This window comes from Caretta caretta, chromosome 17 (genome assembly GCF_965140235.1).
Source record: "Caretta caretta isolate rCarCar2 chromosome 17, rCarCar1.hap1, whole genome shotgun sequence".
Taxonomy (NCBI): domain Eukaryota; kingdom Metazoa; phylum Chordata; order Testudines; family Cheloniidae; genus Caretta; species Caretta caretta.
Window position 1 is genome coordinate 1520671 of NC_134222.1, and position 133627 is coordinate 1654297.

Genomic DNA, 133627 nt, shown 5'->3' on the forward strand with positions numbered 1-133627 from the left:
ACAATCCAGGAAAGTGGAGGGTAGGGGGTAACAGATCAGCTCAGTCACCTCCAGCTGCGCCTCACCCCCAGCCGTCCCCCTGCTGCCTGGGGAGCTGGGACTCACAGACCAAGCAAACCCTTGCACTGCACAGCAGGGCTGCAGCACGGTGTCCTGCTAGGGGCTCGGAGGAACGGAGCAGGCGAGGCTGCAGGCTGCACCAGAGAGCAAGGGGAAAACCAGGGGAAAGCAGCTCAGCGGGCCGTGAGGCCCCAGGTCTCTGGGTGGGGGAGCAGGCCCAGGCTGAGCCCAGGTGCTGGTGGCAGGCTGGTAGGCCGCTGGGCCCTGGCTCCCGCCCTCTCCCAGCTGGGGAACTGATCAGTAACACCAGGACAGAGGTGGGTCCAAATTAAAAGCTCTTATTTAAATTCTCCTCAGTGCCCACTTCCCAACAGTAACCAGACTGGAGCGGCCGCGTTACAGTGCGGACCAGAGCTGCTGGCCCAGTGCTGCCAGTGCAGGACCCACCAGGAATAAGGAGAGTGCTCCTCGCCACCCAGGCTCTGTGCAAATGAAGGCAGCCCCAGGCCTGGGTGATGCCACCGCCTCAGCTCCCGCGGCTGGGGAGCCACTTCACGCTGCGCGGTGTCCCCCTACCGCCATGCCGCTCCCTGCCTGGACAGGGGCTCTGCCCGTGCCATCAGTCCATCAAGTTCTTGTGCCATGGCTGGGCTGTGCCACCAAGGGCCCCCACCTAGACCTGTTTGTGCCAGCTCAGGCCTGCAAAGGGGCCATGTGCCCAAGAGGTGGCAGGAGCTGCCGAGTCCCTTCCCAGCCAGACGGGTGCTGCCCTCATTTGCGCCTGCCAAAGATGGACTTCTTGCTGGGGTTCTTCTCGCCCACACTCAGGCCAATGAGTAGCCGCGCCTTCTCATCCTCCTCCTGCTGCTGCTGGATGGTCCCGTCAGATTTGTTCTCCAGCTTCCCTCGGGCCTCAGCACCAGCAGCTGGCTTCAGGCGCAGCTTCTCCTTGATCACCTGTGCGACGGAGAGAGGGTCAGGAGACAGCACGGGCGGGGGAAGGCCAAGGCTTGTCCTGGCTGCAACAGCTCAGCCACAGACCTGACTAGGGTTCGTGGCCTGGGGCTCCCCTGCACAGCCTGCCCCAGAGGCAGGGACTTGGCACCAATCTGGGCGAGCAGAGTGAGCCTGGCAGAGACAGCAGTGCCCACTCCAGCCCGAGCATTTCCAGCAGCCCCCCAGACAGCTCATCTGCAGCCTGTCATTTAAATCCGCTTCTGTACCAAGTGACTGGCGGCCAGCTAATGTGAGGCTGATTTTCTGAAAGGCCTCAGCGGTGACCCTGGCAGTTATAGGTCGGTCAGCCTGGCTTCAGGACCGGGCAAATGGGTTGAAACTACAGTAAAGAGCAGAACTGTCAGACACACAGAGGTGAACGTGATTTTTGGAGGGAAGAGTCAATATGGATTGTTTAAAGGGAAATGATCCCTCACCAATCTGCTAGAATTCTTTCAGAGGGTCAACGAGCATGTGGACAAGGGGGACCCAGTGGATAGAGTGTACTTAGATGTTCAGAAAGCCTTTGACAAGGTCCCCCCTCACCAGAGGCTCGTAAGCAAAGTAAGCTGTCATGGGGTAAGAGGGAAGGTCCTCTCATGGATTGGTAACTGGCTAAAAGACAGGAAACAAAGGGTAGGAATAAATGGTCAGTTTTCAGAAAGGAGAGAGGTAAATAGTGGTGTCCCCCAGGGGTCCGTACTGGGACCAGTCCTAGTCAACATAGTCATAAATGATCTGGAAAAAGGGATAAGCAGCAAGGTGGCAAAATTTGCAGATGATACCAAACTACTCAAGATAGTTAAGTCCCAAGCAGACTGCGAAAAGCTACAAAAGGATCTCACAAAACTGGGTGACTGGGCAACCAAATGGCAGATGAAATTCAATGTTGATAAATGCAAAGTAATGGAAATTGGAAAACATAATCCCAACTATACGTGTAAAATGGTGGGGTCTAAATTAGCTGTTACCACTCGAGAAAGATCTTGGGAGTCATTGTGGATAGTTCTCTGAAAACATCCACTCAGTGTGCAGCGGCCGTCAAAAAGCGAACAGAATGTTGGGAATCATTAGGAAAGGGATAGATCATAAGACAGAAAATATCCTATTGCCTCTATATAAATCCATGGTACGCCCACATTTTGAATACTGCGTGCAGATGTGGTCGCCCCTCTCAAAAGAGATACATTGGAATTGGAAAAGGGTCAGAAAAGGGCAATAAACATGATTAGGAGTATGGAACGGCTTCCGTATGAGGAGAGATGATTAAGATTGGGACTTTTCAGCTTGGAAAAAAGACGACTAAAAGGGGATATGATGGAGGTCTATAAAATCGTGACTAGTGTGGAGGAAGTTAGGAAGTGTTATTTACTTCTTCTCATAACACAAGAACTAGGGGTCACCAAAGGAAATGAATAGGCAGCAGGTTTAAAACAAACAAAAGGGAGTATTTCTTCACACAACGCACAGTCAACCTGTGGAACTCCTTAACCAGAGGATGTTGTTAAGGCCAAGACCATAACAGGGTTCAAAAAAGAACCAGATAAGTCCATGGAGGATAGGTCCATCAACGGTTATTAGCCAGGATGGGTAGGGATGGTGTCCCTAGCCTGTGTTTGCCAGAAGCTGGGAATGGGCGACAGGGAATGGATCACTGGATGATTCCCTGTTCTGTTCATTCCGTGGGGCACCTGGCACTGGCCACTGTCAGAAGACAGGATCGTGGGCTAGATGGACCTTTGATCTGACCCAGTCTGGCCGTGCTTATGTTCTCTGCCCTGCCCAGAGAGACACTCACCATGGGCACAGGCCCAGCACAACTCAGGAGAAGATGAGGAGGGAGGGCAGCAAACTGGAACCAGACAGCAGCAGGCACCAGCGCGGGAGGGGGTATAACTCAGTCCCCAGGGCTAACAGAAAACCTGGAGCAGATCTCCCCCCTGCTCCTTCAGTTCGGGGCTCCCCCACTGTGGGGAGGGTCCGGGCCCTTACTTGTGCTACCAATGCCTTGCGGCTGTCCCGCTTCACTGCCATAGCGAAGTCCAGCCACGTCCACGTGTTGTTGTGATACTCCAGGCACGGCAGCACCAGGTTCAGGTCACCCCAGTCCACGCTGTTCTTCTCGCCCTGCGCCAGACAACGTGTCAGACCCCGCGGCCAGAGCCAGCCAATCATGGGCCTGCGCCGCTGGCCGTGTTCCTACAGGCTCGGAGCGAGACCCAGCAGCCAGAACCCCTGGGCTCATGGGAGCGGAGACGGGCAGAGGGGACCCAGAGCGGAAACGGGGACACAGGGCCCCTGCTGAGGGCAGTGTGCTGGGGCCCAGGAATGGCCTCCTCCCCTCTGCCCCACGGCTCAGAAGAGTCATGCATCCCAGCCAGCCAGACAGCAGTGACAGTGCACAGGAAGAAGGCAGGGGCTCCCTGCCCCAAGAAGGTACCAGGCACCCTGTAGTACCCACAGCCCGTGGGGCAGAGAGAGGAGAGGCAGAAAGTGAACTTCAGCTCAGCCCAAGCGGGCAAGGGAAAGCCGTGAGAGCAGCCCCTGGGCAGCCCTAGGGATAGGGCCAATCAAAGGGCAGGGCAGCCCCTCACACACAACCCCTCCAACTACACCCTCTGGGGCCGGCCCCACCCCGTCCCACCCCAGCACATGCCAACGGCTATCCCCTCCCTCTCCAGCACCCTCCAGGGCCGGCCCCGCCCCAGCACACGCCCACGGCTGTCCCCTCCCTCCCTGGCACGGGACCACAGCTGTCCCCTCCCTCCCCAGCACCCTCGGGGTCACCCTGCCCCAGACACTGTGCTGGAGGCAGGCACTGACCTTGTAGCTGACGCAGAGTGGCACCTGTGGGATCTTGATGTAGATGAAAGAGTTGTTCATCGCCGCACGCTCCTTCATCTTGTCAATGTCGTCCACGGGGTGCTGGGAGGGACAGAGCAAGAGAAGGGGGAAGAGATGCACAGCTGGCCACTGGACCAGTGGGAAGGGGGCATTGCTCATTCAGGAGAGCAGCCAAGGCTCATCTCTCTTCCCTGCCACGTGCCAGGGGACCCAGGATGGCACCCCCTGGTCTGCACCAGCTGCTCAGCATGCAAGGGGCAGCTTTGCTGACAAGTGTGAGGGTAAGTGGGTGAATCCCTCATAGCCCTGGGGCAGAACTGCCCAGCCCACTGCCCCCAGGCACTGCGGGAGCAATCGCTGGCTCTAGACTGTCTGAGCCTCAAGAGGAGCCAAACAGACGCTCCTGGGGAGGCTTTAAAGGAGACTCCCCGCAAAAGCAGTGGGGTGGGTACCTCGGGGGCTTTCCGGAATGACCTCCTGACTCCTGACGTCCGGTTCAGTCCCTGAGCGACTCCTTTCCCTGGGCCCAGTGAGTCTTCAGCCACAATCAGCTGCCTCGGCTTCACCACGGGCATCCCTGAGAGAGAAGGGAGCACTGTGGTTATCCAGCCTGACCCACTGCAGTATCCCCACACTGATCCCTGCAGCCAGCCAGAACCCTGGCTGGACTAGGGCAGAGCTGGTAGAAACAGAGACACTCCATGGAACAGAGTGCACCAGGTCCTTCAGCTGGTCCAATGGTCAATGACCCTCACTGCTAAAAATGGGCACCGTATTCCCAGCGTGGCTTCAGCTCCCAGCCCCTGGGTTTCGTTCAGCCTTTGTCTGCTAGACTGAGGAGCCCTCTCCACTCACAGACCTTCCTCCAGGTAGGTATTTACAGACCGCGATCAAGTCACTCTTCCTCTTCTCTTGGCTAGCACTGGCTGAGCTTCTCTTCCGTCACCGTAAGGCAGGTTTTCCAGACCTCGAATCGCTGCAGCTCCTTTCTGAGCCCTTCCAGCTGGCCCACGTCCTTTCTGAAGTGTGGACCCCAGCACTGAGCACTACCCCCATAATGGTCTCCCACGGGCTGTATGCAGTGGGATCACCTCCCTACGCCTGCTCCATATTCCTGGGCGGATCCAGCCAAGGATTGCATTTGCCCTCTTAGTCAGCCCATCGCTTCAGCTGGTTTCCACCATGACCCCATGTTCCTATCAGAGTCCCCACTTTCCAGAACACAGCCCCCCCGTAAGTGAGAGCTGCATTCCTGGCTCCTAGCTGGAGGACCCAGCCTTTGTCTGCATTAAAATGCAGGTTGGCCAAAGGCGCCCAGCTTCCCCGGTGATCCACATTGCTCTCAAGAACTGCCCTATCCCACCATTATCCACCACTGCACCAGTCTGGGCCTCAGCTCCAAACTTTACCCCCAGGGATTTAATATTTTCTTCCACACCACTGACAAGAGACTGAATAGCGTTGGGTCGAGATTGGACCCAGGAGACCCCACACGACGAGGAGTCCCCATTTACAATCCCCGTTGGGGGTCTCTTGGCCAGCCAGCATGTACCCCATCACTGCACTGAGTTCAACTGGGGGGGTTGAGCTGGCCTGTACTAGGCCCCTCTCTTCCTCCCCACAGAGCACACTCACCCGTCGTCACCAACTTGGATTTATCCTCCTCATCCCCCACCTCCTCCTCCTCCACGCTGCGGCCAGGGAAGAAGAAGCCCATCATCCTGTGGAAGAACTGGTGCGTGAGCTGGATGGTCAGGGGCACCACGTTCACCTGCAAGAGGAGCAGTACGTCAGGGGCCAGTGCACAAATCCTTGTGCCGCCCTGCAGCCCAGGGGACCCTGGCCCCATCACCCAGATAGCCAACCAGGATGGGTGCGCCTGCCCTGTTGCCTACAGCACCTCCTACTGGGGACACAGAGGAGCGGAACACCAGCCCCGGGCCTGCCTACCGACCCCTAGGATCCACCCGTAGCCTCACCTCAAAATGTTCCTTGATAGAGATGCCTCCCACCGGCGGACGGACCTTGCTGAATATCCGCAGAGCCAGCTGCCGGCCCGACTGGCAGGAGCTCTGAGGGCGCAGCGCCACCTGCAGGGCATAGATGGGGATGCAGAGACGGTGGGGGCACAGCCAGCGGCAGGCCCAGCTGGACCTGGTCACGCCTCTGAAAACCCCACCCACAGGCTGGCTGCTGCCACGCCCCCGCCCCGGCCAGGGCCCCACTCAGCCTCCCGCTGGGCTGGTACTTGCCTTGTAAAGGGCGTTGGGCAGGAGGTTGTTCATGGTGACCCAGCCCAGCTCCAGGAGATGCTCTGCTGTGTCGTCCGACTTGTTCACCTGCAAACAGAGCCATCAGGCTGCGGCCCCCAGCGCACCCCTTGCCCCTCCTCCTCAGTGGCGGAGCCCGACGCAGGGAGCCGCCCGCTGGGCCCGGTACCTTGCTGTAGAGGAAGCACTGCAGCTCCAGCTCAGCGATGCCCAGCTGCCCGTCTTCCTCGGTGAGGCGCCACCGCGCCTGAGCCAAGCAGAACTCGGTCCGCCGGGCCACACTGACGTCCTCCAGCTGTTTGCGCAGCTCCATCTTGTTTGCCCGCTGCAGCTGGAAATCTTTAAAACACCTGCCCAAGCAGGCGCGGGAAAGCCGTGAGAGCAGGCCCTGGGCAGCCCCGGGGCTAGGGCCAGTCGAAGGGCAGCCCCTCAGAGCAGCCTGGGGGAGAGGAGGCCTGGGAGCCCCAGGGAAGCAGAGCCGGGGGGCAGTGGCGTGGTGGCTTTGGAAGGCGGTGGGACTGGGCAGCACCGGGGGGGCAGCAGGTCTTGGGCAAGCTGCCTCCCTGCTCTGCACATCAGGCTGGTGGGGGCTGGTACCTGATGAGAATGTTCAGCTCCTCGCTCTCCAGCTGCAGATCAGCCTTCTCCTGGCTCAGCTGCAACTGCAGCTTCTGGTTCAGCTCGAGCAGGTTCTCGTTCTTACTGTCATCCTGCAGGGACTGAAGAGCCGGCATCAGTCAGCACCTCCCCAGCCTAAGCAGGCCCGACCCAGGGACCTGCAGTCCGCACGCTGAGCCAACCCCAGCCCAGGCCTCACCTTCATGATGGAGTACATCTGCTTCTCCCGCTGGCGGATCTGGGCCACGTGCTGCCTCACGGCCTCCTGCAGGTGCAGGATGCTGCTGCGCTGCTCCTCAGGGTTGCTGGAGATCTCCAGCTGGAACCGCACCCTCTGCTTCTTCTCGCTGTGCTCCTGAGGCCAGAGAGAGACAGGAGAGGTGAGGGGTCTCTGGGGAACTCGCTATGCCTGCGCACCGCTCAGGCCCACGGGTACCTTGCGCTTGGGCTCCACGTGCAGCAGCAGGTTGTTGACAATGTCCAGGATCATGGCATATTGCGCCGGGTTGGTCGAGATCTCCAGGTCGTGGTGGATCAGCGTGAAAGTGTCGACGGCTCCTGGGGAGCGAGGAGAGGAACGGGCGTTGGGGCAGCCCGTGACAGCCAGGGAGTGCTAGGGGAGCACATGGGGGGTCGGTATAGTCCCTGGGAGCTGCAGAGGGAACCACCTACGGGGCTAACACACAAACAAGGGCCAGGGCTGGGGAGACCAAGTCCACCCCCGCCCCCAGGCAATGACAGCTCAGAGATGCTACACAGGCCCCAGCAGGCACAGACAAACCCGTCTCTCCAGCCCACAATGCTCTGCCACCCTGTGCCGGGCTTTGCTGGAGCGCGGCATGAATTGTGCACTTGGCTGTGAGTGCCGTTCCCTGGCCTCCGAGAACCGGGCAGAACGAACCGGAGATCAGCAGCAAGAAGGGAAAGCAGAGACTGCACCCGGTGCCAGACACCCCAGGGCCCTACTGACCGGAGCCGACTGCAGCTGCCCAGCTCTGATCCAAGGGAGATACAGTCCCTGCTAAGGGTTACACGAGAATTCGGCATGTTGAGGCCTGTGGTCGTGGCCTGCCCCCAGGAGCTCCCTCCCAGAGGGGAGCAGAATGACCCAGAATGCGCAGGCCCGCACCCTCCTGTTTCTTCAGCAGATCCTCCTTCTCCTGGTTGGCTGGGGCGTCGGGTGGCTTGATCTGCGTGGCCAGCTCCGGGTCAATGTCGTGGCTGTAGCTGATGTAGTACATGCGACAGCTGCACCGGGAGATGATCCTCTGCACCTGCTGGGTCTGCTGGGCTTCTGAGGGGTGATTCCAGCCTGGGGGCCAAACATGGCAGCTGTCAGGGCCGGTGCTGCCACCCCCAGGTATGAGGGCCCCGATTCTCAGACAGTCTGATGCATCAGAGTGCAGGGGCAAGGGTGGGGGGCGGGGGGGAAACCTCTGGGATCTGAACACAAGGTGGGGGAAGGGGATGCACGTAAGTCCTCTGGAGAGTTACCCCAGAATGTTTCCTTGGGCAGGGACCCCAAGCCCATCCCAGTGTGGGGCGCTACAGGAGAGGGACAGAGCTCTCAGCTGGGCTGGCTCTGCTTGTCCCTCAGGTGACAGACAAGGACCAAGGGTAAAGAGAGGGCCCAGCAATCCCCGGGTGCTGGTGTGAACGATTCTCAGGCCCGAGGCTGACCTGTGGTGGTGCTGACCATGCCGCCCACGGCCTGCCCACTCTCCATCAGCTCTTGCACCGAGTCCAGGCTCCTTTGCCGATGCTCCTCGATGTTCTTCACCTGGGGCAGGAGGGACATTGGTGACTCCCCAGGCCTCGGGCCCAGCCCAGCCAGCTGGGGGGCTTGTCCCTGGGGCTGGCTTGGCACCCTCTCCCCCAGCTGCCTGGCACTGGGATCCTGCCCTGCCATGGATTTAGGGGGCTCCAGGGCTGCCTTCACTTTTAGGCCTCTGCGTCTCAGCACCCTGGGGCTGTGGCTGTGACAAACCCCTCCCGCATGGGAGCTAAAGAGCCGCGGACCCCCTACCCCACCTGAGTTCACGCCGGCCAACAGCAACCAACCTCCAGCCACAGCTGGCCGTCCTCCCGCTCAGCGGGGCTGCTCTCAGTGGTGGCGAAGTACTGCATGCCATCCAGCAGGCAGGTCCACGAGGTCTTCTGCTTCAGGGTGTCTCCGTACCAGGCGGGGTGATGCAGACACTGCAGCAGCTGGGCCTTGGCAGCCGACACAATCACGCAGCCCTCGGTTTCTGCACCACGCAGCACCATCTGCAGGGGAACAGGCCCCTAAGTGACCCTGCCAACTCCAGGACGGGGCAGCCGAGCCGGGAGATAAACCAGAGCCAAGAAGGCCTGCAGTGTCTGCCCCAGCGGCAGCGCCAGGGAAAGGAAGAGGCAGCTGAGTCACCACCTCTCCCAGCAGGGGGCGCTGTAGGGAGCGGGGCAGGAGCTCTGGCTGGCCTGTCCCAGAAGCAGCCTGGCTGGGACCGGGGTACCTGGCAGTTGACCAGCTCAACGAGGCAGTTGCGGGTGAAGATGTCGTCGGTCTGGCAGGCAGCGATCCCACACAGCTGCTCGCTGGCCCCCGACTCCTCCTCCGTGAAGACCACGAATTTATCTGTCTCCTCAATGAGCTTCTGCAGCATGTAGGCCCCTGGGAGCAGACGGGGGTGGCGGTCAGGGCCGAGGGAGAGGGAGCCAGCCCTTGGCCAGCTGGCTGTGACGGGTGCTGAGGTGGGTCAGTACCGAGGGAGGGAGGCCCCTGGGAGCAGACGGGGGGGTCAGGGCTGAGGGAGAGGGAGCCAGCCCTTGGCCAGCTGGCCATGGTGGGTGCTGAGGTGGGTCAGTACTGAGGCAGGACATGTGTGGAACGAGCTGTGCAGCTCTGGGGGACGGGGCTGTGTGCCGAGCGGCATCCCGAGGGTCCCACCCAGGCGGCTGGGCACTCACCCCCCGAGGAGCCTCGCTCGCTGGTGGTGCCAGTCCCCCTCTGCGGGGGAAGGGCAGCGGACAGCAGGCGTTGTTTCAGCTTCTTAGCTTGCAGCTGGGTGTCGATCTTCAACCCCTTCAGCGCCTCGGTGGACAGGTTCCGCTTGAGCACAGCCGCCTTCTTGTAGCCGTCGTAGAGGCCAAAGGCGATGTCCCGGTTGGTGGTGGTCCAGGACGCCCGCAGGTCCACCAGCTGCAGCTGGTGGGTGTGGAAGGCGTCGGCCCCATCCCGCATGGTCAGCTCCTGGAGCCAAGCCGGGGTCAGACAACGGCCAGGGCAAAGCGACTCCCCGCTCAAACCCGCCCAACAGCAGGGAGGCCCTGTGGCCAGTGGGGAGCACCCTGGCTGGGAACACCCGGGCGTCACCCCCAGCGGGGTGGCCTTGGTCATGTCACTGTCCCTCTGGGCCAGCTGCCCCGCCCATGCTGAGCTCTTCGAGAGGGTGATCGGCACCCAAGGCTGCTGAGTCTGCAGCCTGTGGGGCCCTGTTCAGTTTCTCCCTCATCCAGGGCTCACCCTGCAGACAGCCAGAGCGCTAGTCGCTCCCCCACCCCAATCAGTCGCTGGCCTGTTCCCTGCCTTGGTGCGGGAGGGGTCTGCGCGCAGCGCGAGCCGGTGGGTACCTCTTCGGCCGTGCGGTTACTGTGCCGCTGGTAGGTGAGGGAGGACAGGCTCAGCAGGTGAGTTTTCTTCACCAGCGAGCCGAGCTGGTGGTCGGCGCTCTCGTCGCAGGTCGACGCCATCAGGTGCACGGTGACGAAGCTCAGGTCGCTCACCATCTGTGTGATGCTCCACTCCGAGATGAGGCGCCGCATTACCGTGCCAGCTGGGGGCAGGGGAGAGCCATCAGTGGGGGGACCCTGCCCCTCGCCCCCACCCCACCCTGCCAGGCAGGGCCCCCAGCCTCACCTTGGGGAATGAGCCGCTGAGTCCCTCGCGTGAATATGTGCCCCTGCCCACACTCCAACTGGATCCCCCGCTGCTGGGCGAAGGAGGCCCAGTAATGCACCTAAGGGAAGCAGACCAAGGGCGCTGAGCTGGGGGGGACAGGACGGGATGCAGGAGAGCAGCCGATGGGGGAGAGAGACAGCCGACGGACCTCGCCACACTGAGCTGGTGGGGGGAGGGAACGCGAGGGACCTCACCAGCCGCAGGGCCAGCCTTGTGCCACGCAGGGGCCCGACCTCACCTGCAGCTGGGGGAAGAGCGCCGTGTAGGAGAGCTGCTTGTAGTGCTGCCCCAGCTTCTTCTTGCCGGGCTTCATGTTGCTGAAGAGCTTCCCGCGGCAGATGGGGCGCGTCACGCTGGTCCAGGTGGCCCAGAAGTTCTGCATCCAGCGCAGAGTGCTGCTGTAGAGCAGGATCCGGGGCTGGGACAGCTCTGAGAGCAACACACATCAGCACTGTGCACACGACAGCCACTGCCCGGCCCCCCAAGGCCTCTCCCTCGCCAGGAGCCCGCCCTCCCTGGGATGGCAGAGCCCACGAGCACTCAGCTCCTCCCCTGGCCAAGGTAGGCAGCGGGGGAGGGATACAGGGGATCTCCAATGACTCCCCGCCTCCCAAACACAGAGCCCCAAACCAGCAGCCACCAGAGCTCCTAGCAGGAACGGCCACGCTCCAGTCAGTGGCTGAGCAGCAGCTGGCACGGGGCCACGCTGGGTTCCAGCAGCTCTGGAGTGCCCTTGCGGGGCAGTGCTCACCCCCGCCCGGCCGGGTCAGGTCCATCCGGATGGAGAGGTTGAGGTTCTCGGAGCGGAAGGCCCGGTACGAGTCATGGTGCTGCCCCATGGGCAGCTCGGGCACGAACTCTGGGGAGCGCAGCACCACACTGTGATGGTCGTGGGGGTTCCCATGGCAAAGCCACTGCAGGTCCAGAGTCATGCAGAGCTCGGGCAGGTGGAGGAAGCAGCAGTCGTCGTACCTGCTCAGGGAGAAGGTGCTGGGTTGCTCTCCAAGATCACAGCCCCCATCCCCCGCCCCCTGGGCTGACACTCACTTGGAGGCCGTGCGGACGTTGATGTCCAAGTCACCCTTGAAGACGAATTGGCCAGGTCTCCAGAGGAAGGCCAGGTGGCTCCACTCCCAGTGCATGTTCTCGGTGGTGTTGTACGGATCCTGCAAGACACAGGCGGAGCGTGAGGCCGCCAGGCCGTGGGGGGGCCCAGGCGCCCTGGACGACCCCACGCGAGTCTCACCTCGGTGGCCAGCTGGTGCAGGTTGGCCTGCTCGACGTCCAGGTGCCAATCCCCGTGGAAGAGAAGGCGGCTCTTATCCCACCAGGGCAGGGTGGGGCTGGGATCCTCCGAGGCCTTGGTGAGGAGATCCACAGACTGGCCAATCAGGGTCCAGGCCGGGTCCCAGCATGGCCCCCAAACAATGGTGTACTGCAAGATCTCCGCTAGGGACACAGACAGCGGCTCAGGGCAGCTCCCGGTCCCTGCCCCAACCAGATACAGCCTGGCCCAAAGTTACTTTCTGCACCCTCCCTTCCCCAGCGCTGCCCCAGGACCCCCAAAGCTACCCAGCGCAGCCCCACTCCAGCATCCTGACCCCAGGGGGCAGGATCCCAAACCCCAGGCACTGCCCAGTCCCTGGGGTGGGGGGAAACCTGGGCCCATCGCTAATCCTCCCTCCACTCAGCTCAGAGGGGAACAAGCCTGCTTCGCATCGACCAGCACCTGCACCTCCCCCCACAATTCCCGGTGTCTTAAGCCTGGCCCAAGCTCACGGTCCAGAGTGCCAGGGATAAGGCCACCCCCAAATCAGTGTGACCCTGTCACGAGAGCGGTGCTCCTCCAGTCCCAACTGGAGCCCACATGGCCCCCCAGCCCCTCCCAGCCAACCCAGCCCAAGCTCCTTCAGCAAGAGCCAGAAGGAGCCCCACTCTGGACCCCAGCCGTGTGCCCGCCTGTAGGATCGGGCCCCCCAGAGCCCACTTACAGTGGAAGTCATGGTAGAACTTCAAGGGAGGCATGTTCCTCTCCACACAAGCATCCCCCCATGGCGCTCCCAGCTTCAGCAGCTGGCGGCGGCGAGAGCAGGCCTGGCCGCTCTGCTCCGTCCCGATCAGCCGACCCGAGAGCTGCCAGTCCCGGATCTCAAACAGGTAGCGTGGGTAGTCACGGATCCGCACTGTGGGGCAGAGCCAGAGACCACGCTGACTGCCGGACCAGAGGGGAGCCTGCGTTAGACTCATCCCCGGGGTCCTGGGGAGGGGCCATGCATTCAGTGGTCTCTTCACTCTCCCCAGCCTCTGGGCAAGAGGCCGAGCAGGCAACACCCCCCGCTAGTTCAGAGGGACCCTACGTGGGGGAACCACAGTGCTTCCCACTGCATGGGGCCCGGGTGCCCGTCATGCCCCCACTTTCATGCCAGGGAACCAGAGCTGACATGGCCATGGGGGCTGAGGAGCCCCATAGACACACTCACCGAAGAAGGTCTTGACGCTGCCCTTTAGCATGCGGCACCACTGGGTGACCAGTTCCAGCCCCTCGGGTGGGAAGGGGCTGACGCTGTCCAGGTTCCTCATCTGCTCCAGCACGCGCTCCACGCCGTGGAAGGACTCATCAGCCAGGGCCACCAGCTCCAGGCTGGAGAGGGTCCAGGTGAGCAGAGCCTTCCGCATAGGCATGTTGGCGTACAGGCGCCGGGAGCGCTGGATGTAGATCTCAATGTTCTTCCTCTCCAGTGAGGCATAAAGCTCCTCGATCTTGCGGGCGGGCAGCAGCTCGCCATGCTGCTTGCGCAGAGCCGCCACCTTGGTGTCCAGCAGCTGCAGCCGCTTGGCGCTCTCCTTGCTCTCGTCCTTCATCAGCTCGTAGTTGTCCCGCAGCTTCACCTCAAAGACGTCGTCCAGGAAGACCCAGGAGAAGTGCTGCACCTTGAGCAGGAGGTCCGGGGGCAGGGCCGAGCTCGGGGGGCGGCCCTGCCGGTGCAGGCTCTTCAGCCACTTCTGCACGCCTATGGCCTCGTCCAGCGTGCGGGAGAAGTCGTACTGGTAGGGGAGCTCGATGACGACGCTGGCAAAGGAGAAGGCCCAGACTCGGTTGCGCAGGGTGCGCAGGGTGGGGAAGGGGCTGCGATGCAGGATCATCTCCTCCAGCTCCGGCAGCCGCTGCACCTCCACCTCCTTGAAGCTGAAGATGCTGTGCTCGTCGAAGCCGGCGGCCAGGTCAGGGCAGTAGGCGTGGAGGGCACTGCCGTGCCAGCTTATCGAGACCCGCTCCGCCACCAGGCTGATGTAGCTGGCCTCAGAGACGAAGGCCGTGACCTTGGCAGAGCTCATCTCCAGCGTCAGGTTGAGGACTCTCTTTGGGAGACCCTGGGCTGGGCTGGGAGGCTTGCTGGGGCTCGCTGCCTCAACAGCCTGGAGCTCCGGGGGGAAGGAGGGAGCACCCCTTCGGCCCAAGGTGCTCTGCAGCATGTCACGGCACTGGAGCGTGGCGAGGACGTGCTCATACAGATACATGTGGTCAGGGGGGCTCCACAGAAGGGTCAGGCCCTCGCCACACTGGACCTAGGGCACAGAAAGGGGCAAGCAGGCCTGGGTCTCTGCTCTGCCAGCGCCTCTTAGCACGCCCTGGGGCCGAGAGAGCCCACGAGGGCCAGAGCAGGCAGGGGCCGAGCGAGCTCCCCCACTGCTCTGCTGGTCACCTCACTCCTGACCCCCCCCGACCCCCCCCAGCCCTGCTACGTGCTGCAGCAGAGGCCTCCAGCCACGAGGCAGGGTGTGACACGGATGCACAGGGCCTAGGCTGAGAGCCCATCGCTCGCCCTCACCTGATGGCCCCACTGAAGTCCCAGTGCGAGTGGGACGATGAGCAGGTGCCCTGACCTGCTTGGTCACTCAGCCCCCTCCGACTCAGCCCACGGGCACATCTTTTGCCTGGCACTGCCATCCCAGATTGCCCTCTGCCAGGACAGCGGCCAGCACCTACCTCCAGGGCGTGGACGCTACTGTGGTAGGTGAAGGAGAGCATGGAGATGCTGAGGATGGGGCAACGGATGGCTGGGGCTTTGCAGCAGGGCTGCATCTTCTCAGAAATGCTCTTCACCAAAGCCAGCGCCATGCCCTGGACGCTAACAGTGCAGCTCTCAGCACTGCCCAGGGCAATCAGCGTGTCCAGCCTCACCTCCAAGGAACCTGGCAGAAACAGGAGGTTATCTCTGGGGGCAGGACAGGGCACAGCCCTCGAAGCCCCCCGCGCTGGGCAGTGCAGGGAGGACCAACAGCTGCCGACAGCCAGGACGGGACAAGGGCACCCTCCCCTGCAGCAAAGGGCTGGTCACATCCCAGGAGCCCAGGGAGTGAGGGCTGCTGAGAGCCAAGAGGCCCCAGGAGGGACTGTGGACAGCTGCAGGGACGCGGCAGTCAGCGTGGGAGTGTGGGAAGCTGAGAGCCTGGCCAGGTGTTTCAGGATCTCCGGGGAAGGAAGGAGCAGTCTGTGGGTTTGTCCTTCAGATGCCTGCACAGAGGGCTACTGCCTCCGTCTGGCTGGCGCAGAAGGTCCTGCGGGATGGCTGCCCGCCCATGGTGCTGCCCCCGCCAAGCAGCCCCACCTGGTCACTTACCCACCAGGCTGGACAGTGTGAACAGGTTCACATCCTCCACCTTCAGGTCCACCTTCCAGAGCAGGCCTGCGGACTCCCCCAGGGAGGGGGCTGGCTCCACCAGAGGCTCTGCTGGGCTGGCCCCTGGGTGCAGCAGGGACAGGACCCTGGAGAGGCACTTGGTGCAGGTGTCCGACGACTCCACCTGCAGCCCCTGGATGGTGCAGTCCAGGAAGAGCGTGTCTGCCTGGGCGCTGGACATGCCCAGGGGCTGGTTGTAGCTGCCCTGCAGGGGGCACAGTCCAGTCACTGGCTGGCAGCTCGGAAACTGCCACATTCCCACTCCCAGCCCAGCCCAGGCAGAGCCCCTCCCCACTGCAGGGTCCGGGGGCGAAGGAAGCGCCTCCCCACTGCCTCACAAGGGAGCCGCGCCCATGCCTGTTGGGGCGGGGGGGGGAGCTGATCCTCCCTCCCCCGCTCTGGCGGGCCGCCCCTCTCACCTGCAAGTTGAAGGAGTCAAGGATGAGGGCCTCTCCCCACACGTGCATGCTGGGTGGGTGCGGGGCCCTCTGGATGTGCGAGTCGTTCCCCACGCGCCAGCACAGGTGGTCGATGGCCAGCACTCCCCGCTGGTGCACGCTCTGGGGGCGCAGGTACTGGTAGTCTGAGGGCACAGAGCAGGAGGTGAGCATGGGCCGGGGCCCTCCGGACTCCCCGCTGGAGTGTGCGAGGCAGGGGCCAGCGTGCTCCCCTGGGGCTGCGGACCAAGCTGCTACCTCACCCCCGGAAACAATCCTGACCCAGACCCAGGAGCTGAGGAACTGCTGCAGAGCAGTGCCCATCCAGGCCTCCCCGCCAGGCTGGAGCACCCATTCCCATCACCTTCTGCCCCTCCACGCCATGCCAGAGGGCCCCAGCCCAGACCTGCCTCTTCTCTGTCAGCTGCAGGCACTGCCCTGGAAGCCACAGAGCCCTTTCCAAAGCAGAGGAGGGGCCCCATGGGCATGGCAGCAGCCAAAGCCCAGGCCGTGCTCTGCCCAGGCTGGGATGCATCCGCCCTGTCACGTCTCAGGCTCCTACCTGCAGAGACAGTGTTGAAGCCCAGCGCGAAGGGTGGCGTGTCCCCCAGCTGCACAGAGATGCTGACGTTGGATAGAGAGGCAGAGAGGATGATGGGAGCCAAGATCTGGGGGCAGCTCCTGCCAGAGGGTGAGGAGGGCCATGGGATTAGTGAGCCCAAGCCCCCCTGCTACAGAACAGGCCCTGGAGGGAGCTCCTGTCCCAGGGCCACAGCAGGCCACATGCCAGCCCAGCCCCAAGGGCTGCTTCTCGCCTGCAGAGAGGCCAAGCTGCGCAGCTCCTGCTGAGTGGAGGGAACCAGGCCATGCTCTGGGCCAGGGCAGGAATGCTCCATGGGGCAGGTATCACACCGCTCGCGGCACTTCTGGGGCCCGCCCGGTACAGTTTCTGGCTCACCACTGGCTGGGGTTGGCAGGCAGCTCCACGGGGGTGGGTTACCACAGCTCCTCCCACAGGGCTCAGCGAGGTGAGTCCCTCAGGTGATAGTCCCCGGGGGGCTGCATTTACTGCTTCCCAGAGCCCAGCACACAAAGAAAAGGCTTTTTGCATAAAGGACCCCCAGGCCTTCCTGTGACTCAGAGCCAGCCAGGGCCCCACAATGCGGCAGGGCTGGTAAGGGTTTGGCTAGGGCCCCTCAGGCTGCTGGCTGACCCAGGCACGTGGCCCCAACCTGGGGTGGATTGATGTTCTCTCAGCACTGCTTTTCCCCTACGAAGAAAGGCATTCGCTTTGTGGGGGCAGGCTGGCTGGCGACTGGCAGACATCCGTGTAGCCCCTGGAGAGAGGTAGCCCCGTCTGGAGGGTGAGACCTGGGCCTCCCCATGGCTGGGAGCCTGCAACCTTAAGTGGATGCCCTGGAGGAAGCTGGCGGGGAAGGGAAGGTGCAGTTAACCCTCAAACCGCGGCACTCTGTGTGCTCTGCCCATGCTCCGAGGGAGGTGACCATGGCTGCTGAGCACCCTAGCTGGAGACCAGGGGGTGGTTAACGACACCAGCCATCACCCTCCCTGGGTCCATATGTACCTTCGCCTGTGGCTCTGGAGGGGGGCCGGTACTCCTGGGCCCTGGCACTCCTGGGCCAGCGCGGTGAGCCAGTGAGAGAACTCTTGGTGGCGATAGTGGACAATGCAGGTATTGAGCAGAACAGCAACTGACAGGTCTATGGCCGTGACCTAGAGACGGGGAGAAGGGAGGTGTGAGCAAGACCTCTTCCCCGCTGCTCGCGCATGTCAGCAGGCCCAGCCAGCTCAGGGCCTGCAGGCATCGATGGGCAGTGAGGCTCGGTAGGTGCCAGGACACAGCCGCCAGAGTCACGCACTCACCTGCACGCTGGCTTTCAGGGAGTTCAGGCACACGATACGCTGGCGGCTCTGGGACAGCAGCAGGCCATCTGTGGGGAGAAGGGGCGGCCATCACCAAGCAGAGCTATGGGCGTTAGCCAGCCACCCCCACGCACATGCTGCGGAGCTGGAGTACCCAGCCCCACCCATTGGGGCAGAGAGTGGTGTGGATCTCCCTTCCTCCTCCCGCAGCAGCCCCCCGCACTCGCCTTCCAGCAGCAGCTCAGTGCTCATCTGGCCCAGGTCGGAGGTGGGCGTGAAGTTCCGCAGCGGGATCTGCTCCTCGTCTCGCTGATACAGGAACTGCAGCAGCTTCAGGGTCCACGTGAGGTGCCTGAACCCACAAGAACTGGAGCCAGGCAGAGTCACAGGACACCCAGAAGGGAGCCACAGCTCCACCACCCAGCCCCTCCTGCCCTGCCCACTGGTGGCCAGCATAGATCCCGGGCACGGCCCAGCCCTGCCCCATCACTGCCAAGCCCAGCCCGTGGCAGAGCGCTCCTCGCGGCCTCAGAAGGGAGGGGCGACCAAGGGAGCCCAGGCCATGCTCATTCCGCCCCCACTCCAGGGCCACCCGGAGCCTGGCCCATGGCCTTCTCACCCACAGCAATCCTGCCTCCCCCAGGGACCACTCACGTCTGGACCCTGCTGGCTGGAGGCCCTCAGGGAGGGGATGCCCAGCAGAGGGCAGCCAGGGGAGAGGCATGGGCCTCAGGAGAGCGCCTGCAGGCGGGAGGGATAGCAGAGCCGCTGGGCTGGGCATTCGGGCCTGTCATGGTGCCAGCTCCCCATTACCTCTGCTGGCTGTTCACAGACAGCACCACGTTGGTGTTCTCCAGCTCCACCTTCGCCTTGCTGGGGATGAGCTGCAGAGTGTGCAAGCTCAGCAGGGGCAGAGACTTTGGGGCCTCCCCGGGGCCTGGGAGCAAGGGATAGACCTGGTCACAGGCAGGAGTCTCACCCCAGAGCTCCCCACTCCCCCCAGCAGGAGGCAGCAATGGCCTGACCTGCCCAAGAGGACCCCTGGCTGGGACCCAAGACAGCATAAACCACCCCATGCCCATTCTGCCAGACGCATTCTCAGAGGTGCAGGGAACATGGGGGTCCCAGGGCACCCTCTCCCTTCCCCGCAGCCCCCCGAGACTTCCCAGGGAACGTGGCTGGCCGACCTGGGGCCAGGCAACCTGGCTGGTCCCCTGCGCCGCTGCGTCTCACTCCGTTGGCTGCCCGGCGCAGCAGCTCGCTGCAGAACAGCCCCTCATGCAGCTCTGCATGCAGGGTCCACACGCCCAGGGTGATGCCCACCAGCTGCCGTTTGCTCACGTTGACCTCCATGGAGAAGGTGAGAGCCAGCACCAGCTCTGCCAGGCATGTGTCATCCTGCATGGGGGGCAGAGGGTCAAGGAGAGCGAGATGACATCACAGGGGAGGGAGCCCATGGTGATGGGGGCAGCTTCTAGCCACTCCATTTATGTGCATCGGGTGCAGCCCTGCAGCCCACAACCGGTGCCCAGAGGCAGCCTGGTCACAGTGCAGAAAGCAGGAGGTTGCAGTGTCCTACGCCCCCCCGAGGCTACAGCCCCACCTGGCAGCATCGCTCGCCGGGCTCCAGGACTGGCCAGCATCTCCAGCTGGGAGCCCCTGTGGTTCACGCCATGCCTCCTGGTGCCACACTGGGTGATAGGCAGCATGAGCTCCCCAAGAGCAGGGGCTGGGCAGCTGCAGGGCCCCCCACCCTGGATACTCACCAGCTGGCTGCTCTTCAGCACCTTGCTGTTCACCTGGGACAGGGTCACCTCACAGTCCAGGCTGGGGGGAGAGCAGAAGAAAGCTCAGCTCAGACCTGCCAGGCACAGAGGGGCCCTGCTGCCCCCTAGCCAGGTCTTTCCAACTTGGGGTCTGTGCTACAGCCCCTGGAGCATCCACCCTAGAGTTGGACCATGCAGCAGGAGGCTGCCATCTGCAAGAACCAGGCATCACACAGGGGTTGGGATGGTCTCAGTCCCAGGAGGGAGAGGGTTAGGGTGCCATGCTCCTGGGGCGCCCTCCCGTGGCTACAGAGAGCTGCTGACCAAGAGGGAGGGGGTAGAAGATGAGGATTTTAACAGCCCTTGGGAGGGTGGGCGGAAAGGATGTTGCCAGGCAGGAGTCCCAGTAGCAGGCCCCCAGCCCAGCTCTACAAGGCACGGGGCGGGAATGGTCTCCCAGGACAAAGGCCACAACAGAGCTCTCGTGAGCCAAGGGAGCTGTACGTGGTTGTTACCCAGCCCTGGTCCCACAGGCCAGAGCAAGGGTGGAGTTACCGCTTCCCGTCGCTGTCCAGCAGCAGGCGCGTCCTGGTGAGCTGGATGTGCCAGAGGGACTCGGAGGTGGCCACATGCAGAACCATGATGTTGATGGACTCCACGTGAATCGAGAAGAGCTGGGAGCAAGGGGGCCATAGTGAGGAGCGTCTGCCAGGAGCTAGGCCTGCTCCCCGCTCACCCTCCTCCTAAGATCCAGCACACGGAGACTCACCTGGCTCAGGACTCTCAGCAGGGAGGGCTTAATGGGCAGGTCCCCCTTGTTCTCCTCTCTGCCGCCCTCAGCTGGAGCCTCAGGGACTGGGGACCCTGCCGCTGGTGCCTTCTGGAGATCCACACGGACCCGCACCTCGCCGAAACACAGCGCGAGGTAGCGTCTGCACAGAGGAACAGCGACAGCATGCATTACTGCAGCTTAACACAGCCTGGAGTCCCTCCCCTACATCAGCCCAGCCACCCATAGTGCCCCCATGTCCTGCCCCCACACAGTCTGCGCAGCCAGGGGAGTCTGAGCAGTGCCCAGAGACAGCTGGTCACTCCTTACGGCAGAGAGCAGGAGAATGTGACCTGCCGCAGCAGGCCGACGCATACGGGCAGAGCTGGGGGACCCTGGCAAGGCAAGTGGAGTCAGGGTCTAGCCACGCTCCCAAGCACAGAAAGGAGAGCGAGGAAAGAGCCAGGGTGGGTACTTACGGCAGCTCGTGGCTCAGGAGTTTACTGGAGATCCAGACATTGTCAATCTCCTGCAAACGGACAGACAAAAAAGTCAGTGGAGCTACAGAGCCTAGCCCCACCCTGTAATGCTCACCCGTCCTGTGTTCTCTCCCCCCACCCCCAGCTCCCATTCAGCTTGCCAGCACACGGACTAGCTGGCATCACACTGTGCAGATGGGCGAGCATCAGGGTTTGAGTACGGGGGGAGGAAGGGCCTAGGGCCAGCAGTGGGGCTAGGTGGAAAGGACTAGCCACTTGGGGATTCACTCCAGTGGCTGCATGAGCGGTTGCCATGGGATGTGAGACCTCAGCGGGTCACTGTGGGGGAAGGCAGAGGCCTCGCATACCCGGAGGAGCTGATCCCCGTCACTCTGAGCGCCTCTAGTACTACGCCTAGGGGAATTCTGCACCACTAGGAGTGCGCAGAATTCATGTTCCCCGCAGATTTCTTTGCTTCCCTGCAGAAAAATGACTTTCTGATGGGGAAGCAAAGGGAAGCTGCAAGAGCAGTCACGCACCACTCCCTAGCAGAGCAGATTCATCATTTCAGGCACCCGGAGCAGCCAGCAGAGAGGTAAATCACTGCAGGGCTGGGGACACCCCAGCCAGTGGCTCCCACTCTAAGCTGGGATCAGCTGCTCGTCCCAACTGCGCTGGAGGCAGAAGAGGACAGGACTTCCTCTTTCCCTGCAAGGAGTGGCTGGGGCTGGGTCAGACCCACCCCCAGCTGCAGGAAGCTCAACATCCTCCCCTGCTTCCTGCCCCCATTGCTTCTCAGCTGCGGGGAGGGAGGGGTCACTCTTCAGCAAGTTGCTCCCCCATCCTCCCGACCCCTGTGCATCCAGACCTCCCATACTCACTGCCAAGCCAGAACCCCCCTAGCCCTCCATACCCGAACCCCACCCTATTGAACCTCAACCCCTGCCTCTGGAGCCCCCTGCACCCAGACCCCCACCCTCACGACCCCCACCCCTGCACCCAGGCCACCCTGCACTGAGCTCCCTGCACTCAACCCCCCACCCTGATAAGCACCCTCCTGCACCACCCTGAGCCCCCACATCCAGACCCCCAGGCCACTGACCCCCAACTAGCTGCACCCAAAACCCCATCACACCAAGCCCTATGCCCCCAGCACCCACACCCCCCTGCTGAGATCTCCACACCCAGACCCCTCCCCGCTGAGCCCCAACCACCTTCACCTGGAAGCCCCTGCAGAGTCCCCTTGCCCCTGCACCTGAACCCCCCCAACGAGCCCCTGTGCATCCAGATCCCCCCACACCGAGACCCCCCGCTGAGCTGCCTGCCCCCAGATTGTCCCACACAGAATCCTCGGACCCCACACCTGGATTCCCCCCACACTGAGCCCCTCCACACTTGGATCCTGTCTGGTTGAGTCTTCCCACCCACAGCTGGTGTGTCTGGCACAGAGGGGCAGGGCCTCAGAGTGTTTCTGGGGCAGGCCCAGGCCTTGTGCTGCGTCAGGGTCGGGTGCAGCCTCACCGCTGAGTCTGTGTCCCCGGGGTGGGGAAGCTGCAGGGTGATCTCCCACCTTCGTGCAGCCAGCAGTCTGTGCTCCCCACCTCCATACTGGAGCCTCTGCATTTATTTATTGACAAATAAAACTTGCAGAATTTTAAAATATCGTGCACAGAATTTTTAATTTTTTGGCGCAGAATGCCCTCAGGAGTATAGTACCCACCACCGTCTGCTGCTCCTGCTGGAACTTAAGGCTGATGTTTTGGAGCCAAAAGAACCCAAAGGAACCAATCTTCAGCTCTGCCCGGAGCCTCTGACGACACCAGTTAGTGGCCAGTCGGCACACAAGCCACCTGCAGGCAAGTCAAAGAGAGATCGGGTAAATTCCAGGTCTCCGAGCGGGTAAATGCCAGCTCTCCGAGAGCCCCCGGAAGGGCCTCCCTGTCACTCCCAATCCGAACACTTGTCCCACCCTCTGCTTGCAGCTCAGGAAACAACTCACCTCGCTGTAGGTCCAGCAGCAGCTGGATTAATCACAGCCCCATGGAACAAGTCCTGGGCAGGGACTTGATCACTGAGTCTCTGCAGCACCCACTGCCACAGGGCCCTACCCCTGAGTGGGGCATTGCCACAATATAAAGAGTAAATGTTGTGTGCCAATGCGGGAGTGGCACAGAGTCTGCGTTTGAACACGCCATGGCCTGGGCAGTGCCAGCCGGAGGGGGAAGCAGGGGGGCCACGACGCCTGTGCCCAGAACCAGGCACACAATGGCCTGGGCAGTGCCAGGCAGGGTGCTTAGGGGAGCCTCTATCGGTCTCTTCTGGGGGGGCGCACAGAAACCCAAGTCCAGGGTGTCTGGGGGAACGGACAACTCCCCAGCTGCACAGTCCTGGCCCACAATTCACCTCTGGGGAAATGTGCTGGGGCCTCAAGGCTGGGGGGCCTGGTTCGTGGGGTGATGGGGGCCCCCAGGGAACCCACCCCAGCCACTAGAAACGGCAGCTGTTCCAGTGTGCAGCAACTGCACTCTGGGGTACCCGGACACCAGCACCTGCCCCCTTAGCGCCTAACGCTGCCCCTCACTCCCTCCCCATGTCCTCTGTTCCCCCACCTATGCTTGCCCCACACCCACATGCCAGCCCCCCCGCTCACCCCACACGCACCCCAGCCCTGGCTCACCAGCCCCCCAACACCGCGCACACACCCTGGCCCCCCGCTCACCGGCCCCCCCGCTCACCCACACACACTCCGCCCCCCCCGCTCGCCTGCTCACTGGCCCCCCCCGCTCACCCACACACACTCCAGCCCCCCTCCACTCACCCCACACCCTCCCTGGCCCCCCGCTCACCGGCCCCCCTGTTCACCCCCCCACACCCCCCGTTCACCCCACACACACCAGCCCCCCCGTTCACCCACCCCCCACACACCGGCCCCCCCGTTCACCCCCACCCCCCCCACACCCGACCCCCCCCGGCCCCCGCTCACCGGCCCAGCACCAGCGCGCCCAGCAGCAGGGCGAGCAGCGCGGCGAGCGGCGGCGGCAGCATCGCGGCCCCGGCCCCGGCCCCAGCCGCCGGCCCTGCCCCGTCCGCGCCCCGGGCCAGGAGCCGCCTCTGCGGGGCCGACCTGCCGCGAACCCGGAGGGCGGCGCCGGGAAGGCGGAGCGGCCGGGCCGACAGGGGCCTTCCCGGAGTGACGGGCCCAGACCGGCTCCGGGCGGGGCGCTGGAGGGATCGGCTCCGGGGGGGGGGCCGGCTCCGGGGGGGGGCTCTGGGGGATCGGCTCCGAGGGGGGCTCCGAGGGGGGGACGCAGGGGGGGGTCGGCTCCGAGGGAGGATCGGCTCCGGGGGGGGGGCCAGCTCCGGGGGGGGGCTCTGGGGGATCGGCTCCGAGGGGGGGACGCAGGGGGGGGTCGGCTCCGAGGGAGGATCGGCTCCGACGGGGGGGTTGGGGGGGCCGGCTCCGAGGGGGGCTCTGGGGGATCAGGTCCGAGGGGGGACGCAGGGGGGGTCGGCTCCGATGGGGGGCGCTTGAGGGGGGTCGGCTTCGAGGGGGGCTCCGACGGGGGGCGCTGGGGGGGTCGGCTCCGATGGGGGGCGCTTGAGGGGGGTCGGCTTCGAGCGGGGCTCCGACGGGGGGCGCTTGGGGGGGTCGGCTCCGAGGGGGTCGGCTCCGAGGGGGGCTCTGGGGGATCAGCTCCGAGGGGGGACGCAAGGGGGGTCGGGCTCCGATGGGGGGCGCTTGGGGTGGTCGGCTCCGAGGGGGGTGCTGTCGGGAGCACTGTGGGCTGAGGGGATCTGCTCCGACAGGGTGAGGGGTGCTGTGGGCTGGCAGGGGGGTCTCTGTGCCTGGGACACCACCTGGGGTGTGAGCCTCAATGCCGCTCAGCCACCTCCCTGGTCATGTCACCACCCCCAACCCAGGGTCCCAGCAGGGAAAGACCATCCTGCGGCCACCCCCAGGCTGTCCTGTCCAGCCCGGGCACGCACAGCAGGAACAAGGGTGCGTGGATCACAACTTTGCTCTGCCCAGGTCCAATACCGCTCCCGTCATCATGGTGCCCCAGTGCCTATAATACTGAGCATCCGTCACCTTGGGCTCTGAACAGCCATTGCCCTGGCGTCTGAGCACCGGTCCTCACAGGATCTTAGCACCCTCCATGATGTCCAGGCATCTGTCACCATGACATCTGAATGCCCATCACCATGGCATCCAAGTCACCACGGGGTCTACCTACCCCTTTAAAGTCACCCTACCCCTTTAAAAAGTCTGCATTTTGTGTTTGGTCAACTGTGCACTAACCTATGGTTGGAGCATACATTTTTCCACTTCTCTCTCCAATTCATGTGAATTTGGAGCTGAAAACTGGAATCCTGCTTATCCGCAGAATAGACACAGGCTGAGGAGCAGGGCAAGCTTGCTTCTCTCCCTGACCCCAAGGAACCATCTCTCAGGGGAGAAGGAATTTCAGTCCCTATTTGTAGACCTTGGCCTCTGCTGAGGCTGCCAATAAATGCCAATTCCAGCTGTGACTTTGATGACATTGGCACCTGGCCATTGAGAACTGGGCTGAGAACTCTTCCCCCAACCCCATTTCATTAAACATCCACCCAACAATTCTGCATTTTTGATGCCAGCATGTCTCAGCTGAAGCCGGGCTACAGAATGGGGCAGGTCAGGTCCCCCCACATCCCCACTGTTTCTATTCAGTTTGATAGGCACTCTGTTATATAACTGCCTTTACTTGGAACAGGAGAGGACAGGGAGTTTGGCTGGAGCTGAGAGGGGAGAGAACTGGCGTAGAGTATCACTCCATTCCCTCTCTGGTGTCTAGTCAAGTTCTGCATCAGAATAGTTCAGAATGCCAACTGAGTTTACAGTGCAGACAGGACCAAGTGAGCAACACCCTGCTAACAGGATGGGACAGTGGTAATGCCCTGGGAATATCAACAGCAGCCTTTGAGGACTCGGTGAAGAGCTGTTCGCAAACAGTGCTTTCCACACCATGGAAGCGGCTTGAAAAGCTCCAGGGAAGTGGTCTGCAGCACTCTGTGTAACTGAAGCAAGAGGGATTAGAGCAGCATCCTGCCCCCAACCTTCCCATCTCTCCTTTCCCTGATGAAATCACAGCTGGTTGTTAATGGAGGCAGGGTGCAGGGGAGCCAACACATACTAATGCTTCTTGGAGAAATGACAGAAGGGCCTGGGGCTAGAAAGGACAAAGAATAATACAGCAGGTGGCAGCAGCCTGCACTTCTCCCACCCTAGAACTCCAGCCCCACAGCCAGGCTTGGGGCATGGCTTAGTGAATTGAGTGGCTGGTGAAAGGTGAGGGATCAACAGCCCTGCAGCCAGACGGCTTCCATTCATTTCTACAAGAACAGGCTAGGGAACAGCAGGGCAATTCCCCTTCCATGCACTGCCACCATCCCATCAGCCTCGGCCCTTTGCTGGAGGAAGCATTGGTGGGGTAGGAGGGTTGGTCAGTGTCCCTGCCTCACTCACCTCTGGGCCTCTGCAGGGATTGCCCTGAGAAGTCAGTTCAAACTGGAGGAGGTGGATTTATTCTGTGGACACCCGTGCATTAGGAACTGCTCTAAGACCTACACACAAGCCAAGAAATCACCATCCAAAGGGAATACCTTGCCGTTTCTACTGCTCCAGGAGGCATCTGAACCAGCAACTCAGGAGCTGTTTATCCAAAGTCACCCCAAAATGCAATTGACAGCAATAGAGCTGGACTGTTTTAATTAAGAATGTGTCTGTCCATTTGAGGCACACTTCCCTGGGGTATCTGAGTCCCCCACCTCCCACTTGAAAGGGTGGGTGATGCTGTGGGGAGTTACAGGGTCATGGCCAAAGCAGTTCTTTTATTTTCGTACATCTCTGCAGCTCCCTGGGCCCAGCCCTCTACTCATGCACAGGCAGAAGCCAGAGGGAGCCTGCTTGAAAAAGCAGAAACCAAGCCCCACCCAAGCCTGCAGTAAGGTGAGTGTCCATCCCATAGGGAAAGGGGAAAGGCTAGTTCAGGACACAGAGAATTCTTCCCCCGCACACCAGGTCCTTCGGCAGTGGCAAGACTTCAGCACAAACCCACGCTCTGGCTCACCCTTAGCTCCAACTGGGACAAGCCCACCCAGTGGTTCACCAGAAGCATGAATTCTTTAGAGACAAGGGAACGGATCTGAGGTGGAGAAGGAATTTCCCCCAGGTCAGACTGACAGTAGTTTTCACCTTCCTCTGCAGCATGGGCTGTGGATCACCTAGGCATAGCTCATCTACCCAATAAGGCTTGCCATTGTGGGGGCCTGGGCATTGGTGGCAGCGCGGGCTCTGCCTAAGCAACACAACAGCCCCTCCCCAACTGGTGCTGAGCTGCCTCTGACCTGCACAGGCTGGAAAGCCCTGAGGAAGACATGGTCAGACTTTGGAATCCCAGAAGCTGTCGGGAGTCTCCCCCCCTTAAGCCTTCAGAGACAAGCAGCCCCGGACACCCTCCGTCCCTGTGTTCAGACATGGGAGCCATGGTCATGCCTGCATGAGACAGTTACGCTCTCCTACCTGGGATTATCAACAGAACATTTTCATTCCCTTTTGGATGAGCAGGCAGAACAGACAATTGCTATTTACTGGTTTAAACACAACTAACTATCGTTCTCCTCATCTTGTACCCTGGCTCTTGCCAGCAACAGCTGACCATGCCTCTGCTGGTGCTCAGATGATGACACAAGTGGTCTGGGGCTTTTTAAGTTCCCAAGTGCTATTAGTTTGCTGGCTGATCCGTTATTTTTTAATCTGTGCCACTTATCAGTGGGGGTGTGGCGACGTGGGGGTGTCTTATCAGTGGGGGGGCGGCACCGTGGATGTGTCTTATCAGTGGGGGTGTGGTGACACTTGCCCGCCCCCTGGGAGATGCTGCTGATTTCCACGCCTGTTGGAGTAATTCAGTCGCGAATGGGAGCAAGATAAAGTATCACCCACTCTTTGACAATTGAATTCTTTTATGAGCCCAGTCCTAGTCAGCAGCTCTCTCCCCCAGGGCACATCTGTGCCTGAATGTCAGCAATATGGAGTTTACAGGGGCAGCAGGATGTCAATGTGGGAGACGCTCAGGGTCGTTACATTGAGAACAGACTCAGTACAAGATGATAAACATAAATCATTAAAAGTCCCTTCCTGCTTTTCCTGTGGAGGGAGAGTTTCTCTTAGCCCCACTGCGGGGAGAAAACCAACTGCAGTAGGATCCTGCAAAAGACAGAGCCCTAAATAATACAGAGAATTAGACACACAAGGAATAACCAGGAGGCCAAGGGCTCTGCTCCTTGGCCTGTGCCAACCAGTGCAGGAATAGTCTCTCTCCAGAAGAATTTAGAGACAGACTGGTTCCTTCAGGAGCTGAACACTGTGTGGTAGAGGTATTGAGGAGCCCCAGCGCAGTCCATCAAAGCTCAGCATGATAGGAGTCAGTCTTCAACAACTCACTGGGTTTCATGAAGATCCCCTCCATCACCTTCCAGTTGTTGTTCTGGTTGGAATAGGACATGCCATGGACTTCCTTTTGGCCATGGATAGGTCGCCCATACTGCTCCCCAGTCACAGACAGGAGCATGTCAGTAGATGAGTGCTTGAACCGTACCTCGCCATCCTGCACCCAGTAGGTCCCACTGCACAGAACAGTCCAGTCATCCAGGTAGTCTCCCTCGCCATCCTCCCCAAACGCGCTGACTTCCTGCAAGAGCAGCAGAAGGAAACACTATTTAAATGGGCCTCTGAAAACTTCCCGGGGAGACAGAGTGAGCCACACAGAGAAGAGCTAGAACATGGAATGATTATATTCTTGGTACAGGTTATATATTAGCCTGAAGATGAATCCTCCAATCATGAGCACTGAGCAGGGATTTGGGCCTTTGGACCAGAATTAAGGAGCATACCTCCATGTCCCCCTCCTCCTGAGGAATCACATCATGTCAGATTTGCAGGACTCACACAGAGAACAGCTTCCCACTGGAAAAGGGGACAGGGACCTACAAGGACTTGCCTTTTCTTGGCAGTGACTTATAGACAAGTCTCTCCCTGCTGCAGTCATTCACACAACACCTTTCTCCTCTCTCAGGCGCACAGAACAGGGTAGCCAGTGTCACTGACTCAGGGAAGCAAAAGCCCAGTTCTCAAGCAGACAGGTCAAGATTTATCCTGTCCAACCCCCTCAATGAAGTACTGACCACTCAGTGAGCAGAGAAGGGTGCCAAGGCTGATGCTATACCATAGACCTCCCCACAGAGGAGGGAAATAAGTGGGAGCCATTCCCGCAGCTGTCTCCACACAACTCTAACTCCAGGGATTACCTGGTTCCCTGAGAGAGGCGATGTGAAGTGATGGCTGTGCAGGTTTCGCCCTGTGTTGATGTGGGTCAGCCGGATGGACTGCCCACATTTCACAGGAGTCCCCCTCTCGCATACCGTGGATGTCTTTCCCCGAACCCTCCAGTAACTGTTACTGTCGTCCACAGCAGAGACGCCCGTCACTGACTGCTGCCCACTACCTGCGTGAACAGAAAAGAAGTCAGAGAGTGTGCAACCTGCCCACTAATTCTTAACTACTGCAGAAGGCAAGAAACACTCCGGAAGGCTGCAGACAGACTTCAGCAAGAGCAGGAATTTGCCCGTCAGGCAGTTTTAGTTCAACAAAATATTTTGACCTGCTGGGTCCCTTAAAGCCCTGGTCTACACGGGGGCAGTCGACCTAAGATACGCCGACCTCAGGTATGCTATTCGCGTAGTTGAAGTTGCGTATCGTAGGTCGACTTACCTGGCCGTGAGGACAGTGGCGAGTCGATGGCTGCCGCTCCCCCCTGTGTCGACTCCGCTTCCGCCTCTCAGGAGCTGGAGTGCCGGAGTCGATGGGGAGCGTGTTCAGGGATCGATTTATCGTGTCTAGACAAGACGCGATAGATCGATCACTACGCACCGATCCAGCGAGCATGCTGTACAGCAGCAAGCAAACCAGGAACAGGAGTACCTTCCTTCCAAAGGCTTTTGGGAGCCACAAAAACTGCCCACGTGCAGCCAGAGTACAAGGTGGGCAGGGACCCCAAGTTGTGCCAGAGGAGACAACATACCCAGCCTTCAAAAGAACTTTGGGGGTAACAAGGCTCCCAGAAGCCTGCCACAGATGCAGATGATGTCACAGGGTGGATGGGGGAGAACAGATTCTGTACCAAAACTGTAGATTTCTGGGATGGGAGACCAGGCAAGGGACTCAGTTCCAGACCAAACTTGTGACAATATGTAGCAATAAGGAAGGGATGGGAAGAGAACAGGCGAGAAAGCACTTCAGTCCATGGAGGTAGGTCCCAGTCCAGGTGTGGGAGCCAAGCCAGGTGACCAGGGTTGGGGTGGGTGGAAGCCAGGCCAGGCGATTGGGGCTGGGGGGGGGCGGGGGTTTCCGGGGGCGGGAGCCAGGCCAGGCGATTGGGGCTGGGGGGGGGCGGGAGCCAGGCCAGGCGATTGGGGCTGGGGGGGGGGCGGGGGCGGGAGCCAGGCCAGGCGATTGGGGCTGGGGGGGGGGGCGGGGGCGGGAGCCAGGCCAGGCGATTGGGGCTGGGGGGGGGGGCGGGGGCGGGAGCCAGGCCAGGCGATTGGGGCTGGGGGGGGGCGGGGGCGGGAGCCAGGCCAGGCGATTGGGGCTGGGGGGGGGGGCGGGGGCGGGAGCCAGGCCAGGCGATTGGGGCTGGGGGGGGGGGGCGGGGGCGGGAGCCAGGCCAGGCGATTGGGGCTGGGGGGGGGCGGGAGCCAGGCCAGGCGATTGGGGCTGGGGGGGGCGGGGGCGGGAGCCAGGCCAGGCGATTGGGGCTGGGGGGGGGGGGGCGGGGGCGGGAGCCAGGCGATTGGGGCTGGGGGGGGGGCGGGGGCGGGAGCCAGGCGATTGGGGCTGGGGGGGGGGGCGGGGGCGGGAGCCAGGCCAGGCGATTGGGGCTGGGGGGGGGGCGGGGGCGGGAGCCAGGCCAGGCGATTGGGGCTGGGGGGGGGGGCGGGGGCGGGAGCCAGGCCAGGCGATTGGGGCTGGGGGGGGGGGCGGGGGCGGGAGCCAGGCCAGGCGATTGGGGCTGGGGGGGGGGGCGGGGGCGGGAGCCAGGCCAGGCGATTGGGGCTGGGGGGGGGGGCGGGGGCGGGAGCCAGGCCAGGCGATTGGGGCTGGGGGGGGGGGCGGGGGCGGGAGCCAGGCCAGGCGATTGGGGCTGGGGGGGGGCGGGGGCGGGAGCCAGGCCAGGCGATTGGGGCTGGGGGGGGCGGGGGCGGGAGCCAGGCCAGGCGATTGCGGCTGGGGGGGGCGGGGGCGGGAGCCAGGCCAGGCGATTGCGGCTGGGGGGGGCGGGGGTTCCCGGGGGCGGGAGCCAGGCCAGGGGACCGGGGAGAGGGGATTCCGGGTGGGGGCCCGGCCCGGCCCGTTACCGGATCCGTAGCGCACGTCGTGCGAGTGGAGCCGGACGTTGTGGCGGACGTTGAGCAGCTTCACTACGGAGCCGCAGGTGACCAGACCGGGCTCGGAGCCCGCTGCCGCGCCCAGGCCCACCACCAGCATCAGGAGCCGGGGCCCCGGGACTCGCCACCGCCGCATCCTCTCTACCGGAACCGGAAACCCACCCAAGCGGAACCATAGAGCAGTGTCCTCGGAGCCTGTCGTTCCCCTGCACTCTCCGCGCCTAGAGAGACAGGAAGTGCGTCTGTGGGCCGGAAGCGGAAACATTCCGAGTGACGCTCTGAGCGCCCGGAGGTCGCGGCTCTTCTGCTCCCACCTATCTCCGCCGCAGCGGCGGCCTCCATTTTCCTTTCGGCCCTGAGCGGCGGCGGCGAGAGTCTCGGAGCCCGGCGGGTGAGTCCGGGCGCCGGCCCTCCCGAGGCCGGGCGTGCGGGCGCTGGCCGGGGCTCTGGCCTGGGGGCCGGGCCCCCGTCGCTCGCGGGCGTCACTGCGCGGCCGGGCAGCGGCGGGCGGTGCGGAGGGTCCTCCTGGGCCGCCGCCCCATGTCCCCGCCGCCCCCTCTCGCTTTCCTATCGCCCCCCCCCGCCGCCCTCTTCCCTTTCCTATCGCCCCCCCCGCCGCCCTCTCCTCCCCGCCGCCCCGTTCCCTTTCCTATCGCCCCCCCGCCGCCCCCTTCCCTTTCCTATCCCCCCGCCGCCCTCTCCTCCCCGCCGCCCTCTTCCCTTTCCTATCGCCGCCCCCTTCCCTTTCCTATCCCCCCGCCGCCTTCTCCCCCCCGCCGCCCTCTTCCCTTTCCTATCGCCCCCCCCGCCGCCCCGTTCCCTTTCCTATCCCCCCGCCGCCCTCTCCTCCCCGCCGCCCTCTTCCCTTTCCTATCGCCGCCCCCTTCCCTTTCCTATCCCCCCGCCGCCCTCTCCTCCCCGCCGCCCTCTTCCCTTTCCTATCGCCGCCCCCTTCCCTTTCCTATCCCCCCGCCGCCCTCTCCTCCCCGCCGCCCTCTTCCCTTTCCTATCGCCCCCCCCCGCCGCCCCTTCCCTTCCCTATCGCCCCCCCCGCCGCCCTTTCCTCCCCTCTGCCCTTTTCCCTTTCCTATCGCCCCCCGCCGCCCCCTTCCCTTTCCTATCGCCGCCCCCTTCCCTTTCCTATCCCCCCGCCGCCTTCTCCCCCCCGCCGCCCTCTTCCCTTTCCTATCGCCCCCCCGCCGCCCTCTCCTCCCCGCCGCCCCGTTCCCTTTCCTATCGCCCCCCCGCCGCCCTCTCCTCCCCGCCGCCCCGTTCCCTTTCCTATCGCCCCCCCCGCCGCCCCCTTCCCTTTCCTATCCCCCCGCCGCCCTCTCCTCCCCGCCGCCCCCTTCCCTTTCCTATCGCCGCCCCCTTCCCTTTCCTATCCCCCCGCCGCCTTCTCCCCCCCGCCGCCCTCTTCCCTTTCCTATCGCCCCCCCGCCGCCCTCTCCTCCCCGCCGCCCTCTTCCCTTTCCTATCGCCCCCCCCCGCCGCCCCTTCCCTTCCCTATCGCCCCCCCCGCCGCCCTTTCCTCCCCTCTGCCCTTTTCCCTTTCCTATCGCCCCCCGCCGCCCTCTTCCCTTTCCTATCGCCCCCCCCCGCCGCCCTCTTCCCTTTCCTATTGCCCCCCCTTCCCTTTCCTATTGCCCCCCCTTCCCTTTCCTATTGCCCCCCCTTCCCTTTCCTATCGCCGCCCCCCCTCCTGCCCTCTCCCTTTCCTATCCCCCCCCGCCGCCCTCTTCTCTTTCCTCCTCACTGTCCCGTCTTTCTACCATCTCTGCTACCCCCTTCCCGCACCTCAGCACGCTCTCCCGCGCGCCCCGTCACCCTCCTCAGCTACCCCATTCCCACAGCCCGCGTGTGGCCATCGGCAGCGTTGGGTCTCTGTACGAATGGCCACCACACACCGGTAGCCCTGGGAATGCTGCAAAGACAGGACTGCAGCAGCTCTTCGCCCCGGGGGGAAACGCTGGGGTGTATTGGGGTGTTTGGTGGGGAAATGAAAAGGCACCCGGAGCTGCAATGGTGACTCGCCTTTCCCTGGGTTAGAGGCCTGCATGCTTCTCCGCCTGCTGCACGTGGAGCTGAGAGAACCTGTTTTCCAGGTACTGGGCAACAAAATCTGAGTCATGGCTGTAAGCAGCAATGAAGGCTTCTGCATCAGCTTCATGCGACCTCTCTGTCCACCTTTCATTCCAAAGGATGCCAGGGCACTTCATCACTGCGCAGTAGGGTACCAGCATTGCTGTGGATGGATGTCACCCGACCCAAAAGGGAACGGGAAACAACAACTTGGGGACAAACCTCTCCCCTTACAAAAAGGGCCTTGTGGTCTTTAACATTAGCAGAGAGGTTCTGTCTTTTAAGGCAGTGGTTCTCAACCAGCGTACTCAGAGGTCTTCCAGGGGGTACATCAACTCCTCTAGATATTTGCCAAGTTTTACAACAGGCTACGTAGAAAGCACTAGCAATCTCAGTACAAACAAAAATTTCATACAGACGACGATTTGTTTATACTGCTCTATATACTGTACACTGCAGTGTAACTACAATAGTTATATTCCAATTAATTTATTTTATAACGATATGGTGAAAATGAGAACCTCAGCCAATTTTCTGTAATAGTGTGGCTGTGAGACTTTTTTATGTTTTTTGTCTGATTTTGTAAGCAAGTAGTTTTTAAGTGAGGTGGAACTTGGGGATACGCAAGACAAATCAGACTCCTGAAAGGGATACAGTAGTCTGGAAAGGTTGAGAGCCACTGTTTTAAGGCATTACCCTAAGGGACCCACAGATTAACCCTGTGTTACTGACCTTCTTTGGATACAGAGTTGAGTTGCGCTTGTTCTGATTTGAACCTTTGGTTCCAGAGACTCTAGGTGTTTAAAACTTGCTGCGGAGACCTTTGCACTCTCCCCTGCAGAAGCTTCATGCGACCTCTCTGTCCACCTTTCATCCCAAAGGATCCCATGGCACTTCATCACTGCGCAGTAGGGTACCGCCATTGGTGGGGATGGATCCCCAAATAATACCCTGAGTTGCTGAGCACTGCTAAGTGTTTCCTTCGTATTCTGTTGCTTGGATATTTGTAGTTACAAATAGCTAGTTTTCAAAAAACATTAAAAATTCCACTCATTATAACAAATAACTAAAATTTGGCTACCCTCAGAACCCACAGTGGTACAATTAGGTAATAGTCCAAAGGTTTGTCAGTGACTTGGAAGGACCGATCGATAATACAGGTACTACTAGCAGCCAGATGTGTGATAGCTTGTTTTTGGAAAAGGACCAATCCCCCAATATTAGTATCTTAGAGAAACAAGGAATATGGTATTGCAATGGGGAAATGGCAGTTTTGTATTAGGATCAAGCACATTTTACAGTTTATGGAGTCTGAACAACATAAATATCCAGATAACACTATGAGTTTGGTCAAACAAATGAGTCTTTTGAAGGTAATCAATCCTAGGGAATAGGCAGAAGTGGAGGAGAGCCAGGGGACCCATACAGGGGGGGGACACACAGCACCTGGGTATGCTGTACATGATTCATACAAAGAAAAATAACAGAAAAAGGGGACATTTCTGGCCACTGCACACTGGAAGTCAGAGTCACTGTTCATATTTGGATAATATGTGCTGGGGACTGTGGCCTAAACTTCTAAAGTGGTATTTGTGGTGTTGCTGGGTAGAGGTCTGAGGCCCCCAGGCCCCTGGAGTCTTTGCGTTTAAATAAAGTGGAATTAGAATGTGAGCTGGGAGTTATGAATAAGATTGATCATACTTGTGTGGCAATATGAATTTACTAGGTCGGTGTTAATAGGGATCTGTATAATTTAAATAATTACATCTTTTCAGGTCAGATATGTTGATGAAAAGGTATCTATTTAAACTACTGACCGACTCTGAAAATCATAAGCTCCCTTAGGAGAAATGCCTTTTATTTTTTAACCTGATAAGGTGATTTGAAGCAGGAGCCACTTAGATGGAGTTTGCCCTGGCAATTGCCTGTAGTGGGTTATAGGCAATTGCCAGTTGACTATCAGGATGAAATTTCTGCTGTCACTACATTTTGTTGGAATAATATTGTGGTGTTTCCACAGGCTAGAGCCAGCCTGAGTGGCAGAGTGGTATTTGTGATCTCACTCTTGGATTTCCTGGCATTGCAATCTGTGGATTAAATGTATGGAGGGTGGAGTGGTGACAGGGTCATTTAGATTTTGTAATAAAGACCAAGAATTGCAAAATCTAAACTAGAAATCTGTACTGGTGTTTGGGTAGTACCTGCAGGCCCCATAGTGGTAGGCACTCTACACACCCACTGAGATATGATCCCTGATCGGAGCTGCTTGATAGTCACAATAGACACAGGGTGGGAATAACAGGTAGAGATTCACATTCCAATTTAAAAACAATGAGGAGGACTTGTGGCACCTTGAGACTAACAAATACCTTTGGGCATAAACTTTTTGTTTTTGCTGATACAGACTAACACGGCTACCACTCTGATTCCAATTTAAAGAAATCTTGTTTGATTTTGAGCATTGCCCTGCAGTTAATTGCCCTTGAAGGGTATTTTTGTCCAAGGTGCTGGTCTGGGTGCGTCATGGTGCTTCAGTGTGATGCTTTCATAGGGTTTAAGGCCAGAAGTGTCCATTGTGATCAGCTAGTCCAGGATTTCTCAACCTTTTTGATACTAGGGCCTCTCTTTAGCGCCATCTTGTGGAGCTGCACATACACACATGCCCTTTTCTGGTAGCTGTTTAAATACAACGACTAAGGCATACCTCTTCCACTGAACGCATCCGATGAAGTGAGCTGTAGCTCACGAAAGCTTATGCTCAAATAAATTGGTTAGTCTCTAAGGTGCCACTAGTCCTCCTTTTTCTTTTTTCTTTTTATCTCTTCCTTGTGAGTCTGAGTGGTGTATGCCCCCACTGTGTACTCTGGCATTATTTTTCTTTCCTGAAGCCTAGATTGGCTTTTTCTCTCGTCTCCAGCAATATTTACATTCTGAAGCTGTTTCTGTAATGGAGTGGCTTCTGGCCAAGAGGAGTGTCGTCTTTTTGGGGAAGGAGACATCATCTTAGCTATGCAAATACCGAAGGTTATGCTGTCATGTCCCGTCCCCCACTTCTCTCCTGTCCCCCACGTCACAGCCCCCATCCTCCAGGCAGAGGAGGCATAGCTGAGATGTTCCCAGGACCTCTCGCCTCTGCTGCTTTGCTCTCCCAGAACAAAGCACTGTGAAGTGAGAGAAAACGCCAGTGTGCTGATATCTGTGCCTGTAACATTCTGACTCTCCGCAGTGACTCACTAGACACAATATTGGTATGTTTTTGTCCATGGGTTAACTTCCGCAGAAACATTTGTGTACAGTATTTGCAGAGCTGTGTCTGCCATGTCCATGTGTGTTTCGTTAAGCAACTAGGAGATTGCTGGGTCGCTCGCATTAGTGGCTGGTCTTGTACAGGTGTTTCAGCGCTGAAAGCAGCAATGGCCAAAGCGATTCACACAGGCCTTATTGGATATCCTGGCTTTCTTCACCTAAACAGAGATGTAACCCACAGCATGTGATGATCTTGCTTGAGCTGAATGGCCTGATCTTAGTTAGCAAGACCCATAATCTCTGCATTAAAGGCAAGGGTAGCTGCTATCTGCTTTGTTTTATTCCAGTTAAGGGCAACTTGTGGGTTCTGGAAAGTTGTCAGGGTGGTCTTGATCTGAGCAGAATATGAATGCCCCCGGCCCAGCCTTGTGTTGCTTTATGATGAGAGAAGGGTAGGTTCTGTATGGGTCTCAAGGCAGAGGACTGGCATTTTCCATTACCAGCTGTCTAACTTCACAGTGCTGCAAAGTGCTGTTTCAAACTCTCAGTAAGAAGTGACATAACGGTTATTCACAAACTGCCTAGGCAGGGTGTTAAAGTAACCAAATGCATTTGCTAAAATAAGACAGGAAAAATTAACCTGTATTCAGTGCTAAGGAAGGTCCTATTGATGTCTCGCTATGGTATTAGAGTAACTTCAATCTCAAGACTTCTGCATCCAGCAGATTACTGGTACACCACAAACAGTGACTTTAAATAAATGATTAGGTTTAGTCACACACCTCCACAAACACTAGCCAAGTGTTTCTGTACTCAGTTACCTTGCTGCATTCCTGTTACCTTTAGCCAGCTCACATAACTCTTTACCAAGTGTACGATAGCATCCTGGTCATGGGTTTCTGGTGCTGTGAGCGCTCTTTGCAGCAAGGGAGGCCTGCAGTAAAGATAATTAGCCTCAGGAGTGTCCACAAATGTAATTGTGGGGCCTAGAGGCCTGTCCCTATGTCGGATTAGATGCAGTTTTGCACATTTCCACAGGATTCTCTAGTATTTCAACATTCCCCAGTGACAGGCAACTCTGTGCCACCCAGTCTCCAGCACACTCCCGCTTGCCATTTGACATGGCATCCAGTGGGATTTCAGTACTAGTTTGAATGAATTTCCATACTCAAGGCAGAGTGGAGGCTGCTGTATTAGCATATATCTGATTCCACATCTCCATGGCAATAGCCATGCTCAGTTCTAGTTCCCATGCTAATTAATCTCTGCTTACTGCCATTCACACTGTTTTTAGAGTAGATGATGCTGGAGCTGGAAATAGCCAAATATCTCTAAATGAGTGGCTATTTTGGAACTGGGTGCAAGAGTGCATCCAGGAAATGAACTGCTACTTCTCAGTTGTAGTGCTTCAGCTCACTAGACAAACTCGAATGGAAATGTGCACAAGGTGATGATGTATGTGGAAGCTGCTGGAACATGCAGTGAGAAGTTTGGGCTCAGAATGAAAAGTTAGAACAGGCAGAAGGTTGTGGCATGCTGCAGAGTTGAGGGGGGCAATTCTGCCATCTTCGCAGCTGTCTTAAAAGGGTCAGTTCTGGGCAGAGGGGGTGAGGCTGTTCTACTTAGAAACTTAAATGTGTAAAAGCCGTTCGGCCTGCTGTTGCTTGTTTTTGTAATTGTTTGTATTTCAAGAGGCACTTACGAGCAGATACACCGGAGAACTGTTTGTGGTTGGTTGATACACACCTACATGCAGAAGTAGGGATGTCGGTAATGTAGTGATACATGATACTGCTGTATTATAGTGTTACACAGTTCATCTGAGGTAGTTGGTTCAATAGCCATGTACAAAGGCATATTTAGATGTTTGTGGCCTTTACCATCTGGGAGAGCAGCTCAAGCAGATATCATAGGGATTGTGTGTGTGTCATTGCTAGAAATACAGATGCTGGGGAGGAGATATTCTGTACAAGTATCGGTATATGAGTGACAGGCTGATGACTGGCCAGGAGGTGGAGTGATGTCATTCTAGCCCGGGGCAGTTGCTATTTGTCCATCTCTAGTATGTTGTAGAGGGAGTGCTGGCTCGAGCCCAGGAGTCCCCAGATAGCTTTGGGATTGTAGAATCTGAGCGGTGAGCTGCTCATCTCTTTAATGTCATGTCTTGTCTTTACCATATCTCTGCTGTGAGATTTCCTTTTGTGAGACATAGGCTGATGCATTTCCTTGCAGCTTTTAATGTGTGATGGTTTGGGTAGGACCTCCAGGGATAGCCTAGGTCATGGTCTTATCGAGGAGAAGGCCCAAGATTTGCTGTAAGCAGCCATGTTGGTGCAATCGGAATGTCTAGACTTGGGGGCAGCCCCAGCAGCTAGATGGGGATGTGATTTGCCCATATCCCAAGCCAACAAAGTCAGATTGTCTTGTGTGTGATTCCCTTCCACTGGCTATCATTGGGCAGGAGGGTGGTGGTGCTTTGTGAGCATTCTGGAATTCGTTTGTCCAGGTATCGTTCCCTAGGGGGCCATGAAATTCTGCTTCTCATAGTTTTTTACATGTATGCATCGTATCTATTTCAACACTGAGTTTGGAGATTAGTGCTTTAGATCTTCCTCTTCATCTAACCTTTCTCAATCCATCTCCAGAGGCAGTGTCTGGTCTGCCTCCACACCAGTGGAGTGGGGTGCTAGCTGGAAGAATTATCAAATCGTCCTGTTGTCTCAGTGTTACTTTGCGAAGCAGTGAGTCAGTTGGGAATGATGGTGAGTTGTAAAGCCACAAGTTCAAAGGAAACAAAAATAGTAAATCCAAACCACCACTATGTACATGTGGTTTGCCCTTGTGCTGACCTTGACTCTCCCTTTGCTTCCAGAAGCCACATTCTAATGCAGTGGCAGTCAAAGGGTCTGGATCCTGGAAACAAATCTTAAAAGTCCTCGTCTAGTGCCTTCATTTCAATCCTACCACTGAGTCCTTTTACTGTTCTCTGGCAATCCGTAAACATTCTAATCCAGAGCAGGGTTATTGTGATGCTGTGTAACTGTCATGCTTTGTCACATTCAGGCTCCTAGTGCATTCTGTCCTCTGAGGCCCTCTCCTGTAGTAAGTTTGCCATCTTTGGCTCCTGGAGCTCTGTGAACAAGGTGCTACCTTGTTTGTCTAGGCTGGTAAGCAGCCAGTCAGCAATATACCCTATCAGGCTTCTCTAGCTTTTATTTAATTAGCCAAGTGTGACGTTTAATCCTGTTAAAACCTTCGCTGAGGTTGTATACCTAATAGGTTTCTGGGCAGCGATCAAGTGGTGCTGCTTTTCTGGATGCGACAGGAGCTCAGCTCTGTAATGATGGTTGCTCCTGTGATTTGGCTGCTCACTCAGACCAGGTTAAAAGCCTCTAGAAGCTCTGGGCTGCTGTCTGATTTGCACAGTCCTTGGCAACTGGTGCATTCATGCAGGATGGATTATGCGTAATTCAGGGGGCTTCATAAATGGTTTGAAATCCTGTTGCCTTAACTCTCTCCCTGTATTTGTGACTCCTCGGAGTACATTGTTTTTTGCTTCCTTGGCTGGTTGTAAGTGGGATTTCATGTTTGCCAGGTAGTTCTCTGTGGAGCGGGGTGTGAGAAGCCGGAGCCATGTCTGATTTTGTAGAGAGCGAGGCTGAGGAGTCGGAGGAGGAATACAACGATGATGGGGAGGTTGTTCCGAGAGTTAACAAGAAATTTGTGGAAGAGGAAGATGGTGAGTTTGCTTGTCTGTCATCACGCTCATCCGCTTCAGCGCTCTCAACATGCCCTGAGGAGTCATGGCGGCTCTTCCATGTTTCAGTGCGTAGCAAGGTTCCTTCTCCTCACTGCGGGGCGGAGGGTTGCGGTGTGAACTATATCCTGCCACCAGGCCATATAGGGCAGCACTCTCCTGAGAAACAGACGCACAAGTGTGTCCTGTGCTGACTGGGAAATCTTGTCTCCATGGAGACAACTACCAGTAGGACGCTACAGGTATAGATACTCCACCCTACTAAGGGAAGTACTCAGTCTGTAGTAGCAGCGGCCACGTGCGGCGTGATGCTGCTATGGTTTTGTCGGTAAATTTCCCCGTGTAAATAAGCCCTTAGTGCTTTTTTATTTAAAGGATTTGATCCCTAGTTATTCTGTTTAGCGTCCTATATCTGTGGGGAACACATGACAAAGCCATGGCGTAATGAGTATAGGAGGGCAGGCTCTAGACAGTCCCATACAATGTTTTAGTGCTTTTCTTCCTCAAAGCACTTGGAAGCGTATTTTCTATTCCCAAGGACCAAATCACCTGCCATCAACATCTAGAACCACCTGATGCTACCCAATAAAGCAAAGGAATTCCCCAGACACACACGCAGCCCCTCCATTTCCTCTGCAGAGAGAGCTCCAGTGAGCAGGCCTTGGAGCCAGCTGGGAAGGTCCATGAACTTGAGCTTTGTTTGAGGGGGAAGAGTGGCGGTTCCAGAGTCTGGCCTTCTGCTCGTTGCAGCCTGCCTCCACGGTTCAGACAGACAGAGCTAGAGGCAGTCAGCTAGGGTAACCCAGCTGCTCACTGGAGACTAATATTCACTTCAGCGCCGCAAAATTGTTTCAGTAATGAGACCTGCTTGTAATTCTGTTCTCAATGCAGACAGAGCCCAGTAAGGCTGTTGAAATGCTGGGCTTTTGACTTGGGCAGGAGTCTGCTTTGAGTGCGGGTTGAAAGAGTTTAATTCTGTGACACCCCGGACCCCCATGGATAAGCTGAGAGAGGAGCTCATTGCAAATAACCTAGAATGGTCTGGGTGAAGTGTCCTGAGCCCCTCTAAAACTTGTATTACTGCCCATTTCAGATGAAGAAGAGGAGGAGGAGAATCTTGATGATCAAGATGAGCAGGGGAACCTAAAGGGATTCATTAATGATGATGATGATGAGGAAGAGGAGGAGGAGGAAGAAGCAAGCGACTCTGGTGATTCGGAGGACGATGTTGGCCACAAAAAGAGAAAACGCAGTAAGTTGTGTGAGCTTGGCTCTGCGGCAGGCAGTGCGGTGCAGTACATACAAACACACGTGTCCTGCTGGAGCTGCGAAATGGGGAACGGGCTTCTCCTTGTCCTCGCAGGGTCTGATGCCTGAGCAATAATGGGTTTAGCTCAGTCTCTGTGCTGTGCACTGACCAGTAATGGGGAGTTAACCTGTCCCTGCTCTCTCCTGCCAGCTTTCGACGACCGTCTGGAGGATGACGATTTTGACCTCATTGAAGAGAATTTGGGTGTCAAAGTCAAAAGAGTGAGTTCTTTTTTCAGGCCAATATTTTGCATGACGAGCTGGGACCTGGACTTGGGTTAGTAAGTAAGAGGGGGAAGGTGGGGCTGGAAAGTTGAGCCCAGCATGGGTGCGTTATGTGCATTGCTATATGAGCACTTCTGCAGCGTGGAAGTCAAGGACAGCCATGGAGGCCAGGCCTTAAGTTCTCCCAGCCCAAGGGTGAGTGCGGGGGTGTTGGGAAGGTAGAGTTGTGGCCCTCAGAGTGATAGGCAGGGCTTTGACCAGGCCCGGGGAGGTCCTGCACACATGATGGAAGGCACTGGTGTGCTGGTGCTCCCCATGGTTGGGACACGTTGCCGTGGGGTAGGGAGTGTTCAGAAGGGTGGAGAGGGCTCTGGTAGAGAACATGCCGCATTTATGTGGTGTCTGTGATGACAAGGACCTTATGATTACTTCACTCCTGTAGCAAAAATTCAGGCGTGTGCGAAAAATGTCAGATGATGAGGATGATGAAGAGGAGGATTATGGGAAGGAGGAACATGAGAAGGAAGCCATTGCTGAAGAAATCTTCCAGGATGGAGAAGGGGAAGAGGGGGGCGAGGCTGTTGATGCTCCCATAGCTCCCCCAGAAGAAGAGGAAGAGGATGAGGAAGATGAATCTGGTAGGCATCAGTGGCCTATTGCTTCAAGTGCTTTCACTCCCTGCACTTCAGGCCTTGTACGTATGGAGGCTTTGTCTGTGCCCCGTGTTTGGGTGGAGGAACTGATTGCTTCCAGGGTGGGAGTGAACTTGCTGCTGTTTGTGCTCTGCACCCACCTCCCAAACCAGGTGTACAGCTACGGGGTACAGGTGTGGCCAGGCTGTGGCTAGGGGAGAGAGTTGTTTAGAATTGCTGTTCTTCTGGCCTCACTTGCCCCCAGAATGGTGGTGGTGACAGCTTCAAATGAAGGGAGCAGACTGCCTGTCTCTGGGCATTTGATCGCCCAACTTCTGAGCCGTTAGGCCCCGCTGCTGCCGGAAGTCCTCCCTTAGGCAGCAGCCCAACATCACTGGCCAGCGGGAGGGGATGGACTGCAAGTATTCCTTCCATTTAACCCAGTGACTGATGTCCCCCAGTGAGGCTTTCTTTGGCTGTGGTGGCTTTGCCTTGCAAAGCTCTCTTCATCTTTGGGAGTGTGGGCTTAGCGCTGGCTGATCCCTGTAGCTCGAGGGGTTAGAACTTCCCTGGCAGGCACCTGTATGGTATGGGTGGCTTGGCTAAGTTAGCACCCAACAATAGCTGAAACCTGTAACAGAGGCTTGTCTCCGTGGCTGCCTGCGTACGCGCTGTCGGAGCTCTGCATAGCCTAAACTCCGTTCTGTGTCCAGACATCGACGACTTCATTGTGGATGATGATGGGCAACCTCTGAAGAAGCCAAAGTGGCGGAAGAAGCTCCCTGGCTACACGGATGCGTAAGTAGAAACAGAGGTTTGTGGGGAGGCTGCTCAGTTTCCTCAGCCCTCACAATGGCAGTCTGGCCTATTCCTCCCTGTCCCCATGTCATCACATTGGGACCCTCCTAGGGAAACCAAGCTAAGATGAAATCCAGGCCCTAGAGCAGGAGTGACTTTGTGAAGTGCCAAATCTCCCCTCCCTTGCAGAAGATTTCCCCTTTTTTGCAGGGACGCTGACCAATCCTTTAGCAGAGGCATCCCCTTGCCTCCCTGAGCCAGACCCATCCCTTATCTGCATCCTCCTGTCCGAACTGGAACCTCGGGAGTGCCGTTCCTACTCATGTCACCCAGTGCTGGGGCGAGGCACTCCCTCTGCCTGTCACTTTCCCAGTTCCCTCTGAGAGCACGGCAGTCATTCTGGGCCTGAGGGCTCCTCTCTCAGGGATAGTGCTGCGGAGAGTACCAGTTGTTTAGCTGGTCTGGAGAAAATGTTAGCTTCCACTGCTCTGGGCAGACTTGTGTTAGTTCCACCAGGTTTATTTCCCTGCTTCCTGAAAAGGGCATTGGGGGAAACGCCTCTGGTAAATGAGAAGTCCCTGTCTGTCATTGGGCCCTGGCCATCACAGGGCAGTTCTATAGTGCCCACGCTTTTCCTGGGAGGGGACAAGGTCTCCCTTCTAACGATCTTGGGAGCAAGTTAATTGGAAATTGATTAGATACCTCTTCTTTCCGCACAAAGCAGCATGTGCTGTGAGTGAAGCTTCATGAGCTGTGTACATATCCAACCCGTTCCCTGCCATGCTCGACTAGACGTGAGCACAGGTGCCATGGTGCGCTCACCCAGCGAGAAGGGTTTTCAGGTAACTTGGGGGTTAATGAAGTTTTGTCTCGCCCCCAGTGCTTTGCAAGAGGCTCAGGAGATCTTCGGAGTGGACTTTGACTATGATGAATTTGAGAAGTACAATGAGTATGATGAGGAGCTGGAGGAGGAATATGAGTACGAGGATGAGGAGGCTGAAGGGGAGATCCGTGTCCGACCCAAAAAGACTGCCAAGAAGCGCATCAGTCGACGTAGCATCTTTGAGATGTACGAGCCCAGTGAGCTGGAAAGCAGTCACCTGACAGACCAGGACAATGAGATCCGCGTGACCGACATGCCAGAGAGGTTCCAGGTGAGGGTTCCATGCTGCTGAGAGGGCCTCCTGGCCGCCAGGGAGAGCTGATGGCCTATAGTGCAGCTCTTTGGGGGTGTGGCCTCACTGTGGGATCGGATCCTTGTTCCCTTATCCCTGTGTGCTGGTGCTGAAAAGGCAGGATGGGAGCTGCAGTGGGTTTTTCCTTGGCCACTGGATGCCTGTGTTGCCCATGTGGTGTGAAGTACAGTTCCCCAGCTGCCAGCCAGCTACGCCCAGATGTCCCTGGTGCTGGATCCCATCCATTACGGCTCTTCTTCATGAGAATGGAGATTAAAAAGGGGGGTGGGGGGAGAGAGCTAGGACTTTCCAGACTTGTCTGTACCCCAGCCTATCTAATGCAGGACATTTCTCACAAGACATTTTCTAGTGCTTAATATAACCTGCTCTTCAGTGACCCTAGCCATGAAATTGGCGCTTTCGCTACGTCCTGCAGTGAGTGTTCCATAGCCTGACATATCTCACACTGGGGAATTTTCCTGAGAGCCAGACTCAATTTTCCCTCTTTTAATTTCATCCCATTGCCCAAAGCCCTGACCCCCTTGGAACATTCAAAGTTCTCTGCCCTCCCCCACCCCCTGGGTGTTTGCATCCCTGAACCTTTGGCAGACATTTGTACCCACCCTCCTGGGAATGAAACCCGTGAAGCCGCTAGGGACCTTTTTCTTTTAAATATTGAATTTGAATTGGTTGTTTTTCTTCAAATCAGTGGGCCCTGCACGTGGGAGTGCCACGTTCTTCTTCTTGGGGGAAGAGTCATGGGGCCTAGCCAGACTTGTCGTGCCCTGCCACATGGTCATATTACAGGTGGGCCAAGCCCGGGGATCGACGAGGTGGGGGAGATTAAATGCTCAGAGGAGCTGAGAGAGACAAGAATCTGATGGCACGGTCACTGGCGCTTTGTCATCTGTGCGGCTACTGCAGGGATAGCGCTAACGTGGCCGGTGACTTTGAACAGGGCTAGACCCACGGGCTACAGAGTGGTTGGAATAGAAGAGGCCACATGGCACAAGTGGTTTAGGAGCCTCTGGTTTGACTGGCAGTGGCACTTGTGCACCACTTGCAGAATTTTCTGCCAGTGATTCCCAGAAGAGCGAGCTGGTGGTGACCTAGCATGAAGCTGGGCACAGGTAGGTCCCGGAGTCCAAAGATGCATGCTTTGAAAAGCTGCTGTCAAGAGAGCCCCTAGGGTGCAGGCATTTTTGAGACCTTCCAGGCATGTGTGGAATGAAAGGAATGGTTGTGGGCCCCTCAGAACCAATGTGTAATGCAAGCCACAGGTGATACGTGGCCCTCTCTTCACCCTGCCTTCCCACACAGCTGCGCTCCATCCCTGTGAAGAGTGCTGAAGATGATGAATTGGAGGAAGAAGCTGACTGGATCTACAGGAATGCCTTTGCCACACCTACCATCTCGCTGCAGGTAACAGGCTTCTCCTTGGACCCCAGGTCTGAGGTGACTACTGTTCTAACTCTCCAGCATGCTTTGCTTGGGGAAACTTCCTGGACTCTTCTTGGAGTGAGGTGGTACCTAATTTACTGGGACCCTTGATGCCTGGGTTCCTTACCTATCTAGTGGTGAAACTGGAAGAGGATGGGGGATAGGACACCGGAATTGTTTTTGCTCTGCCACTGATTCTCTCTGGCGTTGGGCAGGTCACTTTTGCAGCTGGCTCAGTTTCCCTCTGTGAATTGAAGGTGGCGATGCCTTGCTCAGGGGGCCCTGAGGCATTGTCATTCATAAAGCTCTTGAAGCAGTGCTGTGGGTATAGTGAGTATTATTAGTCATCAGCTCTCAGTCACCTCCATCAGATGCTTCATCCGAACTGCACTTGAGCTGTAGCTCACGAAAGCTCATGCTCAAATAAATTTGTTAGTCTCTAAGGTGCCACAAGTCCTCCTTTTCTTTTTTCAGGGCTAGAATGATGCTTTGGGCTCTCAAACCAGTATCTGTTAATTGGGGACATCATGTTCCCTTTGGCTGGGCCTGTCTCCCCATTGACAAGGCCGGCCTGCCCAGCGTCCTGGGGAGGGGGCTGTGGGAAGCGCTAGACATGATATTCCCTCTTTCAGGAAAGTTCTGATTACTTGGACCGGGGCCAGGCCAGTAGCAGCTTCAGCCGCAAGGGGCCCAGCACCATACAGAAGATTAAAGAAGCCCTGAATTTCATGAGAAATCAGCACTTTGAGGTAACTCACAATTCTGCAGAAGGGTTGGGAGCAAGGGTCTAAGCTAGTTTTACCTTGGAATGTGAAGGATTAATGCAGTGGCTGCCAATGTACTGGGGCCAATGGAAAGCGTTCACGTGGGCCAGCACGGGCAGGTACAGCACCGGGTGACTTGCTTTGAGCGCACCTGGCCTTGCAGGAGCCAGAGCATCTGCAGGGGAAGGCTGGATGAAGATTCTGTAGTTAAGAGGTGGGACGAAGGGGTAAATGGTGACTCGAACTCCAGGGGCTGTAATCTGTAATCCACACTCACCTCAGCCCAGGCTGTCACCTGCACTGCTACCTAGAGACTGAGAGCCCCTTTGGTTTACTTTTGTGGGAGTGGAGATGGAGGGCAATGTCTGGGGCTGTCAGAGTCCCGCACATTGGGGTTGGACTAAATACGCTGCCATAGCAAGGCAGGAAAGGGCAGCTCCACACAGCCCTTGTGTGCTGCAGTCCCGGAAGCTTTTCCTCCCCACCATCTGGGGTAACTGCATTTCTCTGCACTCCTGACTGCCAGTAGTAGGTCTGTCCTTGAAGGGGGCACTGATGGGTCTCATTTCTCACCTAGGTCCCATTCATTGCCTTCTACCGAAAGGAGTATGTAGAGCCGGAGCTGCACATCAATGACCTCTGGAGGGTCTGGCAGTGGGATGAAAAGGTGAGGGGCAAGGGATTTGCTCTAGAATGCTGCTTGCCTGAGACTTCAGCAGAAGCATTGCATTCCCCACCCATTGTTAGTTCATCAGCAGCTAGGCCATGTCTCTGACCCCCAAGTCTTCTAGGTTTATCCAGTCCCACGTTGGTACGCTGCAGCCCGTTTTCCTGACACTGGAGACCAGGCCGTCCCTTTTCTTGGGGTTCTGCTACCATTTGGCAATGGGGAATACTGAGCTGGGAAGGGAGGGATTGCCCTGTTCTCTCTCCTAAACTTGTCTGTGGTCTCGTGACTCTTCCAGCAGCAGTGAGCCAGGACCTCCTGGTGCGCTCTGTCCAAAGCCTGCTCTGCTTTGGACGCAGGTCTCCGAGATGGGACTTGCCGTGCTTACCGGATGTGAGCTCAGCTATTGGAGACGTTGTCTTGTTCTAGTAGCAGTAGTGGCCAGGAGCCTGCCTTGGCCAGCGAGATTGGAGGGGAGGAAGTAGCAGGGAGACAGGGCCACAAGCAGCGGGTTCCAACCAGAGAAGGGTTAGCACACACTTATTTCTGCTACCGTGTTACAGTGGACCCAGCTAAAAATCCGCAAGCAGAACCTGACCCGTCTGTTTGAGAAGATGCAGGCCTATCAGTACGAGCAAATCTCTGCTGATCCGGACAAACCTTTGGCTGATGGGATAAGGGCGCTTGATACCACTGACATGGAGAGGTATGGTCCCGTAACCTTTTGTGTTCTTATACAGCATCTTTCATCCCCAAGTGGCTTACAGACTGATATGCGTGCTGTCCAAAACAGGATCGCTTCCCCCCCACCCTGAAATGCAGCTATCTCTGGGGTGAACACGACCCACTGAAACTACAAGTGAGTTCAGGGCAGCTTTTATGTGCTGTTTGGGAGGCATCAAGCACTGCAAACTATAGGGATGATGTTGCTGGCGTCTCCCAAACAGCAGAAGTAAGCACTTTCTAATTCCTGAAAAGGCCAGCAAGAACTCTGGTGCGAGGGTGTCCCTTGCTTTACTTTATAGCCATCGCATCCCAGCACCAAGCACCTTTTCAGTATGAAATGGTCACATAGCAGCACAATGTCTGTCTGTTGCAGTCTCTCTGTCTGAGCTGCCCTGTGAAGCCAGAGAGATGGGAAACAGACTGAAGCTTCCTTGCCTGTAAGCATTCAGAGGGCAATAACCGGAGTTCTTCCTCTGCCAGACTAATCCACCACAGAGCTGGTTCCTTGTGCACGGGTCCCAGCTCAGGGCCTCACGGGAATGACATGCTGCCTTTGCACACTGTAGGCTGAAGGACGTGCAGTCCATGGATGAGCTGAAGGATGTGTATAACCATTTCTTGCTGTACTACGGGCGAGACATCCCGAAGATGCAGAATGCTGCCAAAGCCAGCCGAAAGAAGCATAAACGAATGCGGGAGGATGGTGAAGAGGCCGAAGGTTTGTCCCAAATGAGTTCGGCTTTTTGCTCTTGTGACCATGGGGCAGCTGGAGCTGCTGCTTTAGAATGATTGTGTGACATTTAGAGGCAGCATGCTTGCTCCTCCTTCAGCCAAGCACATGCCTGCACAGGCGTGTGTGCACATAATTCATCGAGCCCTACCCCTTTGCTCCCTTCCATCTGAAATGAGCTCTTGATCTGTCACAAGTCTTTGTGGGGATCCCTGCCCTTGCAACTGTCCAGGAGACTGAGCTCTGCAGCTCATTAACCTAGACTGGAGCAAGTTGCAGCTACCCTCATCTTCAGTCTGCATGTGCAGCCTGTGGCAGCTATTGGTTTCAGGATCGTGGCAGATCAAACGAGAGCATTGAATACTGGGAGTTGTATTCCAGCTGGCCCCACCTCCAGTATTTAAAGATGCGGGTAGCTTTGGGTCAGCCACATTGTCGAATTCTGTAAACCAGCCATTGTTCAGCTGCCCCTCCATCAGTCCAATCCATTCGTAGCCAATATGATCCCAGGCGACATCCTACGTCTTCTCAGGTGCCAGAAACTCCACATGCCCCTCAACTAGCTGCCAAGACCGCCAGCTTCTCCTGACACAGTAGGAATGTAGGAACTGCCTTTTATAAGGCAATTATGGGTTTTCACTACAAAGTTCTGCAGCACACTGAAAATTAAAATGGTAGAAGCAGAGAACAATTGAACTTACTGTCAGGTTCCATAGCTTACTGGTACAGTATTGACTGTTCAGTGCACCTGTCCATTGGTCAGCGATCTGAAGCTGCAGCAGATTCTCCAGTTTGGAGTGTCCCAGAATCCAGGGACCCTGGGGCAGGGGCAGTTCCAGCTTGCAGCGGAGTACACAGGACTCTTGCTGAGTCAGCCAGCACTGCAGGTGTCTAACAAGTGTGTCCCTATAAACACCATGCTGAATACACTGTTCCTCTGCAGGGGAAGGAGAGGATGCAGAAGATGAGGAGCAGAAGGGGCCCGAGCTGAAGCAGGCATCCCGCAGGGATATGTACACCATCTGTCAAACCGCCGGACTGGGTAAGGGCTCCTGCCTGGTGAGTCGTGATGAGCTGGCTACAGGCATGGAGTGTTCAGCATTAGTGCATCATCAGGTCTGGGAGTCGTAGCCTCTATTTAAAATTCACTTGGTAGTTCTGGTTAAACTCTAGCATCCCTAGGAGTGAGCGTGGCTCCTGCAGTGCTACGTTTTTTGGCTCAGTAGGGTCAAGGTTACCCTTCAGGTTTCTCTTGGCCTGGGCGACTCTTCGGAGCACATGAAGAACGAATACAATGACCACACAGTTACAAGTTAAAAAAATGTTTTATGTATTGTAAGTGACATGCACATACTCATCCACACAAGCTGAGAGAGCCCAAGCAATAGCCAAGGCCGTATTTGTACTCACATGCCAAAGGTACTGTGCAGTCTAGTGGATCTCTCAACCGGTGAGCATCGATAGAGGGGTGATTCCTGCGCGGGTCTCCCTTCAGGGGCTTCCCACTTTAGCCCAACCAGGGAACCTCTTTTATCTTGTTCTGACCACGCCTTCTGCTTGTGTAGGAGGTTCCAACCCCCCTTTTCCTTATTTGTACTTCCATACCCCAAAACTTTGGGGGTGCCCTGCTTTTCACAGCCTGTTCTTAGTTCCCCTTTATCTTTTAGCATCTTAACACTTACATCAACCTGTTTCCAGGGTAATCTACAGTCAGAACAGAATTTTCCATTATGTTCCAATCAGGTGTCTTGTGGTCTGGATGGGTACATAGGGACATATTTTCCATAACATCCCCTATTGGCGCATCCTTCACAGTAATCTTGTGGGCTTATTGGCATAGGGTCAGTCTTAGGTCAGTCATTCATGTCAAGTCTCCTTTCGCCTGAGGCCTATGGTGGCTAAGCTGAAATCTTACAGGCCTTAGCCTGTAGGCCTTGCTTTACAGCCGTGCTTTACTTATATACCTAATACATACTCATCACTCCTAAATACCTGTCAGTCTTATACACCTATAAGCCTATCCTACTTCTGTCTGTCATCACACAGTGATTCCATAGGACATAGCATGAGTTCCCCACGACAACACCACACTTCAATGATAAAATGAACTCATTGGCTGCAGAGTGGAGGCAGGTGTTCAACACACTATGGCATACTGTAGCAGCTGCCCTCACTCAGAGGAGCCAGGGCCCTGTCTACTGGATGTGGGTGGGTGGTTTTGATCAGCATTTGCAAAGATGCACTTCCTTGTGTACTTGTGCATTCTCTGCTCTAGACGGCCTGGCTAAGAAGTTTGGTCTGACGCCTGAGCAGTTTGGAGAGAATCTTCGGGACAGTTACCAGCGTCATGAGACAGAGCAGTTCCCAGCAGAGCCGCTGGAGCTGGCCAAGGATTACGTGTGTAGGTCAGTGTGCAGGTGCCGCCATGGATGGGCCTTCTGGGATGTGTGGGGAGAGATGCCATCAGGCACTCTCACATCCTGTGTCTTGGCTTTGTTGCTCTTTTCAGTCAATTCCCGACCCCTGAGGCTGTGCTGGAAGGAGCCCGCTACATGGTGGCCTTGCAGATAGCCCGAGAGCCACTTGTCAGGCAGGTCTTGAGACAGACTTTCCAAGAGAGAGCCAAACTCAACATTGCACCGACCAAGAAGGGTAAAAAGGTAAGGGAGTGGAGCACTGCTCCCATGGGCGTCGGCTGGGGTTGGGTCACCTTGTGTGGGTACCTAGAGGCAAGGAGTTACGGTCACTCTTGCATGGTTCAATAATGGGCGTGCTCCTTCTGCCTCGAAAGGGAAGTGCTGAGTCCAGCCCTGGTTCCATTCTTGGGGCAGTGCTTAGGGTTTAGCATCTGCTGTGTGCTGAAGCCTGGCTTGGGGAAGGCTGGATGAAGGCCACCATGGCAGCTCTGAGACCTCTCTGGGGGTGTGTAGTTAGGGTCCGCTCCTGCTCCTACCTGGTCATTGATGGGGCATGAACACTTTGGGGGTGTGAGAGGCCAGCGTGGGGTTTACCCCAGGAGTTCGTCAGCATGCTGCAACTCAGCTTTAACTCCCACCATTTCATGGCCTTGAGCTCTTGCTGCCAAGACGCTGACACCATCATTTATTCTCTGGGAGGGCTAGGGGCGGTCTGTGAAGTCCTGTTCAGACTCTGGGGAAGGGCAGTGCAACTTGGCAGGCATTGAAATCGGGATCTCAGAAACCCGCTTTTGACCTTAAGGCCCGGTCTATGCTTGAATGTTAGGTCAACGTTAGGTCAAGTCCCTCCGAGGTTTGACAGATCCCCACCCCAATGACGTCATTATGTCAACTTACCCCAAGTGTAGACACGGTTAGGTGGATGGAAGAATGGTTCCATCAACCTACCTACCATCGCCTGCGGCGGGGGCTGTGTTCCTGCATAGCTGGGGAACCCCCTCCCGTCGGTGTAGGCTGCACCTATGCTATTGGGTTATGCCACCACCACCAGTATAGTCCACTTAGTGTCGACATGGCCAGGCTGGCTCCTAGTGTGTGTGTGTGTGGGGGGGGGGTTTGGGCTTGTGCCATGCCCTCATTACCCAAGGCCCTAGGGCGCTGACTCAGCGGTGTCTCGTCTCCTCTCTCCGGGGGGCAGGATGTTGATGAAGCCCACTATGCGTATTCCTGCAAGTACCTGAAGAACAAGCCTGTGAAGGAGCTGCGAGATGACCAGTTTCTGAAAATCTGCCTGGCTGAGGAGGAGGGGCTACTGAGCATCGACATCAGTATTGACATGAAAGGCGTTGAGGGGTGAGGCCAGCTCTGGCCAAGCATTCTCCCCCCTGCGTCCCCGTAGCCTCGGAGTCCCTTTGACGGCCCCCCACTGCCACTCTTGTCCTGCCAGCTTCCTTGGCCCCAGCTCACATCCCCCTGGTGCTCCATCGTGCAGTGGAACCCTGTCCCCTCTCCATGGCAGCCAGGTTTGCTGGCACAGGAGCAGCTGAGATAATGCTGTGGAATGAGGCAGGGCCGTACGTATGGATCCTGGTATCGGGACAACAAACGGAGCGAGGTGAAAGACGAGGCTTATCCCAACAGACACCCCTTAAGTGCAGCCTGTGGAGCCATCATCCACTCCCTCAGAGAGCTGGCCCATGAGTATGGGAACTCCCCAGTGCAGCACTCCAGGTGTTCCAGCCACCAGTCTGCTCCTACCTCTGGGCCCTGCTGGTCTCTGCAGGCTGCCCCTCATTATGCAGACTTGGTGGGGGCTTTGGGTTTCCAGGCAAGTTGCTAGCACAGCCCTTGGATGAGTAAAACCAGGGCCCCTTTGTCTGGCAAGCTGGCTAAGGGAACATTGGGAGAGCTAGCTCCTCCCTCAGGCTGACCGACAGGGAGCTCCCCGGCCCTGAGGAGCCACCACGTCACCGCAGCACAGGCCTCTGCCAGCCATAGTTGAACTAGGAGTATGGGCAGGAGGCGGCCATAAGTGAAGAGACCCCAGCATGACCAGAGCAGCTCAGCCAGGGGGTGACAGCCTAACATCCACCCTTTCCTGGAGCCTAGCCCTCAACAGCAAGGAAGAATAGGCTCTGCTGCAGCTGAAGCTGGGCATGGCCTCTGGGGACCTGCAGCACTTCCACATCTGCTTTGGGGATCCAGACGTCTCCTGCGTGGAAGGCTGTTGGGCACCCCATTTCCAGAGGCCCAGGCAGCTCAGCAGGAGCTGGCGTGACATCCCCTCCGTCTCTCCCCCTCACAGGTATGGTAGTGACCAGACGTATTTTGAGGAAATCAAGCAGTTTTATTACCGGGACGAGTTCAGCCACCAGGTGCAGGAGTGGAATCGTCAGCGCACAATGGCCATCGAACGTTCCCTCAACCAGTTCCTCTACGTGCAGATGGCTAAAGAGCTGAAGAACAAGCTGCTGGTTGAGGCCAAAGAATACGTCATTAAGGTGAGAGGTGCTTGGGGCCCATGCTGACTCGTCACCTGCATTCTGGACCGGGCTGGAGTCACACTCAGAGGTTACGAGTGTAGGAGGCAGTCCGGGGGAGAGTCCTTTGATGGGGGTACATGAGGATAGTGAAAAGGCAGGAGGAGGTTGGGGATGGACCCACGGGAACATCCGTGAGTCAGTCTCATTCCATTCCCTGGGTAGAAAGGAAAGAAAAACATTAGATACAACTCTAACTGGCCCATTCCGGGGTCACCTGTACTAGGATATTCTACCCATCAGACCTTGCAAATCAGGACACTAGTCCTTCAGTACCTAGAGCACAATGGACAGTAGGTCCCTGGAGGATGCCCGGTTCTGTGCTGAAGAAACAGGAATATCTTGGTGCTTAGGGATCCTGACTGCCACAGCAGTGAGCAAGGTAATTCCTTGGCTCGAGAGTCAGATTCCCCGGGAACAAGATCTTTTGCTTAGCGTGCTGGGAGCTGCTGGCCTGTGAGGTTGTACAGATCCTAGCTGGGAGCTCTGGCCCCAGAGGAACACCCAGTAACTGGCTGTCCTGGCTGGAAGAAGAAGCATCTCTAGCATCTGTTCCTCACCCTAGCATCATGCTCAGTGTAGGGTGCCGTCTGCACCTTGCCCAATGGAGGCCCGTATGCCTGATGGGATGTGAAGGGAGAGGAGATTGGCTTTCTCCCTCACACCCCTCCCTCTTCCTGTCCTTCAGGCTTGCAGCCGGAAGCTGTACAACTGGCTAAAGGTGTCTCCCTACCGTCCAGACCAGCAGGTGGAGGAAGACGACGATTTCATGGATGAAAATCAGGGGAAGGGAATTCGGGTGCTGGGCGTTGCATTCTCCTCTGCCAGGTATGAGGGACAGGGTTGCTCCTGAGTTTACCTGCCATACTAGCCTGTTCCCATCGCTTCAGGGGGACCCTGTTTGTTTTGCAGAGACCACCCCGTGTTCTGTGCCCTGGTTAATGGCGAAGGCGAGGTTACAGACTTCCTCCGGCTGCCACACTTCACCAAAAGACGGAACGCCTGGCGGGAGGAGGAGCGGGACAAGAAGGTGAGCTGGGGCAGGGGCTGTATTCACAAGCTTATTACTGAAGTGGGACAGTGCACGTGGAGTGCAGTCAGCAGGAAGCGATCCCTAGCATGTCGGTCAGAGCTGAGTCTGAGACGTATCTGGCTGCATCCTGCCGATGGATCAGAATTGGGAGCAAAGCTATGTGCTTGTGAAATGGAAGAGTTCTGGAATAAGCCCTAGGATCAGTGAGTGGAGAGGAGGGGGCATGTTCTGGCTGGGTGAGAGGGTCGTTTTTGGAAAGCGATCTCTGCTGCAGACCAGATCAGTGTGGGCTGTAAGGCAAGCAGTGCATGGGGGCAGGGACAGTCCCAAGTTTGCAGGTGGGATTGCTGAGGAACCCTGCTCGCTGCACTGGGAGCCTTTGGAAAAGGCCTGTCTGACTTCTGGAAAGGCCAGAAACAGGCCTTGCTGTCCATTAGTTACAGATGGTCTGAATTGGTCCTTCTGCCCCTTTTGGAACTGGTGTCACTGTTCCTGTGTACGTTGTGGTATTCGAGCTGCCATTTCAGGGCCCTTCGCCTCTGCCCCGCCAGCTAGCAATAGGCAGCATGGCTCAGTGGAAATCGGGAAGGGCTCCCGGCTTCTATTTCTGGCTCAGTCTCCCTGTAACTCTGTGAGCAGGTCACCTCTAACCTCTCCCCAGTTGAGCCAGCTTGTCCCTTCCCAGGGCTGTCTGGGAAGGGCCGTGAGCCAGTGCTTTGCCCCGCTCTGGGTTTTGTCTGGCGGACCTTGGTGGCAGGTCAGTGCCGTAGGTAGGTTTGAGGATTTGCCCTGTGAAATGGGAGCTCCGCAGCCTGGGACAGGTGCTCAGCATGTGGTACTGGGAAGCTCTAGTAACTGGCCTGTTTCCATGGAGCCTCTTGCTTTCTTTTCTGTGCTCCAGGCCCAGGATATCGAAACTCTGAAAAAATTCCTTCTGAACAAGAAGCCTCATGTGGTGACAATTGCAGGAGAGAACAGGTATGAGTGATCTCTGGCGTCCACTTCCCGCCCCGCCATCCCTCCCCAGCCATTCGTTTTTCTTCCTTCTCCCCATCCCTTGCCACCTGTCCATGTTGCGCTTGCCGCGGGGCGGGACTCTGCTGCTGCTCCTACAGCAGATCCTACCGAGTGAGGGGTTGGCTCTCCACTCTGCAGTGCTGATGGTACGCCTAGCCCCACGGAGGCGGTATCTGTCACTTGCTTCTATCCCCCTCCCCAAGTGAAAATGCTTGTCCCAGAACCCAGCTGTCTCCAGCGTTGCACAGCTGAGCCAGCCTGGGAGAGCCCTGCTGCCCTAGAGCAGGGTCGGCCACACCTCTCTCGCGTGGGCCCTGTGGTAGTGGGTGGCTTCAGTCCCATTGCTAGTGGTCAGCTGGCCCCTGCAGCAGAGTGAAGAGACCTTCTCCTTCAGACCAGGCAGAAGGGGGGAGCTCGCACTGCCCAAGTGTCCATGTTTGGTGGTTGTATAGCAAAGGCTTCCAGGGCTCCCAGTCCAGCGCCTTTCACCAGTAAGAAAGGACTAAGCCCCAAACTGGGCTCAAGACGCCCCAAGAGACCTGCTGTGCATCACTCAATTCACTGGCTGGCTTCCGATTTGGTGCTTTTGACTGAAGGAGCCTCTTGCTGTTAGCACCTACAGCCGATGCTCAGTTCAGAGGGGCTGGGAGCTGGGGGTGTGACATGCCCACCACAGGAGCTGCCTTGGAGATCAGTGTGATTTGAGTGTCCAGCTTTCTTGTCTTCCTCCCCATCCCCCTTGGCCATGTCTCCCCAGGGATGCCCAGATGTTGATGGAGGACGTCAAGCGGATTGTGCATGAACTGGATCAGGGGCAGCAGCTGTCTTCCATTGGGGTGGAGCTAGTGGACAATGAGCTGGCCATTCTCTACATGAACAGCAGGAAGTCAGAGGTAAAGCACCAGTGCATCTGTGCTCCTCCCAAGTGGCCTGCCTTTCCCTGGCCACTGGGAGGATAACCCATCTCACTGAAATCCCACCACCTCAGGCAGGCTGGAGGTCTCTGCTGCTGCATGATCATCAAGCCTTGGCTGAGGTGCGTCAGGGTTTGGGGTTGGAGGAGCTTGTGAAGGGATCCTGCTGGGGCTGACTGAAGACACATGCACCAGGAGACTCAGTGGTGGGTACCGGGAAGGTCTGGACAGAGCTTTGCCCACTTTAGCAGAAGGGAGTTGCTGCAACCTAGCTAATATGGGGAGGAACTGAACAAAATGGAGCTAGAACTATCCTCTCCTCCTTTCTCCTGGAGTCTTCGCTCTAATTGTAGAAAAGCCCTGGGAGCCTTTGGACCTATCCCCCAACCTGCCCTGAGCGCTGAAAGGTGCTTTTTTGAGTTGGTGTCACTTGTCATTAATGCTAGCAGCCATGGGAGTCTTGCTCTGCTTCTCTGATCCTCTGCAGAATGAGTTCCGGGATTACCCCCCTGTGCTGCGCCAAGCTGTCTCCCTGGCTCGCCGCATTCAGGACCCCCTGATCGAGTTTGCTCAGGTCTGCAGCTCTGATGAGGATATCCTGTGTCTGAAGCTTCACCCTCTGCAGGTAACTGTTCCTTACAGGGTTCTCAGTCAGAAAGAAACAAGCCTGGGAATCTTCAACAGCAGGAACAGGCCCTAAGCTGAGACAACATGGTGTCCACCTGTTCTAGGATACGTCCAACTAGCGCGACTCCTCTCTGCTCCCTTTCTCTAGAGAGCAGTGCTCATCTGCCTTGCGGCCTTAGACTAGTCTTGGTCTCCAAGATAAATCTCCACTTGTGTTGAGCCTAAGGGAGGGGTTACACCTGTGAGGGCCAGAGTCAGCCCAGATTTGCTTTTGAACAGCATTGTGTAGACCTGCCCCATGAGTGACCCCCTTCTCCCTTGGCAGGAACATGTGGTGAAGGAGGAGCTGCTGAATGCCCTCTATTGCGAGTTCATAAACCGTGTGAATGAGGTGGGAGTGGACGTAAATCGGGCAATTGCTCACCCTTACAGCCAGGCCCTGCTACAGTATGTTTGTGGCCTGGGGCCACGCAAAGGGACTCACCTGCTCAAGGTAAGAATGGAGCTGTCTCAGCTACCCCACAGCTGACGTTACCTTAAAGCTACTCTGTGGAAGTCCGCATCATGGCTGCAGCGCTGGGAGGCCCAGTGTCCGGGCCTGTGCTCGTGGTGTGTCTGACAGCACTGCCCCCATGGGGCCCAGAGAGTGGTTATCTTACTGCTAGTGAACTTGGAGCTGCATATGGGCCACTCTCCCAGGTGTTGCTAGAAATTCTCAGCAGATCCATCAATCCCAGAAAATTCCTGAGATGATGGTAGTGTCCGACAGGTATCAGTGTGCTGTGGTATCAGGACACTCGGCTGCTTTCGGAAGCACAAAGTGAAAGGCCAAGTACTTCTCCTCGTCCTGAGAGGGGTGGCAGTCCTGCCTGCTGTGTGGTGCTGATTTTAGATCTTCCCTTCGTGTGGCTTTGAAATGCTTCCTGTATAGCAAAGCAAGGACTAATGCGACAGGAGCAGGGTGGCTGTACCAGATACTCTCTTTGGACCCCTCACTATTCAGTCTGAGGCCTCTTTTTCCTTGCCTGTCTTCCATCGGGGCTGGGATATCTGTACCCTCCATGTGCTGAGTTGCAAAGCTAATGCTAAAATCTCCTCCCTTAGATCCTGAAACAAAACAACACAAGGCTGGAGAACCGGACTCAGCTAGTTACCATGTGTCACATGGGACCCAAGGTCTTCATTAATTGTGCTGGTTTCATCAAAATTGACACAGCATCGCTGGGTGACAGGTTGGTATTAGGTGGTGCTGCATGGGTTTAGTACTTGAATGACTGGCTGAAAGGGATTCCATTCTGCCGGGACAGTATTCCTAGGCACTTCTGTGCAGCAGCCTTTCATGTCCAGCCAAGTGAGTTTATTACTGGTTATTAATCTGACTCTCTCTAGGCCAACTCAACCTAAACTTTCGTGTGAACAGTACAGCACGAATTCTCTGCCGTGATTGGGAGGGTCCTTTGTGGTGAAGAGAAACCAAAGCGAGAATCAGTTCTTCCCTAGTTAGTGTCTTTGTACCTTTCACCACACTTGCCCACAGACCCTTTCGTTTAGTGCTGGTCTCGCGCCTTGATTTATTTTTAATGCTTTTTTTTAACAGTCCCAAACCTGGGGCAGTAGCACAGCACAAGACTGTAACTGGCTCTTAAACTGGAAGGACGATTGTGGGAGTTCGTGTGGAGAAATGTACAGAGCTTAAAAATAATGTTAACCAAAGCTAGTGTTAAATAGAAAGCGTGAGGGCAATTTGAACCTGATTCTAATCTCTGGATGGCCTCTGGGCCGGGAACATGCTGTGCTCACTGGGCTGCTTCTTTCTTTATCTCCCCTGGGCTTGGAAGAGTCTGGGAACAAACAGGACAGCCAGGTGAACTCTTCAGCCTTGCTCCCCTCACTGGGAGTTCTGGCCTTGACAGGACACAGACCCCAGGAATGTGAATGCGGGGTCTCTTGGGCTGAGACAAAGTTTTGGTACCTCTGAAACAGTTCGGTGCAGAGGGTTGCATTGTCAACTAGCCACACCTGACTAGTATGAGATAGCAAATTATAGCCACAGCTTCCTGCTACAGGGCACAAGCTCTGACGTGCAATACTCGCTTTCAATCAGACTGGCCAAAGTGCACAGTAGCAACCAGGCTATGCCCAGATGATGTGGGTGGCCGCAGGCTGCACTCTGCCCTTCTCTATTTCATGTTCATTTAAGAGAATTCTTGTTCATTTAAAGCAGCTAAATTTTGCGGTGAACTGTGAAAGTGAACAGCAGCAACTCAGCAGCAGCATGTTCTCTTTAGTCATTTTGCATCCTCTGGCTTGTGAAGGCATCGCTGGCCTCCTGCAGAGTTTCCAGTTTGATGCATGTGTTTGAATTTGTTTAGCACGGATTCCTACATCGAGGTCCTAGATGGGTCCAGGGTCCACCCTGAAACCTACGAATGGGCAAGAAAAATGGCAGTGGATGCCCTAGAGTATGATGAATCAGCAGAGGATGCCAATCCAGCTGGCGCTCTAGAGGAGATCCTGGAAAACCCAGAGCGTCTGAAAGACCTGGATCTTGATGCCTTTGCTGAAGAGCTGGAGAGACAGGTCTGTGCAGGGGAAGGGAGAGGGGGTGGAGCTGCCTTTCAGCCCTGAACTCTTGGGGTTTGATGGCACAGGGCTGTTCTAGCATGACCTCTATCCTACATGGGACGCAAACATTAAACCATGCCATTGCACAAACAGGGTTACGGTGACAAACACATCACGCTGTACGACATCCGAGCTGAGCTGAGCTGTAGATACAAGGATCTGAGAACCCCGTACCGTTCTCCTAACACGGAGGAGGTCTTCAATATGCTGACCAAAGAAACACCAGAGACCTTCTACATAGGTACGTCCCCATCTACTTGGAGGGCTCTGTCAGTTACAGAAATGCTGTCACAAGCTGCACCAGGGAGTGGAGGCCTGTGAGAGTGGCAGCTATGTGAACACTTACTGGGTCGGTGCAAGGTCTCCAGCTACTTGGTGTGCTGCAGAACCACACTGCTCATGTTGCACTTGACAGCCTTTTATGGAAGGCCCACCCGTAGGTACGGGAGCACTAAGTAATCCAAGTAGCCTCCAAGAGGCCTGCGTGGCATCCCATTCAGGGCACCGTCCAACCCTTGCATGTGCCTGATATACTCCTGTTTCCTCTCCCCAGGTAAAATGATCACCTGCAACGTGACTGGGATAGCCCATAGGAGGCCCCAAGGCGAAAGCTACGATCAGGCCATACGGAATGATGAGACTGGCCTCTGGCAATGTCCCTTCTGTCAGCAGGATAACTTCCCGGAGCTCAGTGAGGTAAAGTGATCGGGCTGCTCCCGCAGGTGCCGTCTCCCGGCAGGCTGCTCAGATGTGATGCTGCCCCCGGAGCATCCTGTAGGGCATGCAGTACTGGAGGGGCCTTCTGAGAGAGGAGACCGCTTCAGGGCAGGGATTGTGCCTCTCGTGTTCAGACAGCGCCTAGCACAGTGGGCCCCCAATCCCTACTGGAGCCTTTGGCTGTAAACCTAATAGGAATACTTACTTCTGCTTCTGGAATTGCCTCTTTCTAGGTCTGCTAGCACCACTTAGTTGCTGTGCGAGGGTTGCCCAGTATATCTGACTAGGTGTGACATGGGATGGGATCTTCAGCTATAGCCAGTCGGTCACCTTTTCCCTACAGATGTTCAGAATGGGTTTGTTCAGAGTCTGGACTTTTCTGTTTTATGCAGAGAAGCCGCCTATGGGGTGGAGAAAATAAGCTGATTTCACCCCCATTGTCTCAATTTAAGAACCAGCACAGACTCCCTGCTCTTAGATGGGGTGGCATTTTTGGGTCCTGCCTTAAGAGTGGCATATTCCAGCCTTGATAGCCAGGACACTGGGTAATCAGCAGTTCCCATGGGACTAAAGTGGAACCCACCCCTTGCTGCGGAGTTGTGCTTCCGAATTCAAAGGGACCTCAACGCTTGCAGCGGCGTGTAGGGTGCAGACATGGCAGGCCCAGCTGGTACAGGCATGAACAGCAGCGTAGACCATGAGGCATGCAGAAGAGCATCCTCCGTGCCTGAATCCCAAGGGTCCGGAACCTACACGCCCTTTCCACACACCCAAGCAGGGCCTCCCTCATCTACACTGCAGCTTTTAGCAGCACAGCGTCCCGCTGCCTCCCCACTGCTGGAGCATTTCACTGTCGTGCAGCTATAGGCTGCAGTCCCAGGTGCGGACACAGCCTCCCTTTGACTGCGGCGTGTGTCTAAGTGTGTTGTGCCTGTACTCTGCACGCTGCGGTAAGTGTAGACAGAGCCTAAGCGTTCTAGCCTGCCTTGTTGCAAAGCAAACCTGCCTGCCATGAGCCGAGCGTTGCTGGCATAGGAATGCTGCATGGATCGGTTTCAGTCAGTCAAACCTCTGTCTTTTAATTTCTCCGAAGCTGCTGCAGGTTCTCCAGTTTGCTGCTATGGCCAGTGTGTTACAGAACTTACCCCCAACTTGCCCTGGCACACCCAGGCCCCTGCTTGACTGTGTCTCTTGTGTCTAACTGTATTGTACTTGTGCTGCCTTCAGAAATTGGTTTCCATGCTGAGTGTCTTATTCCTTTACTTCCTTAAGGTTTGGAATCACTTTGACAGTGGCTCCTGCCCTGGCCAGGCTATTGGGGTGAAGACACGGCTGGACAATGGGGTCACTGGCTTTATACCAACCAAGTTTCTCAGCGACAAGGTGGTTAAGCGGCCAGAAGAAAGGGTGAAGGTAGGAGAACAGAGTGCATCTCCTCTTCCAGCTCCTGATGGGTGTCTCTAAAGAGCTGGTACCAGCGGCTCAGAATCCTGCTCATCTCTCTGCCCCCCTGATATCCCTGCAACTGCTCTTTCTCTTGTGGGCTCTAAATCAATAGTGAATCTAGGTTCTTGTTCGCTTCCTTCTCCCAGACTGCGAGTCTCCCTTAGCTGCTGGTGGGAACTGTGTGAATCAGTTAGCATATTACACTGTGCAGGATTTATTACAGTCTGAATGAAGTCCAGACCCTGGGAGGCTGGAAGGCATTCTAATGAGGAGCTGACCTTTGTTTCCAGCTTTCAAAATAGCTCAAGGAGCGGCTGCTAGATTCCAGGAGGGTCATTTTCCCCTCACTCAGGGTAGTTTCTCCTAGCTGAATCCCTCTCTCAGGGTTATTTTTCCTAGTTGAATCAGTTTCTGTGGCTTGTCTGAGTTACTTGGTCTCTGTCAGAACGGGGACCTGGGCCCTATTAGTAGAATTACATGGGTATAGAATGCAGATGTGCACGTAATTAAAAGAGAAGGGTTCATCTCTGTGCTCTCCTTTGGGATCCTTGCTGAGGGAATTAGCATTTAGATGAAGGACTATTCTGTTGAGATCTGAGGTCTCCTAGCAATCCCTTTTAAGAGGACACTGTCAACTTAAACACATTTAAATGGAGTACATACCAGATTCTCCTAGAGCCCCTTTAAACACCATGACCTGGATCTTTAAAATGTTAAGGGTTTTTCTGCTCCCCTGTTCATTTAGAAGGGTCTTTTGGACAGGCTTGAAAACGTGCTCCGCCCACCACCCCATCCTGTTATGTGTGCACACCTGACTGCTGCTTGCTCTCTGTTCACTTCCCCTTTCAGCTCCGAGGCACTAGGGGACACCAGCAACAGAACAAGGAAGCTGACTATGCAAAGGGCTGTGAAATGCCAAAGAGAAAACACTGGAGAAGAGTCAGATTCTCCTCTAATCCCTTCCAGGTCTAGTCTTCTGTAGGGTCATTGTAACAGTGGTAGATAAACAGCTTTCAGAGGGATATCTAATCATTATTTTCAGGTTGATGTGTCCCTTTAAATACTCGAGGTAAGCCTACCACACCTGGTGCGGCTGTGATAGGTCACTCTCCGAGTGACGGGTGCAGCATGTGAGTTGCACGTGCTGACTAATCCAGTTTGCCTCTCCTCTGCAGGTAGGAATGACTGTTCACTGTAGGATCATGAAGATAGACATTGAGAAGTTCAGTGCAGACCTGACCTGCAGGACGTCAGACCTGATGGATAAGAACAATGAATGGAAGCTGCCCAAAGACACTTACTATGACTTTGATGCTGAGGCAGCAGATCACAAGCAGGAAGAAGACTACAAGAGGAAACAGCAGCGCACAAGTGAGTATCCCTTCTCTAGGGCCCTGAGAACCTTGGGGCATGGATATTCGCAGTCTGCTCCAGGGAAAAGAAATGGGACTGGATGTTTCTTGCAATGAAACTGCTACTGTGGGAATGCTAACCGCCCACTTGTCTACAGCATACATCAAGAGGGTGATCGCTCACCCGTCATTCCATAATATCAGCTTCAAGCAAGCCGAGAAGATGATGGAGACCATGGACCAAGGGGACGTGATCATCCGGCCAAGCAGCAAGGGGGAGAACCACCTGACTGTCACCTGGAAGGTGAACGATGGGATTTACCAGCATGTGGATGTCCGAGAGGAGGGCAAGGAGAACGCCTTCAGTTTGGGCTCCACCCTTTGGATTAACACAGAGGTAAGAGTCGGTGGAAGCATGACTGGGGACGTGAACCTGGTGGAGTGAATCCCAGCCCAGTTAATGGGAGGTGAAAGCTGACTCAGCGTGGAGGGTGGGCACAGTCACCCCAGAGGAACTGCTGAAGGATTGAATGGTTTGGCGTTTCGAAGCCAGAGGTGGAAGCAGAAGCTGGGGTGCTACCACTCCTGGCTTGCAGAAGACGTTAGTACAAGTTGGCCATCAAACCAAAACCTTTCCTAGCTTCACAAAGCTGGGTGAGAAACATGGAACCGGCCATGGACAGCCTGTGAGGCTGGGAGCCGGATCCTGAGGGTTTACTCTTCTCACAGGTGCTTCCGGACTGTCTGGGAGCAGCTTCCAGTTTCCCTCCCTTCCAGTTCCTGAGTGAATGCTCGGCAGCCAGCCTCTCTATTCAGATTTTAGAGTAACTGGTGGCTCTGTGTAAAAGAATCCTAGAGATCAGTGTTAGAAGAGCCCATTAGCTAATCCAGTTCAGTGATTCTCAACCTTTTCAGGTCGCTGTGACTCCTTATCTGAAGTGTAAAAAACAAAACAATGCAGCCCCATTACATTTATTTTCTAAAGTTGTGAGGGGAAAATGGATCCATGAGAACAGTGCAATGCCTGTGCAACTAATCTGTTGTGTGTTTCAGGAGGCTGACCGAGAATACTTGACCTTGAGGAGTCAGGAATGAGATTTTTCCTTGCTTTAGATTGTTTCCAATGCCTCATGACTCCCCATTGCCTTTCATGCCCCCATCCCTGGGTCGGTTTCAACCCATCAGCTGAGAAACCCTGATCTAGTCCAACCACTGCAAGACAGTTTGCTGTGCTCCATTTGCTCCTTTAGTCTAAGGAACAAAGTGCTTCCCCCCCCGAGCTTGTCAAATAGAATTGGGGTCACTGTTTATCCCTGAGACTGAAAGGCACTGAGCTGCCCACCACTTGCACTGTGCACATTAATCCTACAGAGCACGTGTCTAAGGGAGTGGGCCTCTCCAGGGAGCCAGGACCCTTGCCCTGCTCTCCACTGCAGACGGGCACTCTAGTCACCCTGTGGTGCCTTCCCATGTAGCATTCGGGGTTAAGAGGGTCTGAGCCCCCAAGGCCCAGGCATCGCTCAGCGCAGCGGGTTCAGTTTTGCCTCTGGAGGTTCAGGAGTCAGACTCGGAATAAAGTGGCTCTTTCTATGTTCGTTCCAAGGAATTCGAGGACCTGGATGAAATCGTCGCTCGCTATGTCCAACCAATGGCGTCTTTTGCTAGAGACCTGCTGAGTCACAAATACTACCAAGACTGCAGTGGTGGAGACAGGAAGGTGAGCCTCCCAGAGGGGCTGCTGCAGAGCTGTAAGAAGCAAAGCGCAGGAGCAGCTGGCTGCCTCAGATCAGTCTCCTGGCCTCTGTGTGAACACGAACCACTGAGTTCAAGTCCGGGGTAAAATAGAAGAGGTTCATGTGTTCTGACCTATCGCACAAAGCTTGTGTTGGTCACCTCCCCGCTTTGTGTCTGGGGGAGCTAGCTTGGAGCGGTAGAACCAGCAGAGAGCCTGGGCTGGCTTGCTGGGCCGGAATGTCTGAAGGGCTTTGTCACTGTCTACGCCAGGGAAGGAAGGACAGCCTGACAGTGCTTGCACATCACAAAGGCACGGGCAGAAAGGCATCTCTCCCTCTCCAGCTCTGCTGCTGCCCCACTCTAGGGGAAGGGCTCTCAGATGGGACATGAGTGCCCTAAAGCGGGATAAAGGGATGCTGCTCCCCTCACACCATTGCTTGAAGACTTGTTTGCAGCACTGACCTAAGTAAGCACGAGAGTGTCCATCTGGACCTCCCAGTTGCTTCCACCGAGTGGTTACAGCTGCCAGCCCTACGTGCCATACTCAGCATTGTGAAATGAGCCCTAGATGAAACCACTGAATGCTGTTTGTGCCTGGACACTGCCATGGGGAGGGGTGGGCTGGGCGGAAGCCAGCACTGCAGTGTTCTGAGGCCATCAGCGCACCCCTGTGAGTCCTGGCGCTGCCCCCAGGCTGCACAGGGCATCTCAATGGAGCGTTTATCTCTCTTCCCCTCTAACCAGAAACTGGAAGAACTTCTAATAAAGACCAAGAAGGAGAAGCCAACCTTTATTCCTTACTTTATCTGTGCGTGTAAAGAGCTACCTGGCAAATTCCTTCTCGGATACCAGCCTCGAGGGAAACCGAGGTCAGTGGTGCATGTATGTTGTTTCGTACAGCTGGCTGTCAGTCATTGCAGGGCCTGGGCCTTTGCTTGTCCCCGGCCTGACTTTTCTTGGGCTCTGCTCTGGTTCAGTGTGTAGCAGCAGCCCTGACCCCTGGGGTTTGGTCTGCAGGTGCCTCACACATGTAGTCTCATCAGGTTGGCTGCTGATGCCTTTGACGAGGTGGCCACCATGAGCCATGTCCCACCCCTCGGCAGGGGAGAGTATGGATTCCCTTTGAGTATCCTCAGCAGTCTGCTAGCCATTGGCATTTCCTGAGTCATGGCCAAGTGTTACTGGGGCTGGGCTGGAAGCTGATGGAAGGCGGGTGGTCCCAGCAGAGTCTGTGGGTTCCTTTCTGATGCCCCCATCATCTCAGTACCATGTGCCCCACCCATCCCTTTCTCACGCTGTGTTGGGAGGAGCTGGTGATTGATTGCCAGCAGTCGGTAAAGTGTGCCGCAGTGCAATGTGCTAGTCTCTCCCCCTTCCTGACCTTACAGGATAGAGTATGTGACGGTAACACCAGAGGGATTCCGGTACCGGGGACAGATCTTCCCTACAGTGAATGGGCTCTTCCGGTGGTTTAAGGATCATTATCAGGACCCAGTGCCAGGTGACCCCCAAATCCTAATCACCAGAATTGTTCTGTCCTGCAGGAAATCAACTCGTGGGGCAGACTAATTAAGGGCTGGCTCATGCTCCATGGATAGTCTAAATGGAAATGGGATCAAGCATCTGTCAGCAATTAGTCAGATGTGCAGTTACAGAGCTGCTTCCGGTTACAGGGACTTGTACAGCCAGACACACACACACGATCTGCTGTCTGCCTGTATGTCAGCTCTTGCTCTGCCTTGCAGAGAAGTCTCTCTCCTGTGTTTGTGACTCATTCATTGCACCAGAAAGGGTCAGCGTCATCCTTGTGACTGTGCCACAGGGCTCAGTAAGAGAAGCTGGGCTGTGAAGCTCTGTTCTTTAAACATCCATGGCCTTGCTGATTGTAAACAAAGCTCAAAAACCACAAAGTGAACTCGGGGATCCAGATGGCTCGGGAGACCTACTGGAATGTCGGAAAATCAGAGTTTGATTTTGGTGACGTTCCAGACTCCCTGTCTGTTGAAATACAGAAAGGCTCCATTGATCTGAATGTGGGAAATGTTCCCAAGAAAACCAGATTAAAGTGCTTAGCTTTGCTTTTCATCCGCATAAACGAATGCTGTTTAGAAGGAATCTGTCTGCCAGGCAAGCAGCATGGTGTGGGCTGGGCCTGACCATTTCACTCTTATCTCTGTCCCCTACATACCAGATGCTCTTTATTCCATTGTCCCTGTTTTTGAGCAGAGTAGCACCTTGACACAAGACTTTTGCTGGGATCTTTTAAAATCCTGGGTAGTAAGAACCCCCACTCAGATTTCAGAATTACATACTATGACAGGTTCCCCCCTCCTCGGAGTGTCATCTGGAACTGGGGTACCACTGAGCCCTCCGACCCACCAGCCTGGGCTCCCACTCACGCTGTGATGCTGTGACAAGCTGCAGACACGCTCTCGGTCTCACACTTTCACCAGCACACAAGTAGGGACACACCCAGCTGTAGTAACATGCAGACAGGCTTTGTGACTAGCCCCTGCACAGGAAGGCTATACAGCTAGGGCACTTACCAGCTTCCCAGGCATGCACACCCTGTCTGGAGGGTAAACGCAAAATTATATTGTCTTGCGCTGCACAGAGAACTGTACAGCATAAGCTCATGAAATTTGCCCCCTCCCTCAATGTGGAGGAAGATATGCAACAGCTTTTTGTCCCCCCAGTTATGATTTCCACTCACTAGTTTTTGACAAAACAAAACAAGTTTATTAACTCCAAAAGATGGATTTTTAAGTGATTAGAAGTGATAGCAAACAGATCAAAGCAGATTCCCTTAGTAAATAAACAAAACTGCTAACTGAGCTTAACACAATAGATAGGTGGGATATGAATTTGCAAATTCTCACCCTGAGTGATAAAACAGGGTGGCAGATTCTTAAAGCTTTCCCAGGTTTTCATACACAGGCTAACAATCCCTCTAGCCTGGGACCATCACTTCCCACAGTTCAGTCCTTGTTCCTCAGGTGTTTCCAGGTTTGTTGTTGTAGGGAGACTCAAGTACCCTCATGATGTCATTGTCCCCCTTTTATATCTTCTCCCCACTTGCTGGAAAGCTCTTTTGCTGTGATCTGGTCAAACCGCTCCCATGGTCTAGTGCTATCTCGGAGAGGAGAGGTTTCTGTTGTACACGGTTCCTGGGGTAATCCTGGTGCTTGTGTGCCTTTCCCCAATGAGCCATTAACATTGTTTGCCCTTTTTACTGTTGTACCTGAAAGGCTGCTTGTGGGTGTTTTCAACCTCGCAACGTGTTTCAGTTACACACACATAGCCAAACTTCATAACTTCACACACGATGACAGCGCATACAATCCAACAATATTGCTGTTTAGCAGATCAAGACTTTTAGAATGACCCCTCACAAGGCAGACTTTGTACAAAACATATTCTAATTACATGACAGTGATGAATATTGGGGTGCCAGGGTGTCACACATACTCCTCTCTCTTGTTTCACAAGGTATCACCCCGAGCAGCAGCAGCAGGACCCGGACCCCCGCCTCCATCAATGCTACTCCTGCTAATATTAACCTAGCTGGTGAGTACCGGCCTGTCTCCTCGGTCAGATCTATGGAGGCTGACTCCGAAGCTAGTCCCCAGACCAGAGTCACATTCTCTTCCTGTGTCTTCACTTCTCGGAACTCGGTGTTTTCTCTTCTAGATCTGACCCGAGCCGTGAACGCGCTGCCACAGAACATGACCTCACAGATGTTCAGTGCCATCGCCGCAGTGACGGGCCAAGGGCAGAACCCCAGTGCCACGCCTGCACAGTGGGCATCCAGCCAGTATGGCTACGGAGGCAGCGGAGGGGGCAGCAGCGCGTATCACGTAGGTGTATCTTGAGTAGCTGAGCCAGAGGGGCAGGAATCAGAGCGCGCAGCAGCCTGTCCCTCCTGGAAGCGCCGCCTTCCTCTGCAGCATTAGAGACTGGCTGTGCAGGGGACAGCACAATGGGCTGCACGGATACCCAAGGGCAGTACAGACCTGCCGTGGTCAGCCAGCGGCCTAGCTGCAGCATTCAGCCCTGCTGTGCAGATTCCTGGGCCTTTTTCCGTGTCCCCAGGGCCGGGAACATGGGAAATGCAATGCTGGCTGCGAGGAAGGTGTGCCTGGGGTTGGTTGGGACCCAGTGGTGAGTGAGAGGGACACGAAACCACATGATTGTGCTTCAGTATCGGCAGCATGGAGCTGCACATGAAAGGGATTAGCTATGAAAATATGTGCTGAGCTTGCAGGGCTTTCAGCTGGGAGGTGTGCAGGCAGGCAACACTCCAGCTCTGCCTCATGCCCGAAGGTGGCCCTGGACTCTCCTCCCAACCTGCCACTGAGCAGTTCCCCTTGTGCGTCTGCGCCTGCCCACTCGACCCACTGTCTCCGGCTCTCCATGGCGGCAGGAGGGGCTTGGCTTGGTTCAGTGCAGCAGATGCCCCCTGCCCCCTTGGGGAGCTCTCAGCTAAAACCCTCCTCCTTGGGGTAGGCACTCTGGACTTGACATCTGGGGCCTATCGCTCCCTGTTGGAGTCCCCACAAAACCCTCCAGTGGTGCTAGGCCGCGCCCTGAGGAAGGCATGGCGGCTTAGTGACGTGTAGTGAGGACCTGACCCTGCCTCCTGCCCTTTGTGTGGCTGCTCGCTGGGTAAAAGGTGAGGGAATGTGCTGTGCTCTGGGCGTCTGTCTAGCCTTGCTCCGGTGGTGCCCTGACCCTTGCGCTAGCCTAAGAGTGTCGGTCCTCCTGCAGGTCTTTACAACTCCAGCACAGCAGCCAGTGGCCACCCCTCTGATGACCCCCAGCTACTCCTACACAACCCCCAGCCAGCCAATTACAACCCCTCAGTATCATCAGCTCCAGGCCAGTACTACACCCCAGTCCACCCAGTCGCAGCCATCGTCCAGTTCCAGGCAGAGGCAGCAGCCGAAGTGAGTAGCTCATTCATGGTGCTGGATGTGTGCAGCTCTCTGCTGTCTTTGAGCCACTCTTGCCCTGAGCACAGTGCAGGGCCACGCAAGCGCGTCCCTGGCAGCAGGACACAGGCTCTGCAGTAAGTGTGCCTGCTGCCAGTAGGGGGCGTGCTGCACAGGGCGGGGGGGGGGGACATTCAGCATGTGCACCTGGAGAAAGAGCTGCATGGCCACTGCTCAAAGGGCAGAGGAAGCGGTGTCTGGGGAGAACTGCGGCCGAGCAAGGGTGAAGAGCGTAGTCACGGCCCATCGGCTCTGGGGAAGTACAGTTCAGGCCGTGGTGCTGATGGGGGGTGTAAAGAAGCCAGAGCAAGGAGCTGCGGGCTGGCCCCCTCTGACACTGTGGCACTGGATCAGGAATCGGGAACCCGTTCCTTGGCCAGGCGTAAGGGCGGAACTGACTCTGCTAAGGAAATTGGCCACAATGGGTCCCATTGACTAAAGGCCACTCTGCAGCTATGAGGAATCTGCTACCTCCGACGTAACTGAACACAGCCCACAGAGTTCTGCAGGCATCCTAGAGCCACCAGCTCAAGCTGCAGAGCCCGTGGGTCCCAGGGTCCCATCATGCCAGGCTGCACCTTGCTCTGAGTAACCGTGCTGGGGGAGGAAGTCTGCGTGGGCTGCCCTGTCACTTGCCTGCCTTTGAATAGGAGAGAGAGACTTTGGGGGCATCCAGTAGTGGCATCCTTCTGCAAAGGCAGCACCTGGGGAGGGAAACTGACCCTGTTGGGCTCCTGCTATTCGTATGTTTCACTTCCTGCTTTTGTCTGTGTAGGTCCAACAGCCACGCTGCAATCGACTGGGGGAAAATGGCCGAGCAGTGGCTCCAGGAGAAGGAGGCTGAGCGGAGGAAACAGAAGCAGAGGCTGACCCCTCGTCCATCTCCCAGCCCCATGATCGAGAGCACGCCCATGTCCATTGCTGGGGACGCCACACCACTTCTGGATGAAATGGATCGATAGGCCTTGCTGGACCTGACCCTTGACCTCTGTTCTTTCTCTTGGGAGGGGAAGGGGGAGGGAGAACAGCTGAGAACGAGTTCCCTTCCCTTCTCCACACAACTCCTATTTTATACTTCATAAAACTATGTGAAATGACACTTGGTGCGTCCACCCACATGAGCTAATATACTTGGCAGGGCTGGTATAAATACACACACACAGATCATAGGAAGGGATGCTGCAGACACCTCTGTGCACTAAACCTTGGTTCACCGTGTGGGAAGCTCAGCAAAACAGTTACAAGGGTCGAACGAGACCCTTTAGAAATGCACAGCGACCTGCTTTCACAGCCAAAGACTAGAAAGCAAACCTAGCTGGAAATGCAAAAGCTCTTGGCCTAGAGCGAAGTTTTATTTTGATCGTCATGTATTCTGAACGTCGCCCGTCCCCGTTCCGACCCACGGAACGAAATCCCGTGGGGGCTCGGACAACTCAACCCACATCCTCTGAAGTTTCTGCTCCTGTTTGCTTGGTGGCTCCTTGTATAGTGGGCTCTGCCAAACTCCACCAACTGCCCCAGCTGTATTTGCAAGGGTGTTCTAGCAGAGCAGTTCTGGGCTAGGGCTCTTGCCAGAGAGGGAAGCAGCTGTACCACAGGCTCATCCTCTCCTGGCTTCATTTGGGACAATATTTATTCAGTTGGTTTTTAACTTGGACTGCAAAGCAAAACCCTGGGTAACAGCAGCTTTTCCAAGAGTGAGCAGGACCTAAGGCACTGCAAGTGCAGCCACTCCTGTGGTGAGGAGAATGCGAATCAGCCTGAAGTGCATGTCCTCTGTCATCCCGCTTAGCTCTGTCCACATGTAACCGAAAAGGGTGAATAAATAGCGTTTCTACTGAACACTAGTCTGGAGGTGTTCTCTTCTCATCCTGTATTGCCTGCCTCTGCTCTCAACCACGGATTTGCTGCAGAAGCAGAGTACAGCAGTGAACCAGGAAATGCCCCTCGTCTTGTGTTGCCCGAGTTGCCTGGTGGGCTGATGCTGAAGAAAATTTTGTGTTGAATGTGTTGTGTGGGGTTCTCAGCCCAGCGTATCAGGGCGACACCCCTGGCACTGCCCTCCCCTCTGTCCTAGCAGGAGCCAGGCAGGAGGCTGACGGAACGCAGGTACTGTCTGTCCTGGGTCAGAAGCAGCCCTGCCAGAGCTGAGGGCTCTGTTCAATACACTTCCCTGTATTTCGCCACCTGCCTTCTCCAGGAGGATTTTGCCTGGAAGCAGGATTTTTGTTGCTCTTGATCTGCTAACATCACAGCCCGCTCCTTGAAGTCCCAGAGGGCTCTGCCCTCAGCTGGGAAAGGAGCAGACAGCTTAGGAAACAAAGGTCCTGTTGCGTGCAAATGCCCTTAAATAGCAAGAGATGCAGGAGACAAGAAGGTGAAGCTGTTCTCCCAAGGAGTGCAGGACCTAGTTTCCTTACAGCATATCCCCTTTGCTCCCCAGGGTGCTGGCCTGGCTGCATCCCTCTCCTTACCGTGCAGGCGGGCTCTGCTCGGGGGTAGATTAACAAGCATACTAACCTTATGCTGTTTGTTTATTTTGTTCAGTTCTGTATGACAGGAACTTGACTGTGGAGTAGCTTCCTGTGAAGGAACCTGCCAGAGAGCCATTGCGCTTCGTCTGGCCGCTCCTTCTGGCTGTCTTTGGTTTTAGTTTTTTCCCTTTCCATCAATAAAATTCTACTTTTGGGATGTCGATTGTACCCAGCGTTCTCCCTGCCTACTGCACTAACGCGCTCCGCTCTGTAAGCCACCTCCTGCCCTGCTCTGGGGATGCCAGGTTGTCATGGAGTGTGGGGGAGTCAGGGCCCTGCACCCCTCTTCCTGGGATTCACCATGACACTCCGTCAGCCAGTAAACTGGAAGGTTTATTGGACAATAGGAACACAGTCTAAAACAGAACTTGTGGGTACAACCAGGACCCCTCAGTCAAGTCCTTCTGGGGGGCAGGGAGCTTAGACCCCAGCCTTGGGGTTCCCTGCTTTCCACCACCCAGCACAAAACTGCAGGCTCTCTCCTCTAGCCTTTGTCCAGTTTCCCTGGCAAAGATGTCACCTGGCCCCACCCCCTTCCTGGCTCAGATTCCAGGCTCATCCCTTGCTCTCCCCTCCCCAATGCAGACAGTCCCCGTAGAACTAGCCGCCAACCCCGCTCCCTCCTGCGTCACACAAGTGTAGTTGCCCCGTCTCTGTTCTACCAGCACTTGCGTGGCTCTAATGATGGCATGGCCTGTAAACGCTCAAGGGGGCACGTCCCTGAGCTACAGGCCGTGGCAAAACATGCAGCAGGTTATGAGAAGTGTTAGCCGCTGCTGTAGAGAGCCTGCATTTCCTCCCTTTACTCTGCTGGGCCCTCTCGCTGGTTCGGGCTGGGGCGTTCCGGTTCCGCAGTATGCATGTTGCAGCCCGGATAACGATAACGCTCCTGCACCAACCTCTGCTCGGGCGGGGTGGGTTTGGTCTGGTCTGATCTCCACGGGGGAGATTGGGAAGATGTGTACGAGCTGCTGCTAGTAGGAAATGGGAGCCTGCGTTTCCCATCTTGTATCCCAGGCCCTCCTGCAAGTCGCGATCCCCTCCCACACCCTGCCTCCTTCCCCAGAGGAGGCCGCAGCCTTCTACGCTACGTCGCTCCCGCTTGCACCCAGGACATCGCTTGAAAGACTCTGCCTAGCAACGCTTGGCTGAGCTCGGAGGCACTGCACTGTGGTTTTAAATCTCTCTCTCTGGCTAGCGCTCTGCCCCCTTGCACGCCCATGGCCGCTCGGTAGGGGTGCAAAACTTTGGAAAGGCCGTTCCCAGGGTTAGGCTCGCTCTGAGCTGCACTGCTGTGGCTGAGTGACAAGCAGCACGCTTGGCTCTGTGCGGGGCCCATGGTAAGTAGGCTGCTCGCTTGTGATGTGTCTGGGTTCTCATGATCCTTTGTCCAAGGGCGGGGGAATGGCCCATCCTCTCCGGAGCAGGGGCTGGTCTCTTACGGTATTTGAAGAGTCCTGCAGGATGCGGTGGCAGGTTTAAATCAGTACCTCCCCAAAAGTCTGAAACTAAACACTCCTGTGCTTTTTGCTTTAGCATTGCATGCTCTGAGTGGCTGGGTAACGCTGAGAGGCCTCCCTGCATGGACAGGCACACTGCCCTCCCCCAGCACCTCGTACCTGGGCCCTATGGCTGACATTGAGATAAGGATCATCTTGCCAAATGCTGGTTTTAAATGAAGGCTTTTTTAGTCTCCTGAGAGACTTGGCTAGAATGGCTTGCCTGGCTCCAGGGTGGAGCTCGCTGAAAACAGGGCTTCTCCCATGCATTGGTGGGTCTGTTTTCTGGCATGATCTTTGCATCTCTCGCTCAATGCAGAATGAGAGTGGGAGCAGGGCTTTCCTGAGCTGTGTAACTGGGGGCAAACCTCTGCCTTATGCCTTCTTAGGTATTCATACACATTTCATCCGAGTGCTTGGCTAGTGCCTGCAAGACCTTGAGCCCATTGGGGAGCTCCTTGAGGCACATCCTCCACCCCCTTGATCTCCCAGTGGCTGCAGCAAAGCAGCCAAAGTCCACACAGTGAGAGACCTTGACTCTTAGAGCCGCAGGCCACCCAGACAGACGGGCGCCCTGCCTCGAGGCCACCACAGAATTGCAGGGTGGGTGGGCATGATGTTAATGTTCACAAGTGACCCTCCAGCTGCTACCACCTGTGGGTACAGCATAGGCTGGGCTCTGGCCTGGGTTCCCGGCCCCTAGGCACTGGTTTGGCATGTAGCTTTATGCAGGGCACTGACCTGTTCAGTCAAATGGAGTTAGTACCTGCCTGCGGGCCAGAGGGTTCGTGTGTAAAACTCAGCACCTCCCATTGCTATCACTGGAGCAGGGCAGAGAATTATTGTTATAAACCCCCAAGCTCCTACAGCAGCAACCCAATCCCAGCTAAGCAAGAAGCTGCCGTTGGTTAATGAATGCCCCAAACCAAGGTACTGACCAGCTGTGCGCGCGAACCGCATGCCCTGCCCTTAACTCAGTGCAGGAAATCTGCATGCCCATCCTCCCACTGCCATTCCTGCCCTGCCAGCTTGCAGGGAAAACAACTCCGTGCCTGAGCTGAGTGTTGAGAAATGAAACCGCATTAATGGTGAGGAGTAATTCAGCCTAGTTCTTTAATAACCTGCGCCCCTCTCATGGTCCAACACTTGGACCAAACAGGATACTTTCTCAAAGCCCAAGGTGCTGTCTGCCTGGCCTAGGCCAAACAAGCACCCAGTTCACAGAAACACACAGAACTTGCTTCTCTTTTAAGTGCTGCCCTGGGAGGGTCAGGTGCTGGGCTGGCCTCCGAGCTGACCAAGGGCTGGGAGCCTGAAGAATTTTCCCCCTCTGCTCTGCCCAGTTCTCTGGCATCTGCTCTCACAGGGTCCCATTGTGCTGCTGTTTCCCCTCCAAACACTGGGACGCAACCAGGGTTGTTTCTTTGTGGGTGTGCAGGAAGAGCAGCCCCCGTCACCATGCTCCAGGCCCTGGAACCGGCAAACCTCTGGGAGTCTAACTTTAAAAGGCACCCAAGCAGGGGGTGTTGGCGCTAAGGGGGGTATATGCTGTGCCAGCAGGGGCTGGGTGGGGGTTTACTTCCTAGGGGGCAGTTAGCATGAGCCCTAAAACTTCAGTAAAGCAAAAAGGACCAGGGCCAAAGTATCTCTTGGGAACCCCTGGTGCAATTACCCATTTGGGGGGGCAGGGGAGCAACAGCAGGGGAAATACAGGAGCTGAGGTGGGATCAGGAAAGCAACAGCTCAAGAACAACCACTAGCTCTGCACACTAGTGCAGTGATCACACGCGTGCTCTCCCCCGTCTGTTTCTACCCCTCCAGGGACTGTCATCTGGCCTAGACCCTTCAGGGCAGGGACTGTGCCTTTCGCTGCATGGCCAGAGGGGTGCTACCACGGTGACTGCCGCTCTGCTCCGCTGGTGGAACAGGCAGGCTTTGCCGCCCCGCAGCTGCACGAGCAGGGGTTTCTGGCCCATGCCCTCCGCTCTGTAGCAGGCAGGGCTCTCCCCATTCGGCTATGCTAAGCCCAGCTCTCTTGTTCTTTTGGCTCCGTGCTGGATTAGATCTGGGGGACGCAAGTCTTTCCTGTTCCTTGTCCCGCTTTACAAATGTACTAAATTGCATTGTCACCTCTTTCCTGGACAAACATTTCAACGGCGCTGCTGACGCAGCAGCCAAGTCACAGAGGACTCCCTGCAGCAGGAGCTCCATCTCATCGGCCCTGCACGGACACCCTGCCAGCAGCAGGGTCTGGGCTGGACGGGTTAGGTATAGAACACTAGCATGGTACCATCTGCTGCATTGAGCTAATTTATTACACTGGCAAGCTGCTCTCTTGGGGACGAGGGGAAGGGCAGCCTTGGCTGCAGTGAGTCTCAGACAGGCCTGGGCAGAGACTCCGCTTTCTTTCTCAGGCACTTCCTTCCATTTCTTTCCCGCCTCCTCTTCCTCCTGCTGGCAGCTGGGAACGTGGGCTGGAGAGTAGGTAAAGGCCTTGCTTTCCACTGCCCCCAGTCACTGTTTTCAGCCTGCACTGTCCCGTGTGGAGTCAGGGTCTCCTCCCGGATGGGGGCATCGTTCAGGATGGCGTTGAATGCATCCTCCTTCCCCCCAGAGTCCAGCAGCTTGTTTCCCAGCTCCCCCAGCCCCAGATGCTTAGGGAGGAGGGAGGCAGCATCTGCAGTGGGGGTGGGGAGCCCCAGCACCTCAACTTTGGAATGGACTTTCTTCTTTTTCAGCCCTTTTCCTTTCATGGTTTTCCTCCCTCTCTTCTTCCCTTTCCCCTTCCGCTGGTTCTTGGTGGGGCTCTCTGGCTTGGGCCCAGTGGGCGCAGACTTCTGGGAGCTGTCCATAGCCCGTGTGACAACCTGGCCTGGGGGTGGATGCTTTGTCGGAGGAGGGGCCCATCTGCCCGTGCTCTCTCTAGGTGGGGGAGTGCTGGGCTGGGGCGCTGGGCTGGAGGGAGCCCTGTCTGAGCCGGCTGCCACTTGGTCTATCAGTTCCCCACCAAACTCATAGAGCACCGGCGCCCGGGGGACCGCAATGGCCACGGTGTTGTACTTCTTGCACCTTGAGAGAAGTGGGACGAGAAGCAGAGTGAGGGGGGTGCAGCGGGAGGGGCGTGGGAGCACCCCAGGCTCCCTGGTCAGGACTTACCAGATGTACAAATAGGGCTCCACGCACTGTTCTCTGTAGGTGAACTCAAAGCAGGGCACCTGGATCACGTTGAAGAACGCCTGGCCCACCACGCGGGAGGCAGTGTCATTCACCTGCCTCAGGCAGCCTTTCAACCTGCAAGGGCAACGCAGAGCCTCAGGCAGGGTAAGAAAGGGGCACGGGGCCTCTCCTGCCAGGCTGATCTGGGCGCTGGCCGGGGCAGCGGGGGAGGAGCTGTCACGGGACTTCACCGGCTCTTGTTCCTCACCCCCTGCAGCAGCCTGTCTCTCGGAGCAAGCGCTGCCGTGGGGAGAGCTGTCCAGTGTCTCCAGCACAAGGCCTCAGGGCAGCGGGACTGGTTTGGGAGAACTGTGGCATGCAGGTTTCTAAACAGGAACCAGCCAACGGGCCCGGTGACGGGGCCTGTAGCTGCTGCCAGTGGGCAGCATTGTACTCCGTGCCAGTTAACTAACCCTACCCGTCTCTGGGGCCTTCCGCCAGCGGGTAAGCTGTTCCTATGCCACAGAGGGGAGAGGCTAAGGCCTGTGCCCTGGGTGCTGTGATCAGGTCGACCAAACCCCCGGGGCAGACGCAGTGAGGGGGGCGGGTGAATTCTTCCATCGACCGAGTGACCTCCTCTGGGAGAGATGGCTTAACCACGTGGACTGGAGAAAACCCTCCCACGTGTGTGGACCCACCCAGAGGCTGGGTCTTGGCCGAGGTTACAAAGAAAGCCAGTAGCCTCAGCCTGCCCTGCAGCTGCCTGTTCTCCAGCGCCCGCTCGGCTCTGCTCCCGGCAGGGGGGAGAAGTCGGGAAATTCCAACCCCCTGCCGCTGCCCAAGCTGTCACTACTTTGTGTTCAACAGCCGGGGCAGCGTATCCCCCCCCCGGCCCGACGGCATCCCATGGCCATCGGCCATGGCTGGCTCCCCCGTGCAGCCCCGGCAGCGGGCCGGGCCCCGCACCGCAGGTCGCAGGTGCAGTGGCTGATGGTATGCCAGCGGAGGTTCCGGTAGCCGTACTGGTACGTGAAGGGGTGGATGACGTGCTGACAGTGGTCGTGCTCCCGGCAGCACTTGTCGGTCTCCCGGTGTTCTCCTGGGGGGACGAGGGAGAGAACACCTCAGCCCCCCGCGCCGCACAAGAGCAGCACGCCGGAGCGGGCCCCAGCGTGAACGCCCGAGGGCTGCCAGCTCTGCGGCCGGCAGGCCTGAGGCACCAGGCTCCGGGGCTCTCGGCACATGTGGGGCCCTGCCTCCCGGCTGCTGCTAGTCTGCCAAGGCTGCCTTCCAGACTCGCTGACAGCCCTGCCCTCCCGCTCCTCCTCGCTCCCCTCAACCACCCTGCACCCAGCCTGTGCACACCCCCAAAGCCCCCCACGGCCCCAACCCCACGCCACCCCCAAAACCCCGTCTGCCTCCCACATGCCCCCCAAACCCATCCGCCTCCCACGGACACCCCCAAAACCCCGTCCACCTCCCACATGTCCCCCGACACCCCCAAAACCCCGTCCACCTCCCACATGTCCCCCAACCCCCCCACCTCCCACGGACATCCCCAAAACCCCGTCCGCCTCCCACGTGCCCCCCAAACCCCCCCACCTCCCACGGACACCCCCAAAACCCCGTCCACCTCCCACATGCCCCCCAAACCCCCACCTCCCACGGACACCCCCAAAACCCCATCCGCCTCCCACATGTCCCCCAACCCCCCCACCTCCCACGGACACCCCCAAAACCCCATCCGCCTCCCACATGCCCTCCAAACCCCCCCACCTCCCACGGACACCCCCAAAACCCATCCGCCTCCCACATGCCCCTCAAACCCCCCAGACATGCCCCAAAACCCCATCCACCTCCCACATGTCCCCCAACCCCCCCACCTCCCACGGACACCCCCAAAACCCCGTCCACCTCCCACATGTCCCCCAACCCCCCCACCTCCCACGGACACCCCCAAAACCCCGTCCGCCTCTCACATGCCCCCCAACCCCCCCACCTCCCACGGACACCCCCAAAACCCCGTCCGCCTCCCACATGCCCCCCAAACCCCCCCACCTCCCACGGACACCCCCAAAACCCCGTCCGCCTCCCACATGCCCTCCAAACCCCCCCACCTCCCACGGACACCCCCAAAACCCCGTCCGCCTCCCACATGTCCCCCAACCCCCCCCACCTCCCACGGACACCCCCAAAACCCCATCTGCCTCCCACATGCCCCTCAAACCCCCCAGACATGCCCCCAACCCCCACACCTCCCACGGACACCCCCAAAACCCTGTCCGCCTCCCACATGCCCCCCAAGCTCCCCACACATGCCCCCAAAACCCCCACACCTGCCACAGACACCCCCAAAACCCCATCTGCCTCCCACATGCCCCCAAAACCCCACACACCTCCCACGGACACCCCCAAAACCTCCCCACACACTCCCAAAGGCCCCACCCCAAAAACCCACATGCACACCCCCAACTACCCCCCCACACAACCCCCACACACCCAACCCCCCACACCTCCCATGGACACCCCCAAAGACCCCACCCCCTCCTGCATGCATCCCCAACAACCCCCACGTGCACCCCCAACCCATCCAACAACCCCCAACAGACACTCATAACCCCCCCCTGCACACCGCAATGACCCCACCCCCCCCATACACACCCCACCACCTCCTCCACACACACCCCAACGACCCCCCCGCTCACACCCAAACACCCCCCACACACACACCAACCTCTGCAAACGCCCCCACTTGCCCCCTCACACTCACACACAGGGTTTCACCTGCCCCCCCCCCGCGGGGTGCGTTGAGTGATCAGTCACTGAGCACTCCGACCCCCCCGCCCCACGTCTCCCGCCCCCGTCCACACTCGGACTGGGCGGGGTAGGGGGCTGCGGTTTGCCGCTCCTCGCATAGATCTGCTGTGGGGGGGGGGGGCCCGACGCGGCCCCAGCTCCCCGGGCAGTGCAGGGGGGGGGTCCCGGCTCCAGCGCCCCGGGCAGTGCAGGGGGGGTCCCGGCTCCAGCGCCCCGGGCAGTGCACGGGGGGGGTCCCGGCTCCAGCGCCCCGGGCAGTGCAGGGGGGGTCCCGACCCGGCTCCAGGGCAGTGCAGGGGGGGTCCCGACCCGGCTCCAGGGCCCCGGGCAGTGCAGGGGGGGTCCCGAGCCGGCTCCAGCGCCCCGGGCAGTGAGGGGGGGGGGGTCCCGGCTCCAGGGCCCCGGGCAGTGAGGGGGGGCGGGGGTCCCGGCCCCAGGGCCCCGGGCAGTGCGGGGGGGCGGGGGTCCCGGCTCCAGGGCCCCGGGCAGTGCGGGGGTCCCGGCCCCAGGGCCCCGGGCAGTGCGGGGGGGGGTCCCGGCTCCAGGGCCCCGGGCAGTGCGGGGAGAGGGGGGGTCCCGGCCCCAGGGCCCCGGGCAGTGCGGGGGGGGGGTCCCGGCCCTCACCCAGCTGCTCGAAGCTGTCGGCGTTGCTGCCGGCCCCGCACCAGAGGGTGCCCGGGTAAGTGAAGCCCCGCTTGGCCCGTCTGCGGGCGGCGCCTCCCGCCGGCTCCGGCCGCCCCCGGCCGGGCGCCCACGTGGCGCCCAGCGGCTGCCGCCCGCCCGAGCCCGGGGAGCCGGCGGGGGCGCAGGCGGGGCCGGGCTGCCCGGGGCTCTCGGCCCCCCGAGCCGCCGCCAGCAGACACAGGAGCCGCAGCGCCACGGCCCGCATGGCCCGGCCGCCTTCAGCACCGCGGGGCCAGACAGCGCCTCTCCGCCGCCTTATCAACCCCCCGGGACCGCCCCTTCCCTGCCCCTTCGCCGCCCTCCTGCCCCGCGACCGCCCCTTCCCTGCCCCTTCCCTGCCCCCTGCCCCCCTCCTGCCCTCTCTTCTCCCCCGACCGCCCCTTCCCTGCCCCTTCGCCGCCCTCCTGCCCCGCGACCGCCCCTTCCCTGCCCCTTCCCTCCCCCCCACCCCCCTCCTGCCGCCTCTTCCCCCCCGACCGCCCCTTCCCTGCCCCTTCGCCGCCCTCCTGCCCCGCGACCGCCCCTTCCCTGCCCCTTCCCTCCCCCCCGCCCCCCTCCTGCCCCCTCTTCCCCCCCGACCGCCCCTTCCCTCTGTCCCCCCGCTACTCCCTCACCCTCCTCATCTACCCCCAGACCCCCTCCCCACTGCAACTCCCTCTCTGCCCTTCCCCCTCCCCATATACTGCCCCACGAGCCCCCTGCCCCCTCCCCAACCCTTCTACCCTGCTCACATCCCCTCCCCCATCTCCTCTCCCCACGCCCATTCCCCATCTCTCTCTCCTCCCCTTCCCCCCCCCCTTTGTTCCCCCTCTCTCCTCTGTCTAGGGAGTCCCCAGTTGATCTCACCCCAGATGGCAGGGTGGGGAGGGGAGTCCAGGGACCCTTCTGAGGCATGAGGCAGCCATGGGCGGAGAGGGGATGCGGGGGGGGGCATTTATTTGCACTAGGTGTTCCCAAAGACCGGGTGGGATGCTGGGCTTTAACCCCACAAGGAGGGCAGATGGGGCCTGTCTTCACTTGGGGTGGGGGTGGAAAGACACCTGCTCCCAGTGCAGGCCCAGAGCATGCTGGGGGGGTGGGGAGGAGACAAACCCAGTCCAGGGCTGCAGCTTGGTCAGGTTTCCCTAGGAATGTCCCTTTTCTGAGCTAGCTGAAAGGTGCCCGGGCCCTGGGATCATGCCACATGCCCTGGTGTTTGGTGCCCCAGAGGTGGCAGCCCTCGCCCAGACCCAGGGCTGTCAGGCAGGGCAAGCTGGGCCTCCCTCTGGAGCCCGAATCTGTAACGACAGCCATGACGCCTCTGTGAGCATCTGCAGCCCCCCATCCCCAGCTAGCTGAACTCATTCAACTCTCACATTGCTCTCAGCTGAGCCGCCGTCCCTCCGGCACCAAGGATGCAGCCACCTCTGGGGTGAAGGTGGGAGCCACCACCCAGCACAATGTGTGTGGGGAGGGAGAGGTTTGGCCAAGGGCATCAGGAAAAGCCCCTTGAGTTCTCGGTACCAGCAAAGCAAGGCTCACAGAGGAACCGGCACGATGCTGGATGTATCTGATGGGTCTGAAGGGTTGGGACAACCGTGCCAGGGGGTGAAAGGGGCTGTCAGCCCTGGGGCTCAGACCCCCAAGCCACTGCTCTGTGGCAGCCTGGCACCGCACCACACTGCTGGGCTCTGCCCTGGTGCTGACGGGTCTGTTCTCGCAGGAGCTCGGGTTGTGCCACTGGAACAATGAGCTCGTCCTGCCCCTCGGGGGGCTCTGGGGGCTCTGCAAGGGGCTACGAGGGCTGCTGGGTGAGGGGAGAGGGAGCAGACCCTGCCTGGCTGATGCCTGAAGAGCGTCTTCTGGGAGCTGTGTGCATCCCATTGCTGGCCTTTGATGGGAGCCCTGGGGAACACAGGGGTTTCCAGAGGCCCCCTCCAGCTGTGAGACTGTAGACCAGCCTGTGCTGAGCCCAGCCACTTGGCTGGGACCAGGATTCCACATGGGTGGGTGAATCTCTCCCGTCCTCAGCCTTGGGGGCAGCTGGCCCTGCTCTCTGTGCGCAGCCGGGAATGGCTCCATGGCCTCTGGGACCAAGACCGGCTCTTCCTGGTCTCAGCCAACCTGCCCCAATACCCTCCGCGTGGGTTTGGCTCAAGCAAGAAACCCAGTCGCGTGAGGTGCCAAGCACCCCGTCAGCGGGCGGCTCAGACCCTCCCAGGCCAGGCTCTGTTCAGCTGTATTCCCAGGCCTCAGCCTGGCAAAGAAAGGGTTAGCGCTTAATCTGCCTTCTTCCCTTCCCAGGCCTCTGACCGAGAGTTACCCCCAAGCCCCCTCTCCTGAATTCACGGCTTCCAAGGGGCGGGCTGAGCCTGGTTGCCTGGCAGCCTGCAATGGGGTGATGTTGCAGGGCCCATAGGACTCAGGCTCCTTTCAGATTTTGCCTCCCCCTGAACACGCCATCGGCTCTTTCATGTTCCTGTGCCCGGAACAGGGCCCTTTGTGATGCAGCAGCCAGGCCAGTGCAGGGGGAGTCACCCGCTCTCACACCACGGGCCACGGGAATTCATGCCAAGAACACCTCTTTCTTTGAGCATATTAATAAAAGTTGCATTAAGGAGCCTAGAGACCGGGGCTGGATTATGGAAAAGCCACACGATCTGCTGGGGCCTTTAACATGGGGCTGGCAGCCCCTGTGCCGTGGGCTCCCGCTGGCTGGGCTGCCACCTGAACCTCCCAAGGCAACACACCCTGTTCTCACACAGGCCAGGAGCTGCACCCACCCTGCCCGGCTATGGGCTGCAGGAGTTTTCTGGCCTGGCAGCCTCCGGGGACCCCAAAGGTACCCAGGGGTTGATGGCGTGGCTCAGGGCTACCTCCCATTCCCATGATGCAGCTGGCAGAGGCCACAGGCTCCGGCATGCAGCGCTTGGCCTTGCGCTGAGCAGCCCGGCTTGTGCACGAGCAGCACACTGGGGCCTAGCGTACTCGGGAGGAATTCGGTTCTGGCTTTGTCCCAGGAGTGTCAGGCCTTGGGCTTTCAGCAAGTTCCTGCTGCCACCCTGCAGCGAGCAAGCCGACAGCCCCCTGGCCTCTGGATGGTACTGGGGAAGGGGCAGGTGAGCTGGGGGGTTCCCCTCTAAAATCTCTGGCCATGAATTGCAGCCTGACACTGCCCCCCATGTGCCCCATTTATGAACCCTGCCTGCCAGGCAGTGTATGTAACCTCTGGGCAGCTCCTTCACACCGGCCTGGAGGATGGGGAGGGATTGCAGCCCTGGCACTGCCTCTGTCTCGTGTCTTTCCTCTGGCTGTGAAGCCTGGGCACAGCCTGACCCTGGCAGCCAAGGAGGTGAGATTGGTGGCACCACATGGCAGGCAATAGGGGACCATGGGACTGCAGGGAATTTAAAGGGGAAATGGTGCCAGATTCAGGGCTGCTCTCTGTAACCCATGGCCCAGGTAGTGGTGTGACGAAGTGGGACTGTTCTTAATGTTTCCTCTGAATAGTGTGAGGGGTGCCTTAGTTTCCCCTATACAGTTCTTAAGTATCTAGGTGGTGGGGTAAGGGTGTATGATCCTTGCAGAGCCCTAGAGGGCAGGTATGTCCAGGGGTCTGGACACAGAGAATGGCCGACACCCTGTTTCCTGGCCACCGATAGCCTGGGCCCTTCCCCCCTGCAAGGTGAGAGCTAAAGGGTTGGAGAACAAAGGAATCAGGTGACCTCCTGGCCCCGGAAAGGGACAAAGCCGAGAGGAGGAGGGGCTGGAGATTGTTTCAGTTTGGGGCTGACTGGAGACATGGACATGGAGTGAAGTACAGACGTGGTTGTCTGGCTCACTGTCCTCCAAAATGGACCCAGCGGAGGGGTCCTGTTCTCTGCACCTGCAAGCTCTGTTTTAGACCATGTTCCTGTCATCTTGTTGGGGACACTGGGGCATGGCCACTAGGTAACTCGAGGGGATGGAAGACCACGAGTGTCGATGAAGCCCCCTCACACTAGGCCCAGGTGTCCTTGGCCCCCCCTCTCGCCTGGAGGCACTCGCAGCAGCTCTGCGTACTAGGCCCAAGTGTCCTTGTCCCCCCCCGGCCTGGAGGCACACACAGCAGTTATGCTGAGAATCTGCAACAATATGTTGCAGAGTCAGACTGCCTGAAACTAAGCAAGGCCACACAGGGCAGATATGGAAGAACAATGCTGAATAAAGCAGCTTTATGTATAGTTTAATAAATGATACAGAGAACCAGGGAACTAGCTGGGAACTGGATTGGCTAGCTATATGGATACTTGGGGCAGCTTGCTATTGGATAAGTATGCTGGGAAAAAGGATGTATAAAAGCCTGTGTAACTTCCTGCTCTGTGTACAGGATCTGAGATTCAAATCTCCCTGTACCTATTTGAAGCTTCAAATAAACTTTTCTGCTTCTCCACCCCGTTGTGATTATTGGGTGTAGCACACCGAGTAACGAACCACTCAAGCTGTTGTTCAGCCTCTCGGCACTGGGTGCCGGCAACAATCTAATAAACCTTCTGTTTTAGTGGCTGGCTGAGAGTCACGTCTGACTGCGGAGTTGGGGGGCAGGACCCTCTGCTTCCCCAGGACCCCGCCTTGCAGACTGGCTGTGGGAAGCGCAAGGAGGGGCAGAGAGGATGCTGAATGCTCTGAGATCAGACCCAGGAAGGTGGAAGCTGTGTGAGCTGTGTGTCCTGCAGACAGTCTGCTCACCGAAAGGAGACTTCCCCAGAGTCCTGCCTGGCTTAGTAGGGAGCAGTTCCAGAGCATCGTCTGGGAACTCCGTGACAACTGGTGGGAGCGGTGGGATGTACTGCACCCCGTGGATGGCGCTTCCTGCAGTAAGTGACTGGGGAGCAGTAAAACGAAGGGGGATTGACGGGGACCAGGCGTGCTGAAGATTCAGAGAGAGACGGTTTCAGGGGCGGTTAACCCCTGGGAGTGTGTGACCAGAGAGAAGGACTTTTGCAGTAACAGGGTTCCCCTGGGGATTGTAGCGAGCTGTCCCAGGGGCGGAGGAGTCTGCAGCTCGACCCTGGCAAAGAGGTGGTGACCTCGAGAAGGGCTGGCACACTAGGGGTTCTCCCTGGAAACCGTGGGGAGCTGAGAGCACACAGGCCTGTGAGTCCACAACAACTTGGGAAGAGCGGAGTGATGGCCTGTCACTGTCTCCTTAAGAAAGACATCGGAACCCTGTGCAGAAAGAGAGGGTTACACATTGGAAAGTTCACCAAAGCAGAGTTCATCGTGCAGCTGGAGGAGGATGACCGCTCTAAGGAGCAGATTCCTGACCCCAAATGAGGCTATAGCAGGATCTGGGAGCATCTTGAGTAGTAGCCAGGCACCCCCCAAGACTCCTGTCCCTGACCAGATGAGGATCGTCAGGATCGGGTTCCCCATCGGGAGATTGGAGATGGATGGGATTGGAGCTGAGTCCGAGAGAGCAAGAGGACTGTGAGAGACAGGGAGAGTCCAAGAAAGAGCTGCAGAAGCAGCAGCAGCATGAACTGGCGGTGGGGGAGCGGAGAGGCCTAGGGGACCCCCCAGGGGTGAGTGGGGATAGACCCCGGGGGGCCAGTTCTGCAGGGAACCTCGAGACTAAATTGCTGCCCCTGGTTAAGAGGGTGAGGGGGATGTGGATGCCCACCTCACTGCCTTTGAGCAGGCTGGCGATTTGAACCAGGGGGACCCTGCGGAAAAGCCCCGGTGTCTAGCTCCCTTGCTGGGTCCCAAGGCCATAGACTCCGTCAGCCAGATGGGTGGGGAGGTGGACAGGCTCCCACTCCTGACCCCAACTTATATGTCTGTGTGGAGTTTCCTGGGGCCAGGCCCCTCGGACCTCCAGTGGGAGCAGAAGGTGATGGTCAATGGGGAGACATTCCTGGGGTGGCGAGATCCTGGGAGAGAGAAAACTGTTGTCAGGCCCTGGGTGGTGCAGCCTCAGAGGCTGAGGGGCTGTGTGAGCTGGGTGAAGGTCCCATGGACGAATCCCCTCGCCCTGCCTATGGCCCAGATCCCTGTGCAGACCCAGGAGGGGTGGGGCTGGCTGGTTGTTGGGGTTCTCCAGGACACCAGCTGTGAGACCCTGTTGTGGGGTGACTGTGTCTCTTTGGGACAGGACCCAGGCCCTGCTCCGGTAACTGCCGAGGGTTTGAATTTGAATCCAGGGAACCAATCGGTGGAGAGGGAAATGGTCAGTGAAAATGCAGATGACCTGGCTGGCAGCAGGGAGGAGCCGCTAGGCTCAGGCTACCTGCCTGCCTGTAACCAGACCCCTGGGGCTGGGTGGGACAGAGAGATGCTCCCCGCCCCCCTTGCACACCGGAGAGGGGGCTCAGGCTGGCTCTGATGCAGTGAGGAAAGCAGCGAGCTCGCTGCCTACCCCCACTGGGACAGCAAGGGCAGCGCTGAGCACAGTGGGAGCTGAGACCCCAGCTGGGTGGGGGGAGACACAGGCAGGGCAGGGGATCTGTGGGGAGTGGCAAGGTGCTTGGTAAGGAAAGTCTGGATGAGCCTAGGCAGCCTTGTGAGCTGATGGCTGTGTCTAGTCAGCAGGGTGGGAAGGCGAGGAGAGTGGAAGATGAGTGTCCCTGGACCTTACCTGTTAGCTGGGTGGAGAATTGGGACAGGGAAGGAAACGTGCCTGTGTCTGTCAGGGGTATTGACTTGCCTATGGAGGGAGCCACCCTGATCTCCAAGCAGTTGTCTGTGACCAGCCTTGTGTGCTGGGACCAGGGGAATGAGATCCCAAGCTGTGTGTCTGGGAAAGGAGAAAGTGTGTCCGGCTCTTCTTCATCTGTGGAGCAGACAGAAGGGCCCTTTCAGCCTGTGATGGTTGAGGGTCGTGCAGGTGTCTCAGAGTTTGTTCTCGATTCAGCTAAAGCCCAGGACGGGAATGGTCCTAAGTTTGTGTCTGCTCAGGAGAATGGCCCTGTAACTAGGTCACATCCAGTTAGTGTCTATGTAAAATCCCAGAGACCAGACAATTCTGGTGCTTGTATTTTGCCTGTTGCTAGTGTGTTGTTGGAAAAGGGTGTAGCAACTCTGTCTAATCAGGGTGAGATCCTAGCCAGGGCAAAAGGAGAGCATGAAGGTGATGTGATTGTGTTACCTACTGAGGGTGTGGAAACCTGTAGCAAGAAGGAAAAGATTCCTGAACTTGTGTGTGGCAAAGGGAAGGAGAATGCTTCTGACCTTTTATCTAGAGAGTCTGTAAGTTTGCCTGAAAGGGGATGGTGTAGGAATCTGCCGGATGGGCCAGAGGTAATTCTGGATGTAAGGGAGACCCAGAAAGAGTCTGTTGTTGCTCAGGAAAGTGTTCCTCTAGAGCAAGCCCTCGTTAAAGAGGGTAAGAGCAGAATTTCTGTGAGGAGTGAATTGTTGCATATAAAAGCCCCTGGAGAAAGGAATCCTCATGGTCGTCTTTGCAAGCAGTTTACTGCAACTGAAGGGTGTGAAAGTGATTTAATCCAGAAAGTTTCAGTTCCTAACAGCCAGAAATTTTCTGTTGTGAATGGATCCACTGACTTTCCTGTTGAAGGATCCAGTGTGGATAGCTTTGAGAAGGTCTCAGATGGAGTGAAAGCTGTTAAGAAAGTTAAACAGTCCTATAACCAAGTGGCTGTGTTTGGCCAGCTAGTTGGGGAGACAAAGTTGTTGAGAAAGGGATGTCTCCATGCTGATTCTGTAAGCGAACAGTGTGTGGCCCAGGTCAAGACAGGGGCTCTTAACCAAGAGAGCCTGAATTGCAGGCCTCCAGACTGGAGCACAGGGAGAAGACCCGATCCCAGTTTGACCCCCAGGAGTTTTGGAGTGGCAAAAGGGCACAGCCGCATAAACCTTCCCACATGCGGCCTGCGAGTGCTATCGACCACCCCCGACCTAAGGGAGGGTGTGAAACTGGAAGGGCCTGGTGTAACTCCCACCGAGGAATGGGAGAGATGCTGGGGCATCCATGGGAACATTGGTGGCTTCGAAGTTCCTCAGGTCACCGGCTAAAGTGACCCCTCTCAGTTCAGTCTCGAAGGGGGGAGAGATGTGATGAAGCGGGACTGTTCTTAATGTTTCCTCTGAATATTGTGGGGGTGTCTCAGTTTCCTCTATGCAGTTCTTAAGTATCTAGGTGGTGGGGTAAGGGTGTATGATCCTTGCAGAGCCCTAGAGGGCAGGTGTGTGCAGGGGTCTGGACACAGAGAATGGCCCCGACACCCTGTTTCCTGGCAACTGATAGCCTGGCCCTTCCCCCCTGCAAGGTGAGAGCTAAAGGGTTGGAGAACAAAGGAATCAGGTGCCCTCCTGGCCCCGGAAAGGGACAAAGCCCAGAGGAGGAGGGGCTGGCGAGAGTCAGTTTGGGGCTGGCTGGGGACATGGAGTGAAGTGCAGACAGGGTTGTCTGGCTGACTGCCCCCCAAAATGGACTCAGCTGAGGGGTCCTGTTCTCTACACCTACAAGCTCTGTGTTAGACCATGTTTCTGTCGTCTAATAAACCTTCTGTTTTACTGCCTGGCTGAGAGTCCCGTCTGACTGCGGAGTTGGGGTGCAGGACCCTCTGGCTTCCCCAGGACCCCGCCTGGGCGGACTTGCTGGGGGAAGCGCAGGGAGGGGCAGAGGACGCTGAATGCTCCGAGGTCAGACCCAGGAAGGTGGAAGCTGTGTGAGCTGTGTGTCCTGCAGACAGTCTGCTCACAGAAAGGAGACTTCCCCAGAGTCCTGCCTGGCTTCGTAGGGAGCAGTTCCAGAGCATCGCCCGGGGACTCCGTGACAAGTGGGGCCCACCTCCCCACTCTTTAGGGTGGGGCTGCACTTGACACGCTGTGGACACTCCCGAAGCGGGATCAGGGCCAGCTGTCACAGCTCAGAGCCTGACTGAGCCCCAAGCCCACTCCCCTGGGGATGTGGGTGTCTGTGAGCTGCCCCAGAGCCAGCGCTCCTATGCCAGCTCCTGCTGTTGGGAGACAGCAGGTTGGGGGGCGGCTGGGTTGCCTCCATGGCCAACAAGCCAGCGGCCCTCGGGCCCACTCCCTCTGCACTGTGACGGGAGCTGGCCTGTGCAGGGCCCCCTGGGCCTGGCTCGAGGTGGGTCCAGGCCCTGCTCAGCATCCAGGGTGCCAGACTTGGCTGACAGCTCCTGGGAACGGTTGCCAGGGCTCGTTACCCTTCTTCGCTGGCTTCACACACCCCCTGTCAAGGAGCCCACTGACAATTCACAGTCACAACCCGGCTCAGAGCGGAGCTTTGTGTCGCTGGGCCAGGGCCAAGGCCGAGGCTGCCAGAGCTGGGCCACAGAATGTAAAGTGCCCAGGATACCTGTGGAAAGATGCAAGGTCTGTCTGTCCGTCCGTCCGTCTTGTCCCACCCCCTCCAGCCAGCCTTCCACTGGTCTGTCTGTCTGTCTGTCCCTTCCCACCCACTCCAGCCAGCTTTTCACTGGTCTGTCTGTCCTTACCCACCCCCTCCAGCCAGCTTTCCACTCGTGTCTGTCAATCCCTTTCCACCCCCCGGCCCCCAGCCAGGCTTCCACTCCTGTCTGTCTGTCTGTCCCTTCCCACCAAATGTGGGGGCACCAGCTGGCCCTGGAGCAAGGTGTATGCTGCACCTTCCAGATGCAGGGCAGCCCCCTGGAGACCCAGCAGCGCCACCCCCGGCAGGGAGAACAGCACACCACTCCGTCAGGCCCCCACGGCTCCGGAGCCAGAGGCAGGGTCTGGGAGAGGAGCCCCATGCCTGAGCTAGGGGAGGGGCTGAGCGTGTGTATGGGGGGGTGTAATACCTGAGCCAAGGGGCTGCGGGAGCCTGGCCAGGGCCTGACCTCCCTCGGGGCAGTAGTGTCCGCCTGAGAAACTCCAAACAAGCTTGATTTGAAAAGAGTAAAACCAGTAACTTCCCTGGTATCTTGTTGTGAGCCTGCCTGGCAAGTCTTCTTTGATAGTAACGTTTTTTACCAATTAATGTCAGGGGTAAATACTGTGAACTTAGATTTATTTGATCTCATGCCTACATCCCTCGCTCACAGGGTTTGTTGGGGGGAAATATGTAATCTGAACTAAAGCTTTGTTTCTTAAAAAGCCCAGCAACAGGCGATGCGCCCTGCAGCCGCCCACCCAGCCCCTGCCCCAAGCACGCCGGTGGCTTGTGCATTTCCATGGCGCTCTCTGGCCATTCTCAGCGGCTCTGTGACCTGGTGGAATGGAACCTCGGCCCTGGCTCATTCCAGGGCACATGGGCCAGGGCCAGGGCCAGTCCCCCTCTGGAGCACTCGGCCCCAGCGCTTGCCTCGCAGCCCGGATCCAGGGACGTGCACTCTTGGGGGTTGCTGGCTGGACGAGGATCTGGGCAGCTGGGAACCGATTCCCCTGGCATTGGCTCTCCAGGCACAATCCATGCACACGGTACTGAAGACTGCGGGGCTTATGGGGAGCCCCGTGAGCCAGAAGCCAAGATGTTCAAGCTGCTTCCAGCTGCACAGTCGGGAGCAGGAGCTGCGGCTGATCAGGGACTGTCCCTCCCGGCCGAGGAGGAGATCCTCGCTGGTAAGTCCCCAAGGGGCTTGCTCTCCCTGAGATGCGGCTGTGGGGAACCTGGCCCTTGGGACTCCGCTTCCCTCACAGGCTGGGCAGGGCAGCAGGCAGCAGAGACAGCAAACGGCAGGTGTCACTGGGGGCATGGGCTGGCGAGACCCACCCGCCCAAGGCTCTGCAAGCCAGGGGAAACCCTGCAGTCCCCCCACCCTATCGGGAGGGAGGGGGAGCCTCACTGGGCCGCACCCTAGGACAGAACATTTGCGGGCCAGGGGGGTGGGGAGAGGGACGTGCCACCCAATCAGAACTCTCTGCCACGCCCATGGGGGTGGCGTTCACACCTGCTTGGCCCTTGCTCTGCACAGGGGTGATGCCATCCAAGGCACAGGCAGGGGGACCAGGCCTCTGCTCTCCTGGGGAGGGAGAAATCTGCCACCAAGCCGTTGCTAAGTCCTTGCCTGTGGACTCCTCCCTGGGGGACAACGTGTGCCCAGGCTGCGGATACTGCAGCTCATACTTCTTAGCATGGGGGGTGCTTTGCAGTGCACTGTGGGGTGTACTTGTGCTGGACTCTTCCCAGAGTTCCCTGGGGGTTCGCCCATGCCTGAGGGAGAGGGGTCCTGCAGTGCATGGGGACAGTGCCCGCACCATGTGCCCCCCGGTATGGGGGGTCCTGCAGTGCATGGGGACAGTGCCCGCACCATGTGCCCCCCGGTATGAGGGGGTCCTGCAGTGCATGGGGACAGTGCCCGCACCATGTGCCCCCCGGTATGGGGGGGTCCTGCAGTGCATGGGGACAGTGCCCGCACCATGTGCCCCCCGGTATGGGGGGGTCCTGCAGTGCATGGGGACAGTGCCCGCACCATGTGCCCCCCGGTATGGGGGGGGGTCCTGCAGTGCATGGAGACAGTGCCCGCACCATGTGCCCCCCGGTATGGGGGGGTCCTGCAGTGCATGGGGGTGGTGCCCAAGCCATGCGCTCCCTGCCCCATGTTCTGGGCATTGTTTGTGCCCTGCTCCATTAGTGGTTACATTCCTTTAACTCTTCCCTCACCAGGTCCCACCCCATGAGCCCATCGTCGAGCGCCCTGATGAGGACTGTGAGTCAGACGCAGGCCCCAGCGCAGCTCCTGGGGATCCCAGCTTTGCCAGGGGCCCTGCCGAGGCCCTGGTGCTTGGCCCACCTTCCTAGCGACATGTGCCTGGTGGGTGCCGAGGGACTGGCGGGTTCAGAGGGGGAGCTATTAAAAGACAATGTTCTGAGTTCCCTCTCTCCGGCCCAGTTCTGCGAGGTGGGCTGGGCTGTGCATTGTGGGGTAATGGCAAGGGAAGGGGAGAGGAGGCTGGTTGGAAGCGGGGGGCTACACGCTTTTCCTACCCAGGAGTGAAGAGCCATCCCTGTGGGACTCCAGCCCTGCCCACCCCCAGCCTGCTGCTCCAGGGCTCCGGGACCAGCAGGATTAGGGAGCATCTCTGACCTCAGCCCTTCCCGACACTGCCCTAGGCCATGGGGCTGCAAACAGGTGGGGGGCTGGGAGGACAAGGGCCCAGCCCCCAGCCCCATGGACGCATGACAGACATTGCAGTGTTCGCACTGGCCTCTGTGGGGCACTCTGGCAACTAGCCAGCCTGACCCCCAGGGCCTGGCCACTGACCTCCCCGGCCCCGCTGGGCCAGCCCATGGGAGTGCAGCCAGCTCCACCCGAACCCTGGCTGGTCTGAGGGCGGCTCGGCCCCCTTGCCAATCAGCTCCCGTCCCAGGCTCCTCCTGGCACTGCAGCATCACCACCTCTCCCAGCCCCACCAAAGCCCTTGTGGAATGTGCAGGGACCTGGGAGCCAAAAGCGCGGACAAAGGTCTCAGCCACCAGTCGGCCAGGAACCCCTTGGCCTTTCCCCAGCACAACACAGCCGTGCTCTGTCCTTCACCCAGGCCCCAGCGCGTCCCCGGGAGAGGCTGGGGCAGATGGGGCCGAGACCCAGAGAGGAGGGTCATGGGGGGGGCGGGGGGGGGGGCTGAGACTCAGTGGGGAGGGTCGTGGGGGACGAGGGGATGAGACTCAGTGGGGAGGGTCGTGGGGGGTAGGTGGGGCTGAGACGCAGTGGGAGGGTCGTGGGGGACGAGGGGATGAGACTCAGTGGGGAGGGTCGTGGGGGGTAGGTGGGGCCGAGACCCAGAGGGGAGGCTCGTGGGGGGGGGCACTAGCCTTTATCTGTGGGGACATAGGTATGAATGCAGGTTCGGTGACCAGTGCAATGAGTTTTTGGGCCCTCAGCTCCCTCTTCCTTCCGTCTCTATCATCGCCAACCACTCATCTCATGAGCCATGTGGGAGCCCCCTTGGCACTTGGCAGGCCCCAGCACCAGCCCCGCTGGCTGTCCGATAGGAGCCCAGGCTGGGCGCTGTGCCGCCGAGCACGTCCGTGGGGCAGTGTGAAGCGATGGGCATGTCCGCACGCGGCTGAGCACACGTTTGTTCAGTCACCCTTGGGGTCATGGAGCCCTGGCACGCACAGCCTGGTACCAGCTGGGTTTTACCTTCTCAGCCATGTTCAGCCTGTTTTCACATTACAAACTTCCCCCTGGAGCAGCAGGGTTCCCCACGTGTGTAGGTATCTGGTCACCCCCGCCCAGCTGCTGCTGGGGGTGCAGGGCCAGGCCAGGGCCCAGAGCACTGGGCAGGGACAGGGGCAGTCGCTTCCATCCAGCTAGCAAGTGGCCTGACTTTGTACATCCGCTCAGGTCTCTGGCTTTGTGCGCCGGCAGGGCAGCAAGCGGCTGATTGCCAGCCAGAGGAGCACCGACCTGTGGCATGGAAACAGCCGCAGCTCTCCCCTGGCAGCAGGTGAGCCAGTCCCAGGTGTGCTGCCCACGTGGAGCCCAGTGACGGTGCTAAGCTGCTTTGCCAGGTGTTTGTCGTTTCCTCCATGCCACCTGTCATGGACTCACAGGTCATGCCCACTCTTGGCTCAGTGTGGTCCCTGGGGGGAACCCCCTTCAGTGCAACAGCCCTTCTCGGGGGTCCACTCTCTCTTGGTGGTTAAGCCCCTCCACCTCCTGGAGCCGCACCTCTCTGAGCCTTAGCACACCCGTCTCTCACCATGGGCCCCCTCAGGGAGTCCACTCACTCTGGCCCCCCGGGGCCTCCACTCCCCGCCCCCCAAAGGGGGTGATTCAACCCTGTTCTCTAGACCAGAGCGACTCTCAGTCAGCGTAAAACAGGAGGTTTATTGAGCATTGAACACATCACTGGAAACTCTCCGGGCCTCAGGCCTGGCCTCCCTCAGCCCAGTATATCCAAGTCTCCCCTGCATCCAGGTGGCCTCTGCCTGCTCCCTCCCTCCAGCGCAGAGCCCCCCTGCTTCCCAGCTGTGCATCTGATAGCACCGGCTCCAAGCCCCGCCTCTGTCCATTGTCTTCTCTGCAGGTAAACAGGGTCGCCTGGCCCCCCCCTCCTCTCTTCTGTGCTCTGGCCCCCCTGTCCATTGTCTTCTCTGCAGGTAAACAGGGTCGCCTGGCCCCCCTCTCCTGTCCTCTGGCCCCCTCTGGCTGGAACCAGCTGGTCAGGTCACCAGGGTGCTCCCTTTGCAGCCCATTGTCCTCCCACTGGCCAGAACTGGCTGCGACTCCTGAGCTGGGCCTCTGGATCGCCAGGTCACCTGTCGCTGGGGTCTCCATTCTCCAGGCCAGTGGCTGGGGTCCCATGTTCCGTCCCTGGTCCTTTGTACCAACAAACTCCCTCTCCCATCCCCTCGTTAAACCAGGAACACCCAGGGAAACTGAATCCCTCCCCCCCGCCCCCTGCATGCAACCCATTGGAAAAACAAGGAAAAAACAAGGAAATCCCCCACTTGGACAGCACCCCATGCTGCTGGGGCAGGGCTGTGCCCACAAGGCCATGTCTGTGATGCAGGCTGGGGTGGGGCCAGATGTCTCGGCTGCCATGGTGGGGGGAAGAGGGCAGGGCCTGACTTGGGTGCAGCCTGTAACCGGCCAGTTTGATGCCAGGAAGCTGAGTGGATAACTCATTTCCCCTTCGCTCTCTGGTTTTGAACATCACCTGCCTCTGGGCTCAGCTCTGGGCGTGCTCCCTGCCCATCTCCCCGAGCCCCAGCCCGGACCGCGACCTGGACACCAGCCCCAGTGCAGCAGCAGAGAGGATGCTGGGCTTTCCGGGCACCAGGTGCCAGCTGAACATTGGCATCCCCAGTCGCGTGAGACCCGTCTCCACCTGCTTACCCACTGCTCCCCCTGGTGGCCGCAGAGGGGGCACGGGGCCTGCGAGCCCTGTGTGGCTATAAGGGACCCCACTCTAGTCTCTGCCCAGGGGCTCCATGCCCGGGTCACCGCTCGATGGGGGTCCCTGTAAAGGGTGGGGGGGACTGACTGTCGCACAAACCCTGCCGCTCAGGTGGCAGAGCCCTGCCAATGCAGGCACCTGCTCCCCACCAGACAGGCCCCCCCCCGCTCCGCAGGGCAGGGGAGAGGGACCCTGCACTCTGTGCCCCCAGCTGACGCCCAGGCCCGCCCCATAGGGCGATGGGGTTCTCTCCACATTTGTTCCAGTGAAACTGCAGGTGAAGGCACCAGCCTGCGGATGAGCCAGCCCTGCAGGGGGCACGGGGGGAGAGCGCCCAGCGGGCGTGAGCGACAGGCCATGCCTTCTGCTGACCCAGGGAGTCCCTGCCTGATACCTGCTGCTTCCCCCGCCCCGGGGAGAGAGGTGGGGGGGAGGGCCTGGGCCGATGGTGCCTTATGCTGCCAGGCCCCCGGCCCCCGAGCGAGCGAGCGGCGACGACGTGCACGAGGGACGGGGTCTCTGGAGAATGAATTAGCACTTGGGACAAGGTTCTTCTTGTGCAAACGTGGGCCCAGCAAAACAAGAAAGCAGCAGTGTGGCCCCCTGCCCCTTCCACAGGGCCAGGAGACCTGGCCAGGCGCGGGGATCACTGCTGGAGCAAAGCGAAGGCCCCAGGAGGGGTCAGATGGTGGGCACGTAGCCCAGAGGGCAGTGCCAATGGAGGGTGTGGAACCGGGCGGCCCAGCACGGGGAGGCTGCTCCCCAACCGGGGCAGGACTGTGCTGGGCAAAAGGTCACCCAGGAGCCGGCCGTGGGCCCCAGATACTCCTCCTCAGTGCTGTCTTGGCTTGGTTCCACCCCGTGCTTCCAAGGCTCCTGGTCTGGGCTCCACCCTGGGGCCTGGCATGAGAGACACCCAGGGGCTATTTCATTGCCCTGGCTCTCAGGCCTTGGCCCAAGCAGTGCTGGCAGGGGGCTCCGTGGATCAGTATTGCTGGGGGAGGGAGTGGTCAGGATGCTGATAAGGAGCTTTGCTGGGATCCCCTGCAATACCAGGGCTCTGGGGAGCTCTCCACCCTGCAGGGTCACTAGGGAGGCTCCCTGCTCCCTCTGCTGTGAGTCCCCAGGGCCTGCTCCAGCATGCAGGTGCGGGAGGCTTGGGGACAGACTGCGGGAAGATCTCCTCCCTGACTCGCAGTGGGCTCCGGGGCAAATGCTGCCCCAGCAGAGGAGCAGCCTTGTGCAGCATCGCGGAGCTGCCGGAGGGCCCGGTGAGTAGACCACTCAGGCCTGAGCAGGGGTAGCAGGAAACCAGCTGCCTTTGCAGTCGGGCAGTCGTGGTCCCCGCAGCTGCTGGACTCCAGGCGACGCAGGGTCTGTCTCACCGCAGTCAGGAGCTGGGATTGCCCCACGTGCAGACACACTGTGCGGGAACAGATCTGCCTGCGGGACAGCAGCAGGGACCCAGTGCAGCACAGGGGCGTATGGGCTGGCCTCACCCACCCGGGAGCCCGGGCGCTACCCCTGGGGCGAGCCCCTGCGTTGCCTGGGCTGCCTGACTAGGCCACCCTGCTGTGGTCACCCGGCTCGCTTTGACACTCGCTGGGGTCTGACGATGTGCAGCAGTCGCTCTGCCCGACTGCAGGACAGACAGGCCCTGTGTGAACAGGTCTCAGGCCCCGGGGGTGCTGGGCTTGCCCTGGGCACCTGGGCCACTCCCGCAGCGTTCTCCCATTGAGGCTCCAAAGGCTCGTGTGTCCCCTGGCTCTCCCTCCCTTTGGTGTCCCCTTCCTCCCCCAGGCCGTGTCCTCAGGGGCTTGCCCAGAGACTGAATGGTGAGCAACTCTCTCTGAGCTCACCAGCCCTCGGCCCCGGCCCGAGCTTTCCCCAGCTGTTGTTGTTTGTGACGGGAGCTTCGTCCGTGTCCAGTTGCACTTTGGCTCTGCAGGGACGTGGGCGAGGCCTGCCCGCTGCCCGCCCCCCCGGGCTCTGGAGCACTGGGACAAGGGCTCCACAGCAGAGACCCTCCTGCAGGTACTGAGCCAGCGTGGCCCCCGCTCAGGGGGCATTTAAATGGCTCCTGCTTGGGGCGCATTAGTGGGATGAGCTGCAGCAGCAAACGGAGAGCGAGGGGTACGGGCCAGAAAGGTGTGTGAAACGCACCGCGGCTCAGGCTGAAGGAGCTACGGGCCAGCACAGCCGGGGCCCATGGACCAACGGGCATAACAGAATCCCGACTGGTCTCCAGGGACTCGGCAGCGCTGCATGGATGCCAAGGGGCTGGGGGGTTTACTGGGAGACCAGGCCCCTCCCAGCCTTACTCCTCCTCGCTTGTACTAACCACTAGGAAACTTGACAATGAAAGCTGTTGCCTTGCTGAATTTTGTGTGCGCTGCAGCATGCAGGTTTCTTTTTGAAGGGTTGTTTACAGGCACTGGTTGGTGTTGGGTTGTTTTTGGAGGGTTGTTTACAGGCACTGGTTGGTGTTGGGTTGTTTTTGAAGGGTTGTTTACAGGCACTGGTTGGTGTTGGGTTGTTTTTGGAGGGTTGTTTACAGGCACTGGTTGGTGTTGGGTTGTTTTTGGAGGGTTGTTTACAGGCACTGGTTGGTGTTGGGTTGTTTTTGGAGGGTTGTTTACAGGCACTGGTTGGTGTTGGGTTGTTTTTGGAGGGTTGTTTACAGGCACTGGTTGGTGTTGGGTTGTTTTTGGAGGGTTGTTTACAGGCACTGGTTGGTGTTGGGTTGTTTTTCGAGGGTTGTTTACAGGCACTGGTTGGTGTTGGGTTGTTTTTGGAGGATTGTTGTGACAAAGTGGGACTCTTCATGTTTCCTCTGAATATTGTAGGGGTGCCTCAGTTTCCCCTATGCAGTTCTTAAGTATCTAGGGGGTGGGGTAAGGGTGTATGATCCTTGCAGAGCCCTAGAGGGCAGGTGTGTGCAGGGGTCTGGACACAGAGAATGGCCAACACTCTGTTTCCTGGCCACTGATGGCCTGGGCCCTTCCCCCCTGCAAGGTGAGAGCTAAAGGGTTGGAGAACAAAGGAATCCGGTGACCTCCTGGCCCGGGAAAGGGACAAAGCCGAGAGGAGGAGGGGCTGGAGGGAGTTGCAGTCTGGGGCTGGCTGGGGACCTGGAGTGAAGGGCAGACGTGGTTGTCCGGCTCACTGCCCCCCAGAATGGATCCAGCTGAGGGGTCCTGTTCTCTGCACTACAAGCTCTGTTTTAGACCATGTTGTCACAGAGTCCCCGGGCGATGCTCTGGAACTGCTCCCCATGAAGCCAGTCAGGACTCTGGGGCAGTCGCCTTTCTGTGAGCAGCCTGTCTTCAGGACACACAGCTCACACAGCTTCCACCTTCCTGGGTCTGACCTCGGAGCATTCAGCATCCTCCGCCCCTCCGTGTGCTTCCCCCCAGCGAGTCCGCTCAGGCAGGGCAACTGGGGAAGCCAGAGGGTCCTGCACCGCAACTCCGCAGTCAGACGGGACTCTCAGCCAGCCAGTAAAACAGAGGTTTATTAGATGACAGGAACAAGGTCTAACACAGAGCTTGTAGGTGCAGAGAACAGGACCCCTCAGCTGGGTCCATTTTGGGGGGCAGTGAGCCAGACAAGCACGTCTGCCTTTCACTCCATGTCCCAGCCAGCCCCAAACTGAAACTCCCTCCAGCCCCTCCTCCTCTGGGCTTTGTTCCTTTCCTGGGCCAGGTGGTCACCTGATTCCTTTTGTCTCCAACCCTTCAGCTTTCACCTTGCAGGGAAGGGGGGGGGGGAAGGGCCCAGGCCATCAGTTGCCAGGAAACAGGGTGTCGGCCATTCTCTGTGTCCAGACCCCTGCACATACCTGCCCTCTAGGGCTCTGCAAGGATCATACACCCTTACCCCACCCCCTAGATACTTAAGAACTGCATAGGGGAAACTGAGGCACCCCTACAATATTCAGAGGAAACATTAAGAACAGTCCCACTTCGTCACATCTCTCCCCCCTTCGAGATCGAACTGAGCGGGGTCACTTTACCCGGTGACCTGGGGAAGTTCAAAGCCACCAACGTTCCCATGGATGCCCCAGCATCTCTCCCATTCCTTGGTAGGAGTTACACCAGGCCCTTCCAGTTTCACACCCTCCCTTAGGTCGGGGGTGGTCGATAGCACTTGCAGGCCACATGTGGGAAGGTTTATGCGGCCCGTGCCCTTTGGCCACCCCAAAGCCCCAGGGGGTCAAACTGGGATTGGGTCTTCTCCCCAACAAGCTGGCCAAACACAGACACTTGGTAATAGGACTGTTTAACTTTCTTAACAGCTTTCACTTCATCTGAGACCTTCTCAAAGCTATCCCCCCTCTGTCTTTCAACAGGACAGTCAGTGGATCCATTCACAACAGAAAATTTCTGGCTGTTAGGAACTGAAACTTTCTTGATTAAATCACTTTCTCACCCTTCAGTTGCAGTAAACTGCTTGCAAAGACGACCATGAGGATTCCTTTCTCCAGGGGCTTTTCTATGCAACAATTCACTCCTCACAGAAATTCTGCTCTTACCCTCTTTAACGAGGGCTTGCTCTAGAGGAACACTTTCCTGAGCAACAACAGACTCTTTTTGGGTCTCCCTTACATCCAGAATCACCTCTGGCCCATCTGGCGGATTCTTACACAATCCCCTTTCAGGCAAACTTACAGACTTCCTAGATAAAAGGTTAGAAGCATTCTCCTTCCCTTTGCCACACACAAGTTCAGGAATCTTTTCCTTCTTGCTACAGGTTTCCACACCCTCAGTAGGTAACACAATCACACACCTTCATGCTCTCCTTGTGCCCTGGCTAGGATCTCACCCTGATTAGACAGAGTTGCTACACCCTTTCCAACAACACACTAGCAACAGGCAAAATACAAGCACCAGAATTGTCTGGTCTCTGGGATTTTACATAGACACTAACTGGATGCGACCTAGTTACAGGGCCATTCTCCCGAGCAGACACAAACTTAGGACCCTTCCCTTCCTGGGCTTTAGCTGAATCGAGAACAAACTCTGAGACACCTGCACGACCCTCAACCATCACAGGCTGAAAGGCCCCTTCTGTCTGCTCCACAGATGAAGAAGAGCCGGACACACTTTCTCCTTTCCCAGACACACAGCTTGGGATCTCATTCCCCTGGTCCCGGCACACAAGGCTGGTCACAGACAACTGCTTGGAGATCAGGGTAGCTCCCTCCATAGGCAAGTCAATACCCCTGACAGACACAGACACGTTTCCTTCCCTGTCCCAATTCTCCACCCAGCTAACAGGTAAGGTCCAGGGACTCTCATCTTCCACTCTCCTCGCCTTCCCACCCTGCTGACTGGACAAAGCCATCAGATCACGAGGCTGCCTAGGCTCATCCAAACTTTCCTTACCAAGCACCTTGCCACTCCCCACAGATCCCCTGCCCTGCCTGTGTCTCCCCCCACTCAGCTGGGGTCTCAGCTCCCACTGTGCTCAGCGCTGCCCTTGCTGTCCCAGTGGGGGTAGGCAGCGAGCTCCCTGCTTTCCTCAATGCATCAGAGCCAGGGAGAGTCCCCACTCTGGTGTGCAAGGGGGCAGGGAGCATCTCTCTGTCCCACCCAGCCCCAGGGGTCTGGTTACAGGCAGACAGGTAGCCTGAGCCTAGCGGCTCCTCCCTGCTGCCAGCCAGGTCATCTGCATTTTCACTGACCATTTCCCTCTCCGCCGATTGGTTCCCTGGATTCAAATTCAAACCCTTGGCAGTTACAGGAGCAGGGCCTGGATCCTGTCCCAAAGAGACACAGTCACCCCACAACAGGGTCTCACAGCTGGTGTCCTGGAGAACCCCAACAACCAGCCAGCCCCACCCCTCCTGGGTCTGCACAGGGAACTGGGCCATAGGCAGGGCGAGGGGCTTCATCCCTGGGACCCTCACCCAGCTCACACAGGCCCTCAGCCTCTGAGGCTGCACCACCCAGGGCCTGACAACAGTTCTCTCTCTCCCAGGATCTCGCCACCCCAGGAATGTCTCCCCATTGACTGTCACCTTCTGCTCCCACTGGAGGTCCGAGGGGCCTGGCCCCAGGAAACTCCACACAGACATATAGGCTGGGGTCAGGAGTGGGAGCCTGTCCACCTCCCCACCCATCTGGCTGACGGAGTCTATGGCCTTGGGACCCAGCAAGGGAGCTAGACACCGGGGCTTTTCCGCAGGGTCCCCCTGGTTCAAATCGCCAGCCTGCTCAAAGGCAGTGAGGTGGCATCCACATCCCCCTCACCCCCTTAATCAGGGGCAGCAATTTAGTCTCGAGGTTCCCTGCGGAACTGGCCCCCCGGGGTCTATCCCCACTCACCCCGGGGAGGTCCCCTAGGCCTCTCCGCTCCCCCACCGCCAGTTCATCCTGCTGCTGCTTCTGCAGCTCTTTCTCGGGCTCTTGCTGTCTCTCACAGTCCTCTTGCTCTCTCGGACTCAGCTCCAATCCCATCCATCTCCGATCCCCCGACGGGGAACCCGATCGTGAAGACCCTCGTCTGGTCGGGGACAGGAGTCTTGGCGGTGCCTGGCCACCACTCCAGCTGCTCCCAGATCCTGCTATAGCCCCATTTGGGTCAGGAATCTGTTCCTTAGAGCGGTCATCCTCCTCCAGCTGCACGATTAACTGTGCTTTGGTGAACTTTCCAGTGCTCAACCCTCTCTTTCTGCACAGGGTTACAAAGTCCTTCTTAAGGAGACGGTGACAGGCCATCACTCCGCTCCTCCCAAGTTGTTGTGGACTCACAGGCCCGTGTGTTCTCAGCTCCCCACGGTTTCCAGGGAGAACCCATAGTGTGCCAACCCTTCTCGAGGTCACCACCTCTTTGCCAGGGTCGAACTGCAGACTCCTCCGCCCCTGGGACTGCTCGCTGCAATCCCCCAGGGGAACCCCATTACTGCACAGTCCTTCTCGCTGGTCACACACTCCCAGGGGTTAACCACCCCCTGAAACTGCTCCTCTCTGAGCCTTCAGCACGCCTGGTCCTCGGCAATCCCCCTTTGTGTTACTGCTCCCCAGTCACTTACTGCAGGAAGCGCCATCCACGGGGTGCAGTATATCCCACCTCTGCCACCAGTTGTCACGGAGTCCCTGGGCGATGCTCTGGAACTGCTCCCCATGAAGCCAGTCAGGATTCTGGGGCAGTCGCCTTTCTGTGAGCAGCCTGTCTTCAGGACACACAGCTCACACTGCTTCCACCTCCCTGGGTCTGACCTCGGAGCATTCAGCATCCTCTGCCCCTCCGTGTGCTTCCCCCAGCGAGTCCGCTCAGGCAGGGCTCCTGGGGAAGACAGAGGGTCCTGCACCCCAACTTCGCAGTCAGACGTGACTCTCAGCCAGCCAGTAAAATAGAGGTTTATTAGATGACAGGAACATGGTCTAACACAGAGCTTGTAGGTGCAGAGAACAGGACCCCTCAGCTGAGTCCATTTTGGGGGGCAGTGAGCCAGACAACCACGTCTGCCCTTCACTCCATGTCCCAGCCAGCCCCAAACTGAAACTCCCTCCAGCCCCTCCTCCTCTGGGCTTTGTTCCTTTCCCGAGCCAGGTGGTCACCTGATTCCTTTTTTCTCCAACCCTTCAGCTTTCACCTTGCAGGGGGGGGAAGGGCCCAGGCCATCAGTTGCAGGGAAACAGGGTGTCGGCCATTCTCTGTGTCCAGACCCCTGCACACACCTGCCCTCTAGGGCTCTGCAATGATCATACACCCTTACCCCACCACCTAGATACTTAAGAACTGCCTAGGGGAAACTGAGGCACCTCCACAATATTCGGAGGAAACATTAAGAATAGTCCCACTTCGTCACACATGTTCCTGTCATCTAATAAACCTCTCTGTTACTGGCTGGCTGAGAGTCCCGTCTGACTGCGGAGTTGGGGTGCAGGACCCTTTGGCTTCCCCAGGACCCCGCCTGGGCGGACTCGCTGCGGGGAGCGCATGGAGGGGCAGAGGATGCTGAATGCTCCGAGGTCAGACCCAGGAAAGTGGAAGCCATGTGAGCTGTGTGTCCTGCAGACAGTCTGCTCCCAGAAAGGAGACTTCCCCAGAGTCCTGCCTGGCTTCGTAGGGAGCAGCGCCCGGGGACTCCATGACAATTGGTAGCAGAAGTGGTATGTACTGCACCCTATGGATGGCACTTCCTGCACTAAGTGACTGGGGAGCAGTAAAACGAAGGGAGATAGATGAGGACCAGGCGTGCTGAAGGCTCAGAGAGGAGCAGTTTCGGGGGGCGGGGAGTGTGTGACCAGGGAGAAGGACTGTGCAGTACTGGGGTGCTCCTGGGGACTGCGATGAGCAGTCTCAGGGGTGGAGGAGCCTGTGGCTTGGCCATGGGAGAGAGAAGGACTTTTGCAGTAACAGGGTTCCCCTGGGGATTGCAGCGAGCAGTCCCAGGGGTGGAGGAGTCTGCAGCTCGACCCTGGCAAAGAGGTGGTGACCTCGAGAAGGGCTGGCACACGAGGAGTTCTCCCTGGAAACTCTGGGGAGCTGAGAGCACACAGGCCTGTGAGTCCACAACAACTTGGGAAGAGCGGAGTGATGATCTGTCACCGTCTCCTTAAGAAGGACATTGTAACCCTGTGCAAAAAGAGAGGGTTCAGCATTGGAAAGTTCACCAAAGCAGAGTTAATCGTGCAGCTGGAGGAGGATGGCCGCTCTAAGGAACAGATTCCTGACCCCAAATGGGGCGATAGCAGGATCTGGGAGCCTCTGGAGTGGTGGCCAGGCATCCCCAAGACTCCTGTCCCCGGCCAGACGGGGGTCTTCACGATCGGGTTCCCCATCGGGGGATCGAGACGGACGGGATTGGAGCTGAGTCCGAGAGAGCAAGAGGACCGTGGGAGACAGCGAGAGCCCGAGAAAGAGCTGCAGAAGCAGCAGCAGCATGAACTGGCAGTGGGGGAGCGGAGAGGCCTAGGGGACCTCCCCGGGGTGAGTGGGGATAGACCCCGGGGGGCCAGTTCCGCAGGGAACCTCGAGACTAAATTGCTGCCCCTGGTTAAGGGGGGCGGGTGGGATGTGGATGCCCACCTCACTGCCTTTGAGGAGGCTGGCGATTTGAACCAGGGGGACCCTGCGGAAAAGCCCCGGTGTCTAGCTCCCTTGCTGGGTCCCAAGGCCATAGACTCCGTCAGCCAGATGGGTGGGGAGGTGGACGGGCTCCCACTCCTGGTCCCAACCTATATGTCTGTGTGGAGTTTCCTGGGGCCAAGCCCCTCGGACCTCCAGTGGGAGCAGAAGGTGATGGTCAATGGGGAGACATTCGTGGGGTGGCGAGATCCTGGGACAGAGAGAACTGTTGTCGGGCCCCGGGTGGTGCAGCCTCAGAGGCTCTGTGATCTGGGTGAGGGTCCCAGGGACAAATCCCCTCGCCCTGCCTATGGCCCAGATCCCTGTGCAGACCCAGGAGGGGTGGGGCTGGCTGGTTGTTGGGGTTCTCCAGGACACCAGCTGTGAGACCCTGTTGTGGGGTGACTGTGTCTCTTTGGGACAGGATCCAGGCCTTGCTCTGGTAACTGCGGATGGTTTCAATTTGAATCCAGGGAACCAATCGGCAGAGAGGGAAATGGTCAGTGAAAATGCAGATGACCTGGCTAGGTTCAGGCTACCTGCCTGCCTGCAACCAGACCCCTGGGGCTCCCCACCCCCCTTGCACACTGGAGATGGGGGCTCACGCTGGCTCTGATGCAGTGAGGAAAGCAGCGAGCTCGCTGCCTACCCCCACTGGGACAGCAAGGGCAGTGCTGAGCACAGTGGGAGCTGAGACCCCAGCTGGGTGGGGGGAGACACAGGCAGGGCAGGGGATCTGTGGGGAGTGGCAAGGTGCTTGGTAAGGAAAGTCTGGATGAGCCTAGGCAGCCTTGTGAGCTGATGGCTGTGTCTAGTCAGCAGGGTGGGAAGGCGAGGAGAGTGGAAGACGAGTGTCCCTGGACCTTACCTGTTAGCTGGGTGGAGAATTGGGACAGGGAAGGAAACGTGTCTGTGTCTGTCAGGGGTATTGACTTGCCTATGGAGGGAGCTACCCTGATCTCCAAGCAGTTGTCTGTGACCAGCCTTGTGTGCCGGGACCAGGGGAATGAGATCCCAAGCTGTGTGTCTGGGAAAGGAGAAAGTGTGTCCGGCTCTTCTTCATCTGTGGAGCAGACAGAAGGGCCCTTTCAGCCTGTGATGGTTGAGGGTCGTGCAGTTGTCTCAGAATTGGTTCTGAATTCAGCTAAAGCCCAGGAAGGGAAGGGTCCTAAGTTTGTGTCTGCTCGGGAGAATGGCCCTGTAACTAGGTCGCATCCAGTTAGTGTCTATGTAAAATCCCAGAGACCAGACAATTCTGGTGCTTGTATTTTGCCTGTTGCTAGTGTGTTGTTGGAAAAGGGTGTAGCAACTCTGTCTAATCAGGGTGAGATCCTAGCCAGGGCACAAGGAGAGCATGAAGGTGTGTGATTGTGTTACCTACTGAGGGTGTGGAAACCTGTAGCAAGAAGGAAAAGATTCCTGAACTTGTGTGTGGCAAAGGGAAGGAGAATGCTTCTAACCTTTTATCTAGGAAGTCTGTAAGTTTGCCTGAAAGGGGATTGTGTAAGAATCCGCCAGATGGGCCAGTGGTGATTCTGGATTTAAGTGAGACTCAGAAACAGTCTGTTGTTGCTCAGGAAAGTGTTCCTGAGGTAAAGAGGGTAAGAGCAGAATTTCTGTGAAGGGTGAATTGTTGCATAGAAAAGCCTCTGGAGAAAGGAATCCTCATGAAGTCTTTGCAAGCAGTTTACTGCAACTGAAGGGTGTGAAAGTGATTTAATCCAGAAAGTTTCAGTTCCTAACAGCCGGAAATTTTCTGTTGTGAATGGATCCACTGACTTTCCCGTTGAAGGATCCAGCGTGGATAGCTTTGAGAAGGTCTCAGATGGAGGGAAAGCTGTTAAGAAAGTTAAACAGTCCTATTACCAAGTGGCTGTGTTTGGCCAGCTTGTTGGGGAGACAAGGTTGTTGAGAAAGGGATGTCTCCATGCTGATTCTGTAAGTGAACAGTATGTGGCCCAGGTCAAGATGGGGGCTCTTAACCAAGAGAGCCAGAATTGCAGGCCTCCAGACTGGAGCGCTGGGAGAAGACCCGATCCCAGTTTGACCCCCGGGGGTTTTGGGGTGGCAAAAAGGCACGGGCCGCATAAACCTTCCCACATGCGGCATGCGAGTGCTATCGACCACCCCCGACCTAAGGGAGGGCATGAAACTGGAAGGGCCTGGTGTAACTCCCATCAAGGAATGGGAGAGATGCTGGGGCATCCATGGGAATGTTGGTGGCTTCGAACTTCCCCAGGTCACCAGCTAAAGTGACCCCTCTCAGTTCGGTTTCGAAGGGGGGAGAGATGTGATGAAGCGGGACTGTTCTTAATGTTTCCTCTGAATAGTGTGGGGGTGCCTCAGTTTCCCCTAGGCAGTTCTTAAGTATCTAGGTGGTGGGGTAAGGGTGTATGATCCTTGCAGAGCCCTAGAGGGCAGGTGTGTGCAGGGGTCTGGACACAGAGAATGGCCGACACCCTGTTTCCTGGCAACTGATGGCCTGGGCCCTTCCGCCCTGCAAGGTGAGAGCTAAAGGGTTGGAGAACAAAGGAATCAGGTGCCCACCTGGCCCAGGAAAGGGACAAAGCACAGTGGAGGAGGGGCTGGAGGGAGTTGCAGTTTGGGGCTGGCTGGGACATGGTGTGAAGGGCAGACGTGGTTGTCTGGCTCACTGCCCCCCAAAATGGACTCAGCTGAGGGGTCCTGTTCTCTGCACCTACAAGCTCTGTTTTAGATCATGTTCCTGTTGTCTAATGAACCTCTGACTGCGGAGTTGGGGTGCAGGACCCTCTGGCTTCCCCAGGACCCTGCCTGGGTGGACTTGCTGTGGGAAGCGCACGGAGGGGCAGAGGATGCTGAATGCTCCGAGGTCAGACCCAGGAAGGTGGAAGCTGGGTGAGCTGTGTGTCCTGAAGACAGGCTGCTCACAGAAAGGCGACTGCCCCAGAGTCCTGCCTGGCTTCGCCTGGGGACTCCGTGACAGTTGTTGATGGGCACTGGTTGGTGTTGGGTTGTTTTTGGAGGGTTTTTGACAGGCACTGGTTGGTGTTGGGTTGTTTTTGGAGGGTAGCCCCTGACATGGGCTTGTTTATTTCAGACACTGGAGCACTGAGCCCACCTACAGCACCTAGGACTCAGGCCCCAGGACGCCGTGTTGTCCAGTCTTTGCTCATTTCGAGTGGCTGAGAGAGCAGCCCTGCTGGTAAATAAAGCAGTTGAGCGGCTGGACTCTGCTCCAGAAGTGAGGGCCTGGCAGGTGCTTCCCATGAGAAGCCAGCTCGGCCCTGACTCAGCTCCTCCTGGCTCCTTTCCTGGGGGCCACTGGCTGCTTTGTGGTTCCTGGGATGCCTGTGAACCGCAGGCCTTGCCCCAGGGGGTCGGGGTGGGCTCCTGCGGCAGGGGGCCAGGAGGAGCAGAGCTGCTCTCTGCTCACGTGATGCGCGGCTGTGCTGGGGGGCAGGAGGTGGGTAAGGTGCCCACTGAGCATCCCTCCTGCGGGCGCTGTGCCAGCCGTCCCAGCGCATTTAGGGCTGACTCTTCTTCCCGTGCAGCGGGTTCCAGCCGTGCCCTGCGCTGCCCTGTGCTCATGGACCTGTGGCGTGTTCCCAGCAGCCGAGAGACGGGATGGTATTTAGCACTCATAGCCCCGAATGTCAAGGGCCCCAGTTATCCTTGGCTCGACCCCTCCAGGCTGTATTGTCACTGGCAGGTACGCCCCCCGCCCCAGTAAGGGGGCTGCACGTGGCGGGCAGTCTAGCTACGGGTTGCTGGGCCCAGGGGTGTCCATTCGTGTGTAGCAGGGGGGAAAGGGTTAAAGGGATCTGCCAGGAGGGTCACCTGCCCTAGCTAGCTGTGCCCCAACCCCGTGGTGATGGGCACAGCTGGCCAGACGAGTGAGCAGGGCCTGCTATGGCACCAGCCTCTGCCAGGAGTCCCATAATGCTGGGCTGGTGGGTTAGTGAGGGGGAGGATGGGCCCCGAGCCCTGGGCATGCAGACCTGGGACACAAGGGCAGCCTCGGCCACCTGGGCACAGAAAGAAGCCAAGGGCTCTGCCTTGCTGACCCTGCTCCCAGGGGCGTCGCTGGCCGGGCACCTGCTGGCTCTGAGCCCGGTCAGGGGGACACAGCCAGTACCTGGGAACTGCCTGGCAGACTGGCTCCCATGGAGCAGAGCAGGAGGGGACGCGTGGAGCCAGGCGCCTGGCTGCCTAGCTCTCCTGGCCCTGCGGCTCCAGCACATCCTGCCTGAAGGCCTCCAGTGCCACTGCAGGGGCCAGCGGGCTCCCTTCGGAGGGCCTGGGTACATGCCCAGCCACCTGGAGATGAAGTGAGCACCAGCCAGTGAGCGCAGGCATCTCTGCTCCAGACTGGGCAGGCGGGTGGCAGCACTCACCAGCCCGCAGCACCCTCAGCAGCTCTGCCGTCTCCCCAGGGCCTGCAGGACTGCATTGCAGACCTGCTCCAGCCCTTCTGCGAAGACCCCATCGACCTGGTCGCTGGAATCGACGCCATGGGCTTCATCTTGGGTAAGCCCTTGTCCGCTCCCGGGTGTCTCCTCCCTCGGGGCTAGGGATGGGAGTGTGTGCTGGGGTGAGGGCACCACCTGACCTCCAGTGAACAGAGGGTTAACCTGGGCTCTGGCCTGCCCTCTCCTTGCTGGGGCGCTGGGGGCAGTCTTTTCCCTGTGCTAGCTGCTTACAAGCTAAATTGCAACCCCTGGGCTCTGCCCCTCCAGGGCATTGGTGCCTGCTCACTCCTCTGCTTGCCCTCCTGCCAGGCGCTGCCATAGCCAACACCCTGCAGAAAGGCTTCCTGGCCGTCCGCAAAGCCGGGCACCTCTGTGTGGAGACCTGCACGCAGCCCTACACCGACTACACTGCCCGCCAGAAGCTGCTGGAGATGAGGATGGACACCATCCAGCCAGGTGAGAGCTGCGGCAGGCACGGCCAGCAGCCCCTGGGCCCTTGCGCCTGGCTTACTGCCCTCGGGGCGCTGCGACCCATCTTCTGCCCTGTGGGAAGGGCCCTCCCCTCCCCTCCCCTCCAACTCACCTAACCATGGGCCCAGCACCTCAGCTACGCCTCACCTGCGCCAGGTGCCCAGCTCCGTGGCAGAGCTCCCAGGGAGAAGCAGAGCACCTCCCTGGCATCCCATGTGCCCCTGGACATCCCACGTGCTCCCTGGCATCCCACGTGCCCCTGGGCCACAGCCTGCCTGTCTGACGGCTCTGCCCCAGCCCTAGCCTGCCTGCTGGGCTGCAGTGCCAGGAAGGACTGGTGGGTGGTAACAGCCCCAGACTGTGGGCAGAAGCCCACCTAACCGCGTCCTTGCACCCCAGGTCTGCGTGTCTTACTGGTGGATCAGTGGATTGAAACGGGGGGAACCATGCGCGCTGCCATCCAGCTCGTGGAGCAGCAAGGGGGAGTGATTGCAGGTAGGGGGCAGCAGGAGGCACGGGGCAGGGGGCTGGCCAAAGGGCTGCCATCTCCTCTGTGTGGCTGGCCCAGAGCTTTGGCCTCGCTCCAGCCTGGAGCCTGGCGGAGCAGGAAACGGAGCCACCTGGACACGGCGATTGCTGGGCGTGGGAAATGTTGAAAGATTCTCAGGTTTTTCCTGAACCAAAGCTTTCCTTGAAAAGTTTCCGACCCAAACTGCAGAACGTTTGACTGAAATGTTTTAAATCTCTTTCCCCCTTCCCCCCCACCCCAACTGGAGGCCCTGAGGGAGGCCTAGTTGCACATTGTTCCACCTGAAGGTTAAATAACCACACCCCTGAAGGGGTGCTGTTCAATATATAGAAGCCTCATTGGACTTACTGAAACCCACCAGGGGAAACTGAGGCAGAAATGGACTAGCAGAACTACAGCAGGCCACCAGGGGGTGCTCCAGGTTGATGACCCTAGGATGCTCCTGCTCCAAGGGAAGGAGCAGCTCCATTTAAGTGCTCCAAATTATGGGAAATGGACAGGCATGTCCGCAGGCCTGACAGGGCAGGAGACAGTAGGATTTGCCAGACAGGATCAGGTCTGTCCCCAGCCAGAGGTTCCTGAGCAAGGTGAACTCCCCCAGAACGCACCTGGTCACCCATGCAGTGTTGCGCCTGGGCTGTCCCCTGGGGCAAGGGCAGATGTGGGCGTCCTTGACAGCACTGGTTAGTTCTTGCCCTGTGTGGGCTGCTGCCTGTCCTTGACAGTGCCCAGCAGAGGGTGGCACCCCCCACAGCGACTGGCACGGGGAGCGTGGATGCCGCTCTGCAGGCAGCGATGCAGCCTTCCCGCCATGGCCCCTCCCTAGGGCACTGCCCCGCTCAGCCAGCTCTGAGATCGGTGGTCTCTTGTTCTCCGGGCCCCCGCCGTAACGCCCCCGCTCTGCTCCATGTCGTGCAGGCATCGCTGCCATCTGCATCGAGGACAGTGATGGTGGCAAGTGGATCCAGGAGCATTACAAGTGTTCGCAGTGCGTCCCCCAGCACCTGATGCCCCAGTTCAACAGGCACCAGCTGGAGTCCTTCCAGGCCTTTGGGGCCACACCCGGCCAGGCATAATTAATGGAATCTCCTGCTCTGCAGCCGAGCCTTGCACCAAGGTGCCCAGGGCCACCTGCTCCATGGCCGGTGGGTTGTCCCTGCTCCCAGAGGCCGGAAGGGAGGGGTCACAGCTCCCCGAAGAGCAGCTTCCCCTCCCCCACCCCAGTCTAATCCAATTAACTGATGTAACCCTTACTAATCACAGATGCCCTACTGCACCCTCCAGCATAGCTGCATCACGTGGGCAGGGACAGTGTTCAGACACCGGCTGCACCCCTGCCTCTGGGGAGCAATCTCACCCCTTGCTGCTGTGTATCAAATCTGCCCCACTGTAACCCGCTTGATCTGCCTGGCCGCTGGTGCACCTCTGCCAACACCCCCACCCAGCGGCTGCTGGGAGCATGAGCTGGGGAGCCCTGGGTGGCCTCCCTGAAGTTTGTTACTCCCGGAGAGCAGAAGGAAATCTTTGTCTGGGCATGGCCCAGCTCCCTGCTGGCGGTGCCCCCCAGCGTCTGTCTGAAATCCGGCATGCTGCTCCTCCCTCTGGCTGTGCGGTCAATGTGCAGAGGGGGCGGGGGCTGCAGGCCCGAGCTGCTTCCTCCTTGTTCTAATGCCCCTCAGACCGGGCAAGACTCACGGGCCCTCCCTGAGCGGCTCCCACCCTGCCGAAGCATCACAGAACACTTCAGCCCCTCGCTCCCAGAGGAAATCTGGCCAGCACTGGTCCCCCCGCCATCACTGGGTATTTTCTTTTTTTTTAAAAAAGCATAGAAATCAGGGTTTATTACATAGCATCAGCGCCAGGAGACCTCCCCCCTTGCTAATTACACACTGATTTGCATAGTTAAGGAGCTTGTGCGGTCTCTTCCCTTTCCCTGCAGGCAGCAGGGTCTCTGGGGGCGGAAGTGGGGCAAGTCCCAGGCTGCTGCTCCATCTGCTTCCCGGCTCTTGTTGCAGTGGGTGGGCAGGGCGCTGCCTGGCTCCGCGGCTGGCCGGAGTCAGCCCCGCTGGCTCCTGGCAGCATTAACCCCACAGGGGCAAAACCAGGGCAGTGCCCTGCCCAGCCAGCACCAGCCCTGGGGCCAGGGCAGGGGCACGCAGAGACCACGCTCTGCCATAGCCCACAAGGAAGGGAGGGGGGATTCCTGTCCCAGCTGGGAGGGGGCCCTGCAGGGCACAGAACAGAGAAATGCTCAGCTGCCTCCATCGCCCCCAGGGTGGGTCAGGGCAAGGAGCGGTCAAACGCCTCATCCCAGCCCCAGGAGCCGAAGCTGGAGCCGGAGCCAGGCCGTGGTCCCCAGCTGCCCAGCTCCGCTCCAGGCTGCCCCTGCACCAGGCACAGAGGGAAGGACTAGGTCTGGTTGAGCAAGGTGAGAGGTGGGGGCAGGAGCTGAGCCGGGGGAGGTATCGCCACTGAGCCAGCCCCAGCCCCCGCAGGCCCCCGCCCGGGATCTGCCGGCAGCTCTTTGGTAGCGAAGAGAGTTCCGTGCAAAGAGCGGGGCGGGGCTGGCGTCCCCCGTCAGCGGCAACACTTGGATTTCCTCCTCTGCGCCGTCAGGTACAGGTCGCCGTCAGCGCTGCAAATCCCTAGGAAAGCAGCACACGTGGGATCCCGGGAACTACAGTGAGCGCCCCAGCCCCCTCCAGTGCCCACAGAGCCCTTTGCATGGGCTGCCAGCTCCAAGCCTGCCAGGGTCGGGAGTGCCACCAAGCGGTTCCCAGCCGCCCACTCGGAGCTCCCGTGGGAAGCTGGCTGCGGCTCTCTGCTCAGGCCTAGGGGAGGATCCACTGGCCCTTGCTGCAGCTCAGCAGAGAGGCCAGGGCTCCACTCTCTCCCCCAGAGCCAGAGGGTCCCCCTAGAGCAGTGCCAGGCGGGTTGTGGGGCGTGGTGGAGGAGCCCTGCCCCTCCCCAGCTCTGTGGTTACCCAGCGGAGCCAGCCCAGTGCTAGAGGCCCCCGGGCATCACATCACAGTAGAGGGGTGGCGCTGGCTTGGATCCTGGCAGCCGTGAGGAGGGTACTCACGCACGACATCCCCGATCTTCCTGGCGCTGCTCTTCTCCAGCTCGGCCAGCACGCTGCTCTCGAAGGTCAGCGAGGCCACGCGGAAGAAAAACTCCCTCACGTTCTCCCCTGCCCGGAGAGCAGACAGTGACCCTCCGTCCCTGGCTCCCAGCCCCAAGGGCGGGCCAGCGCTGGGACCGTACCGTGGGGCACACCGGCCGCGAGCAGCTGCGTGGGCACAGCCAGCCAGCAGTGAGCCACGCCGGGGAGATGCCCATGGCGGGGCAGAGGGCAATCGGTGTCTGAGGCTGGCACAGGTACAAGTGTGCTGAGGGGGGCCTGGGGGGCAGGAATGCACAGCTGGGGGGCCGGGGGATCAGACCCCTCAACAGTGCTGCCAGGTGGGAGTCCTGGGCTATGCTTCAGCCTCGGGGGCACTGGCCTCCACTCTAGGGGCCGAGAGGCAGCAGCTGGGGGCACCTCTCCCCTCTGACCCCTGCCCATCACAGCCTGCCCCATGGGAGCCAGGGCCCGGGCACTCACCGGTGAGCGAGGAGACAGCCCAGTACTCCGCATGCATCTCCTTGGCCACCTTGATGGCATCTCTCTCGATGAGGCTGTACTGCGCGGGCGGCTGCGGGAGGAGACGGGAGGTCACTGCCTGAGCCCTGGGACCGGCCCCATGGCAGGGGCCCATGGGGTGCTGGGGGAATGGCTCCAGGGGGCTGGCTGAGACAGACGGGGATGGAAGGCAGCTCCATGGCCTAGGTCGACCCCAGGGCTCTGTCCCGGGGAGTTTGCCAAGTCGAGCCCCCCAGGGCAAAGAGGGGTGGCCCCAGGCTCTTCCCAGCCAGTGCTTATTGGGCTCAGGAGGGGCTGGGACCCACACTCACGCTCAGATCCTTCTTCGAGCCCACCAGGAAGAGGATCACGTTGGAGGGGTCATTCTCCTTCAGGGCATCAGCCAGCCACTGCCTGAAGGGCGAGAGAGGCCATTAGCCGGGGAGGCAGGCGAGGCCCTGGCCTGTGAGACTTCCACAGAGCCAGATGCCCACTCAGCCCGGCAGCAAACAGCCCCCCGGCCCAGCCCTCCCCCCGGTCCCCCACCTTCAGGCCCCACATGGCCCAGAGCCTGCACCCAACCCCCACACTCACACCTTGCCCTACAGCCTGGTCCCCTCATGCCTCGAATTCCCAGGCCCTCTGTCCCGGCCCCAGCCCCCTGTGCCTCCCCCAGGCCCCAGCCCCCTGTGCCTCCCCCAGGCAGACCTCTAGAAATCCCCATTTGTCAGTTACAAACCCCACTCCCCACCCTGCCCTCTGGCTCTGCCGGCTGCCATCCTCCCTCCCCTCCGCCCTGGCCCCCTTGGCTGCCATCCTGCCATCACCCCTCCCGCGGCAGCCCACCCCGCTCCCTGCAAGAAGAATCCCTTCGCCCACCGAGGCGGCGTTACCGTACCTGGTGTGCGCGAGAGATGCCACGTCGTTCACATCGAACACAATCACTATCGCTGGGAAGAGAGCGAGAGGCGGTAAGAGATGGGGGGACGGGGGGGCCAACAGGGGGCTGAGAGGGACCCCACAAACCCCGTGGGCTCGGTATTGAGAGCACCAGGCTGTGCTTGGCGTCGGGCCGACAGTTAGCACTGGGCCTGCAGGTGCCCGATTGTTATGGCAGGGCCGCGCGCGCATTGCGGTAGGGTGGCCAGCAGGGCCGGGGCACCAGCCCCTGCACACTCCTGGACCCGGCACCTCACCTTGTGCTCCGCGGTAGTAGGTGGATGCGATGCACTTGAACCTCTCCTGGCCAGCCGTGTCCCACCTGGGCGAGAGGGGGACAGCGGGTTAGCTGTGGCTGCGGCAGGAGGGCCGAGCGGGCTGGGATGAGCCGGTACTCACAGCTGTAAGCTGAAGGGGACGCCGAGCACCTCAAAGCGCTCCATCTCAAAGTCCACCCCGATGGTCGCCTTGTAGTTCTTATCGAACGTGTCCTTGCAGAACCTGCGGGGGAGACCCAGTCAGTGGAGCTGGGGGTTCAGCATACGCAGCCCCTCCTGCTACAAAGGGCTTCCTGTCAGACAGCCAGGGACCCGCCACTGAATGCAACCCCCTCTTGGGTGGGACACAGCAGCCGGGTACTGCAGTGAGATACCAGTTCGGGAGAGGAAGTGAAGGAACAGTCTGTGTCTAGCTAAATGCAGAGGGAGGATTCGGGGAGCCAGAGCAGCCCACGATGGGGTATTAGTTCTGTACTGACGGAGGGAAAACTGCTCAGCTGACTCACCTGGATTCTCCTGAGACATCTCCCATCCGAGCAGTAAACCGGCCGAGCTCTACGGATCTGACAAGCACAGAGCCCCGGGGGCCAGACCCTGACCCTGCTCCGGAACACAGCCAAGCTTGGACAAGTCGACACGTTCCCAGCCAAACCTCCCCGAAACCCACCCCCTAAAGCAGCGCCAGGAACAAAGGGGAAGTGGGGCCAACCCATAGCACCAACTCAGGGGCCGGGGGGCCAGCCTGGGGATCAGTTATCTGGAACAGTCTTGGCCACTGGCTGACTCCCCATTGCCCCAGGGAGCAGGGACCGCATCTCCTATGTGTCTGTGCAGTGCCCTGCATGGTGGGGCCTGGCCCTGAGATAATAAATTATGGGCCCCTTCCTGGGGCCCTGGCAGCGCAGTCCTGCCCACCCCCAGTTAGCCCCACCTACCGGTTGATTAAGCAGGTCTTGCCCACTGACAGGTCTCCCACCACGATGATCTTGGAGATTTTAAACCTGCTGGGAAGTGCCGGGCACGTCAGCTGTGAGCTCCCGTCCCCCACCCAGGACGGGCCCCGGCTCACTGCACCAGGCAACGCCAGCTCCCACAGCTTAGTCTGCCTGGGGGCCAGGCCAGCATCCTCCACCCCCAGGGCCCATGGGACTGTTTGGTGTCTCCAATGACTTGCACCCCCCATCATGCTGGGCTGGTGCTCCCAGGGCTCCCTGCCGGGTCCCAGTGCACACCAGCTTCCATTGGGGTAATTAGTAATCGCCGGAGCAACTGTCTCCTGGTAACCTCAGACACCCAGGCAGGCTCCTCCATCTGCTCAGGAAGCTAACGAGCCCAGGCAATTAGCCTCCTCCAGGTGTTTGTCAAATGCAGCCTGCTGAGAAACCTGAACCTCACCTTCCCCCCAATTCACCCCACCCCGCTGCTCCTAGCCCCTTTGCTTTTACAGATCTGGGCATCGGGCCTGGCAGCAGCTTCCCACAGACTGTCCATCCAACAGGAAGGCCAGACAATGCTGGATGAACTGCAGGCAGGCTTTCCAGGCTCCAGACCCTCTTGCCCATGGCAAGGCAGGCTGTGCACTTTGCAAGGGGACTTTAGGCAGACTCCAACTCGAGTCCTGGGGCAGCAGTCCCTTGTCACAGAGTTGGGACCAGCACCACAATGCTTGAGAACTGGCAGGGCAATTAGCCCTCAGACTCAGACTGGGTGCCGGTTGCACTGACCACTGTGCTGGGAAGCTATTGCACGGCATCTCCCCAGTTGCCCACTGAGACCCCGGGCCACCTCAAGCAGCAAGTCCAAATTACAGGCAAGGCGGCTGCTCTGCTCTGGGCCCCTCCTCCCAGCTGCTCACTGCCACGTGCTTGGGCACAGGCCTTCCTGCTCCCTCCCAGCATGAAGCTCTGAGCTGGGCCAGGGCTGGGGTTACCCTCTGCTGCTGAGCCAGAGGGAGGCAAGGATGCACTGAGCTCCCTCTGCCTCGCTGCTCTGGGAATCTGGCCCAGCGGAGAGTGCTTCCGGAGTCTCAGTCCAAGGCAGGACCCCCACCTCCTCTCCCCTCCCTCCCCAGCACATTCCTGCAATGTGAGTAAGCCACAGCCATGCTCCAGCACGCAGGGCTCTTAAAGAGACACTGCTCAGCCCTCCCCGGCTGCTGGGAAAAGCCAAAGCGGCCTGGTTCGGTTCCATTCCATTCAGAAAACTCCCCCAGTGCAGGGCTGTCACCGCAGGGGCTCGGGCCTGTGCTGGCTCAGGGCAGTCGTGATGAGCTCCTGGAGCCAGTGTCCCCGGGATCCAGAGCATGCTGCTCCCTGCTGGGAGCTCATTTCTGCCTCCCTCTCGTTCCTTAAAGGGCTCTGTTCCTTCCCGTGGGAGGCGGGAGTTCCCCGGGGTGAGGGTTCTGCGTGCCCCACAGCGCAGCACGGCTTACCCCACTGTCCCCGTTCGCTGCTCCTGGCAGGCACCGGTTACTTGGGGATGAAAGCTGGAGCGCGAATGGAGGGCAGCCTCTTTGTGAAAACACTGAAATGGGAGCACAGACAGTGAGCTGGCAGCTCCCGGGAAACGAGCCAGGGAGTCGGCAGTGCCCGCTAACGCCTCCCCCAAAGACAGCCCAAGGGGGAATGCCCTGGAGCCCGACCGGAACGGCCAGCCACACACGCCCAGCGCAGGGGGCCAACAGAGAAACCAGGGCACGCTGCGACTCTCCCTAGCTCAGCTTGCTGAGGGGACGGATGGCCTGCGGCAGGGACCACCCACAGAGCAGCCCCAGCTGAGGGGGAGCTGGCAGAGGAAATGCCAGCAGCCTCTTGGGAGCACCACAGCAGCCAGACCGAGGCCAAGCCAGGGAGAATCTGCTCAACACCCCCAACAATCCCCCCAGCTCTAGTGCTGCACTTTCCCCGGCTCTGATACTCTTCTTCCCTTGGGCCCCCGTGGGTATCCATCACCCTCCCCTGGACCCAGGGCAAGGGCCTGCCTGGAGCACTGCCATGCTTACCTGAGGCAGCTCTGCGATGATCCGGTCCCTCCGGACTGGTGCTAGCATGCTCATCATTTGGCGCCCAACTTGGCTGGGGAGAACCCAGGCACCCAAACCTAGTGGGGGAGAAGGTTTGAGGGAGGTTTCCGCCCCATTTGCTGACTACAGATCTGAAGCATGTCCTGCAGGATTACAGTACAACGGGGGGGCAAGGGGAGCTGCACTCTCTGCTTTGCGGCGGGCGGCAAGTCCCCCAAGCCTGGCACTGCTGGAGCTGGCATTCCGGCCCTTCTGCTCACCATGGGCAGAGCCAACACATTCAGGGCAGCCCGACCTTCGCCCGACCGCAGCCAACTTGCCAGAAGCGCAGCACAAAGTGGGCAGGCTGGTTTCTATTTCCTGCAGCGGGTAGCAATGGAAGCAGCGTGGCGCTTGGGGATCGCTGGGGCAATGCACACGTCATCTCTGAGGTCGGCTGCAGGCTGCATGGCCCAGATCCACGGCTCGCACGTGGTCTCCGGCAGCACGCTGGCCACCCTGCACTTATAAGAAATGGAAGCCCTGGCCCTGGGCCGCCACCCTGAGAGCCATGGGTTTCTTTGCTATTCAGTGTGGAGACCCTCGAGCAGCCCAGTGTGTCTGGGGGTCACTGGGCAGCACTGGCCAGTCCCAGCCAATCCGTGCCAGGCTATGGGGATGTCCACCGGCGGGGGGGAGAAAGTGCCCGAGCCAGTGGCAGGTGACAGCTGCGCTCCTAGAGGGGCCGTCTCTTTACCAGAACCTTGGCCTGAAGGGCGGGGAGCGGCTGGGGCAGGGCAGGGAGCCTGGCCTATGCCAAGAAAATCTTCCAGGGGGGTCGTGGCTGACCTAAGGAGCCACAGTGAGACATCAGGCTGGGGAGAAAGGGCCATACCAGGAGTGGCTCCCAGAGCCTCTGCATGGACACTGCACTCCTGCCTGTGCCTCTGGTATTGAAGGGCCTTTCCTAGCGCTCTGTGTTACATCTGGGGTTTGCTGTTGGCCCAGCAGCTGGCTAGCACCTGGGGAGATTTCATCTGGGCCTCGGCCTGAGCTGCAGCTTTCTAGAGCGCCAGGTGGTACAGAGAAGGACTTCAAAGCCATTGCCCTGGTTCCACGGACACAGCTCCTACTCTGGGCTCTGCGGCTACTGCAGGGTCCCTGGGCGAGCACAGCGGGTTGCTGACCACGAGGTTTGTTGGACAGCACCCAAGGCAGCTCCATCCTGGGAGTTTGCTCTCCAGCCAACGCTTCTTGTCTGCTTTCTGGAGCATGACAATCACTTGCTATTGCACTCCTGCCTGCGCAGTGTTGCCTGGAGAGAGGCCAGGATAAATGGCTGGCTGGGGCCACCAAGAAGCCAGTCAGGGTTGTAATCACAGCAGCTGCTTTCTGTGGTCTCCGACCCGCAGTGCCGGGCGCGCTCGAGAGAGGTGCAGCTGACCCAAGGCCTTACCAGGGAAGCCCCACAAGCTAGAACGGCGGCGTTGGCTCCGAGTGGGCTGCAGACAAGCTGGCGTGCGGGGCTCCACCTCTGACCCCGCTGGACTGGCATGGTCCTCAGGCCCAGACGGAGCTAGGCACCAGCTGCTGTGGGCAGGACTTGGCAGGGCCTGGGCTACCCCTACCCCCGCGGGGCCTGTCTAGTCTACACTGACGACCACAGGGGGTCCTGCAGGCCACCCAGCTGGGGAAGCGGCCTCAGGGGCCGGAGCCTGCAGGAACTCAGCGACCCTGCAGTAACTACGGGACTCCTGGGGCCCTGCCACGGGAGTGGGAGGGATGCATCTGGCAAGGGGGCAGGCTCCCCCAGGGGCTCCCGCGGGGGGGGCACCCAGCCCAGGAAGCCCTCCCGACGCCCCTGCCCACACTCACCCGCACCAGCGGCGCCTTCGGGCTGCGGGGAGCTCGGGGGGCGGCTCGGGCGATGAGCTGCATTTCGGGGGAGGGGACGGTAACCTGATCCCCGGAAATTCCAGGGGCTGCGCCGGCAGCAGCCGGGCCGGGCTCCGCATTCCGAGACTGGGAGAGGGGCCGGGGGAGAGACCCCCGGCCAACGTGGGGCAACATGCCCCCTGGGCCCTACGCAGATACCCCGCCGCGCCCGGGCCGCCCCCTCTTCCCCCCACCGGGCCCGGGCAGCCCCCCCGCGGCCCTACGCGGAGATACCCCGCCGCGCCCGGGCCGCCCCCCGGGATGTCCCCTCTCCCCGCGCCCGGGCCGCCCCCCTCTCCCTGTCCCCCCGGGATGCCGTGGGCTGGCTCTTCCCGCCCGGTCCCCACTTGCAGATTTCTGGCTCTAGCTCGTGTTGCGGCGCGGGCGCCCCGGCCCCTCCGTACCTTCCGCATGGGGGGCTCCGGCGGGGCTGGGAGGCGGCTAGGCTCCTTCCCAGGACAGCTGCTCCTGGTTAATGACTCACAGGCTGAGGCTCCAGCGGAGCCGAGGGCGGGGGCAGGGGCAGGCAGAGACCCCCGCAGAGCATCCGGCCCCGCGTCCCGCGTCCCGCTGCGCCTGTCCCGTCTGTTCTCCGCCCGGTGTGGCCGGCGAGCCGGCCCGGTCCGGCTGTCCGCGATCTGCAGAACAGGCGGGACGGAGCAGGGCAGGCCAGAGCTGGGGGGAGGCTGGGTCGGGGGGCGCCAGGCCAGGCCCGGCCCAGCGAGGAATCATAGAATATCAGGGTTGGAAGCGCCCTCAGGAGGTCATCTAGTCCAACCCCCTGCCCAATCCCCAATTTTTGCCCCAGGTCCCTAAATGGCCCCCTCAAGGATTGAACTCATAACCCTGGGGTTAGCAGGCTAGTGCTCAAACCACTGAGCTGGGCAGCCCTGGAAGGGGCGCAGCCTGCCCCACACAGCCGGCCTGGGATGGGAAAGGCTCCCAGGCGGGTGGGGGGCCGGTGGCTTGGGAAGCACAGAGCCAATGCTGCTCTCCAGGGGCAGCAGCCATCCAGGCCCGTGCTCAGGTCTCTGAGCCTGGCTATGGGACCCCACCCCCCCCAAGCCCTGTCCATCCCTGGCATCCGGCTAGCGGGCTCAGTTCGCTTTCCAGCCAGGCCCCTAAAGGAGTGTCTGGGTTTTCTGGAAGAGCCCGGTGCATTGGTGAGCTCTGGGACATCTGTGTCACCACGCTGCGCTCTTTGACAGATCTGGTCCCAGTCATGTGCACTCTCGAACACCTGGCTGGCAGTGGCATGGCTTTGAGCCCAGTGTCACCCTGGTGCTGGCTCTCCACACCCGGGGGAATTTCACCCTGGCAGAGTTAAACTGTCCTGGCAAAAAAGAGCAAAGAAAGAGCTCCGATTGCATTGTCCCCCTCTGTAAACATCACGCTGCACCTAGGACATGTCCTCGCCTCTCTCCATCAGCCTCCGCGGAGCAAACAAAATGCCTCCCGCTCTCCTTCTTTCCATGCTATTATCCTTTGTGTCTCACAGGATGCTATTTGCACCTGCACGGATGGCTTTCAGAGTGTAAAGCCCACCATGGCCCTAGGAAAGGGCCGCTCCTCCGTGGATCCTCTTTCCTGCTAAGAAGGCAGAACAGCTCCCTGCTTTTCAGGCAGTAGCAGGAGTTGAGGGAATGCCTGCGTGGGATTGATTCTGCCAGGAAATGGGTGAGAGGATTATTCTTGGCTTTTGGTGAAAAATGCTGCATTAACAGTCCAGCAGCCTGAGGTTTGCTCTGTAGTGGTAGAAGAGGGATAAACATCAGTGTTCTGTTGGACAGTGGCCTTTGTTCATGCATAACGGGCCTATCGTGCCTCATCATTGTAATGGGAAATCGTGCCTCACCAATCTATTCAAATTCTTTGAGGGTGTGAAAAGTGTGGAGAAGGGAGAGCCAGTCGATATAGTGCACTTGGACTTTCCAAAAGCCTTTGACAAGGTTCCTCACCAAAGGCTCGTAAGTGAAGTAAGCTCTCGTGGGATAAGAGGGAAGGTCCTCTCATGGATCAGTAACTGTCTAAAAGATGGGAAACAAAGGGTAGGAATAAACTATCAGTTTTCACAGTGAAGGGAGGTAAATGGGGGAACCCCCAAGGGTCTATACTGGGATCACTGCTGTTCAACATATCCATAAATGATCTGGAAAAGGGAGTGAACAATGAGGTGGCAAAGTTTGCAGGCAATATAAAATTACTCAAGATAGTTAAGTTCAAAACTGACTGCAAAAAGTTACTAATGGACCTCACAAAACTGGGTGACTGGGCAACAAAACAGCAAATGAAATTCAGTGTTGATAAGTGTAAAGTAACGCACATTGAAAAACATCATCCCAACTATACATATACAATGCTGGGGTCTAAATTAGCTGTTATCACTCGGGAAAGAGATCTTGGAGTCAAATTGTGGATTGTTCTCTGAAAACATTTGTTCAATGTGCAGCAGTAGTCAAAAAAGTTAACAGAATATTAGGAACCATTAGGAAAGGGGTAAATGATAAGACAGAAGATATCATAATGCCACTGTATAAATCCATCCACGGTATGTCCACACCACGAATATTGTCTGCACTGCTGGTCACTCCCTCTAGAAAAAAAAAAAGATATCTTAGAATTTGAAAAGGTACAGAGAAGGGGAACAAAAATGGTTAGGGGTATGGAAAAGCTTCCATATGAGGAGGGATATATTAGAATTGGAAAAATTACAGAGAAAGCATAAAAATTATTAGGGGCATGGAACAGCTTCTGTACAAGAAGAGATTTTAAAAACGGGGAATGTTCAGCTTGGAAACAGACAATGGAGGGGGATGTGGCAGAGGTCTATACATCATGACTGGTGCAGAGAAAGTGAGTAGGGAAGTGCTATTTACCCCTTAATATAACACACAAGCAGGGGTCACCCAATGCAATTAATAGACAGTTGGTTTAGCACAAACCAAAGGAAGTACTTCTTCACACAATGCACTATCAACCTGTTAAGCTTGTTGCCAGGTGATATTGTGAAGGCCAAAAGTATAACAGGGTTCAAAGAAAAATTAGATAAGTTCATGGAGGATGGTCCATCAATGGCTGTTAGCCAAGATGGTCAGGGATACAACCCCATGCTCTAGGTGTCCCTAAACCTTGCCTGCTAGAAGTGCTGGATCATAGAATCATAGAAGATTAGGGTTGGAAAAGACCTCAGGAGGTCATCTAGTCCAACCCCCTGCTCAAAGCAGGACCAACCCCAACTAAATCATCCCAGCCAGGGCTTTGTCAAGTTGGGCCTTAAAAACCTCTAAGGAAGGAGATTTCACCACCTCCCTAGGTAACCCATTCCAGTGCTTCACCACCCTCCTAGTGAAATAGTGTTTCCTAATATCCAACCTAGACCTCCCCCACTGCAACTTGACAACCTCCCCCATTACTCCTTGTCCTGTCATCTGCCACCACTGAGAACAGCTGAGCTCCATCCTCTTTGGAACCCCCCTTCAGGTAGTTGAAGGCTTCTATCAAATCCCCCCTCACTTTTCTCTTCTGCAGACTAAATAAACCCAGTTCCCTCAGCCTCTCCTCCTTTACTGAGTGATTCATCCCTTGGATGACAGGGGATGAATCACTCAATAAATTGCCATGTTCTGTTCACTCTCTCTGAAGCAATGTTAGCTTGTGTCTTGTTATATTTAAAAAATATTTATATTAACACTTCTCATTATTATTAGAGGTACTGAATTTCAATATGTGATTAGAACTGTCACTACCCCATGTACCATTCATTTGTAATGTGTTTTGGGACTCCTGGATGGAAGGTTTTTAATAAGATCAAAAATATTAAACTATTACTTAGGGCTGTCAAGCGATTAAAAAAATTAATCATCATTAATCTTGCTGTTAAACAATAATAGAATACCATTTATTTAAATATTTTTGGATGTTTTCTACATTTTCAAATGTATTGATTTCAATTACAACACAGAATACAAACTGTATAGTGCTCACTTTATATTTATTTTTATTACAAATATTTGAACTGTAAAAAACAAAAGAAATAGTATTTTTCAATTCACCTCATACAAGTACTGTGCAATCTCTTTATCATGAAAGTTGAACTTACAAATGTAGAATTATGTACAAAAAATAACTGCATTCAAATATAAAACAATGTAAAACTTTAGCGCCTACAAGTCAACTCAGTCCTACTTCTTGTTCAGCCGATCACTAAAGACAAGTTGGATTACAATTTGAGGGAGATACTGCTACCCGCTTCTTGTTTACAATGTCACCTGAAAGTGAGAACAGGCATTCGCATGGCATTGTCGTGGCTGGCGTTGCAAGATATTTACGTGTCAGATGTGGTAAAGATTAATATGTCTCTTCATGCTTCAACCACCATTCCAGGGGACATGCGTCCATGCCGATGACAGGTTTTGCTCGATAACCATCCAAAGCAATGTAGACTGACACATGCTCTTTTTCATGATCTGAGTCAGATGCCACCAGCGGAAGGCTGATTTTCTCTTTTTTGGTGGTTTGGGTTCTGTAGTTTCCGCATCAGAGTGTTGCTCTTTTAAGACTTCTGAAAGCAAGCTCCACACCTCATCCCTCTCAGATTTTGGAAGGCACTTTAGATTCTTAAACCTTGGGTCGAGTGCTGTAGCTATTTTTAGAACTCTCACATTGGTACCTTCTTTGCGTTTTGTGAAATCTGCAGTGAAAGTGTTCTTAAAATGAACAACGTGCTGGGTCATCATCTGAGACGGCTATAACATGATATATATGGCAGAATGCGGATAAAACAGAACAGGAGACATACAATTCTCCCCCAAGGAGTTCAGTCACAAATTTAATTAATGGATTATTTTTTTAACGAGCATCATCAGCATGGAAGCATGTCCTCTGGAATGGTGGCCAAAGTATGAAGGAGCATACGAATGTGTAGCATATCTGGCATGTAAATACTTTGCAATGCTGCCTATAAAAGTGCCATGCGAACGCCTGTTCTCACTTTCAGGTGACATTGTAAATAAGAAGCAGGCAGCATTAGCTCCTGTAAATGTAAGCAAACTTGTTTGTCTTAGCGATTGGCTGAACAAGAAGTAGGACTGAGTGGACTTGTAGGCACAAAAGTTGTTTTGTTTTGGAGTGCAGTTATGTAACAAAAAAACCCTACATTTGCAAGTTACACTACAGTACTAGTATGGGGGGGTTCTAGCCCATGAAAGCTTCTGCCCTCATAAATTTGTTAGTCTCTAAGATGCCACAAGTACTCCTCATTCTTTTTGCTGATACAGACTAACACGGCTGCTACTCTGAAAACTATTTCTTTTGTTTATCATTTTTACAGTGCAAATATTTGTAATAAAAATAATATAAAGGGATCACTGTAGACTTTGTATTCTGTGTTGCAGTAGAAATCAATATATTTGAAAATGTAGAAAACATCCAAAATACTTAATAAATTTCAATTGGTATTCTATTGTTTAACAGTGTGATTCATTGCGATTAATTTCTTTGAGCGAGATTAATTTTTTTGAGTTAATCGCATGAGTTAGCTGTGATTAGTCGACAGCCCTACTACTAATTAATAAAATTAATACAAAATTACAAACTCTGAGGTAATAAAAAACTACAACTCCCAATATGCACCACCCACAGGTACTTTTCTGCGCATGCTCTCGTGCCTACGCGCCTTCCGTCCAGCTGTCTGGAACGAGAACTACCACTCCCGGCATGCCGTGCGCGATCTCGCGTTGCTTGTGCCTGCTCTCGTGAGAGCTGGCCCTATAAGCCCGTGTGAGGCGGCCTCGCAGGCCCCTTTCGCTTCCCTTCTCCCAAGATGGCGCCCAAGGCGAAGAAGGAGGGTGCGTGTGAGGGGAGCCCGCGATCGCCGCGCTGGGGGGCGCGGGGAGGAGGCCGGCCGAGTGGGAGGGGGGCGGGGGCTGCAGGCTGGGCCCGCTCCCCGTTGCGGGGCCTGCGCCCCACGTGCGGCGGGCCGGGGACCCGCGGGGCCGGGCGCAGGGCGGGGAGCCCCCGGCTAGGCCTGGTAGCGGGGTAGGCCAGCTGCGGCCCCCCGGGGGGTCCCTTGGCGGCCTGGCCGGTCCCGGGCCGCGCTCTGGCGGGGTGCGGCGTGGGCCGAGGCCCGGGGGTGAGGGCGGCCCGGGCACCCCACGTGGCGAGGCTGAGCGGCCCCTGGCAGAGCCCGCGCGCGCTCCCCGCCGGACGGGGCCGGTACCGGGGCCGGGGCCCGGGGCCGGGCGGGTGGCGTGAGGGAGCCGTTCAGATCTGAGGTGCGAATGAGGCACTTTTAAAAACTCCGGTGAAGTTAAATCCAGAATGGGGGGGGGGTCCCCCACCCCTCCGTCTTGTCATTCCCAGGGTGGCCTTTTCGCCTCTCTTTCCAGCTCTTCAGTTAGCGAACACTCTCCCTTCAGACCGTGTGACGGCTTTGTCGTGGCTAGCTGGCCATGCGGTTTAGTGCAGTTTTGATCGCTCAGTGACTCAGAGCTCCTGGATCGAGCGGGGTTTCATTTCCACTCTTAGGCGCTCGAAAGCGTTCTGAGGCAAGTGTTCCCAGCTCTGAGGGTGCAGCCTCGTAGCTGCCAATGTGCAGAATGTATCTTCAGGACCTGTGGGGTATGGCGGGAGTGTGGAGTCCCTTGTTGTGGAGGCCAACAGACCTGCTGCTGCCAGCCTCTTCCAACCAGTCTTTTCTTTGTAGCTGTCCCCGCTAAGACAGAGGCAAAATCCAAGGCTCTGAAAGCTAAAAAGGCTGTCTTGAAAGGAGTCCACAGTCACAAGAAGAAGAAAATCAGGACATCTCCCACCTTCAGAAGGCCCAAAACTTTACGATTACGGAGACAGCCCAAATATCCTAGGAAGAGTGCTCCTCGGAGGAACAAGTATGTCTGTGTGGTCCATTTCCTTTAAAATCTGTTTCTGTATATCCAGTCAAAGGTCTGGACACCTTCCCCCATCTCCATCAGACTTGAGTTTCTTGATCTAAAGCCAGCTTGCTTTTAGTCATAATCTTAACAAGTTTTTCTTTTATAAATACTTACATTTAACAAGTGAACGTTTATACTGGAGAATCAGAAGTAAAATACAAGCTAGTAGTTTAGGTCAAGTCTACACTACAAAAGGTTGATTTGTTGCATAACCAGCAACCCCTCCTATTGCAGATGCTGTTTATAGTGGGGGAAAAAAATGAGTTAAGCTATGCTGACAAAAGCACTTTTTTAACTGGTATAACTGCATCTACGCTAGGGCTCTTGCTGGTGTAAAGATGTTGCAGAAATTACGTCTTGAAGCAACATTTCAAACAGATTTTGAGTGTAGATCTGGCCTCAGTGAATGGAGGACTGTGTTCTGGAAACTGAAATAACAATGTCTTGGCAGCTTTCTTAGTTACTTAGCTTTTGTAATGGATGTTTGGGGTGCAAATGATGATTCCATGCGACCAAAGCCTGAGAGTTTGTGATTACAATCTTACTAGTGACTGATGTACCCTGAAGGTTCTTAGAGCTATAGTGACAATCTGCTGTGTGAAGGAGCTTTCTCTAGCATACCTCACTGCTTCCAGTGTTATGTAACTCAAATGCTTCTCACACTCAGGCTTGACCACTATGCCATTATCAAGTTCCCTCTGACCACAGAGTCCGCCATGAAGAAGATAGAGGATAACAACACCCTGGTCTTCATTGTAGATGTCAAGGCCAACAAACATCAGATCAAACAGGCTGTCAAGAAGCTGTATGATATTGATGTGGCCAAGGTGAACACATTGATCCGGTAAGTAACACTGGGTTAAGTGGGAGGGAAATGGAGCACTTGTAGGTGTAAGTGTTTCAAAGTGCCCTGGATGGTGTTTAAGCAGATAATTGATTAAAAAGCTTAAGAGAAAATGTACCTGGCTTGAATGAAACTAGCAGGTATGTGGAATTGGAACCCAGAAGACTAGCTGTGTGTGGCAGGGGGAAAGATTCTAATGATACAGTTTTCTGATTGATTCATATGCTTCCTCAATGCTGTATAGAAAGACATTTATAGCTGAGTTTCTTGGTTGGTAGGTTACAATATGTGTGTGAGTTGCAGAGTTCAAGATCTGTCATGATTTTGTTGTACAATCTTGGCTTTGAATCTGAGCATGTCATGGTGGAATGTAAATTGTAATTACTGGCTTAAAGGAGTAACCTGCAGTACTGAAGTACCAGCCAGTTGATCTGAGCAGCTCTTTTGGGAGCAGCAAAGGGGATTTCTTTGTGCAAATGATGGAAAATTACTTCAACTGAGTACAGTGATGTTCTCAAAGGAACCACTGATGCACAATGTGATACTACGCAACTGGAAAATAAATAGGGAGTTGTGGGTACTAATACCTTGTGCTTCATTGTAGGCCCGATGGTGAGAAGAAGGCTTATGTTCGTCTTGCTCCAGACTATGATGCGTTGGATGTAGCCAACAAGGTGAGAATGGAGACTCTTGAATTTTCTCACTTTCATCTGCCCTCTCTACTCTGCCCCAGCCGGACCCTGTTTTGACATACAGCTGAGATCAGGGCTGTTATTCTGGGAAGGGTGCTGTGCTGAAGTAGGGCAGTAATTCCTGCAAGATATGAAAGCCCTGCACTCCATGTGAAATTGAATTTCTCACAAATTCTTAGTAGCCAAGTGTCACTGGGCTAGAGTTTTTAGACTTATGAAATGTCCTAAAGGCTTTTTACTAAAGTGGCTATTGACCTTGACCTCATATAAGACATGAAGGGGAAGAGGTGGTATAATTAATCAGTTAATGTTATCATTGGCTTACATCAGAAATGCACTCCTGCAGGGACTCTGGGATATTGATCAGCAACTAAGAACAAATGGCTCTGAAGCAAATTCATAAGCTTTACAAGCTCATCGCCATCTCTTAGCTGAGGTGTCAGACCTTGTTGACCACTTCTGATTATTAAACATTGAGTGGCACTCTCTAAGAGTGGAGGTGTTGGTCATGGTCACAGCCCAACATTCTGCCACCCTAAATTAACCCACCACTTCCAGCTTGAAGAGTAATTCCTCACTTAATTCCTTAATGCCGCAGAGAGGTTTCTGGCAAAGAATGTCTGTTTGTTCCTTTCCTTCAAGGAGAGGGGCTGTATTGCAGCAGGGGTCAGTGATCATATGTAGATGGTCTCAGAAGTACCTTGGGATGAAACATGCTCTATACATCTTGCTTACAGTCTCTTAACAGGGGGGAATAAATCTCTTTGAGCTAGTCTAAAAGAGTTTCTCTGACCCAACTTAAGCTGTCCAATAACTTGCCAGCTGTTGTGTAGAACATGCCAAAACATCACAAGTTATACAGATACTTCAGGCACTTGCTAGAACAGGGTAGAAATTTTGTTTCTGGGCTGGGGGAAGAGCAGTTAGTTCTGCAGCGGAATAGGAGCATGGTGCCTCAAACCAGCCTCTGGGCCTGCCACAATAGTCTTAGGATGGTCAGAAGTGGATGTAACAGGCATTTTAATAGGACTGGTGCACATCTTATTGTGCCAGGCTGTTCTGTGGTAAATATTCATCTACTCATTTTTGTAGATAAGATTAAGTGCTGCAGGAATATTGTGTTTGCTTTGTTGAGCTAGGGCAGACCGGAAGCCTGGGGGAGCAGAGAGGATGTTTGCATAGGACTAGAGCTTTCTGGGGGAGATGGATCTGTTGCCACTGTTCTACATCTTGGAATCTCCATCTTCATGTGGTCAGGGTGCAGGCTATAACATCATTCCTTTTGTTTCCTTTCAGATTGGAATAATCTAAAGTGCATCCACCAAGAGCTGGGCAGATGAGATAATAAACTTTGTAAAACCACTTGTTGGGCTCTTGTGTTTTGTAACCGAGTAATCTCTTGGAGCCGAGGAACCTGGGGGATTTTCGGGGCACTTAGCACAATTTCAGTGGCTTGAGGCATATGTACATACTGCATGGAGGCAATAGCTGAGTGTCATGCAAGATTACTGAAGTGGAAGAATTAAATTCCCCCGAAATGCCATTCCAGAGGTGAGACTGAAATGCTGTCCTAAACACCTGCCTTTAGGCTGCAGCATGGCAGACTTCCCCGGAGCTCTAGTCTACAGGAATTTGGTGGTGTTGAAGCACAGGAAGAGGTACATTCACGGTGAAAACTCCACCTCAGCTCATTATTCTCATTGCAGGAGACTTAAATGACAAGTATGTTGTTCAATGCGCTGCTCTTGTCTTACCCTGGCTACTCGTCCAACACTTTTATGCTGCTTTAATTACATGGAGTTTAAACACCAATGGTTTCTGTTCATCAGTGCTGCTGTTCTCAGTTTAAGCCTGGGGTAGTCAGACCCTATTCAAAGTGCTCTGTGCAGAGCCTTTCACAGAGAATAAAAAGTTTTGTGTATCATGGCTTCATCCTTTGGTTTCATTTTTTTGCCAGCTGTTGCCATTGTACAGTCACTTGACTGATTCAAATGAGACCTTTAGAGATGTTCTCATGTTCAGTTCATCTGGTTGATCACAAGTGCCTTCACCCTGTCTAGCTTAGCTAGATAATGGCTTCTCATCTGTCAAATGCATGTGTATTTTAGTGGTAAAAAGTCAATTGAAGGATGTTCCTGGGAGATTCCAGCTGCTCATGTCCTGTGGGGATTGGAGCCATGAGGGGAACCAAGTTTCTACGTTCAGTACTTAAAGAGGAACTGCTGCCAATTGGCGTTACTGCCCAGGGGCCATTGCATACAAACTAGAGCCAAGGCTTGTCCTCTGACAGTGGCTGAAGGACAGAGACCTGTAAATACAGGGCAAACAGATGGTCTACCAGCTGTTTGTGTGGCCATCACTATATTATGTGAGCATCTAACAATCTAACCCTGTTTATCTCATCACATGCCTATAAGAGTTGTAACTTAACCCCACCTTTGAGCCAGGTGCCTGAGGACCAGAGCTCAGAGACTTGTAGGTCCCAGATGTGATGCTTTTATCTTAAGGCCACCCTCCCTTCTTCATTCCTACTCCCAGCCTGAGTTGGCTCTTTCCAACTACTCGGTGATAGATTCATGAACACTTTAGTACTGAGTGCTACAATGCCCCTTTGATTACCAGCCCTTTAAAAATAAGGTTCCTTGGTTTTGTCTGGCATGAAGTGCATTATCCCTGCTGCAATACAGGGCTTAGCTCCCCTGAAATGCACTTTGTTTGTGTGCTAGCATTGAAGGCCTTAATTAGGTTCAAGGTGCTAATCAGGGCAGCCTTAAAACTAGCTGCTGCTGCTACCTGGAAATGGGGGATTGCCATCAACAAAAATCTTTAGTTGAAACCAGCTCTTCAAAGTGCTTGAAGAATAGGTAAGAATGTGGAGTGCTTACCTGTGATAGGCAGGACGTGGATGCAAAGAACAGAGATGACTCTAGAAATATTCTTGCCTAACAAGCCCCCCAGTTGTGAAGGGCTTGGCCAAACCAATGTGAGTAATTATATTCTGCCTTGTGAAGTCCCCTCTGCAGCTGAATGCTGCTCTTCACTTCCTGCCCTAAAGTGCTGGGGAGGGGGAGGTTTGCATTCCTCTGTGGAGTCTCCTGCACTTCAGCTAGGCAATGGTGTGTGTGTATGCTGACGCAAAAGGTGCTGGGTGGATAGAAGTGCTCGAAGGACCTTTGGGCAATGGTGGGGGTTTTTTTGGGCCAAGGGCCTTATGTGGTGTGAAACCTATTTTGATCTGTCACTTAAGGCTCAGGCAGATTTCCCACTTTAGGGGAGGTTTCATGCATAGGGATGGCTGTGAGCCTCAGGCAGTAGAACTGGATTTTCAGGGTAATTCACCCCAATGTGCCTCTGGCTGAGGCACAGCAAATGGCATCCTTTGACTTTAGTTGTCCCCCAGGGGAAGCGTGGGTGCGTGGTGTTGGTTATATGGAAACGGGGGGTGCAGTGGAAACCATCTGTTTGGCGTTGGTTCTTACTACAAGCCAGGGGGTGCAGTGGCCCCCCTAGTTCCAGCACCACCGTATGGAAATGGTTAATCCCTTTTTAGGCAGGAATGATTTGACATTTCTAGGAGAGAACACACTTCTACGCAAGACATGTTCTGCTGTGAGAAAGACAGAACATTCCCCTCTACAGAGGACTGACTGGACCTATGGGGGAAAGTTCTGCACAATGGAGAAGCTTCAAAACCAGCTGCCTCTGCACTGACCCACCTTGGCTGCCTCCATGCTGTGTCTGGGAATCCCTCTGCATACACCAGCGGGGGGAAAGGACTTAGCTTTTGGGGTAAGGAGTGAACATAGCACAGCTCTGGTGGGTACGGTGAGATGAGGGAGGCAGGTGCCAGACTCCAGGGAGAGCGTTCCAGGTGGGCCGGACAGGAAGCTAAGGCAGAGGAGCGTTAGCTGGGCATTGGGAAGGAGAGCTTGGATCATAAGCTTCTTGGTTGTAGATTTTCTTCTGGTCATGACAGCTCCCCAAGGCTGTAGGTGCTTTGAGAATCCAGCCCAATGCACAGGGAGCCCTGTGGCTAGCCTTGCCAACTCACCTGTACTGAGTTCCTAGAGCTGGAGCACCAGGTCTGCTCTCCAAGAGTGGCCAAGCCAAGTGGCCCTGCTGGCCAGCCAGAGTCCGCTTCATGCCCCAAGTCTCATTCTCCGCCAGGAGGGCTGGTGTGAATACTCTGGTTTTAAGGAGGCTGGGCCAAAAGGCATGTGACTCGCTCTGTTTTCCTTTAGGGCTGAGTGCTGCTAGACTGTTGTGGGCTGGTCGAGGTGGATGGGATGAGAGCTGCTGGCCCTTCTGCTCGCCTCAGGCAGGCACTTCCACTATGACTGGGTTTTTAACTCTTCAGTCTCATGGAAGAGGTTAATGATTGCTGCTGCTAACACCCCGGGGCTGGGCCTGCTGGGCAAGGCGGCTGCTGTATTGCACTAGCCCAGGTGAGTGCAGACTGTATAGGAAGAACCAGGAGCCACTGAACAAACACTGGCTCGGGCTCTTGAGGCAGAGACTGGTGGGGAGCCATCTCTTAGCTATGGAGTTTGAGAACCCTGCCTCTGTGCACACAGCACAGTGATGGTGACAAGGGCGAGGTTCGATATGACCTCTCATTCATTATACCCAGTCCAATGGGCAGAGAAGGGCATGTGACCAAAAAGTTTCCTGCTATTGACTTCCAAGCCATGTGTTTGACTGCTGGCCAGCACAGGGAGGAGAGCGAGGGGTGGTGCTGTGGGGAGAAGTGCGGAACAGGAGAGCCAGACTGGCTTCCTCCATCTTCACCTTTTCCACAAGCCACGGCAGCTGAGCTGCACCAGCCTCTCCTGTCTCCCAGGAAGAAGCTTGAAACAGTCAGCCGGGGGCCTTCATTGGAGCAAAGTTTCTGTAACCCAAGGAGGGCCCTCCCGAAGGAGAAGCAGGTATGTAGGCGGGGCCATGCCTTTTCCGACAGCAGCATAGGAACTGCCATGCCTTTGGGGCAGAGGGGAGGCAGCTGCCCTTTCATGGAATCATCCAGAGCCTAGTGCCCCATTCAGCCCATGGGCCAGGGCCACTCTGGCAGAGCAGCGAGCTCCCTGCAGCTTAATTGCTGACCCCCCTGGTTAACCTTAGCCTTGAGTGCAGAGGTCATGGAGGATAATGGAGACCCTCTAGCTAAAGGCCC

General features: G+C 57.3%; 8 protein-coding genes and 2 non-coding genes across 21 annotated transcripts; 6 read left to right on the top strand and 4 right to left on the bottom strand.

Annotated features, from left to right (window-relative positions):
- Window positions 1-382: 382 nt before the first annotated feature.
- BLTP2 (bridge-like lipid transfer protein family member 2) lies at window positions 383-23831 on the bottom strand. Of its 3 annotated transcripts, none has more exons than XM_048824367.2 (39): window positions 23729-23830; window positions 22466-22595; window positions 20746-20795; window positions 20267-20429; window positions 20053-20171; window positions 19498-19558; window positions 18919-19129; window positions 18545-18668; window positions 17959-18083; window positions 17732-17799; window positions 17433-17581; window positions 16410-16528; window positions 15830-15993; window positions 15351-15615; window positions 14717-14922; window positions 13209-14295; window positions 12720-12911; window positions 11975-12177; window positions 11776-11894; window positions 11480-11700; window positions 10967-11157; window positions 10687-10786; window positions 10401-10603; window positions 9738-10020; window positions 9284-9441; window positions 8850-9056; window positions 8469-8568; window positions 7918-8100; window positions 7225-7346; window positions 6988-7143; window positions 6768-6889; window positions 6340-6520; window positions 6153-6239; window positions 5880-5990; window positions 5536-5671; window positions 4353-4477; window positions 3880-3981; window positions 3049-3183; window positions 383-1017 (listed from the first exon to the last, which is right to left on the bottom strand). In XM_048824367.2, exons 1-39 carry the CDS (start codon window positions 23788-23790, stop codon window positions 832-834), a joined length of 6726 nt encoding a protein of 2241 aa, XP_048680324.2. In that variant the 5' UTR covers window positions 23791-23830; the 3' UTR covers window positions 383-831. The 3 variants fall into 3 exon arrangements, with proteins under 3 accessions (XP_048680324.2, XP_048680323.2, XP_074977035.1); XM_048824366.2 differs by having other exon boundaries at window positions 17959-18098; XM_075120934.1 differs by lacking the exons at window positions 383-1017; window positions 3049-3183; window positions 3880-3981 and having other exon boundaries at window positions 5536-5621; window positions 17959-18098; window positions 23729-23831.
- Window positions 23832-27898: 4067 nt separating this feature from the next.
- Window positions 27899-31380, bottom strand: SDF2 (stromal cell derived factor 2). Its single transcript, XM_048824399.2, has 3 exons — window positions 31195-31380; window positions 29089-29285; window positions 27899-28472 (listed from the first exon to the last, which is right to left on the bottom strand). Exons 1-3 carry the CDS (start codon window positions 31358-31360, stop codon window positions 28185-28187), a joined length of 651 nt encoding a protein of 216 aa, XP_048680356.1. The 5' UTR covers window positions 31361-31380; the 3' UTR covers window positions 27899-28184.
- Window positions 31381-31452: 72 nt separating this feature from the next.
- SUPT6H (SPT6 homolog, histone chaperone and transcription elongation factor) lies at window positions 31453-72029 on the top strand. Of its 2 annotated transcripts, none has more exons than XM_048824368.2 (37): window positions 31453-31615; window positions 40148-40291; window positions 41403-41561; window positions 41769-41839; window positions 42285-42480; window positions 43188-43272; window positions 44153-44426; window positions 45768-45869; window positions 46520-46636; window positions 47229-47318; window positions 47882-48024; window positions 48611-48762; window positions 49718-49816; window positions 51050-51179; window positions 51284-51434; window positions 52390-52544; window positions 53497-53692; window positions 54420-54559; window positions 54644-54761; window positions 55666-55742; window positions 56539-56674; window positions 57183-57320; window positions 57648-57815; window positions 58427-58554; window positions 59695-59902; window positions 60041-60188; window positions 60501-60643; window positions 61937-62077; window positions 63286-63481; window positions 63621-63859; window positions 65066-65179; window positions 65941-66065; window positions 66585-66697; window positions 68686-68763; window positions 68887-69053; window positions 69964-70142; window positions 70963-72029. In XM_048824368.2, the coding sequence occupies exons 2-37, from the start codon at window positions 40186-40188 to the stop codon at window positions 71147-71149; spliced, it is 5169 nt and encodes a 1722-aa protein (XP_048680325.1). In that variant the 5' UTR covers window positions 31453-31615; window positions 40148-40185; the 3' UTR covers window positions 71150-72029. The 2 variants fall into 2 exon arrangements, with proteins under 2 accessions (XP_048680325.1, XP_048680326.1); XM_048824369.2 differs by having other exon boundaries at window positions 40152-40291.
- Window positions 72030-76517: 4488 nt separating this feature from the next.
- On the bottom strand, window positions 76518-81117 carry PROCA1 (protein interacting with cyclin A1). 2 transcript variants are annotated; one of them, XM_048824391.2, is made up of 4 exons: window positions 80818-81117; window positions 78400-78475; window positions 77377-77511; window positions 76518-77289 (listed from the first exon to the last, which is right to left on the bottom strand). In XM_048824391.2, exons 1-4 carry the CDS (start codon window positions 81080-81082, stop codon window positions 76596-76598), a joined length of 1170 nt encoding a protein of 389 aa, XP_048680348.2. In that variant the 5' UTR covers window positions 81083-81117; the 3' UTR covers window positions 76518-76595. The 2 variants fall into 2 exon arrangements, with proteins under 2 accessions (XP_048680348.2, XP_048680347.2); XM_048824390.2 differs by having other exon boundaries at window positions 78343-78475.
- Window positions 81118-84762: 3645 nt separating this feature from the next.
- Window positions 84763-92652, top strand: LOC142069484 (uncharacterized). The gene is made up of 2 exons (XM_075120758.1): window positions 84763-91401; window positions 92447-92652. Exon 1 carries the CDS (start codon window positions 87406-87408, stop codon window positions 88867-88869), a length of 1464 nt encoding a protein of 487 aa, XP_074976859.1. The 5' UTR covers window positions 84763-87405; the 3' UTR covers window positions 88870-91401; window positions 92447-92652.
- A 4961-nt stretch (window positions 92653-97613) lies between these two features.
- LOC125624073 (adenine phosphoribosyltransferase-like) lies at window positions 97614-112123 on the top strand. 5 transcript variants are annotated; one of them, XM_048824400.2, is made up of 7 exons: window positions 97614-97722; window positions 107846-107950; window positions 108300-108457; window positions 109182-109275; window positions 109527-109673; window positions 110088-110183; window positions 111136-112123. In XM_048824400.2, exons 3-7 carry the CDS (start codon window positions 108335-108337, stop codon window positions 111291-111293), a joined length of 618 nt encoding a protein of 205 aa, XP_048680357.1. In that variant the 5' UTR covers window positions 97614-97722; window positions 107846-107950; window positions 108300-108334; the 3' UTR covers window positions 111294-112123. The 5 variants fall into 5 exon arrangements, with proteins under 5 accessions (XP_048680357.1, XP_048680362.1, XP_048680358.1 ...); XM_048824401.2 differs by lacking the exon at window positions 97614-97722 and adding an exon at window positions 97730-97836; XM_075120938.1 differs by lacking the exon at window positions 97614-97722 and adding an exon at window positions 97867-98093.
- On the bottom strand, window positions 112021-120602 carry RAB34 (RAB34, member RAS oncogene family). 4 transcript variants are annotated; one of them, XM_048824394.2, is made up of 11 exons: window positions 120397-120602; window positions 118058-118155; window positions 117488-117579; window positions 115992-116060; window positions 115178-115279; window positions 115036-115100; window positions 114738-114789; window positions 114172-114253; window positions 113822-113912; window positions 113300-113407; window positions 112021-112862 (listed from the first exon to the last, which is right to left on the bottom strand). In XM_048824394.2, the coding sequence occupies exons 2-11, from the start codon at window positions 118112-118114 to the stop codon at window positions 112795-112797; spliced, it is 786 nt and encodes a 261-aa protein (XP_048680351.1). In that variant the 5' UTR covers window positions 118115-118155; window positions 120397-120602; the 3' UTR covers window positions 112021-112794. The 4 variants fall into 4 exon arrangements, with proteins under 4 accessions (XP_048680351.1, XP_048680354.1, XP_048680352.1 ...); XM_048824397.2 differs by having other exon boundaries at window positions 115992-116057; window positions 120397-120598; XM_048824395.2 differs by lacking the exon at window positions 120397-120602 and adding an exon at window positions 119933-120040.
- A 5078-nt stretch (window positions 120603-125680) lies between these two features.
- On the top strand, window positions 125681-129819 carry RPL23A (ribosomal protein L23a). Its single transcript, XM_048824406.2, has 5 exons — window positions 125681-125838; window positions 126696-126876; window positions 127589-127765; window positions 128370-128439; window positions 129754-129819. The coding sequence occupies exons 1-5, from the start codon at window positions 125814-125816 to the stop codon at window positions 129766-129768; spliced, it is 468 nt and encodes a 155-aa protein (XP_048680363.1). The 5' UTR covers window positions 125681-125813; the 3' UTR covers window positions 129769-129819.
- Window positions 127410-127482, top strand: LOC125624166 (small nucleolar RNA Z17). Its single transcript, XR_007353224.1, has one exon. It is a non-coding gene; the product is annotated as a small nucleolar RNA Z17 (small nucleolar RNA).
- On the top strand, window positions 128236-128300 carry LOC125624165 (small nucleolar RNA SNORD42). The gene has a single exon (XR_007353223.1). It is a non-coding gene; the product is annotated as a small nucleolar RNA SNORD42 (small nucleolar RNA).
- Window positions 129820-133627: the final 3808 nt, after the last annotated feature.

What these genes read in the sequence shown, in the direction of transcription:
- BLTP2 (XM_048824366.2), bottom strand. Translation starts at nt 23,790, where the DNA reads ATGCTGCCGCCGCCGCTCGCCGCGCTGCTCGCCCTGCTGCTGGGCGCG. An exon ending in CCTGACCCGGCCGGGCGGGG is followed by an intron (nt 11,158 to 11,479) that starts GTGAGCACTGCC and finishes TGTTGCTCTCAG; the next exon opens with AGCTGTCCCAGCCCCGGATC. An exon ending in TCTGCTGAAGAAACAGGAGG is followed by an intron (nt 7,347 to 7,917) that starts GTGCGGGCCTGC and finishes CTCGCTCCCCAG; the next exon opens with GAGCCGTCGACACTTTCACG.
- SDF2 (XM_048824399.2), bottom strand. Translation starts at nt 31,360, where the DNA reads ATGCGGCGGTGGCGAGTCCCGGGGCCCCGGCTCCTGATGCTGGTGGTG. An exon ending in CGACGTGCGCTACGGATCCG is followed by an intron (nt 29,286 to 31,194) that starts GTAACGGGCCGG and finishes CTGTTCACGCAG; the next exon opens with GTAGTGGGCAGCAGTCAGTG. An exon ending in CGCCTCTCTCAGGGAACCAG is followed by an intron (nt 28,473 to 29,088) that starts GTAATCCCTGGA and finishes CTGCTCTTGCAG; the next exon opens with GAAGTCAGCGCGTTTGGGGA.
- SUPT6H (XM_048824368.2), top strand. Translation starts at nt 40,186, where the DNA reads ATGTCTGATTTTGTAGAGAGCGAGGCTGAGGAGTCGGAGGAGGAATAC. An exon ending in ACATGCCAGAGAGGTTCCAG is followed by an intron (nt 44,427 to 45,767) that starts GTGAGGGTTCCA and finishes CTTCCCACACAG; the next exon opens with CTGCGCTCCATCCCTGTGAA. An exon ending in TTATCAGGACCCAGTGCCAG is followed by an intron (nt 66,698 to 68,685) that starts GTGACCCCCAAA and finishes TTGTTTCACAAG; the next exon opens with GTATCACCCCGAGCAGCAGC.
- PROCA1 (XM_048824390.2), bottom strand. Translation starts at nt 81,082, where the DNA reads ATGCGGGCCGTGGCGCTGCGGCTCCTGTGTCTGCTGGCGGCGGCTCGG. An exon ending in CGACAGCTTCGAGCAGCTGG is followed by an intron (nt 78,476 to 80,817) that starts GTGAGGGCCGGG and finishes TCGTCCCCCCAG; the next exon opens with GAGAACACCGGGAGACCGAC. An exon ending in GAGCCCTATTTGTACATCTG is followed by an intron (nt 77,290 to 77,376) that starts GTAAGTCCTGAC and finishes ACTTCTCTCAAG; the next exon opens with GTGCAAGAAGTACAACACCG.
- LOC142069484 (XM_075120758.1), top strand. Translation starts at nt 87,406, where the DNA reads ATGGCTGTGTCTAGTCAGCAGGGTGGGAAGGCGAGGAGAGTGGAAGAT.
- LOC125624073 (XM_048824400.2), top strand. Translation starts at nt 108,335, where the DNA reads ATGGACCTGTGGCGTGTTCCCAGCAGCCGAGAGACGGGATGGTATTTA. An exon ending in CGCCATGGGCTTCATCTTGG is followed by an intron (nt 109,276 to 109,526) that starts GTAAGCCCTTGT and finishes CCCTCCTGCCAG; the next exon opens with GCGCTGCCATAGCCAACACC. An exon ending in GATGGACACCATCCAGCCAG is followed by an intron (nt 109,674 to 110,087) that starts GTGAGAGCTGCG and finishes CTTGCACCCCAG; the next exon opens with GTCTGCGTGTCTTACTGGTG.
- RAB34 (XM_048824394.2), bottom strand. Translation starts at nt 118,114, where the DNA reads ATGATGAGCATGCTAGCACCAGTCCGGAGGGACCGGATCATCGCAGAG. An exon ending in TCATCGCAGAGCTGCCTCAG is followed by an intron (nt 117,580 to 118,057) that starts GTAAGCATGGCA and finishes CTCCCATTTCAG; the next exon opens with TGTTTTCACAAAGAGGCTGC. An exon ending in CAGCGAACGGGGACAGTGGG is followed by an intron (nt 116,061 to 117,487) that starts GTAAGCCGTGCT and finishes GGCACTTCCCAG; the next exon opens with CAGGTTTAAAATCTCCAAGA.
- RPL23A (XM_048824406.2), top strand. Translation starts at nt 125,814, where the DNA reads ATGGCGCCCAAGGCGAAGAAGGAGG. An exon ending in AGTGCTCCTCGGAGGAACAA is followed by an intron (nt 126,877 to 127,588) that starts GTATGTCTGTGT and finishes TCTCACACTCAG; the next exon opens with GCTTGACCACTATGCCATTA. An exon ending in AAGGTGAACACATTGATCCG is followed by an intron (nt 127,766 to 128,369) that starts GTAAGTAACACT and finishes GCTTCATTGTAG; the next exon opens with GCCCGATGGTGAGAAGAAGG.